Source organism: Castanea sativa, chromosome 5, assembly GCF_040712315.1.
Source record: "Castanea sativa cultivar Marrone di Chiusa Pesio chromosome 5, ASM4071231v1".
NCBI lineage: Eukaryota > Viridiplantae > Streptophyta > Magnoliopsida > Fagales > Fagaceae > Castanea > Castanea sativa.
Genome location: NC_134017.1, coordinates 9,069,684 through 9,213,862, shown reverse-complemented (window position 1 = coordinate 9,213,862; position 144,179 = coordinate 9,069,684). Strand labels below are relative to the sequence as shown.

At 34.5% G+C, this 144,179-nt stretch overlaps 4 protein-coding genes, 1 long non-coding RNA gene and 2 pseudogenes across 15 annotated transcripts; 4 read left to right on the top strand and 3 right to left on the bottom strand.

Annotated features, from left to right (window-relative positions):
• Window positions 1–1,717: 1,717 nt before the first annotated feature.
• On the bottom strand, window positions 1,718–4,902 carry LOC142636614 (glutathione S-transferase L3-like). Its single transcript, XM_075810887.1, has 10 exons — window positions 4,764–4,902; window positions 4,550–4,624; window positions 4,201–4,261; window positions 3,906–3,992; window positions 3,681–3,782; window positions 3,492–3,594; window positions 2,782–2,861; window positions 2,433–2,540; window positions 2,080–2,160; window positions 1,718–1,964 (listed from the first exon to the last, which is right to left on the bottom strand). The coding sequence occupies exons 1-10, from the start codon at window positions 4,772–4,774 to the stop codon at window positions 1,953–1,955; spliced, it is 720 nt and encodes a 239-aa protein (XP_075667002.1). The 5' UTR covers window positions 4,775–4,902; the 3' UTR covers window positions 1,718–1,952.
• Window positions 4,903–12,065: 7,163 nt separating this feature from the next.
• On the top strand, window positions 12,066–13,515 carry LOC142634518 (uncharacterized). The gene is made up of 3 exons (XR_012844196.1): window positions 12,066–12,308; window positions 13,301–13,370; window positions 13,453–13,515. It is a non-coding gene; the product is annotated as an uncharacterized LOC142634518 (long non-coding RNA).
• A 50,931-nt stretch (window positions 13,516–64,446) lies between these two features.
• LOC142634689 (uncharacterized) lies at window positions 64,447–65,964 on the top strand (annotated as a pseudogene).
• Window positions 65,965–78,542: 12,578 nt separating this feature from the next.
• Window positions 78,543–79,004, top strand: LOC142634688 (uncharacterized). Its single transcript, XM_075808970.1, has one exon. It carries the CDS (start codon window positions 78,543–78,545, stop codon window positions 79,002–79,004), a length of 462 nt encoding a protein of 153 aa, XP_075665085.1.
• A 280-nt stretch (window positions 79,005–79,284) lies between these two features.
• Window positions 79,285–91,331, top strand: LOC142637068 (oxysterol-binding protein-related protein 1C-like). 11 transcript variants are annotated; one of them, XR_012844519.1, is made up of 5 exons: window positions 79,285–79,819; window positions 80,996–81,118; window positions 82,124–82,192; window positions 83,084–83,169; window positions 84,387–84,526. XR_012844519.1 is itself a non-coding variant. In XM_075811357.1 (3 exons), the coding sequence occupies exons 1-3, from the start codon at window positions 79,568–79,570 to the stop codon at window positions 91,251–91,253; spliced, it is 378 nt and encodes a 125-aa protein (XP_075667472.1). In that variant the 5' UTR covers window positions 79,285–79,567; the 3' UTR covers window positions 91,254–91,331. The 11 variants fall into 11 exon arrangements, 2 of the variants coding, with proteins under 2 accessions (XP_075667472.1, XP_075667474.1); XR_012844520.1 differs by lacking the exons at window positions 82,124–82,192; window positions 84,387–84,526 and adding an exon at window positions 91,191–91,331; XR_012844517.1 differs by lacking the exons at window positions 80,996–81,118; window positions 82,124–82,192 and adding an exon at window positions 84,952–85,139 and having other exon boundaries at window positions 83,107–83,169; window positions 84,387–84,452.
• A 10,642-nt stretch (window positions 91,332–101,973) lies between these two features.
• Window positions 101,974–103,496, bottom strand: LOC142634687 (uncharacterized; annotated as a pseudogene).
• Window positions 103,497–111,067: 7,571 nt separating this feature from the next.
• LOC142637202 (uncharacterized) lies at window positions 111,068–112,982 on the bottom strand. Its single transcript, XM_075811489.1, has 2 exons — window positions 112,370–112,982; window positions 111,068–112,298 (listed from the first exon to the last, which is right to left on the bottom strand). The coding sequence occupies exons 1-2, from the start codon at window positions 112,976–112,978 to the stop codon at window positions 111,441–111,443; spliced, it is 1,467 nt and encodes a 488-aa protein (XP_075667604.1). The 5' UTR covers window positions 112,979–112,982; the 3' UTR covers window positions 111,068–111,440.
• Window positions 112,983–144,179: the final 31,197 nt, after the last annotated feature.

The window sequence follows — 144,179 nt, the reverse complement described above, 5'->3', positions numbered from 1 at the left end:
ACACTTCAGGAATCTCCTACCAAATACGGTTCTCTCTTTTATTATTATTCTTTTTAAGAAGTTAATAACTTATTTAATTATGTACAAAATTTTAAATTTCTTTTTATTTATTATTGTATTTTTACTTGTTGGAATGAGATTCCATCTTAGCACACTTTTTGAGATTTTGAGAAGAATTGCTCTTTGGAGTGCATAATACGATGCAAGTTGTGAGATATCTTGACCTTCAAAATGAACATCTTACAAATGGAATTCTCATTCGTGAGTCAACATACACACACACAAAAGGTCCTAAAGCACCTTTATATAAAGAAAACTCGTCCTTTGAACACTCCAATAGTAGTTCACTTAATTGATGCAAGTGATCATTTTTGTCCTCAAGAAGATGATATAGAAACCCTTAGTTCTAATTTTGAAGTACCATATTTTAATAAAATCAGTAGTTTGATGTATATTGCGAATTGCGCGCAATCTGAGATTACATTCTTGATCAACTTACTAGCAATGTATTGTTAAGCATCAACGGTGGGATTTTCAAATATTAACTCAATAAAAATTATTAGGTGGTGTAATATACTTGAAGACTTGAAGTTACATTCATTGAGTGTGTGAGAATATTTGCAGTGTTGGAAAAATTCAATATCAAAAAGTTTCTATAGGAATTGCAAATTTCCATGTATTTTAATTTCATTTCAATTGTAATTTCATCAAATCATTGAGGTTCGAGTTCAAAAGAAAGACAAGTGCTATAGAAGGAATCTTAATTAAGTGAAATACAATGTGTCAGGAGAAATTTTGAGCATGATAGTCAGATTTGAAAATTAGTTACACAAAACAATTCACCTAAAATTCACCTGAAACTTGGTTGAGCGAGTTTGCCTAGGAATTTCAATTTTGATTTTCCCAATTATTTTTTTAGCCAACCAACCCTTATTTGTAACTTGTATAAGATAACCTCTAAAATGACTTGCAATTGAGAGGAGGTGCCATAGAGAGAAATTATTGTATTCTCCATATATACCTTCATCCTCTCCAAATTGACTTGCAATTGAGAGGAGATTCCCTCCAAACACCTTGATAATTCATGAGTGCATTTGATTGTTGCTAGAAACCTTATAGGGAAATCATCAAATCTTCAAGTAGCTGTGAAATATCATAGAGATTGGGATTTGATGTTGGCAATAGACTTGCATAACCTAGATGTCAATAACAGAGAGCTCAAATACAAATATCTTACTCATTCGGGAGATCTTGTAAGTAGTATTATATTACAACTATTTTCACAGTGAATTCGATTCTGGAACTTGGTCTATAAGGGTTTTTCCTATTGCAGGTTTTTTTTTTTTTTTTTTTTTCATCAATATATTGCTTGTTAGTGTGCATTTGTAGTGGGTGACTGCGGGTTTATAGTTGTGTTCATATTATCCATGAAATCAGTTAATTAACTACTTGAACTATATTTAAAGAATTTGATAAAATTAGTAATAAGTTGTGCTAGGGATCTTTGCATAGCCTTTTTCAAGGTGTAAGCACACACACAAATGCATATATTTAAACAAGAGGGTTTTGATTCTCACGTATTTACTATTTCACATATCTTTTTTCACATACACTTTTATATGCTAAAATGTAGGCATCCACGAATTAATTATGGAAATATATGTGTAAAATAGTAGATGTAAAGGAGTATGTTTCCTAAACATAAACAATATTTGTTTAAGGACTGTTCTGAACTGAATGACTTATATTTATTTAAGCAATCCATACATGCTGATCAGATGCTATCCACATCTTCAACTGGTACGGACACACGTAAGACATAATATACTAACATTATAATAAGGCAGAAAGCAACTTATTTCTTCAGCAAAAAAAAAAAAAAAAAAAAAAAAAAAAAAAAAGACAGCCACTTATTTCACTAATTAACGTCCAATGGAACTGTGCTGGTATGTTCAGTGCTTAGCCTGAGGAAGAAAATTAGATTAAAGAATTGTTAGCGAAAAACACACTTGCAGAAAGTAAGAGTAGAAAAGCTTCAACGAAATCAAATTCATAATTCCATGACTAAATGGTTAGTACCAAAAAGATGGCACTGTAATATTCAACGGTCAGTTTGGGATCCCTCTTTGTTGGCTTATAAGCATCAATCTTGTTCACCTCCTGCACAAGAAATTAACAAGAACAATTACCATTCAAGAACCAAGAACTCTGTCCGATACATTAGGGACTCATGCCTCCTTCAGAGCCATGTTTAAAGTTAAGAAAATATAAAAATATATAGCATTTGCATGTATGCTCCGCCGTAAAGATCAATGACTAAAATGAACTAGCTAGTAACTAAATGGGGGACAGAATTACTTTACAAGTTGTAAACCTTAGACTACTAGAAGCGCAATTGCCAATAAACATCACATATGTTTTAATTTAATTACCTCAATCCACTTAGTAAGTTTAGGCCTTCCTGCAGTGATGTCGTAATTCCACACTCCTGAAAGGAAGGCTTGGAATTTTTCAACAAACGGAATGTAAATTATCTCCACCTGAAGATCACATAGTTTCACTCATGAATTAAAGCAGGAATTGTAGAAAATATCGTTTAATAAACATATAACTGGTTTTCACTTCCCATATTTATATAAAATAATTTTCTAGAGCATAGGTAAAATAAAATTTGAATCTTTAATATGTTTAAAGAGAATGTACCAAGGTCAATATACACAAAAAAGGCACGAATCACAGCACCAACGAAAGATCAAAAACATAATAGAGAATTCAACTTACCAAACTGAGCTCATGGCCAAGGAAGTAAGGCCCATCCTTAAATTTATGAAGAGCATTCTCTAGGTGGTCAAAAGCAGGACCTGATGCAAGTTTAAGGTTTTAGTGAGCCTCGCTTTTATACAAAATGGTGTAGAAGGCCGGCTCAATAGATGATGTAATTGATGCAATTGCCTAAGGTCCCCAAATAAAAAAAGACCTTAACTTGTAAAAAAAAATTATATATAATATATTTATCTATATATTTTAATTAAAAAAATTTTAAACACTTTTATTGATCAATAAAATATATTAAAAAGACTCCATTATATCTTAAAATGCAAAGAATTTAGCCATAGGATGGTAGGACTGCAGGCTGGACTGCACAGGCGCACAGCAGCACAGGTTGCACAGTGCGTGACTGTGCAGTGCCGCCCACTTAATTAAATGGTAACCCGGTTTCTCACTTTTTTTATTTTAATTTTTTTTATAATCTGAATACGGTTTCCCACTTTATCTATTATTATAAATTATTATACCAATTTTGCATCTCAAAAAGTAATAAAAGTAGATTTTAAATAAAAAAATTTAATATATATATATATATATATATTATTTGATTAAAATTTAAATATAAAAAGCCCTCACATAAAATTTTCGCCTAATATCTCTAAAGTTGTTGAGCCGGCTTTATTGGTGTAAAGACTCAAGAGGCAGCAAGTTTTAAGTCTTACCGGCTTCTTTGACTGTGTCTCCTTTGAATGATGCGAACACTATCTTGTTGAAGGTATCACTGTAGGTTATCAGTTCTTCAGCAAACTCTTTTTTAGCAGGATCCTACAGTCATGTCATAACTTTAGAGTCAAATTCCAAGGGAGCTATAGAGCTTTTATGAAGGGCATAATGAATTATGCAAATCTTACATTGGGGTAGGGAAGAGAAGGCCCTTCAAAGTTGCTGTCTACATATTTAATCAAATCAAGGCTCTCCCCAATGACTTTGCCATTGTGTTCCAAGGAGGGTACCTGATAATATATATATATATATATATATATATATATATATAAAAAAAAAAAAAATTGATAATAAATCAAGAAATTCAAGCAGCTCAATGAAGCGTGCATTAGATATGCATTTAAATGTATCACCTTGTTTTCATGGTAGACTTTCTCTTTGTACCAAGCAGGCCTGTTCTGAAGGTCAATTGGAACTAATTTTATCTTGTCATGTAATCCCTGCAATCCAAATATTCACCAACTTAAATATTAAGTAAAAAATAATAATCTCAAGAAAGGAGGACAGATGATCCCAGAAAGGCTAAAGGGTCAGTCTCTTAATTGAAATTAGAAGCTAGAAAAGCAGTATTTAATAACTTAAGTTGAAGTCTAGAAACAAATTAATTAAGAAATGAGAACAAAGAGGACAAAAAGTGATGAAAATAACCTTATAGTTCCTGAAGATCCACACACGCTGTGCAAATGGGCATGTATAAGCGATGTACAACCTTCAAAAAAAGGTCCTAGTTCATTTTGGCATACAAAGTAAAGGTCTAAAAATAAAATCCTAAACAAAGGACATAAATAAAACAAAAGAAAGTTTATATCGGACAAAAACAAACACACTAAAGATACTGAATATCCGACCAAAAAAAAAAAGCACTGGTGTGTACTGTGTGTCACGTAAGTTGAATTCATGATTTCAATTGTTAAATTGTAAAATCATAATTTTACTTTTTCATAATTATGACATAAAAAAAAAAAAAAAAAAAAAAAAGAGGAAGAGATGAGTGAACCTTGTGGTTCCATCAAAGAGAGGAGGCTGTTCAGAAGTGGCAGTCAAAGGTGTGGGAAGATGCTCGTTCACGATCCTGCACAACCCACAGAACAACATTAGTAAAAACAATCTTACTCTTTACCACAAAATTCAGAGAACCCCAAATGAACAACAACAAAAAACAGTTGAGAAAATGGAGAATTCGTGGTGATTTGAAAGTCCAAGACACTTACGCAGCTGCCATTAATGAAATTTTTTTTTTTTTTCTTTTTTGGGTTGTTGTTCGGAGAGCTCTGAGATTTCAGTTTATAGTCTTCCTAATCTGATGCTGAATGACATCTATGTTTACCGAGCTACCCTTTATATAGGACTTTTCTGCCTTTCTACCTGCTTACTGATAAGGTTGTGGACTCTTCTCTTTGGTCTTTATCCATTAGATTTGATTATTTTTCTTGGGTCAATCATATCGTGAATATTTTATGTATTCAAGTATTCCATATTTTAATAGGAATAAACAGAAATGGGTGTTGAGGTGGTTGGAGGTCAAGGTTAGGTTGCCCAGTGGAGCCGTGGTGGTGAGGGGCAGGTGGGAGTGTGGGGTTAAACTTAAATGGGTTGGTATTGTGGAGAGGGTAACGTTGACGGGGAGGGGGAACTTGTGGCTGAAATGGCTAACACCATTTAGGGTAAAGAGACCTTAATTTCCAATAAAAATTCTTCTATTTTCAGTTTTGGTCCTTCCCTTTATTTTATTTTTGTTCACTCTACCCCTTTTTATTTTTATCCTAAATGGGTGTCGTGAATTGTGATCTTTTTATTTATTGTTTTTTTATTTTTATTAGAGAGTTTTAATTTATAATTCCGTTTGTGGTGATATTTATTGTCAGATAAATATATTAGTCAGTTTTTGGTGTAGGTAGGAATTGAATATCAAATTTCTTATTTAACCATTAAAATTTTTATTAGTTAAAGGTAATTGAAATTCACCTTAAATAATGATAACTAATTTGCATCTATTTAGATGCATGTAGTGGGCCTACCAATATTATAACCCACTGATTGTCACCTGAGCATTTCATGCACTATTACGTACGGTCAGTACATAATAGTTGAGAGTTATAAACCGCGTGATGTTTACAACTACTCAACCTGTACTCCCAATCCATGCACTATTATTTAGAGCATTTATATTCATTTTTTCTAATTCTATCATATTTTATCATTTAAAAAACTACTTTATCAATTATATCATATCATTTTACAATATCTCAACATCAAAACTTTTATTTTTTCTATTCTACTAATTAAAATAATATATCTTCACAATAAAATATTTTTTCCTTTTTTCCCCAATTTTATCCTCACCGAATCTCCATTACTTTACTTTCCACATCTTCTCTTCCAGACTCCTCCTCAACACAACTCCAGATTGGCAAAACTGAAAAAAAAAAAAAAAAAAAATCATGCCAATCAACGGCACAGCTACCACAACGCCGATCCTCCAGACTCCTCTTCCATCATCCATATCAACCCAACTCCTCCATCATCCATATCAACCCAGATCGGTGAAACTGGGAAAAAAAAAAAAAAAAAAAACCCACCACCTCCAAAGAAACCCACACTGATCGCACACGCCGATCGCACACCCAGACTCCTCCTCCATCATCAATATCAACCCACACGCTGATCGCAGCCCACACCTCCAAAGAAACCCATGCCGATCGCAGACCACAACAAAAAAACCATACCAGAAACTCACAACAAAAAATTCATACCACGCCGATCAGAGCTCCGATTCAAACCATCGGAGCCGTCACGCCGACCCATCAGAGCCATCCGATTCCACCGTGAAGCAAACCCACGGGGTCTTGAGTCTGAACAGTGAGAGAGCAGATGAGAAAGAGAGAAGGAAGAGAGAAAAGAAGAGAAATATTTTATGTATAAGAAAATAAATAAATCAAACACAAAAATACCATAAGGTTGTGGACTCTTCCCTTTGGTCTTTATCCATAAGATTTGATTATTTGTCTTGGGTCAATCATATAGTGAATATTTTATGCATTCAAGTATTCCAAATTTTAATAGGAATAAACAGAAATGGGTGTTGAGGTGGTTGGAGGTCAAGGTTAGGTTGCCTAGTGGAGCCGTGGTGGTGAGGGGCAAGTGGGAGTATGGGGTTAAATTTAAATGGTTTGGTATTTGTGGAGAGGGTAACGTTGACGGGGAGGGGAAACTTGTGGCTGAAAATGGCTAGCACCATTTAGGGTAAAGAGACCTTAATTTCCTATAAAAATTCTTCTATTTTCAGTTTTGGTCCTTCGCTTTATTTTATTTTTGTTCACTCTACCCCTTTTTATTTTTATCCTAAATAGGTGTCCTGAATTGTGATCTTTTTATTTATTGTTTTTTATTTTTTTAGAGAATTTTAATTTATAATTCCGTTTCTAGTGATATTTATTTATTGTCAGATAAAAATATTAGTCAGTTTTTAGTGTATGTGAGAATTATATTTCAAATTTCTTATTTAATTATTATAAATTTTATTAGTTAAGTTAACTGAAATTCACTTTACATAATAATAACTAATTTAACGGGATGTTACAATGTACGTGAAAAGAAGCATATAAATAGATGCATGTAGTGGGCCTACCAATATTATAACCCACTGCTTGTCACCTGAGCATTTCATGCACTATTACGTACAGTCAGTAAATAAGAGTGAGTTGTGAGTTATAAACCGCGTGATGTTTACAACTACTCAACTAGTACTCCCAATCCATGCTCTATTATTTAGTCATATTTCATTAATGAATTATATATAGTTTGTGAGTATTTATAGCTAAACTCAAGATTTTGAGATTAAGGTTTTCCTGTTGTTGGAAATCAACCATGTCGAGCTGCACACTAGCCTTACATGAATTAAGAAAATTCCCAAGTAATTTATATATGTATTTTTTTTTTAAATCCCTACTTAAATTAAATAATCAATATCTCAAACCAATAAGAAAATAAATAAATCAAACACAAAAATACCAAGTGACGGACCACATGTAGCAGCGTGAAGAGGGTATAAACTCAATTGTCAGGTAGGGTTTTAGAACATGAAGAGCTCTATTAAAATCAATGTGGGCAAGCAAAGCTGGTATAATTAATAGGGTTTCATTCACAGAGGTCAATAAAATTTTCTAAGGATGTATGGGTCTTTATGGATCGATCTCATGTTATAACTGATCACTGATGCATTTTAAAGTTCTATATATCATATTTGTTATTTATATTTTTGATGATGCACAAAATCGTTAGTGAGCTGATCATCTTTACACGTGCCAATGGATGTACTTGAAGAACACAAATAGAGAAAACTTACAGAGAGCACCAATGGGGTGCCAGCCAAAAACCCTCTAAAGGTTAAGTAAGTAATAAAAAAATATCCTCAAACTCAAGAATGCAAGAGCTAGTGAGAATTCGCGTATCTGACTATGTTATAGCCGGGTGCTTATATAGTAGTGGAAAGTTGACTTGAATCCCATGATTCGGGAGAATTTCCTTACAGGGATGATACAGAGTTAAAGGCCCTTGGATCACAGGGCTTCTCTTCTCATATATGAAAGATTTATTGTGTAGTAGGGTTTTTGGGCATGGTGTGCATGTTATTTCCATGTAGAGGCATATGAGTGGAAAGCACGCAAGTGCCATGTGGAGATTTGGGACTGGGACCTGTCGGGATAGGCTAGGACTTGTCTGGACCAATGTTGGCTTGTCGGTTTAGTATGTACCCGATGAGCTCAAGACCTGGGATGAATCCATGGCGATTGGCGGCAAGCCCAATGGGCCTCGTTGGATCTGTGGGCCTGTGGGCCGACTAACGGTCAAAGTGAGCCTCATCAGTCTTTCGGGTTAACAAGTCGAAAACGTCCCCATCAATTTCCATATTTTCCAATATTTTGTGACACTAGCACGTAGTATAAAGAATAAGTGGAATTTTGTTTCTTTTGATTTTTTTTTTATTGTAAAAAAAGAAAACTTCAAACGACTATATATTTATCCAAATTTTTTTTAACATAAACCAAATATAGTGAATGTTACATTTGTTGTAAGTTTTTTAATATTAATGTTATATCACTCATATATACACATAAATGGTTTTTTTATTTTTTATTTTTTATTTTTATCTCAGGTACAATATGTATAAATGTTCGAGTGTACGTGCATATGTGTATGTAAATTTTTCCCCGTTCCAAATCCTAACTTCTCTTTTGCACAAAAAGAGAAGTATTATTTGTGATATAAATCAATGTTTGTTTAAAAAGAAGTCAAATTGTCTGCTCTAGGGGAATTTTTTTTTTTGAATTATGAATATAATAAAAAAATCTTACAAAGAAAATCACCCACCCAAAGAAAAAATGACGGAAAATTTGAATCATTTAAAATTACATGAACTTACATATATAAATGGAAGAAAAATACAGTTATGGTTCAGTAACATTCTATTATAATGTAGTTTATTTCTAGTTTCTAACACTAACAGAGGCACAGACTAGATCCCAAAGTGCATCCAATGTCTTCTAAATGACACACTAGCCATGAATCTGTAATTGTAAATACAAATATATACTCACCATTTGTATATACAAATATATAATCACACTAGTCCATCAACGTTACAAACGCTTGGCTAATTGGATGCTAGAGCCTTCACATCGCGCGGTTCCTAGTGCTTTAACATTTTCTTCATGACAAACAACAACATTGGCACCATTCTTGTAACATTAACATTACTGATTTTGTGTTAAGGGATTGGATATTTTAGAGGAATCCTTCATTGACTCTTAACTTCAGATCCTCATCGAATGATGGATCATCGTCGTCTAATTATATTCATCTGTCAGCCGTTCAGCTGAAAGGTAAAATAATAATAATAATAATAATTAGTATTATTATAGATCTATTTTAAAAGTTTTTTAGTTTCAATTAACTACATGGAATATTTAAAATAGGTGGCGTGATTTAATTAGACCAAGTAATGCACATGACAATATAGTATATACAATGACTTAACAACTACATAAGCAATTCAGCTAATGCCTGTAGTCTACTGAAGTATATGTTATATAATTTCAACGTGTAAACTCTAAATTATAAAATTTTAAGGTGTAAAATTTGAAAACTGTACTTGTGTACATTTGCCTAGTTTACTCGTGTCTTTACGTAACACATCATGCTCTCATAGGGCAAAAGTATTAGGTATTTTCAAAGCACTGCAGTATAGACTTATTCTTCCTTATTCGTGCATGGACTTTTTATTATTTAACTCTTCTCCAAGTAACACGTACAGTTTTAACTTCTATGTTTCTATGGACTGACTTCTTAATTCTTCTCCAACAGCTAACAACAAGACCAGACTTTCTAGCCGCTTCTGTTTACCTTTTCCTACGCAGTTACGTTCTCTAATAGGCCGACTTATCAAATTCTTCTAATATAACCAAAGATTTGGTCCATAAGGGAGTGAACTTGACACGCTGTTGGATGCAATTTTCTGCATATAATTTGGTTGCAGATACCCCAACTTTTGTGACCTTTCCTTCTGAGGTTTGTGATAATTATGCCTAGTTCAGTTATCCCCGTAAGTGATACCAAAATAACTAAAATTTGAATGTATATATAGCAATGCGAGGTTAAAAAAAATTAACTTACCAAAGCAATTTATAAAGTCAATTTGTACTCCTGTGGTCTCTTCTTTTTTGAGAAAAAAGAAGAAGAAGAAGCAATTTGGTTATTCTAATTCTAATGCAATATAAAATAAATAAATAAAAGGTGAAAAATACTATATTTTGGTTTCTACATTTTAAGATTATAGTTAACTTGGTCTTTACATTTTGGTAGCAGTCAATTTATTTCTTGGTATTTTCAAGTTGTAGTCAATTTAGTTTCAGCTATTAACTTGCTAACATAAAATGTCTACGTGACAAATGATCTCAGGTACTTTGAAACAAAAAAAGGTATAAATTAAGGGCATAGTTTGGAGAACAGAGAAGATTAGAGTTGTTCTTCCAGCTTGAGAAAGTACTTTTGCTTTCCATCCCGGAAGCTTAGAGTTGAGTTTGTCTACCAGAAATTGGAAATCAGCCACTCTTCTACCCCGCATCTTAAAATCAATCCCCAGGTACTTACTAGGATATTCGACCAAGTTCACCAGCAAAGACCTGGCAAGGTTTTCTTGTTCTTCATGACCGACTTCTTCTTAATTCTTCTCCAACAACTAACAACAAGACCTGACTTGGTAGCCGCCTGTGTTTTCCTTTTCCTACGCAGTTACGTTCTCTAATAGGCTGACTTATCAAATTCTTCTAATATAACCAAAGATTTGGTCCATAAGGGAGTGAATTTGACACGCCATTGGATGCAATTTACTGCATATAACTTGGTTGAAGATATTCCAACTTTTGTGACCATGCCTTCTGAGGTTTGTGATGATTATGTCTAGTTCAATTATCCCCCTAACTGATACCAGAATAACTAAAATTTGAATGAATATATAACAATGCTAGGTTTAAAAAAATTAACTTAACAAAGCAATTTATAAAGTCAATTTGTACTCCTGTGTTCTCTTATTTTTTGATAAAAAAAAAAGTTAGAATAAGCAATTTGGTTATCCTAATTCTAATGCAATATATATATATATATATATATATATATATATATATATATAAAAAATAGGTGAAAGTATTATTTTGTTCCTACATATTAAGGTCATAGTCAATTTGGTTCCAACATTTTGGTAACAATTAATTTGGTCTTTGTTATTTTTAAGTTGCACTCAATTTAGTTCATACTGTTAACTCACTAATAGAAAATGCCTATATGACAAATAGTGTGCACAGTTACACTACAACAAAATGTATTTTTAGTGACGAATTTTAGTGAGGAAAAATTTTTCTTCACTGAAAACTTACATTTAGCGACGAAATTTGAATTTCGTCACAAAAAATAATAACCTTTAGTGACGAAATTTGAATTTTGTCGCTAAAAATGAAAAAATAATGACTTTTAGCGACAAAATTGAAATTTCATCGCTATTTGTTGATTTGAAAGAAGGGTGCCAAAAGGAAAAAATATGGCATCAATTTAACAAGTTTACAGAGACAATTTTTCATCAGTGAAACTCTAAGTTTTTTGCGACGAAATAATTAGGTCACTGTAAATTTTGCGGGGAGATTATCAACGACGATACAAATGTCGTTACTAAAAGAACCCAATAGAGATGAAACAATTTCGCCGCTAAAAAATCAGTTTGGTTATCCTGAAGCCAGTTTAGCAACGGAACTCTAATTCGTCACTAAAAGTGGTCTATAGTGACGAAATTCTAATTGGTCGCTAAAAGTGGTCTATAGCGATGAAAATAGTTTCGTCGCTAAAAGCGTTAATATAAAAGAAACCAAACCCTCATTTTAGTAATTTTTCAGCTTCTCATTAACGTGTTCTCTCTTAACTCCATGCCGTCGCACTCCACCGTCGCCGATCCTTGCCACGCCACCAATCCTTGCTCTGTTGTCATTCTCCACCTCCCCACGCCGCCGTTAAGACTCGCCGTTAACCTCGCCATGCTGTCATAATCCACCTCACATATCCTCACCTCGCCTCACCTGGCCGATAACCTCACCACTACCGCCGTTGCTTCCATTGACAGCCACCAGCAACACCTCCATTGATAGCCACCAATGACACCTTCGTCTCCTCCGAAGATCTGCTTCCATTGACAGCCACCATGAAGTCCAACGGTATGTTTCTTCCTTTTTTATTTTTATTTTTTATAAACCTCTTTTTGTTTTTACTTTATATTTCTTAAATATGTTGTTGTTGTTATTATTATTATTATTATTATTATTATTATTATTATTATTTTGTAGTTTTGATTTTAATTTGACAATTTTTTTTAATAGTGTTGAATATGTCTTATTGTCCTAAATTTTTAGCTTTGTTTGGGGGTATGTACGGTTGTATTGGGTATTTATAGCTTGGTTGGTGGGTCATGGGTGTGGCTTTGACGGTTGAATGTTTGTTGTAAAGGGACATGAGAAATGGAAAAAATAAAATGGAAGCTAGATTTATAGAAATGTGATAAAGGGTGTTTTTGTTTATATATATAAAACCACAAATGTGATAAAGGTTTGTATCATTGTCAGTTTTAGTCCCTTACCTTGGAGCCACCACTTATAAATAAATAAATGAAAGTTTAAATGTGCTAAGGTAAAACCTTTGTAATAAGACTTAGACATTTTGACATTGGTTCAGTGGTTGGGTTAATTGGTTGAAAAAACTGTGAAGATAAATTATCTTTGTGAATGTGACTTTGGTGATTAAATTAATGAATATTGGGCACAACAAGTTTTGATTTAAACAAATATTTTACAGGTTTTTTTGCAGATACATAGTAGGAAAGCAAGTCCTACATATGTTGCTTTATTTGATTGACTGCTTCATAATTTGTTTTAGTAGCAATGAGCAGAAGTTGCAAGATCCCAAACAAGTGGAAAAATTGGAGGCATTCCATTGTTTCCTTTGTCCCCTTCTCTTTTTTTCCTCTCCCTTTCATATTGTTAATGTGTTTTTGCTTTCTGCCTAACTTGATATTCTTTAGTCTTTATTATGACAATATTATTGTCAAAGGGTTTAGTGCAGAATTGTTGTTAAGATCTTTTAAGTTGGAGTACTATATTATTACCTTTTTCAACATTATATAGAGACTTAACCGACATTCTTTTTATTTCAGAAAGTTCTCAAGAAAGAATAGGAGGAAAGGAGAGCCAAAGAAGGGAATACAGGAAAAACCATAAGAACTGGTCAGCTACTTACAAAAAATATTTTTTTGGTAATTATATTAAAATATTTATTAGTAATTGATAATATACTACATATATCTAGGTAAAGTTGGAGGTCCAGACTTGAGTAGTTGCACTTGGCAATTTCCAGCTATGTCAGAAGGTACTGTAATCTTTAACAAAAATATCGCATCAAGTGAAAATTTTCAATTAAGGGCATCAACAATTTGATGCATGTCATTGTGTCAAAGTGACCAAAACTTTAATGTTATTTCATCTCATCTAGTCAGCTTTGGTATTATAAAATTTTATATATTGGTGATCTAGTCAAATATGGTTTGATATGTGAACTTTTTATGAGCTATACAGTGATCTGTCTGCTACATGGGTTTAGCTTATTACTTCTGGTTGCATGTGAGAGCATAGGAGTAATGTTACATGATTATTTTAACAAATATGGTTCTAATTTCAATTCAATCTAACATATCTTTTTGTTTGCTAATCTATATTCTTTCATGTGGTAATAGATTATGGATTTACAAATTCCTTTTATTTTTATTATGTAAATTCTTTCCTTGCTCTACCAATAATTATATTGTCGCTATTTGGTTAAGTAGGTTTCTTTGCATCATATTCGATTTAGGCTTTTAGGTTTGAATTTGTCTAACTTTTGTGTAATTGTTAAGAAATTTAATGTAGGATCCTACGATTAGATTCAAAAGGATTAAAGTATTAGACTTTGTTATTTACTTAATTGATTTTGAAGGTTAAACATTATTTGTTTGTGGTTACTTTGGATTTCTTTGGTAGAGGTGTGTGTTGGCTTGAGTATAGTAAGTAACTTTTTATTAAATTCTTGTAAGCATTATATATTGTTTTGTTGAGAATTGGTATTGTGGTGGGTTATTGTGTTGGAGCAGGCAGATGGCTTGCATGGTGTTATAAGGTGGTTTAAATTCATTTTGGGAGTGTTTCTTATTTTTTGGAATTATGAATGGATATTGTTGATTTATATGTGATGAATATTATTTAATTGTTTTCAATACTTGTAAGCATTACATATTGTGATGTTAATGATTGGTATTATGGTGGATTGTTGAAATGGAGCAAGCGGGTGACTTGCATGGTATTATAAAGTGGTATAAATTGACATTGGGAGTGTTTGATTGTGCAATGTATATTTGTTTAAGTATTAATATAGACTCGTGCATTCATGAATGAGAAAAAGACTTTACCTAAGTAGCTTATAGACTTAGATGTTAAAATACATTATGCATGAGTTGTTCTTTTTTTGAGATGTTTTCTGCTTAAATACTTATATTGAGCATTATGCTGTAACACTGAGCATTATATGCTATTGCTAGTAGTGATTATATAGCTAGTAAGTGTATTGAAAAACTCTGCTTAAATTAGATTTTTCTTTTGTAGGTTCAATACTCATTGTTTGTGATAACTTTGGATCATTTTTTAAAGGGGTACGCTCTTGAGCATAATAAGTAAAATTTGTTTAAATACTTAAAAAACTCTATACTTTTAATGTTGATAATTGGTTTTGGTGGTGGGTTGTTGTATTGGAGCAAGTAGGTGGCTTGTTATAGTGTTATGAGGTGGTTTAAATTTATATTGGAAGTGTCTTTTATTTTTTGGAATTATGAATGAATTTTGTTGATTTATATGTGATGGATATTATTTAATAGTTTTTTTTTATATACTTGTAATCATTATATATCGTGATGTTGATAATTGGTTTTGTGGAGGGTTGTTATATTGGAGCAAGCGGGTGGCTTGCATGGAGTTATAAGGTGGTTTAAATTCATATTAAGAGTGTTTTTTTTTTTTTTTGAATTGTGGTTTAAATTCATATTGTGGTGAGACCTTCATCTTTTCTAATAACCACCGCCTCATCTAGTTCCTTGGTAGAATATATCCATCGTCTAGAAAGTGAGATAATTGAGCTCAAAGAGGCAAGAGATAGAGACCAAGAGGCGCAAGCGAAGTAAGAAGAGGTGCAAAAGAATATCCTTAACTTTTTGAGGAGTAAGGGTTATGTTGACACTCTTACCTATGGGGGTAGTTCGTCTAAAAGTTAAAAGACTTATTGGTTAGTACTTTATTTTAGCAATTGAGCCGCACTACATAGTGTGACTACTTTTTTTAATGCATTATTTGAAACTAATTGTACTACATTACACTTGAAAATCTAAGTTTGCTTTCTACAACTTGACCTTTAGGAGTTGTGCTTTTAATTCATTGGTGTGGCTACTCTTAATGAATTGTTAGAAATGTTTTTTATAACATAGCTAATGTTTTTACTTTACGATTTTAATGTAGTATTGTTTTTATATTTGTGCAGATTTTTTATTGGTGGCTTTTAGGGCATTTTCTTTTGGCACTATTTGAAGACATTTGAAGACATCTTATTTTGGTCCTAATTATATTATGCTAAACTTTTTGTATTGTTATAAAATATTTGGTATTATCGTATGTGTTGCAAACAATTTGTATGGATGGATTGAATTGGATACTTGTTTTATTTTTTACTTATGGAATGTAGGGATCGTTTTCTTATAAATGTGTTGTTGAAATAAATGTGTTATTCAAATGTGAGGTTGTAAAAATGTAATGATAGGTTACAGGTTTATATCAAAGACAAAAAAAAAAAAAACAAAAACAAAAAATTAGTTTTAGTGGCGAATTTTTCCATCGCCAAATACAACAACAAATTTTTTTTTTATTTTTTTATTTTATTTTAGTGACGAAATATTTTGTTGCTAAATGTAGCCGAATATTCTAAGAAATAGTTTTAGTGACGAAAACTTTCATCGCTATATGTGCTTGAATTTTCTTAAAAATAGTTTTAGTGATGAACTTTTTCGTCACTATATGTACCCGAATTTTCTTACAAAATAGTTTTAGCGACGAAATTTTTCATCATTAAATATGATCAAATAAAATAAAGTTTTTTTGGTGACAAAATATTTTCATCGCTACATAGTGTTTTTAGCGAGGAAAACATTTCATGACGAATTGTTTTCGTCGCTAATTTTTTTATTAAAAAAAAAAAACTAATCGAACCTTTAGTGATGAAATATTTCATCGCTAAGACCTTTAGAGACAAGGTATTAGCGACGAAATGAATTTTGTTGCTACATAGTAGATTTCGTTGCAAAAGGTTCTTGGCGACGAAAAACTAGACTTTTAGTGACGAATATTTTCATTGAAAATACATTTTGTTGTAGTGTTGGCATACTTGAAACTGATGTGGATACTAAAATAACGATAAAAATGCCACATCAACATTTGAATAAAAAAATTGATTTATCAATTCCAATGAAAAAAAAAATTAAAAACATGAACAGTGAGGATCTTGAACATGAATACATATCTAGGGCCACAAATCTCCATAAATCCAAACTAAAATTCAGCAGCAACAACTACACTGCCACGCACAACATGTACCCAATTCAATTTTTGAGTGATTTTCTTTTCAATAGAAAACTATAAACTTTATTTTTTTTAAATCTATTTTTTTTTTTTGTTTCTAAACTATTGTATTTTGATATTGTGAGCACCGTAATATGACACAGAACCTCCCCCTACCTAGGTGATGTGGCAAATGAAACTTAGTCAAAATTTGGTTCTCCCTTACCTTACACCACTTGAGAGATCTTTTGGCCTTTTGGATACACACTAATAGTATTGTAATATGTATTTGGTTGTATGAAGACTTACCATAATGAAGAAAGCCCTTCTCTGTTTTTGACCTTATAAAACTAATTATCTTACATCTCTCTCTAAAATTTACTCATCGGATCATTTTGTTTCTTCCTATTCTTGAGATTTAAGTTGTTCGCTAGCTTTCTCACTCTAGCAGAGAAGATAGAAGATATGAAAGTACTTCTTTCCAAAATTGCAAAAAAGTGCTACGAATTCGAATGAATCACACCAAAATTGAATATTTCAATTACTGATTGTTGGGAAATTTAGACCTCGGTTGATAGAATTAACAAGTTTTAAACCCAAGTTATTAATTAGATTTATTATAAATAAAACTTATTAAAACAAACAAACATCAATATCATGTTACAAATAATATGCAGCGGAAAAATAAATAAGACAATATATGATGACCCAGGAAAACCAATGAAACCAACCAGTTTCATAGTAAAAAACCTGGGAGGAAACCTTCCCAAAAAGCAATTCACTATAGTAAAGAGAAGTTTTAGATCTAGTACAAAACCTGTCCCTAGACTCTACAATCCCCGTAGATCAACTCACAATAGAAACCTTATACCATTTCAGAACCTCTAAATTCTTCAATATATGAATGCCACCCTTTGATGCACGGATCCCACTACATGACTAACTCCCTTTGCACGAATTCTAGTACATGACTCACTCACCAACTTGAGAAGAAAATATTGGCTGCAAAGTTCTTCACTTCATCAACAATGAAGATCAAAAGCACTTGGTTACAAAATCATAAGGCGCAAAGACGAAGTAGCTTCTTTTAGAGAGAATAAGGTTTCGGTCACCTTTTGCATATATTCTCCTTGTATTCTCATATGTGACACCCTCTAAAATAAGCCTTATATATGTCTAGGGTTGTGAGAAAAGAAACCCTACACATACATGTCAGCATGGGCCGAAAATCAGATCTGGAAATCTGAATTTCCGTAACCTCGATAGATAGTATCTGTCGAGCCTCATTAAACCTTGATAGATAACTATCTGTCGAGCAGCTGTTGAGCTTTAAGGAATCAACGCTTCTTCACTTGTTTCTTGGACAGATTTGCATGGCTTTAGTACTAGACTTGAACTCTTATTCTTTGAAGTATTAAACACATTCTAGATCTACCCAGATACAAGTAAAGTGCGTTTTGTCAAAGGATTAGCCAACTACATAAAATATGTCCTTAACACTGATGTTTTAAATTTTGAAGTTGGGTTTCCCAAATGAAAGTGGTCTTTAAATGAGTGATAAATTTTATTACCAGATTAACTAGCACTACAAGAAGAAGGGCTATTGTGGTGGGCCAAAAGCACTGCTAAAGCCCAAAAAGTGCCGCTAAAGGTACATTTAACCTTTAGCAGCGGATGCTATTGCGGCGGTCCTTCCCATCATTGTTGTGGCGTCGCTATATATCTATTGCGATGGTAACAAAAAGCATCATTATAGATGCACCTTTTAGTGGCGGCTTTGGTTTATTGTAGTGGGCAGAAAATAGCTACCATATGAGATTAGAATTTGGGCCAATTGATCTTTAGTGGAGGATTATGTGCGCTGCTATAGGTGACAACCTTTAGCGGCAGGCAATAAGCACCGTTATAGGGCTTCATGTAAAATAGAACACATACACCTTTTAGTGGCTATATGTGTGAAGCTTTAGTGACAGGCTATAAACACCATTGTAGGGCTTCATTTAAAACATAATTTTAGACCTTTAGTGGCGCTTGTTGCCCACCGCATGAAAACCAACCATTTAAATAGATTTCTTCACAAATCTCCACCAATAAGTCAAACTTTCTCATATTGGCCAAACAATAGTTTCAAATGTATATGTGGTTGAATTCAATTTTTTTTTCTTCTAAATTTTTTTTAGTGAAAACTCAAAGCAGATATATTGGATTATTTTTTTCTTTTATACAGATATATATCAACTTTAAGGACCTTAAAACACTTTAGCCAACTAAAAGAGGTTTTATCTCCATGCACAACCACTGACCTAAATACTCCACCAATAACCCCATAGATTGCCAACTACACAAAAACAAGCCCAAAGGCATAAAGGGTCTTTCCCTTCAACAACTCATATCTCTTTTTCATAGCAGAAAACTCATAAATGGGTTCCAATACAAAAACCACGCTAGCCAAGTGCCATAGTGCAGTGATATAGACATGAACAAAAAGAAAGAGTACGAACAAACCATAACAAAATGACGCCTAAACACAAAAATTAAAATATGCATCACAAAAATTAAATTACTTCACCAAATCCAAACCCAAATTTCACAAAAATCAAAACTGGAAATTAAATAAATAACCTAAAAGTTAAGTATCCAAATCCAAACTCGAAATTTCACAATAATCAAAACAAAAAATCAAATAAATAACTTACCAAGCAAAATCAGAATGGATATGGGTATGGGTATGGTGAGGAAAAATGAATGGGTATAGGGATGGTAAGGGGAGAGAGGGAGAAAGGATCTTGTGGTGAGGGTGAGAGAGCCGATGGCTATGGGTCGATAGTAGAGAGATCAATTAGGAGAGGAGTCGATGGTTGGGCTTGGCTTCATCCATGTCGTCGTTGGGCTGGTCCTCGTTGGCGCTGGGCTCAACTCGGCTCGGGTACACTGGCGCTAGGCTAGGCTCTGCTCGCTAGTGGGGTTGTGTGTGTGTGTGAGGCCGTGTGAGAGATATAGAGAAAATGAGAGAGATTTATGAGTAAAAAATTTGTGTGAGAAATGAAACTTTTGTATGGGAAATGAAAGATGTAAGTGGGAAAAAAATTTTGGAGAAATTTTGTGCAGGAGAGGAAAAAAACTTTGGGGGGAAAGAGTGAAAAAAATAGTTAGGCGTGGGAAATTTTGCCTGGGAAGGATAAAAAAAATGCATAACTGCACTTTGTCCCTACATTATGGGGTCATATCTATTTTGGTCTCTACTTTTCTATTTTATCACTTTTGGTCACTAAAATGAAAAATGCATTCCATTTTGGTTTTTACTGTTATCTCACTGAAGGAAATTGTTTACATGACAAACGAAGTGCATTGTTTGCATACTAAATGCTGACATGATCATTAAAAAAATTTTAAAAAATTATTTAACATATTAAAAATTTTACATTAGTATTTAAATAAATAATAAATCACATAAAATTTTTTTTTTCTGAATTTCTATATTTTTTTAAAAATAAAATAAGATAATTAAATCAATTTTTTCCCTTTCATTATTATTAATTTTTTGGAAGAACATGTTTATGTTCTTTGTGTTCTTCACAAAATATAACTCATATTCTTAGATCAATAATAATTAATCAAAATAACATTCTATTAAGCATGTTCTCCAACTCTTTTAAGACATTCTCTCTCTCTCTCTTCTAAAACTATCAGATCTCTCTCTAACTCCATGACCAAGCACTGCCATCTTTGCTCTTCGTTCATTGCTCATCGATCCATTCTCTCCATCTCTTAATCTTGCTCAAAATTAGACCCAAATGTCTCAAACTCCTCCTCTCTCAGATCAGTTTCTCTCTCTCTCTCTCTCTCTCTCTCTCTCTCTCTCTCCAATCGATGTCTATCTCTCAAATATTGGTGCTCCATTCTCTCTTTCACTCAAATCAATGTCTCTATTTTAGTAGGTCTCTCTCGATGGGTCTCTCTCTTTCCGCCTTGTCCCTCCATGGTGGTGTTGGTTGGTGGTTGCAAAAGTAGTGCTTAGTTAGGTTTGGTGGTGAGTTGTGGGGTGGGTTTGTTAATTGCTTGGTTTTGGTCTCAATGGGTTTTGGTGTTTTGGATTTGAGATTTGTGTACACAATTCATACTTCATTAAACTCCACAGAGTCTTATATCCAACTACTTCAAGAAGATTGTGACCATAAATTGGTTATATCCATAATCATAAAACAACCATTTTATGTTGACTAATCTGAGACAACAAATGCACTTAATTGTTGTTGAAAGTCACTCCTATGTATTCCAGTCAACCATCTCAACATCTCCAAAAAAATGATTTTTCACCCAAAAAAACATTGATTTTAGCCCTTTTTTTTCTTTCTATTTTGCTAATATCATACATTTCAAATTGACTAATCCAATTTTATACCTTAAAAGAAATTCTCATTTTAGATTATTTTTTGCTATTGCTAATTTTTATTTTTTATTTTTAATCTTTTGAAAAATTAAAACAGAGAACACCCACATAGCTCTGTAAATTTTGCATAGTACAAACAAATTTACAATTTATTAGCAAAATTCCCTAAGACCCAATTCGAGTATTAGCAATACAATTCAAAAAAAAAAAACTAATTACCCAAAAAAGAAAATTTGATATCATTGAGATTAAAAAAGAAAAACAAAAAAACTAATTTTTACCTCACTTCGTCAGCACCGTCAATGGCAAAAGCCAAGCATTTGGCTTTGTCCAAGCCTCGATGGCTTCTTGGGGCTTCAATCGGCGAGCGGCAGCGGTGAGTGCTAATAGAGAGAGACCCAAGCTGGGTTTTGAGAGTGAGGATGCATAGCAGTGGTGGGAAGATTGATCGCTAGATTTTGAGAGTGACGAGAGCTTTTGAGAGTGAGAGAGAAAGTGTTTTTTTTTTCTTTTTTAGAGAGGGAGACAAACGGATGAGAAATGAAAAGGTTGGGCACTAAAGTGATTGGTTTAGGTGAGGGAATGGAAAAAAAACAGAGGGAAAAATGGGACTGAAAATGCAAGTAAGAAAATGTTTGGCTAGTGAGAAAATATGGGAAAATTTTAATGTTTGTGTTCTCTATTTCCCTGTTTGAGTGGGAAAATTTTAGACTTGGCAAGATATTAGAAAATAGAAATAAAAATGTTAAATGAAATACTGCAACTTACCCTCATAACTTGTCTTGTAAAGTATCTTTGAACAACCATAATCGCACCTTTTTGGTTCAAAAGGATATATTTATTGCAGCGGGTTTATGGAGCGCTGCTGTAGTACGTTGCAAAAGGCTACATCTATTGCGGTGGTCCAATGAAACGCCGCAATATATCTCATCTACATCGGCGGGCCAAAAAAGCACCACAATACATGACATATAACAGCACTTTTCACAATTGCCACAACAAAAATCCGCTGTAATAGCTTGATTTTCTTGTAGTGTAGTGTCAAATAGGCTAATATTTAATTTCTAAAAGTATTTTTTTTCCCTCTGCCAACTTTATGCTTCTTATTGGAATCGCTATGAAAAATCATGATTGAAGAGGAAATAAATGAAAAATAAAGGTATGTTAATAACTATTCAATTGTACCTCAAGCATTACTAATGAAGCAAATACATGGCACCAAGAGATACCACTTGTCTACATTACACTTCCATCGTGTAATTGAATCTTACCTCATATTGTTTTACACTCCTTTTGTAGTTAATTTTGCACAAAAGTATTTTCTGATAAATTTATATTTGACATTTGAATTAGGAGAACTGAAATGGATTAATTTCAGAGAAAAAAAAATCTATTCTTTTTCTATTCATAAAGGATGATGTTGTTTACACAAATAGTAATCATTATACATACTCCAGAGTGTACTTGTGTAGGGTTAGGTTGGATTGGATTAGGGAATTTATTAGATTGAAAATGCCCCAAACCTGACCTAATGCATGACAACTCTAAAAACAAACCCAACCTAACTTGCAAGGATTAGCTTGAGATCATTTCATCATGTGTAATAAAACAATTGGGCTTTCATTAAACTATATAAACATATTATTCAATACATTATTGCAATTTTACAATTAGTTTTAATACTCTAATTTCATCAAAACTAAGTCTTAAGATATTTAAATAAATCAAACCACTAAATTTAATGTAAGTCTCTAAATAAATAAAATTCATATATAAATAAAAATAAATAGAACTATTATAATAGGGTAGGTCGAGTCAGATTAATTACTCAAGTTGAAAATTTACAAATCTAAGCAGGAGTCCATGACTCAAACCAAGCTTCAAACAAAATTATGATGAGAAGACAATAAAAAATCTAACCCAACTCACAAAAGACCAATCTAAGGTGTCACTTGTCAGATTGAGTTAGACTCGTTGAGGTGGTGGGTTAATTAAATGCACATCATTCTATATACCAGTTTAGAAACACAGATGGACTTTATTAGCTTACTTGGTTATTCTTGTGTACATAGCATAATCGGTTCAAAAAGTATGACATCAACAAGGGGACAACAACTTTTGAAAAAAAAAAAAAATTATGGGGACAATATGACATGGTCGGTACAACCCCGCAAGGCCTGGACACAAACATTAGACTTGAGATGAACAGTAATTTTTACCTATTATCCACTTACTTTTTTAAATACACTTTCTAATACTTTCTATCTTTTTTTTTTTTTTTCCCTATCCTATTAAAATATTATTTCTTCATTATTTTCTAATCTTCCTTTGTTCATTCATAATGGTTAATTATATTTTTCAAATTCTCGACATCTGTATTTTTTAATCTTCCAATAGTAATATTTCTAAATTTTCCAATAATTTTTTTTAAACAAATACCATTGAGCACTTGTTATAACGAAATGAATTATAAGATCATCTAATTTTAATGAGAAGTATTATGTTTATAACATTTTTACAATAATTTTACAAAAAAAAAAAAAAATCATATGTGATAAGTTCTTACAAGTTTTAATTTGAACCTACTACTGAAATTATTATTTTTACTCACAAATAATAGCTAATAACAATCTATCACTTAAAATTTATTGCGAAAATATTTTGAAAATATTGTGGTAACATTCCTTAATTTTGATTTCTTAATCTTTGTTTTATTTTCCCTTTTTCTCTTTCTTTTTTCATCCATTGGTTTCTTCTTCTTTTTTTCTCTTGTTTTTTCTCCTCCACACACGTATACCCACTCTCCTCTTTATCTTCAACTTTTTCACTTCTCACCACATACCTTTTGCATAATTTTACAACACCACTGACCATCATAGACCAAAGTTCATAATATGAAAAATCTCATGAGAGAGAGAGAGAGAGAGAGAGAGAGAGAGAGAGAGAGAGAGAGAGAGAGAGAGAGAGAGAGAGAGAGAGAGAGAGAGAGAGAGAGAGAGAGAGTCGGTGGAGAACAAAAACCGGATGGGTCTCCCTCTTTTCTCTTTTATCTTTTTTTTCTTTTATTGTCCTTATTTCATTTGGTTTATGAGAAATTTTTTTGTGTGTTTGGATTGTATTCTGCATTTTGTAGCTGTTGAGATAAAGAAGAGAGAAAGAGAAATGGAGGAAAGAGGAAAAAAATCATTTTTTATTCAACCGGGTGATTATTTTAAGGGATAATAATGTTTAGAGTTGCGACAGTATTTGCTACAATGCTCTCTTCTTCAAGAGAGCTACTATGGCAACTTTATAAAAAAAGAAAAAAAGAAAAGAGTTAAAGAGGCTGTTGGAGGCTGTTTTGTGTGTTTACTTTCCAAAACTGGCTTTAGAGAGCCTATTGAAGATGCTCTTAGGCCTTTACAACCGATTTTTTTGTAGGAAACTGAATCTAAGCACTTATAAAAGTCATACAAGGGAATAATGGTACAATTTACAAAAATAAAAATGAAAGGAAAATACATTGAGTTGACAGAATTGACAGAAGATGGGGGGGGGGGGGGGGGGGGGAAGAAATAGACATAATTTTTCTCCAAAGCAAGGTAGGATTCAAGTGACTATCTACGTAGTCTTTTAATCATCTTTGTTTGTTGATTTGCAGCCTGACACTACTTTCTTTATATCCTGCTCTGCAGGTTTCTTTTGATTTGGGGGAAAAAGAAAACTAGTAACAATAATAATGACATGCTCACCTAACATGCTATTTCCTTGTGAATCATGCAGAAACTAGAATGATGTCAGAGCATAAGCCTCTTGAAACAAATTATACCGAGTAGGTATTTTTATTTTTATGTAATGAAAATGAGAATAGAAAAATATTAAATATGCACACATGACACATCCTACCAATCTAAAATATAAAAATTTGTCCAAAAACCTTATAGTTCAATTCGTTGTTATGGAAACGTTTTGGGTTTAGATCTTTCCTCTCCACTACAAACATTCGGTTGCATTCCATAAACACACAAGTATTCAGGATATGCTAAACTCAGTTCAGCAAATCAAATTTTTCTTCAAGAAATCTGTGTGAGATTCAACCATTAATTATGGCTAAAATAAGGATCAACCAAACCCCAAACGTCTTCGCATATAAAAAATAACAAATAAAAAAACCCAAAAGTCCAGTTCATTTAAATTGGGCTTTTGGTCTCCACACAAACACCACCTGTCTAGGCCAATCCGGCTCCTATAGATGGCTCCACCAACAGTAAATTCGAAACCTATACACATAAGCCCATCACTAGCTTATGCTTTAGCAGCTGGATCTCCCTTTTATAGTCACTCTAATCTAGGCCGTCCTTATCTCCAGCCTCCCCAGCCCATATATTTGGGGTTGAGGGGATATATGGCTCAGGCCCTAGGTCTACTTCTTCCTCTTCTTAAAAAGAAAAAAAAAATTTTCTTATTCATAAAAATAAGTATAATAAATAAATAAAAACGTTAGCAGATTTCCTAAAGGCATTAATTTAGGAAATATTTTCTAAAAAATCATATGACTAAATTTTTCATTATGTTTTATATTTCTCATAAAAGTTGTATCAAAATTTTCTTAAATGATTCATTAACAAATACTCTACAAGCGTCCATTAACCGGACTCATAATATCTCTTTTGTGGGTTTTACAAAGGAGCCTGCTTGTATAGGCCAACTCACTCTTTATTATTTTTGAAATCAGGAAGGTTTGTTATTTTTGAAATCAAGGTCACGAGTTCAGTGCATTTTGGAAGTGTGTGGCTCCACGTGCGCAATAAACATTGTCCTTTGCAATTACTCTATAACCATGTTGTCTTTTTACGATTTTTTCCATAATTGCATGACTTTCTGCAATAAATCTATAATTTTACCATTTCTTCTATAAATGCTGAGTTGACCGTTTGTAAATATTAGAAAATAAATTGATATCAATGGTAGACCAAGATAGAGATCAATGATGGTTTGACAAGTTAAACTATTATGAAAAATATTGTGTATGTAATATTAATATGCATTTTATCTTTTGCAAACATGGCAAAAGGCCATAGCTTCTTAGTATCCTATCTCCCCCGCACTCCCCACGCTAGATCTAATCTCATCCCAACTTATGTATAAGGGTTCTCACGTCACTCACTAGTGACACCATCAGACATACATTAACAAATACAAAAACAAAAAATCCATAAATTCCAAACTACCCCTAATCCAAAACCTCCACATGTTAGTTCCTCCCTCCATTCCCTCCTCTTCTCTCTCCTCTCTCTCCCTCTAAAATTTTCACCTTATAAAACCTCTCATTTTCGATAACCCACCTCTCTCTCTCACTCTCACACTCTCTGTACGGACAGATCTCTCTCTCTCTCTCTCTCCCTAAAAGGTATATATATATATATATATATATATATATATATATATATATATATATATATATATATATATATATATATATATACTGTGTTTCTATGTATGAATTTGTGAGAATTTGATCCACAATCAAAAACCCTAGAATTTTATTGTTTCTTCTTCGACAAGATTCGAACTTTCCGGGGAGATTCTTTGGTGACTGATGCTCACCTAACATGCTATTTATTTGTGAATCGTGCAGGAACCAGCTTGATGTAAGAGCCATCTCCATTAAGGAAATAATCTTGGACCCGGGGGCTTGCCCATCAAGCTACTTTGCCAAGAAAGCCTCTTAAAACAAATTAAATTGGGTAGGTATTTTATGTAATGAAAATGAGAAAAAAAAAATATTAATCTAAATATGTCACACGAATCCTACCTATTTAAAATATAAAAATTCATCCAAAAGTCTTCTAATTTAATTAATTGTCATGCAAATGTTTAGAGTTAAAATTCTTCCTCCCACTACTAAATTATTAAAACAAAATACAAAGATTCGGTTGCATTCCATAAACACACAAGTATCATGCTAAACTCAGCTCGGCAAATCAAGTTGTACTTCAAGAAATCTTTGTGCAGGATTCAACCTTTAATTATGGAAATTTACCATACACCAAAAAAAAAAAACTTTTAATTATGGCCAATATAAGTATCAATTACCAAACCCCAATGTCCAGTCCATTTCTCTATCTCCAACCTCATAGCCTTTGTTTTTTAGGCGTATATGGCTTGGACCCTAATTCAGCTTCTTCCTCTTCTTAGTTAATTTTCTTATTCATAAATAATAATAATAATAATAATAATAATAATAATAATAATAATAATAAAGGGAAAAGTTGACTATGCCATAAAAGTATTGGTTTAGGTAATATTTTTAGAAAATTTTATGGAAAAAGAAAAAAAGTAATTAATTATTATGGTCCATAAAAAAAAAACCCTAAGTACATTTGTTAACCTACTGTAGAGAGGGAAAATTCCCGATCTATCACAAGCTGACACATCATACTACCAAGTCCACAAAATATAACCAATTACAAAGTGTCACGTACTGCTGCTAGGTTTTGCCATCACTATTCAGAAACCAATAGAAGTTTGCCAAGTGTCATTGAAATAAAGGCATGAAACTGCATTAGCATGCGTAAGCGATGACACAAGCAGCCCTGCACGTGTAAGCGATGACACAAGCAATCCAGCATGTGTAAGCGATGACATAAGCGGACCAATCAAGCTATGACAAGTGTCATCAATCAGACTCCGCCACGTGTCGCTCACCCACCCCTAAACTCCTATAAATAGAAGCCTTCCTAAGACATTTAGGAGGACAGAAGAAAGAAGATATCTTGAGTTCAGAAATCCAGAAACTCTGCCGAAATCAAACCCCAAAGCCTCCAAGAATTTCAAGAACTTCAACCTCGAATACAGACAACATTCGAAGCAAAATCATTCAAACTACTCGTCCAGGTCTCAAAGGTCACTAGAATCAAACTCAAAAGCCTCCAGAAACCTCAACAAACCACAAATCAGTGAAGCTCTAAGGATTCTAGCCTCTAAAGCCTTGAAGAACTTCCACCACAAACCTTCAGAAAAGAAGAACGCACGAAGAACACGAAGAACATAAAGAGCAAAGAATTTCTAACAAGCTCATAGCCAGAGATTCATTGTAATTTTGTTTCAAAGATCTTCGATCCGTTTCTCAGCCAAATTGAAGGATATCTTGTGTTCAAATTAAAATCACATCACCACAATTCCAATCAACAAAACTTTCAAGCAGATCGAATCAGAGGATCACTCTTTTGTAATTACAGAGAATTGTACCACATATTCATCAATGCAAATTCGCATTTGTAAAACTATTTTACTTGTTTGATTTATTTCGAACTAAGAATTTAGTCGTCTACAAATTCTGGCACGCCTAGTGGGACCTCTCTGTCTCTCATCTCTTTCTCCTTCAAAAGAAAAAAAATTCGATTTGCTACTAGCTTCGATGGCCTCTAACAAGAATGCTCAAAAATCGGTGAAGGATGCTGCCATTGCGGATGATTATGTCGGCCCAATCACTCGTAGTCGATCCAAAGCTCTTGGTCAACCGCAACCCCAATCAACCAAAGAAAGCAAGCTTCATAATACCATCTCTCTGGACTTTCTTGCAAAAAGGAAAGCTAGCACTAAGGATTCATCTGTCTCGAAAGAATTTGAGATCAATGGTGAATCATCCCCAACAAAGACCTTTTCTATCAACTCTTCACCCGTGATGAGAAACTTAAGGAACAAAATGCCTTTGACTCATCCTGTCTCATCGTTTTCTCCATCATATCTAGAGGTCATGCCAGTAATGATGACCAACACCTCTACTATGGAGGAAAAGATGGCTGAAATGGAACAAAGGGTCACCCTTCTCACAAAAGCACTTGAAGATAAGGATGTCCAAATTGCAACCCTGATGAACAAACTGGAAGTCCAAGATTCGGGTGAATCAAATCTTGACCTTAAGCACCCTCTTGGCTTTACCTTGAAGGGAGAAGACGCTAGGGGTGATAAGGGAAAAGGAGGTGACGGCACTTCTCAACAAGGACATTCCACCTCAATGGCCTCGATATCTGTCCAACAACTGCAGGACATGATAACAAACACCATACGAGCACAATATGGAGGTTCTTCTACACATTCTCTCATATATTCAAAACCTTACACGAAGCGCATTGACAATATGAGAATGCCAAATGGGTATCAACCCCCCAAGTTCTTGCAATTCGATGGCAAGGGAAACCCTAAGCAACACGTTGCTCACTTTGTAGAAACCTGTGAGAACGCAGGGACTCAAGGAGGCCTCTTTGTAAAGCAGTTTGTTCGTTCACTGAAAGGGAATGCCTTTGATTGGTATACGGATTTAGAACCTGAGTCAATTAATAGTTGGGAACAGTTGGAAAGGGAATTCCTTAACCGGTTTTACAGCACGCGCCGCACGGTAAGCATGATGGAGCTTACCAATACTAAGCAGTGGAAAGACGAGCCCGTTGTTGACTACATCAATCGGTGGCGTTCTTTAAGTCTAGATTGTATGGATAGACTGCTGTAGAAATGTGCATCCAAGGCATGCATTGGGGACTTCTGTACATCTTGCAAGGGATAAAGCCCCGGACATTCGAAGAATTGGCAACTCGTGCACATGACATGGAATTAAGTATCTCTTGCCATGAAAATATGAAACCTCCCGTACCTGAAGGAAAGAAAGAAAGGCGGGAAATAAAGAAAAATTACAGGAATACGAAAAGTAATGTCAAAGACTCCATGAATATCAACCTTGCCCCAGTCAAAATTTCAACAGGAAATGTGAAGGCTAATGAGAAGAGGCCTGAGGGAGGCCAATAACGCGAGACGCGTCGCTCATCACTCAAGGAATGGGAACAAAAGGTGTATCCTTTCCTTGACGCTGATATGCCCGAAATGCTAGAACAACTGCTCAACTTGAAATTAATTGAATTGCCAGAATGCAAACGACCGAAAGAGGTAGGAAAGGTTAATGACCCGAACTATTGTAAGTATCATCGCATCATAAGTCATCCAATCCAAAAATGCTTTGTTCTTAAAGAACTCATCATGAAGCTAGCCAAGGAAAGGAAAATCGACTTAGATGTTAGTGATGTTGCTCAGTCAAACCTTGTAACATTCGCTTACGGGTCGCCTAGTTGCATGTCTCCAACTACTGAGCAGGGGCAAATACCACGCTTATTCGATTTGGTTCTTTGGAACCCGTTCAAGTTTAGCTCTCACAAAAAGCATCTGATTATAACTCAAATGATGATAAAAAGTCAACAGTGGATGAGGAAGAGGGTTGGACGCTGGTTACTCATAAGAGATGGAAGAAGAGACGAGTATTCCCTCTTCATTTGATCACCCAAGAGTCTAGAAGAGCACAAAACCAAATTCAACCGCAGTCAAGAAGAAAGAATGATAAAAGGAAAGAAAGACTAAGAATGGAAATGTATGATGATCTGGCACAAACCCAAAAATTTCAAAGTCTCGTCACATTGGAAGAATTCTTCCCCATAAAATTCTTTCAAAACAAGTCAGCGGAGGCTGTTCACACGGTCTCTCGTTGCGAAGTTGATGAAAAACAAAAAGGTGTTGACCATCGTAGTGCAAATGAGACTTTGTCATCTTTAGAACAACTCAAATCTCAGGTTGATAAAGTTGAACCCTTGCAATCCTCCACCTCACCAAAAGAAGGGATCACATAAGCTCTTGAAGAGCCAAAGATTTACACTCCTTGTACCAATACACTTCAACAAACATAGGAATGTTGCGCGTGCTCTCCAGACTTAACTTTCACTGACGAGGATCTATTGTTAGGCTCTAAGCCTCACAATCGTCCACTTTATGTCTCTGGTTATACTCGTGAACAAAAGATTGATCGCATTCTCATTGATGGAGGTTCAGCTATTAATATACTACCAAAAATGACAATGAGATGACTTGGTCTTGCTATGGAGGAATTATCACACAGTTGCTTGGTCATACAAGGTTTTAACCAAGGAGGACAACGCACCATCGGCATGATACACTTGGAGTTAATTATTGGAGAATTGACAAGCAATGTTTTGTTCCATGTCATTGATGCCAAGACAACCTACAACATGTTGTTAGGACGTCCATGGATCCATGGGAACGGAATAGTGCCGTCAACTTTGCACCAATGTTTCAAGTATCTTCAAAGTGGAATAAAGAAAGTCGATGCCAACTTGAAGCCTTTTTCTGACACTGAAGCTCACTTTGCTGACGCGAAGTTTTATGTAGAAGATGATATCCCTAATGAAGTTCTCCCAGTTGAAGTCCTATCCATGAAAAGCAAGCAGGGTGAAAAGAAGCATGTTAAATTTATCACTAGAAAAGGATATTCCTTCCCCAAAGGAAGATCTAGGATATGGGAATAACCAATCTAGTGAATCTACTAGCAATTCAGAGAGAGCGGAAAGTCTACGCCTTCCAATAACCCTTCATTCCTCCGTTATGTACCATTATCATGCCGCAAGAATGGACAATCACCATTCGCGGAATGCCTTCAATCTACAATGGACATGCAAAGACCTCCTACAAAGCTCACGATGAAGGATGTAGCCATATTGAAAGAAAATCATGTTATGACTTTAACTTCATCCACAAATCCTTTGCCCTAGAAGCCACTAAATGGATTGTGAGGTCTTCACAAAGTTTGACAGTGCATGGTATTCTACCGAGTAAACGGACGAAAGAATGGTTTGACCCAAAGGCATATAGGCTGTTAGCCAAAGCAGGCTACCATTTCTCAAAGCAAAGTGGCCTAGGGAAACTAATTCCAGAAACCACTGGAGAAAAGATGCATGGCCTTAGTAAAACACAAGGGAAAATGCAGCTTAAAGGGCATGAAATTCCTATCCCAAAGACCGGAATAGGTTATACTCTAAAACCACCGGCTCAAATATGGATCAATAAAAGAAGCAATGCTTCAAGTTCCCAATATGTAACAGTAGAGGTCGACAAAAGTTTGAATCAAAGAAAAGATCACTCTTCATCACGCATCTCAGTATTCGATCGCATTAAGGCTTCATCATCACGAATTACAGTGTTCAACAGGTTAAATATGGCTTGTTCAACAGGTTAAATATGGCTTGTTTAACGCAAATTCGGGACACTTTTACGTGTGGATCAATCTTTAATCGATTGGGGGCAACGAAAAGGCCCATTGATAGTTGCTCTCAAAACTCAAAAAACTTTGAGGTTCAAAAGGAGGAGAAAGCTAATGATGAGATCTGCAATAGTATTCCTTCACGCATGAAGCATAACTTTATCTTAGATATCAGCACTGAAGGAGCTCTCAAAGTCAAAAGGCGAATGATTGTACACCCAAGTCAGTCACTCGTCCACAATGAGCAAATTGAAGAGGTATCATCCTCGTTTCATATTACAGTGGAAGAAGATACACTGTCAGATGTTGAAGCCACCAAGGATGAGGTCGATGAAGCTCCCCTAGCCTTGGAAGATGGAGTACAGGCTACAGTTGATGAACTTAAAGAGATCAATTTAGGAACTACTGAAGAACCTCGACCAACTTTCATCAGTGCCCTTCTCACTCTTGAAGAAGAAGAAGGATACCTCCAGCTCCTGGTAGAATATAAAGATGTGTTTGCTTGGACTTATAAAGAAATGCCTGGGCTCAATCCAAGTATTGCTTTACACCATTTGGCAGTAAAGAAGGGCGTGCGCCCAGTAAAATAAGCTCAAAGATGCTTTCGGCTGGAGCTTATCCCTCAAATAGAAACTGAGGTCAATAAGCTAATTGAGGCAGGCTTCATTTGTGAAGTACAGTATCTGGAGTGGATCGCTAATATCGTCCCTGTCAAAAAGAAGAATGGACAAATCCGGGTGTGCGTTGACTTCCGTGATCTGAACAATGCATGTCCCAAGGATATTTTTCGTTGCCTATCACTGAGATCATGGTTGACGCCACTACTGGTCATGAAGCCTTATTTTTCATGGATGGCTCTTCTGGTTATAACCAAATTCGAATGAATCCTAAGGATGAAGAGTTCACTGCTTTTCGCACCCCTAAAGGCATTTACTGTTACAAAGTAATGCCTTTTGGATTAAAGAACGCTGGTGCTATTTATCAACGAGCCATGCAAAAGATATTTGACAGTGTACTTCATAAGTACCTGGAGTGTTATGTCGATGATCTGGTGGTTAAAACAAAAAGGAGGGAAGACCATTTGGTAGATTTATGATCTGTGTTCAACCGCTTAAGAAAGTATCAGCTTAAAATGAACCCTCGCAATTGCGCTTTTGGCGTAACATCTGGGAAATTTCTTGGTTTCAATGTGAGGCCCTGCGGTATTGAAATTGACCGGTCCAAAATTGAAGCTATCCAGAAAATGCTAGAGCCCAAGAACCTACGAGAACTTAGAGGCTTGCAAGGAAAACTAGCTTACATACGGCGATTTATTTCAAACTTGGCAGGTCAATGTCAACCCTTCAATAGATTGATGAAGAAGGATGCGCACTTTGAATGGGATAAGGCTTGTAGCAATGCTTTTGCGTACATCAAAAGATACTTGCTTAATCCTCCAGTTTTAGGTGTTCCTATCCCTAGAAAGCCTTTGGTACTGTACATCGCAGCACAAGAAAGGTCTCTAGGCGCTCTTATGGCACAAGAAAATAAAGAGGGGAAAGAAAGAGCCATTTATTATCTAAGTCGAACTCTCAATGGAGCTAAATTAAATTATTCTCCTATTGAAAAGATGTGCCTCGCTCTTTTCTTTGCCATAAACAAACTGGAGCACTACATGCAAGCACATACAGTCTGTTTGGTAGCAAAGGCGGATCCAATTACATATGTCCTCGCCAGGCCAGTGGTTTCGGGTCGCATAGGTCGATGGGCAGTCTTGCTGCAACAATATGACCTTGCATATGTTCCGCAAAAAGCTATCAGAGGATAAGTATTGGCAGATTTCTTAGCTGATCACCCAGTTCCATCTGATTAGGAGTTCTCTGATGACTTCCCGAATGAAGATGTGTTTTATATTGAAGTAATGCCACCATGGATGATGTTTTTCGATGGGGCTGCACGTCAAGAAGGAGCGGGGGCAGGTGTAGTGTTTGTTTCTCCACAACGACAAATATTTCTATACTCATTCTTATTAAGCGAACTTTGCTCTAACAATGTAGCCGAATATCAAGCATTGATCATTGGTCTACAGATGGCCATTGAGATTGGCATATCGCAACTTGAGATCTTTAGGGATTCCAAATTAATTATCAACCAAATCTTGGAGCAGTATGATGTCAAGAAAGAAGACCTTGTCCCTTATTGCAAATATGCGAAGAAGTTGCTCGCAAATTTTGAGGCAATTACATTGGAACATATACCAAGGAAGGAGAATAGACAGGCTGATGCTTTAGCTAATTTGGCTACCGCCTTAGCATTATCCCACGAAGAGACAGCCAAAGTTGCTATTTCCCAAAGGTGGGTGGTGCCTTTCGTGGTTGAAGAAAAAAAAGAAGAAGAAGAGCAAGCCAACGTCATTTCTGTATGCCTTGTCGAAAAGGAAGATTGGCGACACACGATCATTGAGTACCTTCAACATGGAAGACTCCCGGATGATGTACGCCACAAGACCGAAGTTCGGCGAAGGGCTGCTCGATTCATTTACTATAAAAAAACTCTCTTCCGCCGTTCATTTGATGGTTTGTTTCTTCGTTGCTTAGGAGAGGAAAAGGCTAAACAAGCCTTAGAGGAGTCTCATTCTGGAATATGTGGTGCACACCAATCAGGTCCTAAGTTACACTATAGGATCAAGCGAATGGGTTACTATTGGCCTACGATGGTGCAAGATTCCATGGAGTATGCTAAGAAGTGTGAAGCTTGTTAATATCATGTAAACTTCATCCATCAGCCACCAGAACCTCTACACCCAATTGTAGCTTCTTGGCCTTTTGATGCATGGGGGCTTGATGCAATAGGACCATTACCAAAATCATCTGGTGGCCATTTGTACATCTTGGCTGCAACTGATTACTTCTCAAAATGGGTAGAAGTTGTGCCTCTTAGGGAAGTGAAGAAAGAAACGGTGGTCAATTTTATCCGAACTCACTTGATCTATCAGTATGGTGTCCCTCGGTATATCATAACCGATAATGGCAAACCATTTCAGAATAAGTTGAAGACGAAGTTGTGCGAGAAATTTGCATTCAAACAGTACAATTCTTCTATGTACAATGCCCCAGTGAATGGATTAGCCGAAGCCTTTAACAAAACTCTTGGCAGTTTGTTAAAGAAAGTGGTATCCAAAACTAAGCGAGACTGGCATGAAAAAATTGGAGAAGCATTATGGGCATATCGAACAACATTTCGAACGCCTACTCAAGCGACCCCGTATTCTCTCGTTTATGGAGTAGAAGCTATCCTTCCCTTGGAACGTCAGGTCCCATCACTACGGATCGCCATTCAAGAAGGGTTAACTAAAGAGGAAAATGCCAAGCTTAGGTTACAAGAGCTAGAGGCACTAGATGAGAAAATGCTCGAGGCCCAACAACGCCTTCAGTGCTATCAAGCTCGTTTGTCAAGCGTATTCAATAAAAGAGTTAAACCACGATCATTCCAAGTTGGTGACTTAGTCCTTGCCGTTTGAAGACCTATCATCATGACTCATCGTACAGGCAGTAAGTTCACCTCAAAATGGGATGGACCTTATGTTGTACAAGAAGTCTACACTAATGGAGCTTACAAGTTGATTGATCAAGAGGGTGTAAGGATTGGCCCCATCAATTGGAAGTTCCTCAAACACTTCTATGCTTGAAAATTGAGAATTGCTCCTCAGTAAGAGTTTAAACTACCTACTGTAGCACTATAAGGGTACATGATGTCTTCCCATTACCTTTGAAAGTGTGCAAATAAGAAAATATTAATCCCACTCTATGTCACCATTTGCGAGTGTGACATAATGGCTGGATGCCCATGTCACTCTTAAGGCCAAGGTCTCAGGTTCGATTAGAGGTGATACCCACTATTGCACAATTGGTACCCATGAAATGTCGTGGGGTGTAGGGCGAGGATTACGCATGTGAGCCCTCCTTTTTTTGTAAAAAGAAACAACAAAAAAAAAAATCATAAAAAAAGATTTAATTAACAAAATATATATATATATATATATATATATATATATATATATATATATATATATATATATATATTGAACTACGTAATGACTTGATCCCTCTCAGAGGTACGTAAGCAACTTAGTATTTTTTTGCTAAGTTCAGTCACTAAAAAAAAAAAAAAAGAGTTTCATTGTTAAAACATGAAAAGAAAGGAGCAGGGAATAAGTCTTCTTTATTGATTGACAAAAGGAAAGTGGTACAGGGGAAAGAATGATGACACGTATAAAAGGAATTAAAATACAAAAGATTACGATATCCATTTTAAGTCTTTCAAACTAGAACGACTATCTTCCAGCAAGGTTCGTATCTTCTCTAAAGTCTCCATATCCTGGTCTTCAAGAACAGGAGCAGATTTGACTTCTTCAAGTTGTTCCTCCAAAGCTTGCACAACGTCGTCTTGTTCAACTTGATGAGATTCGATTTGAGACAATGATTGTTCTAATTGGCCAAGCTCGGTTTGCAAGTTAGCCATCCTCAAAGTAACAGTATAAAGCTCGGTTTTCAAAGATGCCTTCTCATGCAATGCTTCAGCAAGGAGGAATTCAACTTCAGCCTCACGTTAAATTAAGATAGCAAGACTTGGTCGTGTATTCAGAGATTCTTTCATCTTCAAGTAGTCTACAACACCCTTGCAATATTTGTCAACATTTTCGCATAAGTATTGAGGGTCCACTCCAAGAATTGCAATTTCAGCTTATGGGAGGATATTGTCTATAGAAAGATTCGAAAGCCTGTTTAAAAGAACATCTCCCAGCATAGAAGCTCCTGTCCTATGCACGGAAGAAATATGCACCTTGGCATGAAATATAGAAGCTTCTGGAGGGTCGATTGGTTGCAAGGATGAGAGAGGTGTCATTTCTATCTCAATCGGAAATTTGGATGACGTGCCAGCATCAGCAAACTTACGCCTCTTGAGATCCGAACTCTTCGTAGATGGCTTTGAGGTAGAAGACTGACTATGTGTAAGAAGATGTGCATGATCAGTAGAAGTCTTTGCATCAACACCTTTCATTGGACTCTTCAAATGTTTCCAACTGAGGTCAAAGTCGTCACACACCTCCTTTTCAAAAATTTCAATGGCATCCCTAACTGGTACAGCAAGCGAACCTTTAATGCTTTGACTTTGTGCAAGTTTTGACAAGGATTGTGGAATGTCTGAGTCTTGTAGATCACTCTTTCCCTTCTGAGGTTTGTTGGACGTTAGTGATTTAACAGAGGAGGCAATTTCAACTAGTAAATTTGTTCCTTTGCTAAAATCAGTTTTACATACTCCTTCCCACCATTGTTTGTAACTATGTCTGACCTGGCTTCCAAAGTATGACGCAAAAGCCAGAATGAGTACCTTGGAATCTGTGTTGCGGCAAGTGAAAGATTGGTAGAATTGGTACAGATCTTTTAAAGAACTTGTATGAATTTCTTCCTTTAAGTCACTTGGAATGTCTTGATGAAATCCAAAGCGCCGACTAAATCTGTGAGGGCTATATGCTTCTACAATGTGTTGGTCTTCACATCGAAATGTCAAGTACCCTGAGCGAAGGCTCATAAAGTAGTCGAACCTCTGAATGGATAAACGATCATTGTCAATGAATGTTTGGTCATAGCTTTTATTAAAAGTAGTCTCGTGCCAAAAGAAGTCGGTGGCAGTTCGTATCTGCTTTTGTGCAGACAATTCACTGAATACAGAGGCAGAACCCACACTGGAGTATTTAGTCATCAAAGGATGGGATACTTTGGCATGAATGATGCGGTTGCTTCTGAAAAAATGACCCACCCAAGCGTAAACATAATGAATAGCAAAACTAGCTCCAGACTTGCTCGGAGTAGGAGAGGAAGAAATGGTGTTAAGTCCATGATAAATGCTAGCCAGTACTGGGGAAGCAAGGCCAAATGAACGACCATCGGCCATGGAACTCGCAATCTTGAAAGTGCCGGGACGGATGTTATTCGGATCCTTGCTAGGAAAGACAAATATGCACAGCCAACAGGAAAGAAATGTCGATAGGTAAGTCTCCTCCTTTAAGTCAACCTCAATTTGAAGATCTACGAAGACCCCGTGTTCTTTATCAGACCATGGTCCAGGCTCGTTTATCTCGCCAAAGGGATTTTGACTCCACTTGGGAATGGTTGCCCGTCTCGCTGGTTTTTTGGGAGCTGGGTACTTGCTATTTCCTCTATACCAAAAAGTAATCCAGTCACGAACACTCACTTTCCCTTGCCTTTTCATCCAATTTTGAAGGTGATGATACGCCATGAAAAGGTAGCGGCAGCTGTGCGGTAGATAGGGTCGTCCTTGGTCATTGGTTCCATCTAGCTCTTGCGCATTAGGTACCACTTCATCATAAAATGCACCTGTGCAAGGAAGTCCACCAAGAATGGAAAGATCCCATGGTGTGATAGAAATTTCCCCAACTAAGGTGTGGAGGGTATTGGTAGACGGACTCCAACACTCACACAACGCCTTCATGAGATTCTCATCATAATCATATGTGAATAAAGAGGCAAAGACAGCATTGTAAAGGTGGATCGCATCAAGGAGGTGCTTACACCGACCAAGCACATCTTCTAGCCAATCCCAATAAAGGCAAAAATAGGAAAACCCTCCATTCGTGCTAAAGGAAGAATCCCAATTGGCATGTTTTGCAATTATCTCTCGTCCCAAAGTGTTGTACGGCTTTGATTTGGCAACATTTTTGTGATGCGAAGCAAGAAGAGTAACTATCTCCAAATTAGAGCCACCATCAGAGTGAACAACTTGTGACCATTTCGGCAAATTGAGAGGATAAGAGTTACGGCCCCATCTCTCTGAAAATCTTCCAATTATGGGCGGACAAACAATCAAAGTTGTAGCCTTTGCATCCTTGTCATCTTTCTCCTTACAAATAAACAAGGCTGGTTCTTGCCCAATCTTCGAATCCTTGAAAAAAAGCATCATGATACCTAAAAAAAAAAATTTAAATAAATAAATAAATCAATCAAAAAAAGTGAAAAAAATAACAACAATTAAATAATTAAAAAAAAATCTCTACACTTGTATTACGTTACTCAGGAGATTATGTTTTGTATAACTTCATGCATGCCCCGCATGCCTTTATATAGAAAACTTCTGAGATAACAGACAAAAAAAGGAGATTTGGCAAGCCATTAAAATGCTGCCACCAAACAGATATTATTTGAAGACAGATTTTGCAACTCAAAAATGTCAAACACTGTCAGAACAGAGAAGACTAAAATGGCAACCAATCCAACAATGCCCGCCGCCTCCTCTTTTGAATTTCTAAATCCTCTGACAAGATGCCACAAAAATCAACCCATAAAAATCTTCTGAGGACTTCGAACAAACAAGAAGATAGTAACAAAGTCCAACAATGCTTGCTGGCTTCTCTTCCAAATTTCTAAATCCTCTGACAAGATAACCCAAAAAGCAACCCTTGAGAACACTAGAGGCACTCAGTGGTTACCCTGAACCTACGTCCTGCCTGAGTTTCTACATGCTGTCAGAACGACCACCGCCAAAATAGACCAAGAGGACTACAGGTCCAAAGGTCATCGTTGCTGGTACCATAAAACACACTTTCTGGAATTACTCCAACTTAAGATCAGCTTGAAGAATTTCAGAAAATATACTTCTGAAATTACTTCAACTTAATGTCCGTTAGTATAGTCCAGTTACACATGCGCATTCAACGACTTGCCGTCGGACCTTATTCAGCATGCAGCCAGTCCCACATCCCAAGGTGTACTTCCCAGAGACATCTATGCCAAAAAGTCCCCAACATATAGGGTCAGTACCATGGTGTTATATGTTTCACCCATTCACTTTGCTTCATCACCATTATCTTCACCACCACCACCAGTAAACCCAGAATCCCTTCTGAAATTACCTCAACTTAACCTGAGTGATGCGATAACACAAGCGCATTCAACCACACTCCCATATGTTCTCTCTGTGATCCGAAGTATATCCTTTAGATAAAACTTCACCAGAAGTTCTTAAAAATAAGAGGCTAGCTCCAGAGCTCTGCATGCTATACCCAGCCAACATTCTCACCTCTTCTCCATCTTCAACACCCTGTGATCGCCATCAACGATCCAAAATACTCTTCTGAAATTACCTCAGCTTAACCTCTATCGAAATGTTTCAATCTTGTAAGTACATCCAACTTCTTGCAAATAACTTTCAGCCCCACCAACCCACTCCAAGTACCATTAAACACTCTTTTGAAATTACTTCGACTTAACCTCTACTAAGAAAGCTCGGTCACGCGAGTACATTCAAATACTTGCAGACCCCTTCTCGGTCTTATCAAAGCCTTTCATATGGGTGGGTCTACTCTTCTAAAATTACTTCATCCTGTTAAAAGCTCCACCACCTTAAACTATTTCACTAGAAGAGTCAAGTATAAAAATCCATTTTTTTCAAGACTCATTCACTCACCACACTCCAAAATTGTGTGCATGAACGAGTCTCGAGGGGGCATTTATAGAGAGGGAAAATTCTCGACCTATCACAAGCTGACACATCATACTACCAAGTCCACAAAATACAACCAATTACAAAGCGTCACGTACTGCTGCTAGGTTTTGCCATCACTATTCAGAAACCAATAGAAGTTTGCCAAGTGTCATTGAAATAAAGGCATGAAACTGCATCAGCATGCGTAAGCGATGACACAAGCAGCCCTGCACGTGTAAGCGATGACATAAGGAATCCAGCACGTGTAAGCGATGACATAAGCGGACCAATCAGGCTGTGACAAGTGTCACCAATCAGACTCCGCCACGTGTCGCTCACCAATCCCTAAACTCCTATAAATAGAAGCCTTCCTAAAACATTTAGGAGGACAGAAGGAAGAAGATATCTTGAGTTCAGAAATCCAGAAGCTCTGCCGGAATTAAACCCTGAAGCCTCCAAGAATTTCAAGAACTTCAACCTCGAATACAAACAACATTCGAAGCAAAATCATTCAAACTACTCGTCTAGGTCTCAAAGGTCACTAGAATCAAACTCAAAAGCCTCCAGAAACCTCAACAAACCACAAATTAGTAAAGCTCTAAGGATTCTAGTCTCTAAAGCCCTGAAGAACTTCCACCACAAACCTTCAGAAAAGAAGAACGCACGAAGAACGCACGAAGAACACAAAGAACAAAGAATTTCTAACAAGCTCATAGCTAGAGATTCATTGTAATTTTGTTTCAAAGATTTTCGATCCATTTCTCAGCCAAATTGAAGGATATCTTGTGTTCGAATTAAAATCACATCACCACAATTCCAATCAACAAAACTTTCAAGGAGATCGAATCAGAGGATCACTCTTTTGTAATTACAGAGAATTGTACCACATATTCATCAATACAAATTCGCATTTGTGAAACTATTTTACTTGTTTGATATATTTCGAACTAAGAATTTAGTCGTTTACACCTACCAACAAATAAAATTTACTATGCTTTGTGAACAGAAAACCTAATGCAATACCTCCTTAATATGTGGGTTTTGCAAAAGAACTCACACTTGTATAGGCCAATCCACTCTTTTCTTCTTCTTCTTCTTCTTCTTTATTTATTTTTAATTTTATCAAAAAAGTTACAAGTTCAATGTATTTTAGGCGTTGTTTGGATCAACATGTGTAATAAACATGGTCCTTTACAATAGCACTATAACCAAAATCGTTTTTACAATTTTTTTCACAATTGCTGAGCTTTTTACAATAAATCTTTAATCACAATCATTTTTACCATTTTTTCTACAACCACGGTGATGACGGTTTGTGAATAATAGATAATAAAGTAATGTTAATAGTAGACCAAAATGAAGATCAATAATAGTTTAACAACTCAAACAATTGTTAAAAATATTGTGTATGTAACATTAGAGTACTTAGATAAGAGGGAGTATAATAGGAAAAATATGTCAAATTTGCACATTTTTATCCAAAAAATATCCATATTGGACAAGCCAAACTTGTGTCAATATGCATTGTTGCTATAGTAACTATGTAAATTTTTATAATTAGCATTATTCATATTGTATTTAGATTTTTGTTCTTTTTTTTACGTATCTCAAAGATAAAGGAAGAGAGTGAATAATTGTTGTTAAGTGTGAAGAAAGATAAACAATTTTAAAAAATCAAGAAAAATTAATTTAAGCTTTGTCTTTTGGTTTCACAAAAACTTATTTTGTCTTTTGATCCTATAAGTTCTTATACGCTATCACCATTAGTCTTTCCTCGATACTGTTAAAAAAGTTGCCAATAAGAAAGATTAACGGTTGCAAAAAATATTGTAAATTTACAAGATTAAAATGACAAATAATTAAACTTATTGGACCAAAATGAATATTGACCAAACATAAAGGGTGTAACTTGTATTTTTTCCATTTTTTAAAATAAATTTTGAATCTTAAAATTTTAATTTTTTTTTAACAGTTAACCGAAGTTATGGATGGAATAATTAATTGTAACGGCAAATACGAACTTACAATACCAAAATAACAAAAATAAAACATAAAAAACCAAAATAATAATCTGCCAAGACTAAGGGGTGTAAATTTTTGCCTAAATTTATGTTGGGATTTGAGTTTATAGTATTGACAAACTATGACAAAAAGTAAGTCTCATTGAGTTTGAATGGTGTATTTTCAAGTCCAATACAAAAAACTCAAGTTCAGGATAAAAAAAGTGAGTTGCAATCTAGTTCTCTCGATTGTTGTTTGATTGCTCTCGATTGTTGTTTGATCGGTCGAAAGTCACATATTAGCAAAAATCAGCAAACGTGAAAAGCTCATAATTTGTTTGTTTAAAGCCCAAATCGCGATCCATTTTTTGCAGTATTTAAACAACGGTATAAGCTAATCCTAAGGGGGTTTTTGGAGAGAGAGAGGAGTGCATCTTGTGCCTCTAATTGTAAATCTAGGGTTTTTGTACCCAAAGCTTTCTCATATCTTCTACTGACAATATTCCTTGAAGAAAATCAAGATCTGGTGTTGTAGAAGTTGTTGCTACAAGATCAACATCTATTGATGATCTAAAACTTTTGAGTGAGATCTCAAAGTTACAAACGTGGGTATTTGTGTTCAACAGATTCAAGATAGAAGAGACCGTGAATTCGGAGCTGCATGTGGTCATGTGAATAAGTTTTACAAGAGATAACTTTAGATTTTAGGAAGAAAATCTATTGTAAACTTCCATTCTATTATAGTGAATTTGTTTACCTTGAGGATATGTGCAGGTGAAGAAGACTAAGGAAATTTATTTCATCATTCAAAGATTTTGAATTATGAATATTATAAAAGGACTTACATAGAAAATCACCCACGCCAGAGAACAAGGTTTAGAAAAAATGAGGGAAAAATTGACTCTGCTAAGATCCTATGAAACTTACATAAATGGAAGTAAAATACAGTCATGGTTCAGTACCATTCTAATAGAGGCACAAACTAGATCGAAAAATACATCCAATTTCTTCAAAATGCCACTAGCCATGATCCTGTAATTTCTAAATTTCTAATAGACCCTAAACTAAAAAATTCACCATTTGGTTTACAATCTAGTCACCAGTTAAAACATATATTCTTGGGCTAGAAATTAAGTCCCATACATGCAGGCCTATGGCACATTTACGGTATTTAACCATTCAAATACACATAAATTTAGTAAAACTCAATGAATTTGTGTAAATCATGTCACACCATATGTGGGAGAGGTCCGAGAGGATGGAAGAAATTACGTTAGCATTGGTCAGGTTCACATGTTGCTCTTCGAGAAACTAAATTACGCGCAATTGTATCGAGGTTGCATGTGTACGTGGGTCATTATCACTCATCATGAATCAGTCTACTAATTTCTACCAAAAACGAAAAAAAAAAAGAAAAAGTCTATACATTATGACGGACTGTACACCCTATTGCTGACGCCGACGCGTTGTACGTAGAGACTGTAGACTATACTGTAGAGTTCTATTGTATCGTTTTATTTGAGCCTTCTTCCCATTTCTCTCTCTCTCCAATATTCTAGTCCACATGCACACGTATAATATAATCCTTTGCTTGAGCAATGCACAATTACGTGATATTTTGTAAGCAGCATTTGGCAACGCAAATTGTGGGAAACCTCTAGACTCCAGTTGTTTGATAATGAACCATAGTTGGATCATACTTTGAAATTTCATTACCAATAATTCAAGCTTTCTAGAACATTTCACTTATATATTCTTTGTCCAAAAGCTTGGAGACTGGAGACAAGTTTTGCTAAATGGCACCAAATGAACATCAGATGCAAACAGAGTTAACTGTAATGAAATATGGATGTTTCCTGGTAAGAGTCGTATCTCTTAGGTTGAGGTTGACGTATGCACAAATTTATTAGATTGCATTGAGGAGGCATTAGAATAAAATATTATTAGATAACTTCATGTGAGAGACTTCACAAGAATTATTATATGATACAAACCTCACATGAAGTGGTTGTTATCTAAAAAATTGTTGTACAAAAATTTCTTTTGTAACAAAACTGTATTTATCATTTTTTTTATTATATATGAAATTCAATTCACATTTACTACTGTGCCAAATCTTAGAATTTCTTGATTTTGGTAATTTGCGGTGATTTTATAATGCAATCCATTTATACATCCCGTATACTTGGGGTACATTCTTTCATTCTCAATTAATTTCTCTGTTATTTTTTGGGGGAAAAAAATTACGTGCCTAATCCCCATTGTACATGAGGATAAGTGATGTTGTTCAATAGTTATTAATGATTGTCATCACTCATCATGACAAGTTTTTTTTCCCATAAAGCAGATAATTAGACTTCTTTTAACCAGATTTTTATTTAAATCACAAATAACACTTCTCTTTCGTCTTCTGGAATTTTTATTTTTAGTGATTTTGTAACAAGGTCCTTACACGCCATTACTTATTTACATGTAATTTCAACCAAAGACTTATATCCAACCACCCCTAGGTTTTTACACAGTAATAAGATAACCATGATTTAATTTGAGGGAAGCAAAATTAATGTATAATTCAAACAATTTATCAACAGAAATTATATATATATATATATACTAATTTCGAAAATAAAAGGCCATCACATATATGAATAACGCTCTGTTTGTTTCAATGGAAAACCTTGTGTAAAGATAGTTTTCCTTATTTTCCAATGTTTGGTAGTATAAAAAAAGATGAGTTAAAGGAAAACTATCTTTGGTCAACATAAAAAATATGGCTTATTTTTGGAGATTGTTTTCCATTAAATTTTTTTGGAAAACAACTCTATCTCATAGCAAGATAAATAAGGGAAGTTAGGAGGTTATTTTTCAACTCATTAAAAGTTGCTACAAAATATCGGAAAATGAGATAGTTTTATAGAAAATGCTATTTAAAAAATAACTCATTTTCTAGAAAACATCATTGTTAAAACATCATTGTTCATATATATATGAATAACGCTCTGTTTGTTTCAACAATGATGTTTTAACATAAGAAACCATAAAAGATAGCCTACCTTCATTATATTCTATTTATGTATTAGGGTTTTTTTTTCTATGATTAATCAATTTTTTTTACTCTTTTAAAGATGAAATTACGATTATGAATGGAAAATGTTTTAGAAGTTAGATAAATCTTATGCAAATTTATGTAATATTGGTTAATATAAACTCATAAAATTTTTAATTGTACAAAATTTTGAACTACACTATGAACATTTATATATTTCAATTTTTTTTCGTTTAACTTGAAAATAATGTTATATTTTATAGCTTTTTATGTAATTATCTCCATTTATGAAGGATAATGAATCTTAACGAAAATAATTTAATTAAGATCCTCTCAGCATTTTTTTAATATCTTTTGAAAGCTAACAATAACATTCTTTTATTCTTCATCTTCGATTAAAATTAGCTCTACTTCTTTGTTTTATGTTTTTCTGCTAATATTGTCTTTCTATAATATATTATTAACCACAATGAACACTGAGAAAAATGTTTTGTGATTTATTTTTTAAAATAAAATTTGAGATATAATGGTATATTAATTATATCACAGTTTTACCAAAGCAAAAGGGATTTTTTTTTTTAATAAATTATATGATATGTTAAGGGGGGGGGTTGTTTTGTAATAAACATTAGAGTTTTACTATAATAATATGGGCTGCTTGGTAGAAACTATTAGCAGTATGTAATTAAATGATTAAATTTAAATTGGAATAGATAATTTAACATAATATCAGAGTGAGAGATTTTGAGTTCGATCCTGGTCTTCTCCACTCTATCTCCCATTTAAATTCTCATGTGTTGGGTTTCCCCTATTTTAAAATGTAATTTCAAATCACAAGTGAGGGTAAGTGTTAAAAATATGTGGTTAAATGATCAAATTTATCATATTCTAATAGGTTAAACTTTTGTAACAATCGGTAATTTAACAATGTTAGGGACATATTTATGTAATTGACTAATCCTTTGACAAAACGCATTTTACTTATAATTAGGTAGATCTATGATGAGTTTAGTATTTCAAGAAACAAGTGTTCAAGTCAAGTATTGAAGTCATGCAAGTCTGACCAAGAAACAAGTAGTGAAGGAAGTATTGTTCATTAAAGCTTGACAGAATCATTTCTATCGAGATTTAATGTTGAACTTCGATAGAACCTCAACACAAGCTGTATCTGTCAAGAATTAGGAAATCAAGTTTTTCATATCTAATTACATGCATATTCCTATATATTTGTGTAGGGTTTTTTTTTCTCGCAACCCTAGACATATATAAGAATTATTTTAAGGGCCATCACAGGGGGATACAAGAACAATACATGCATTGTGTGACCGAATGCAAAAAGTGATCTAGTTCATCTTTCTCTCTAAATAAGCTACTGCATCTGTACGCCAAGGGTTTTATGACCAAGGAGCTTCCTAATCTTCATTATTGATGAACTGATGAACTGAAGAACTTTGCAGCCAACATTTTCCTCAAGTTGGTGAGTTAGTCACATACTAGGATTTATGAATAATTGGTTAGTCACGTATTATGATTCGTGCATTGAACGGAGAAATTGCCGCTACAATATAAGTCCAATTAAGTATTGGGGTAAGGGTTCAACTGTAGGTTGGTATTTCGGGATAGGTCAAAGGGTTTAGTAAGATTTCTTATACTTGTAACTGCTTGTGATTGATAATAGTGGATTCTCGGGAGTGATGACCTTAAATTCATCCGATTGGGTTTTGTCTCAGTGATTTTCCCCATTCGTAAAAAATCACCTATGTCAAATTTAATTTTTGCTGCATTTAGTTATTTGGTTATTTGTTTGTGCTACTATGCTATTTCATGTAATTTGACTAATTAATTAACTTGGGTAATTAATTAATTTACAAAGGGATTAATTCATTTTAATTCAACAAACAAAAAGATGTATCCTTGTAGTTTTTTGTATTTTATGATTAATTACTAAAAAAACGCAGGCATGTGAATGTGAAATTCTAAGTAGGCTTGGCTTAATTACCTCTAGTACTTTTTTTATCTGAAATCTTCATTTGTTTGAAGAGAAACTGAGACATTACCCACTAACTAAATAAAAACACGCTATTGTATATTTAAAATAATAGAAAATGTCTAGTTAAAAAAATACTAGAGGTAAGCCAAACCCAACTCAAATAGGACGAAGTAGGAGTAATAAATCATTGCTTAAAATTTTTACTCTTTTTTTTTAAGAAGATATACTTTTACTATATGGAAATAAAAAGTGGGAGATTTTTGGGATGAAATCTGACATGTAGTTAACAATTCCAAGAAGCTACTGGATCTGTTTGGTGCTGGTGAGCGTATCTGGAAATTCACTAAGAGAGACTGCTATGTGAGACTGCAAAGTGTACTTTCCATCTGAAATATTTACGCCCAAGAAGTCAATAGAAGATACTCCTATGACCATTTTCTTTTCTGAAAGCATTATCCCTTGAGCTTTTACTAAACTGTAGAATTCAGTAAGCAATTGTTCATGGGATTCTGCATCTTTTGAAAATAGGAGGATATCATCTATATAAATCAATGCATTTGACAATAAATAGGCCTCTTGTTTCCTTAGTGGAGGGGACTTGAAAAATTATCAGAGTTGGAGAATTAGAGAATAGAGAGTTAGCCACTTGTGTAATATTTCCCAGTTTATGTCTTCCAGTCCTGTAAAAAACTTGTTCAATCTAATAATATCCTTCAGTTTGTTGTATCTTGTTCTATGTTCTATTCCATATTTTGCTGTTATTTTCTATAGTATTTTAGTAATATATGCTATTAATAAGTTTCCATGATCTTCTTACACTCCCATTGTCCAGACAGTTTGTTCGTCTTTTAGTTATTACTTATAGTTTGCGTGTCTTCGTCCTTATTCTCTTTTCTTTACCCATAGCTTCCTTCTTAGTCTTTTAGTTTGTTCTTAGTCTTTTAGTTTGTTCTTCGTCTTTTAGTGTGTTCTTCGTCTTTTAGTTTGGTCTTAGTCCTTTACTCACATAATTGGTATCAGAGCCATGCAACACATAACTGCTAGTGCCTTGTCACTAGTTTCACTCTCCTTTGATTAGTATACTTTGATTATTGTTCTGATTAGTATGCTCCGTGATTTAAAGTTGCCACAATAAGTGGATCCTCTGTGTTTATCACATCAAAACACTGGATTTGATTATCAAGTAGAACACTAAGGGGTTATTCTCAAAGTGTCAAAGAATTGTTTTTCCTGAGTCATCTTGTAGACATGAGCCTAGAAGTAGTGTTTTAGTCCTGTCAGACCTTAGGAAAACAGTTCTTCTTTTTAGAAACTATCATGGCTAGTTCATCATCCTCAACAGTTACAGATACCATTACAACTATGTGTGATCTTTCCCTTTGTAAATCCACTGCAAATAGACTAGACTACTTGTATGAAATCTCCCACGTACCTAAAGATAGTAAAATTCCTATTACTGATTTCCTTATTGTAAATCCTTATACTGTCTTTGATAAACCTCAAAATACCTTCAAAAAATCTATAAAAAAGTTTTTAGGTCCTTCTCACCCTTCTAGTGTAAAAGAATATGTCCAAGCTTCTAAGTTTGACCAGTTCAACATTCCAGCTAGTGAAAAAGAAAATTTTATCACCCTTGCCCTTCCCAGAGAGTTTGTAATTCCATGGCAAAAACAAGGTTACACTCACCTCCATTTTGGTGCAGTAAGACTCGCATTCACTTTTCATGGCAGAAAAGGACTCCCTATAGCTTCTAGAATTTCTCTTCTTGATTCTAGATTTTTGGAATACCATAATGCAGTTATTGGAACTGTCCAAACTACCCTCAATGCGGGAACAGTCTTTGTCACCCTTTTCTCCAATTTCAACATGTCTCTCAAAGACCCTCATCTTTGTGATGCTCTTAAAGTCCAAATCCAGATCACAGGAGCTTCACAAGTGCATGATACTTTTGCAGCCACACTCCACTATCAGCTTGACTACAGACTCCAAAACCATGCTTTTGACATAGCTATACCAGAAATAGCCCAGTTTAATGATGCTCTTTTAATCCAAGTTGACCCAGGCATGACGCCTATGTGCACATTTGTTCCACGACAGTTGAATAAAGAGTATATGACAAAACTCTTTCCAGAATCATGGATCACAAATTATGAGACTCTTCATCAGGCAGCCCAGCCAATCCAGTCCAACACTCCTTTCTTCATCAGAAACCAAAATGGTGACGTTGAAGTTAGATTTATGGCAACCACACCAGAAAAAGAAGAAGTGACATTCTTTCCTACCCAAACGGCTATGATCCAACCAGTCTCATATGAAGGTTTTGAAGGTCTTCAAATCAAAGCATTTCGAGAAGATGGAAAACCTTGCTATGAAGGAAAATCATCCTCCGGCCACATATGGTGGGATGTTTGTGACTGTACTGATTGTCAAGAAGAAGAATTTGTTGAAGAAAAGCAGAAAAGACGAAAGAAAAAGTCGTCCCAGCAGCTTCTTAAAGAAAGATATGAAGCAGGAGATCCAGAAGTTGATCTCCTTGGAGAACCCACTAGAAAGTTTGACTACTATGTCCTCTATCCCAGATCCAGAAAGCAAAAAACTCCCTCCCTTTCCCCAGGCAAAGAAAGTCATGATCAAAACCAATAAAACCAGAAACCACCACTAATTCCATATTACCAGAAAAGTCCTTCCCCAAAAACAAAAATGTCAACCCAAGCCTCTTAGTCAAACCCATACATAAAAGCTTTTACCTTGTTATATGTTTGACCATGTTTCACCCTCCTATTCACAAAATTTTCCTCTTGAAAGTTTTGACCATCCCCAAGCCAATGTTAAACATGTTTGGAAAATCAAAAACCTATTGGAACCAATCCAGATGGAACCAAAAAACAAGTCTCCTCAGCTAAAGCAGCTCTCAATTGGCAGGAAGAAAATGTTGTTGCACAAAACCAGGTCCTTTCAAAGATTCTTGATAATCAACAAAAGATGACTGAAGCAGTAACTCATACCTTCTCATCTTCCAGTTCTCTTATTGAAGATTTGAAGAAAAAATACAGTCAGTTGAACAAGAATTGGAAACGATTGCCTCTACAGTAAAAGATTTGTTTGTCTCCTTTCCCCTTATTGGGCAAAAAGAAAAAGAGAAAAAACAGTTATTGATGCAACTCCAGTCTATGGAGAATTCACAAAAGGCAGCTACCCAAGCTCTTCCAATGCAAGTCTACATGCCTTATCAACCTCGTCAATCATTGTATAAAGATCTGTCCATACCTGTACCCTCACCATTCTCCCCAATTTCCCCCTACCAGAACCTCCAACCACTAAACATGACACATCCTGCTCAAAATCCTTTTAAACCAAGTGGAATTTTTCCCAGCATAACAAACCCAACACCACCACTCCAACTAGAATCTCAACCCAGACCAAATCCTAAACCTAAACCACAAAATGACCCTCCTTTCATCAAAAAAGACAAAGAGCCATTATACCAACCACCAGAACTAACTATTGGTGCTTCTTCCAAACCCCCAGATATGAACATGTTGGCCATAAATTCTGATCCCCCAAATCCGATTTCATCATTTCTGAGAACTTTAACTCTTCAAGAACCAACAGAACCTTTTGTTCTCCCAGTCATTGATGACACAGATCTAGACTTGTCTGGCCTTGAATTAGATGAAGTATTCATGACAGAACCAAAGGTAGAAGAGGAAGAAGATGTTCTTCATCCTAAACAACCTTCACCACCACCACCAATATTTCCTCCACCACCTTTCATCCCTGATCACCACACAAGACTAACCTATTCATCAACCATAGATTCAAAGCACTTGTTTACCATTGATAACAATCCTCCTTCAAAATGGCATGATGAGATTTTTAACATGTATTCATGGTGTATAGCTGAACTTCAAGCCCCAAACAATACTGTTGCACAGATCATTGCCAAGTTTGTCGCAAGACTTACAGGAAGATTGAGACAATGGTAGATTAATCTTGGAGAATACAGGCAAAGACATGCAGCCCAGTGTAACGCTCTAGAAATTTTTTTCACAATCCTTCATAATGAATTTCTTGGTTCATTAGCCCATTACTCTGAAGTAGCAAGAGATGAATTCTTACTGATGAAATGTTGCTCTTTTGAAAGAAAAGATTTGGAAAAACATTTTGACAGAATGTCAAGCAGGTACTACTCTTTTAATGGAATGGATGATGTCAATTCCAAGCACACTTTCCTTAATTCATTCCCAAAACCATTAGGTGATGAAACTCTCCGCATGATGAATCTCCAAAAAATCACCCTACAACAAGCCTCCTTAGGAGAAATTTATCAGCATGTGCTCATTGTTCTGGAAAAACTCTGCAATCAAAGAAAGTTTCTTTCAGAAATTGACAAGATCCACAGCAAGCTTAAAGACAATTGTAAAAGGAAATATTTTCAGATCAAGTGTTATGACAAAAATTGTGCTTGTCCAACCAAGAGAAGAGATCATTACAAATAGTACTCTTGGAAGAAGAAACATTCTCATCCAAAGAAGAAGTTTTTTAGAAAAAAAAAAAAATGGAAGTTCCTCAGAAGAAAGCAGTTCAAAGGCAAAACTCAAAAGTTTGTTTTGTATGTAGAAGACCAGGTCATTTTGCAAAAAATTGTCCAAAAAGAGAAAAAGAAGCAAAGCTTTTGGAGCAAGCCCAAATTCATGCAGATGACACCCCATTTTTAGATGTTGAATCGCTCTTTTCCCTGGATGACGATTACACTCCTCATGCCTTGGCAGTCATGGCTTATTCAACCTCAGAAGATAAGTCAGATTCAGACACTATTGATGATTTAGACCCAGAAATCCAAACCATATATACATCTCAGTCTCTTATAGCCCCAATAACTGGCCCCACACCAATAGCTCAAGTTCACATCCTCCTTGATACTTATTCCAGACCCATCCCAGTAATAGCCTTGTTTGATACAGGAGCGGCAGCAACAATTCTCCATCCTAAGATTTTACCAGAAGATTTTTGGTTACCCCATCATCAGATGTTCAGAGCAGCCAATGAAGAAACATTTCTAATTACCCAGAAAAGTAAGCCCATTCACCTTCGAATTTTTCCAACCCTTACCATTAGACACCAAGTCCTTGGATCCCCCCTCACAGGCAGAGATCTTCTCATAGGATTTGACCTCCTTCACCAGATACCCAGCCTCAGATGGTCCTCAAAAGGCCTTTTGCATAAACAACACCTTCTCACCTGGACCCAGGTACCTTATTTGTTCTCAATATATCCTTTTGACTCCTTGAAATTCCAGATTATCAAAGAATGTTGTGCAACCACTCACTCTGAATTCCTCCTTAAAAATCCAAATCCTTTGTGGAAAAACCCAGCTTTTTTCATAACCCTTCCTTTAAAAAAGAATGAAGATGTTAACCCCACAAAAGCTAGTCATAGAGGAATGAATCCAGAACACTCGTCCTTAGCTAAGTAGGAGTTATCCACTCTTCTTTTAGAAAACCTCATAGAACCCACAACTTCTCCATGGGCGTGTGAAGCCTTCTATGTTAACAAGCATGCAGAACAAGTTCGAGGAAAGCTTAGATTGATAATTAATTACCAAGATCTTAATCATTTCCTTGCTGATGACAAGTTCCCTTTGCCAAACAAAAGTGTCCTTTTCCAACATCTTTCCCATGCCAAAGTGTTTTCAAATTTTGATCTCAAAGCAAGATTCTGGTAATTAGGAATCCATCCAGAAGAAAGATACAAGACATCATTTTGCATTCCAGACCACCATTATCAATGGACTGTAATGTCTTTTGGCCTAAAAAATGCTCCATCTCAATTCCAAAAAGCAATGGTAACGCTGTTCCAACCGCTTTTGTCAAATGCATTGATTTATGTAGATGATATCCTCCTATTTTCAAAAGATGCAGAATCCCATGAACAATTGCTAACTGAATTCTACAATTTAGTAAAAACTCAAGGGATAATGCTTTCAGAAAAGAAAATGGTCATAGGAGTATCTTCTATTGACTTCTTGGGTGAAAATATTTCAGATGGAAAGTACACTTTGCAGCCTCACATAGCAGTCTCTCTTAGTGAATTTTCAGATACGCTCACCAGCACCAAACAGATAGAGCAGTTTCTTAGAATTGTTAACTACATGTCAGATTTCATCCCAAAAATCTCCAAGCACAGGGATTGTTTGTCTAAATTGTTGAAAAAATCTCCCCTAAAATGGAACCCAGTTCATACAGAAGCAGTCCAACAATTGAAAAAATTAGCAGAAAAACTTCCCCCTTTGCAGATTCCAGGAACAGGCAAAAGAATTCTACAGACAGATGCAAGTGATGAGTATTGGGCAGCAGCTCTCTTTGAAGAAATTGATGGCAAAAGAAACATTTGTGGATATAAAAGTGGTGCATTCAAGCCTTCAGAGCTCCATTACCATTCTACTTTTAAAGAAATCCTGGCAGTCAAACATGGATTGAAAAGTTTCAATTTCACCTTCTTGGTCACAATGTTCTTGTAGAAATGGGCATGTCCTCTTTTCCAAAAATGCTCCAATTCAAAAAAAAAATGCTCCCACATCCTCAGTTACTCAGATGGTCAAATTGGTTTTCATAATGGTCCTTCCAAGTCAAACAAATCAAAGGTACAGATAACCTTATCACTGATTACCTTTCTAGAAAGCCTTCAGTCCTTCATACCACAATAATTCCTCCACCCTTATGTGTATATCCCATAACAAACCCATCCTTATCCTCAGGCCCTTCTACTTTAGCCCCTAATGATATCATGACCATGATAGAAACACTTCCCCAGAAATAAAAGACCAAATAAAAACCCTAACCCTTCAAGCCAGATCCAAAAGAATCATTCGAGTCCTCCATGATTACCTCAAACAACATCAACGCCATTTCCTTGCCCTTTTCCCAGAAATTGAGCAACCATGGAAAACTCCATTTGCATTTTGGCTAACAAACTGGACTGTTGTACACTACCTTTACATGTGGTACTTACTCAATGAGTACTACTTGTGCCTCCATTTCGAATCAGAATTCTACTCACACATTTTTCCTCGAGAGAATAAGTAGTTTTACAAATTCTGGCGTGAAATTTTGAAAAATGATGCTCATGATGGCCAATGGTTCAAGTATCCCAGAATAGATCACCCCCGTTTTAGTCACAAAATTACTTCTGCATGTATAGTAGCTAAGCTAAACTCCAAAAATAATGTTCACGCAGAAGAATTTTTTCACCCTCCAGATATACATTGGGTAACTAATGCTGATGGTACTCTTCACACACACATGGACGTGTCTTGGATATCTTGTCACTATTCACTCACAATGGCAGTATCTCTCAACCAGGGAATATTCTCAGACATAGTACCAGCCGACCCAGACGTTTGCAGACAGCAATGGCCACATGAAGACTATTGGGAAATGTCTAATCTTTTATTTGGCTTTGATGATCCTTACTATCATAACCATGACCTAGATGCAGATGTTGATGAAGAATGGTTTCAAGGAAGAGACGGGTGGGATGATTAAAGATAGATATATAAAAAAGATATATTAAAAAAAAATTGTCAGGAGCCACTTTTGTTGACTTTTTAACAAAGCTCCTATTTTGGTTTTTTCCTTTCTCTATTGCCATCACAATTTCTTTAAGCTAGCAACTATTGCATGATGTTCTATTGCATGATGACCTTCGTCCTTTTCCCCAGTTTCATTATATCTATTGTCAGCAATGAATCCGGAAGCAAATATTTTCTGCATTGACATCCTTCCATCCAGAAGACAACTGTCACTCCGGTTCCAGGACTGTCACACATTTTGGACAAATGTCAAGAACAAGTCAGCACTTACATCTCAAACCTTATCATCTGAATGTAAAATATTTTTGTCTTTTTGTAAATTATTGCCTATAAATAGGCCTTTTGTTTCCTTAGTGGGGGGGACTTGAAAAATTATCAAAGTTGGAGAATTAGAGAATAGAGAGTTAGTCACTTGTGTAATATTTCCCAGTTTATGTCTTCCAGTCCTGTAAAAAACTTGTTCAATCTAATAATATCTTTCAGTTTGTTGTATCTTGTTCTATGTTCTATTCCATATTTTGCTATTATTTTCTATAATATTTTAGTAATATATGCCATTAATAAGTTTTCATGATCTTCTTACACTTCCATTGTTCAGACAGTTTGTTCGTCTTTTAGTTATTATTTATAATTTGTGTGTCTTCATCCTTATTCTCTTTTCTTTACCCGTAGCTTCCTTCTTAGTCTCTTAGTTTGTTCTTCTTATAAATCATGGATATTATAAATCCATTGAACTATGACTATTGTTTATCATAATAATTTTTTATTTAAAAAAAAAAAACCGAAATCTGACAAGCAAGGCATGTGAAATTTTGATCTAACCTTCCTGACAAGACAACTAGACAAGTAGTGTGTTGTAAAAAGCGTATGTGGTTTTGACGATCTTTGGGGATTGGAGGACTTTTTGGAATTTTGTGCTAATAGATAGTAACGTAGTTAAAACTCTTTTGTATTGTAATTTGTAAGTCAAAAAGTTGCAAATTCGGCCGTACGAGTTTCATATGAATTCTTCGTCCAAAACCGGGGGAGAAACGGGAATGATGTGATGAGTAGAGAAAAGAAACCCACAAGAAGTCGGTATGTGAAAAGATAGAAGGTCCCAGCGTTGATGAAATCTAGGACCGTGTTGAGTGGCGTGGATGGCGGGATATCAAAGAGTCAACTCACCGAAAGAATTACAATTGGATTTCATGTGGCTAATTAACTAAAAATTACACTTTTATTTAATAAGAAAAAAACTCATATGGTAAAATTTTAAAATGAGAACCTAAGATACTGTACTTAAATCTTGTCCTTTGTTAGAAGTGATTACTTGGCAAATAGTCAGATTTGGGTCTGTCAATTGGGTTGCGGGTCAAAATGAATCAGGTTAAATAATGGCTATTTAACATAGGCTAAAAATGAGTCGGGTCAATCTGGCTGCAAGCTGATTGTGTCAACTCACATTTTTCACATTTAAAAAAAAAACAAAAAAAAAAATGAATGGCAATTTTTTAGAGAAGGAATCAAATCAATCATTGCACCTAATAGTCTAACATCCTTTTTTTTTCTTTTTTCTTTTTTCTCGTTAAATGGGCACCTACTATTGTTATACTATTTGTTTCTAACTTACTATTATACATGTGAAGAGGAAAATACAAAGAAACCAGAAAACATAAAAATTTTCCATATATTTGCAATTCTAATTTTTGAGAGTTTTGAGCATTACTAAAATTCTTCGTAGCCATGATAACAAAATCTTCCATGTACTGTTGTTAATAACTCATAGATAAAGTACCTACAATTACAAATTTACAATTTGAGTGAGAGATAGATCCTAAGGAGCACAAAAAGTATATATTTTAAATCTATATACTTCAGATTCAAAATTCACTAATGATATCTTTCCCAAAAAAAGAATTACAAAAAAAAAAAAAAACTAAATATCATGGACCATGTCAAGTTAGCCATCTTATTTGCATAAATTCATGTTGCTTTTACTTTTGTTGTGTTTTGTACTCGTTAGACACTTAGACTTATACTTAGCGTTAGTAACAGTTAGTAACTTAGAATTAGATTTCTGGCTGGCTGGTACTTAGTATTTAACTTAGTCAGTGTTAGTTTATCAGACCATTAGTAATTAGTAGTGTAGACAATACAATAGATGTGTAGAAGTTGTAGACTTATAGATGCTTGAGTTTGCATTTTGTATTTTTTTTTTCCTTTCATTTAACTCGTTATTTTAGTAAACGGAGCACACACCAGTGCATTGTGCCTTTATGTTAATGTTATGCACCTCGCACCTTGCCTTGTAGTTTAAATATTTTTTAGGAAAAAAAAAGTTTAAAAATGGGTCAGGTCATGGGTTAGCCGGGTCAGACTGAGTTGTCCCACAAAAACAAAAAGAAGGCATGCTGTGAGTTGGCCCGTTTTTTATTCGGGCCGGGTAAAAACCGGCAAGTTCGGGTCGAGTCAGGGAATTTTAGCTCGTTTTGCCATGTCTAATTTTTTTTTGTACAACATATCCCCCCCCCCCCCTTCTCGGCAGGTTCTCATCATTTGCAAGCAAATAAGGTATCTTTTGCATTTTTACTCTATTCAGTTACACACAGAAGAGAAGGAAAGAATAATAGCTCACCAATAAGGCTGACTTTGGGTCGAGTTCCCAACCACCCACAACTCGACCAGAGTTTTTTAGGAGGAACCTATGTCACGCCCCAAATCCCAAAAGGTCCAAAGCGTGAGAAAGACATCTCAAATACTTGTAAATTTTACCCTTTTTGGAAAACCAAACTATAGGAGATCTTTATTTTCGTTTCACTTCCACAGGATAAGAGTATAAAACCATCAATCTCCACATTACAAGTCAGAGCTCTATAACACATTTATGAACAATAACTAAAAAATCATGTGCCTCCACATAATACATGAATATATATTACAAAACTCTTGGATTACATAAAGTCGCAATCTTATCAAGAATAAGGAATCTTAATATCGTGTCTAGGCCTACCACGCCTAAGGCTAACAAACCTCAAGTGACCAACCTCCAAATAGAATTAATTTAATGTCTCGGTGAACATAGCAAAATCAAGTCACCAACCATGTACAGCAAAAGTCTCCAAATTTAACATAGCACTCCAACCATTACCAACGAAGTAAGCTTCATATCCAAGATATAGTTAATTACTCTGAAAAACTATTAGAGGATGGGATGAGCTAAAGCCCAGTAAGTAGCATAATTAATAGGGGTGGGGGAGATGCAAGTTTCATCTTCAATAATAATAATATGACAAGAATGATTAAATGATGAAACACAAAGTTTCTCAAAGTAAATACTTTGAAACTATATACCATAATCTATAATCTGTGAGCACTAACAATATAATTTTCAAAGCCATAGAATCTAACATACGGTAAATTATCACAAATATACCACACTACCACATAGACCGGTCAGAGGATCCACCCATTCACAATTGGCATGATATTGTCCTCTCTAGTATGCAGACTCTTGGTCCCATGGACCGTAACCTCACCCATACCCTCAAGGTTTTTCTCTCTCCTCATGGGCAGTTGAGAGAGCGCGACAAATAGGACCTTTCTTGCATGTGGTCTCTTGGCCCCATAGACAACAGCCTCACCCACACACAATCAAGGAACCTCTTCCCCCCATGGGCAACAGGGAAGAACGTGTCATCCAAAGTGAAAGGGCACTGACCTGAATTTGAGTTCTGTTGTCACAAAGATTACGAAAACCAAATCGGGTGATCACCGGGAAATCACATATGACATGGTGTTAAAACCACATAAAGCTCACAGGTTACGTTACTTCCAAATACATAGTTTATATCTAGGTAATTTCAGGAAAACTTTAAATAATCTAACTTCTACAAGGTTTGTAAGGTTTTCAACTTCATTCTTGTCAAAAGATTTTATATCAATTTCCCAATAACAAGACAAGATAAGTATCTTTGGATTGTCTAATAAACCATAAAGTTCATAATTTCCTTATCAAAAATTAAATAAAAGATGCTCATATTTTCCATATCAACAGTTCATGCATTTCCCCAAATGCAATACCAAATATGATGCATTTTCATATATATAATCATATATATATATATATATATATATATATATATATATATATATATATTAAGGTTACGACACAATAGTTTTAGGAAAATATAGTTTCCAAAAGTGTGTCTAACCCAAAAACAACATTTATGCAATATGATTATTTTCCAAAATCCCATTAAAAAGCTACTTACCTCACAACCGTAAAATCCTAATTCTCCAAGCTATAAGGAGATTAGCTAGAACCTAAACAATATCAAGTAAACCTATCACAATAAACATAGAGCTTGAAATTGTATCTAACCACAATTTAGGAATTGCCAAATAAACACTTAATTAGGCAAGCCTAGTATTTAACCTCATCAATAATAACATATTCCACTTCCAAAGTTTCTCAACAAATTGATTCACTAGCCATAAACTCCAATTCATAAAGTAAACCCATTTAATATCATCTCCAACATTATGACTAGCTTCCATAAAATTTGCACTACATTAATAAGAGACCCATAAAAAATCTGAATTTTCTACTCTTTTTTTTTTTTTTTTTTTGGTTGTGATTGGGACGTCACAACCTAACCCAGATATTTTTTGGCATTTAACCTGATTTTACTAACACTCGTTAGTTGACAAGAAAGCCAAACATATTTGGCAAGTAATATTTCAAGTCTTTGGGACTCAAGTTCAATGAGGGAACTTGAGTCTTAAAGACTCAAGTTCCACCACAACCACATGGCTAGCACAGAAGAAGAAGAAGAAGAAGAAGAAAGAGAAGTACAACAGAAGAAAGAGAGAAAAGCATCAAAGGGTCAAATCTTTTGGAGAGAAGCAGCTTCGGCCTCCAAGGCCCGATTTGGGCTTGATTTAAAGAGAAGAAGAATGATTGGTGGTAAACTACTTAGCAAATATATTTACAAAACCTATCAACTAAAAAAATTGTTTGCAAAATTAGGCTAAATGCCAAAAATCACCAACCCAACCCAACCCAACCTGAAGATGTTGGTCTATGGTCGGGTTGGGTTTCAGGTTGGTCTCAGGGCAATTTTTTATTTTTTATTTTTAATTCCTCCTTCCTTGTTATTCAAAAAAAAAAATTCAAGAAAGAATAAAACAAAATATTAATCTTATACATCTACATTACCCAAAAGGAAATTTAACTTTTCAAATGACAAATTTGCATTAGGAACTTTTCAATTTTGGTAAAAAAAAAAATGAATTACCATATACAATTACATATACAGCTACAACCCTATTGATAAATATAAATTCTTAGAATATATTTAAATTGCTTGGTTTTTTGATTAACAAATGAATTTATGTTTGACTTGCATGTTGCAAAATTCCTAATTTGTCATGGATGACCAAATTCAAAATAGGATTCAAACTTAGAATCAAGATTTAATGGAGGAAAACATAACTCAAAAGGAAACGTTAATTTTCAAAAGGTTTGCATTAGGAAAACTCCAATAGATGGTTATGACTGGCGAAGATTTAACTAAATACTGTAAGTTAAGAAAGAAATCTATATTAGGAATAATTATTTTTTGAATACTATTGTAAGTGCACAATTGCACCTGGACCCAAAGACAATCACGGGCTCAGGCCCAACGAGCCTTAAACAATAAAATTTGTAGAGTGTGGGCTTGAAACCTAGGTTAGAAGTACTGGGAGCTTGATAACAGGTTTTTAGAAACAAATATAGGTAAATAACAAACGATAATTGTAAAAGGATTTTCTCGGACTCGAGCCGAGGACTGCTTCTTTATTATTCCTCTTTCTTCCTTAAAGATTTACAATTTCTTAATTTTCTTTCTTAGTTTTCGATCCCCCTTCTCCTTGGCCTTTACCCCCCTTTTATACTTCCTTCCCTGATACTTTTTGAACAGTGACTAGAAGTTTCCACCTCACTGTTCAGGGGTCACCTCCCCATTAATGCGGCCAGGGAGGTAGGTGCAGAGCCTTTAATGCGGAGGTGGCAGCCTTTACTCTTGATATTTTCTTTAATACTGGTGCATCTAGAAGATTCAGGATGTCCCCTTTTAACCACTAGTCTTTCCAGAGTTTGTGTCTTGACCTTTATAATGCAATCTTGAGTTCTTTTGGATCTGTCCGAGGTGAAACTCTCCCTCGGCTGTATCCTCGGACCCTCGGCGTATGGGCCAACTCATAGAGTTTAACCCTGGAGCAGGTCGGCCTTCCATATTACAGCCCAAAGGCCCATATGCCCACTTGGGTCCTTTTACTCCCCACAACTATATTAGGAATATTAGTATATATATCATACTTTTATGCATGATCAGAATAAGTGAAAGCCATTAAAAGTACAAAACTAGAAGAAGGTCAGGAACAATTCCACAACCTTCCTTTACCACTTCCCAAGCTTTGAAAACCCACCTCTTTATTTTTCTTAATTAAAAAAAAACCTAAGATTTTCTCCTCTTCTTCCTTTACATTAGTTTGAACAGGAAAAAAAATGAAGATGGCAAGCAAAAGAGCTTCAAGGTTGAGAAAATGTTATAACTCTCTCTCTCTCTCTCTCTCTCTCTCTCTCTCTCCTAGATCGGGCGAGTTGGGTTGGACCTTAGACCCGAGTATTTGACCCAGAACTAACCCAAGCAACCATTCAACCTGCCCAAAACCCTTTGGGTTAGGCGGTTTGGTCAAGCCGACTAGGTCCATTCTCAGCCCTAGCTACACAACGTGTGTCTAATAGAAAAAAGTGTTAAATTTACATATTTTTACCCCAAAACTACCCACACCAATGGATTTATAAATGTGTATATTTAAAATTTTGATACAACGATTATTGTAGTTGTGTATCATATTATTATTATTTTTTTAATACAAGATAGAATTCTACTCTAGCCTAATCTAAGTGTATATGTGTGTGAGTCTCCCTCCTGGAGACTTGAACTCCGACCATTACCTCCCACACTCCACAAGCACTTATACTTGTAGAGTGACTATCGCACCAAAGGTGTGCGGTGATAGTTGTGTATCATATTATTAATTACTTTTTCTCTTTTCTCTCTCATCATATAGACTCCTCTTCTCCATTTGTCTTTTTTTTTTTTTTTTCAATCTTCGTTTTCCCTTCCTCATTTCTTCCCTTTCCCTTCATTCCAAATCACCACCCCAACCTAGCCACAAAACCACCACCTAACCCAGCATTAACCACTTCCTAACACAGCCAAAAAAAACCTAAACAAATGGGTTACGTAATCGATCAGCCATATCTCTTCATTTTCTTTAGTATAGTAACTCATGCCTATTCATCTCCTCAAAAAACTAAAAAATGAAAACCTTAAATTTTATTAATAGATGATAATTGCACTATATATTAACATATAACACTATGAACTCCAATTGCAACAAAAAAATCCTGAAAAAAAAAAAAAAAAAAAAAAAAAAAAAAAAAAAAAAAAAAAAAAAAAGGTATGGCTTTGTTAACTTTTCATTTCTTTTTTCAAGTTATTTTTTGTTTTCCTTTCCTTATTCTAACAATTTTCTTTTTTCTTTTTGAACTTATTTTCTATTTTATTTGATAAATAAAATAGATAGAAAATAGTTTATTTTAACATTGCTATTGATGATCTTCATAGATAGAAAGTCATTGAGAAATTCAACAAAATTTTGAAACCAAGAGAGAGAGAGACATGGAATCTGTGAGTTTCCCTTCTCTTGATGTTGATAGAGTTCTATTTTGAAACTTCCTTTTTAATTAGTGCTAAAAGAAGATGTACAAAGCTTTCCACACCATTTATCTTAATGCTAATGAAGTTCTATAATTGTTGATGTTCTCCATAGATTAGATTCTCCGTGTGCTTGTGGACTAAAGTAATTACCCCTTTTGATTTACTTTCATTATGCAATCACAAAATATTGGAGGCAAATAATTTTATTAGGGCCTCAAAATGCTCTACATAGTAATATATATATTTGGTTTTCCTTAATAATTTTTAGTTTAAAAGTCATAATAAAGCCGTGTCTATTTTGAGTCGACTCTTAAGGTCAATAGTTTATAATTTTGTATTTAACTCAATTTTACCATTAATTTTTAGTAAATTTTGGAATTTTATCGCCTAATCATTTAATTAGTGCGAATCAGAGTTTTAGACATTTCTTAGTTGTTGCAGGGTTTTACTTTTCAGTATTTCTATGTTTTGTAGTCATCAGAGGCAAATCAGACTATTTTCAATAAAATACAAACTTTTATAATTTTTTTTTTCTGGTGGATTCCAATTTATCTCTTTGTGGATTCTGGAAAACTTCTTGTGGATTCGAAGTTTATTACCAGAATCTAATCATTTAGTTTCTATTCCATTATTAAGAGAGTATCGTGTATGTTTTCTTCAGACTTTCATAATATCAAATTCTATAAACAAAGAGAAATGGTAATTATTGGGAGATTTGAAATATTGATATAATGCTCCTATGAAATAGATATCATCAGTGCATAGTGCTTCTATTTGATCATTTGATGTAGTTTATTTGATTGTTTTATTATATTTAAATAATAAAATAAATAAAAGACATTTATATCTAAAGAAAATTAAAAGGTAAAAGTTTAAAACAGTAAAACTTTACATTAACAATAAAATAAAATAAATGAATAGGACAAATTAACCAAACAATATCAAAATCTTCTAAGTATACTTTCCTTTTGTAGGCGAGATTTTCAACCTAATGCCTTTTCCGAATTTCACTTCAGATATTATATTACATTGAATTTTTCAAGCAAAAGTTCAAGCAAACTTTTAATACTCATCATATTTCGAACTCACCTACCAATTTTTACTTCAAGGAATACGTGTTTGGTTTGGCCTTTAATTCCTCGTGTCAGTGTCTCTCTAATATGCAATTGACCATGAAACTTCAAGGTCATCCAACCACTCCAGTACTGATCATCAACACCACGATGATATAGTCTCAAGCAGTGGACCATAATAGAATATTGGTGTGTCGAGTTCATCCATCTATTTATATGCTTCTTTCCTGTTATAACAATTCACAAACACCACACTGGGAGAGAAAATGGAAATGGCTCAACTTAGACAAGATGATAGTGATATGAGAGAACTCTACAAGGCAGCAGGAAATGGGTGTAAAACCACGTTGGATAGGTTGATCCTTAAAGACCCACACTTGCTTAGTAAAATTTCATTGACTTCTTTGAGCGAAACTCCATTACACATATCAGCTGTAGTTGGCCACCTTGAATTTAATAAAGCTCTTCTACTTCTAAAACCCCGACTAACTCTAGAGTTGGACTCCCACAGACGTTGCCCACTTCACCTGGCTACTGCCGAAGGCCACACAGAGATCGTCCAAGCATTGTTAGATGAAAACAAAGATGCATGCTTGGTAAGTGATCAAGATGGTAGAATTCCTCTCCACTATGCAGCCATGAGAGGACGAGTTGAGGTTGTAAGGCAGTTAATCATTGCCCAACCTAACTCAATTACTCAAGTTGTGTTAGATGGGGGAGAAACTGTTTTGCACTTATGTGTCAAATACAACCAACTAGATTCTTTGAAACTGTTGGTGGAATTTGTGAGTGACGAAGCAGACTTTCTCAATTCCAAAGACCACGAAGGTGGCAACACTGTCTTGCATTTAGCTGTGATGCTACAGAGAATAGAGGTTGGTTTTTTTTTTTTTCTTCATATATTCATTTTTTTATAAACAAAATTTTCATTTTTGCAGATAGTAAAATATTTGCTGTGTGTGTCTAAAGTGAAAGAAGGAGCAGATGCCTTAAATAAGATGGGTCTTACAGCCTTAGAAGTTTTAAATCACTATCCAAAAGATTTGAAAAGCTTCACCATTCAAAACATCTTTATGGATGCCTGTGCCGTAAGAACAAAGAAGAAAAATAACCTCTCATCATCATTAGAAATTGTTGTTGGTCACCATGATTCAGCAAAACGAAAGAGATCGAGCAAGAAAAGGTGGCAAAAATGGTTAAAGTACTTGAGGTACCAAGGCGATTGGTTAGAAGAGACACGAGGTGCACTAATGGTGGTGGCTACTGTCATCACAACTATCACTTTCCAACCAGCTATCAACCCCATAGGCGGTGTTTTGCAACCAAATGTAAACGATACGTATGGTTGGAAATATGACCTAAATTCAACATGTATGGCTGGAAATTCGGTTTTAGCATGTGACTCTAATCATAACTCTGGATTCTTAATATTCATGATTTAGAATACCGTCTCTTTCACTGCATCTTTGTGTGTCGTCTTTTTGCTTATTAGTGGATTTCCTCTTAAGAATAAGGTTTGCATGTGCCTCTTAACATTTGCCATGTGTACCTCTCTCACATTCTTAGCCTTTGCCTATTTGTCTGCACTCAAAGTGCTGGTCCCATATACCTTTTTTGATGGGTTTGCGTATGACGCGGCGTTGGTCATAGCAGGTTGTGTTCAGCTTAGTTTGATAGTCGTGGTTGGTATTGTTCTTCTGATTCACACAATTCGCTTACTCGCCTGGTTGGTAGTGAAGATACGAAGGTTCACCTTATACATACAAAGGCGCCAATAAGTTAAATAGTTCGGATTGGACAGACTCGAATCTAAGACTGGAGACTGCAATTTGTATTACTAGCTGAAACTTTAATCGTAATCTGAATTGGAAAGTGACATGGCATGTTATATAGTGCTCTACTGGCAATCAATATATACGAGATTGGTATCATTGTGCGTAGGCTACTTTCCAAGTCCAGGTCTTTTCTTCTTCTTTTTTCCTCTTATTTACTTTTTCATTCTTTTGTGCTTTTTGTTGAAATGAAAATTCGAACTATGATCCTATTTATTTTATTATTATGTATTTCATTGTACTTAACAAAGATTATATGTTACAGAGTAGAATTATTAGTTTTTAAATTTTCTCACTTTAACCAAGATTGGTGATGGAGTGTGCAAGAGATTCATTCCGGTTTAGATTGGAACAGTTAAAGCATTAACATCTGGTTTTTACAAAATATCATATTTTACAATTTCAAAAACTAATTTATCTATTATACCATACCACTTTACAATACATCCAACATCTCAAATTCTATTTCTTTTGTCACTTTATTTAAATATTCTTTTTTACTATTTCTCTCTCTCTTCCTCTTCCTCTCTAGCTTTCTCCCTCTTCCTCTAGGCACTTGTCACAATAGAAAAAAAAATCACAAAAACCCAGAACCGTGTTGATTATTTAGGTTTGCAAACAGCTTTAACAGCTATCTATATCTCTCTTTTTTGCCCTGTTAAAACACATTCAATTTGATTAGGATGTTTTGTTTGTGTGTGTGTGTATGCGCACGCATGTGTGGTAAATACTCAAATAAATTGTAATGAATATTTAAAATAAATAAGTAAATTGGTTATAAAAAAAAGTAAATTATTTCAACAAAACAATGTAAAAAAAAGTCTAAACCCCACAAGCACAAGGCAACTTGTGCGAAACCTCCAGTTGTTTAACAATGAGCCATGGTATTGACAATAATAGTAGAGGTTGGGCCTAATTCAGGTTTCTTGGAACTTTTCACTTAGGCACTTTGTCCAAAAAAAAACGTGATGTTATGACGGGTTGTGCACTATGTTCAAATTCAATCACATATATCAGAGACTAGACTCTAGAGAGAGGGAACATCCCGAAATTATTTGGGCCCTAGAATTTTTTTTTTTTTTGAGGTGCTATATATATCTATGTTGGACACTTGACATGCTTGGAATATTTTTGCATTCATGTTCCATCCGTGTCATTTAAAAAAAATGTAAGATATTGTTGGGACATGAGAAAAGAGAAATCAAATACCATTTCACAAAACAAAGAGAGCATTCATGCCCTAAAGAGTAATAACATACTTCATCCATCCCAATTTGTTTTTCCTGTTTGAAAAGTCAAACTTTTTAAAGAAACATCATTTATTATCTTATTTATCTTATAAAAATGTATAAGTTTATAAAATTACCCTTAAATAAATGTATTAGTTTTTTTTTTTTTTTTAAAGAGTTATTCTTAATGAGGCAACTAAAAAGGTGCCCCAATTAGATTGATTTTTTAAATATTTGTTAGTTTTCTTTTCATATAATTTTGAAAATAAAATAGGGGTATAATAAGAACATTAGTAAATTAATGACTTTTATTTTTAGAAACAGGACAATATTTTGGGGGTGTAAATGCATTTTTAGTCCCTACATTTTGGCTTTTTTCCATTTTGGTCCCTACATTTTTATTTCGCCACTTTTAGTCCCTAAACCAATTAATGCGTGTTAGTTTAGTCTTTTCCGTCAGTCAACAGCCGGAAATAACAGAAGTGACTAACGGAAGGATTAAAATATTATTAAAATTTTACTGTAGCACTCATCAGATTTTTAACAGATTTAAAATTGAAAAAAACAAAATTAAAAGCCAAAAATATATCAAGATCTATGTTCAACGAGAACACCAAATAATACAAACCCAGATTTTAGACATAAGAACACATGCCCAGATTTTCTTGCATTTTCTTGCCCTTTCTTGTCAACCAAACACAAACACAAATCGATCTCCAGCAAGAACACAAACACAAACTTAGCAGCAAATCTTCTCAGATTGTCTCAAACCACAAAACCCAAATATACGAAATAACAACTCAAGCCCAGATTTTCTCATCTTTCAATCAACAACAAAACCTCCAGCAAATAAAATTCATAAACCCAAAACCAAATTCATAAACCCAGAAAATTTAGCATAAAAACACCATTAAAAAAAATCATAACTTCAACGTTCCCTTTGCCCCTTTCTCCCACTCCGATTGGACTGCTAAACACAAGCTCAAACAGAAACCTCACATACCTAACGAAAAACAAATCCAGCCACTATATATACAACAATAAAACCAAACCAACTCAAATTTACAAGCTCTTTAGTAAGAACATAACAAAGAATATTCCATACACAACTAGAACTAGAACCGCTCCAAGAACCCTTCCGATTTCGTCTTCGACTTCTCTAACGACGACTCCTTCCCTTCCTCCAGCGCCGCCGATGACGACTACTCCTTCCATCTCGTTGACAGCAAGCCTCCACCTAAGCCCAAGTTCAGCCTCAAGTGGAGGTTCCAACAACAGCGCCAGCTCCCTCAATCCCAACCCAAACCCAGCCCTCTTCTTCATGCTCAGATGGTTGCTCCACCTCGATGACCCACATGTTTTTAGACAGGTTCTCGACTCAAAACCTTATAGGTTTCAAGCAACTGGGTTCAATTGGGCTAAACCAACTAACCCCATCTCAGATCCACCGGATCCAAACCTAGATCCACCTCCAAAACCAACACTTTTGCCCACAAAATCAACAGCCACAACTTCCCAAACCTTCATCACCATGGCTCTTGCGTTGGCAGCAATTTCGGTGAGTACCAACCTCTCTATTCCTCGGTGGACGCTAAGCTCCAAGCCATTTGTGAAAGCTTGGTTAACATGCCGCCGAAGACAGAGAAGTAGAGTTAGAATTTGAAGACAGTTGAAGCCGAAGCTGAGCTAAAGAAGAAGAAGAAACAAGAGGAGGAAGTGGTGGTGGAGTCACCATGTTTTCTTTTTCATCTTCCTCATTCTCCACCTTCTGTTCTTGTTCTTATGTTGTGGTGTGTTCTTTTTTTTTTTTTTTATTAACACATATTTTTTCTTTTGTTAAATTTGAAAAATAAATATTTTAAATTATAATATGACGTGGCATGCCACAATAAAATTTTAATAATATTTTAATCCTTCCGTTAGTCACTTCTATTATTTTCGACTGTTGACTGACGGAAAGGACTAAAATAACACGCGTTAATTGGTTTAGGGACTAAAAGTGGTGAAATAAAAATATAGGGACACAAATGGAAAAAAGTTAAAATGTAGGGACTAAAAGTGCATTTACGCCTATTTTGGGACATCTCAAAATGAAATAGAGGACAAACAAACTGGGATGGAGAGAATATTTGAATATAATAAATATCTTTATTCTTGGTTCGTATTCTAATTTTTAAACATCATTTAATAGTCATAGATTTACTTTATTATGCACTATTACTTACCACCATTCTCATGGCTTCCTAACAGTTTAGTAAGAAGCCAAAAGAATCAATGCACGAACCTCATCATCAAATTCAATTTCTACCAAAGATAATTGATTTGTGATCATATTGAACTCATTCATATGCTGCACTACAGGAGTGCCTTCTGCCTTATTTAAATTGAACAACTTCTTCATCATATGCGCTTTCTTGTTAACTGACGACTTTTCATACATGCTAGACAAAGCCTTCATCGGATTTCCTATTGGATTTCCTATTGTCTTTTCTTTCACAATATTTTGCGAAACTGATTTTGATAAAGTTAATCAAATAACTCTCAATACCTATCTATTAAGAAGGTTCGAGTCTTCATCCTACATAGTTTCAAGCAGTGGCGGAGCCAAGATTTTAATTTAGAGGGGGCACGATGAAAATAAAGAATTGAAGAGAAAATCAATTTCTATTTTTTTAATTAGTATAATAAAAAAATACTTAACTAATTAAACAAAAAATTTGATTAACATATAAATATAAGGTAAGCGTTAAGTTTTTTTTTTTTTTTTTTTTTTTTTTTTTTTTTTTTTTCCCTTGTGCGTAACGCTAGATTTAGTATAAATGTTGTTATATTTAAGATACTTTATAGGTGACTATAAGTATATTTTTCAAACAAGTAAAAGTTAAAAAAAACAATCAATATATAGTCATTATTATACGAAGTTAAAAGAGCTTCTTACTAATCACCGGCCGAAAAGAGTATATTACAATTGGAGCCAAGAGTGACAGTCCCGTAGCACAATTACATGCAATTGCAAAGTTGAAGACCATAAGCTTAAAGCAAACAAAAACTTATACAAAACAAATACTAAATCTAAAAGATATATATATATATATATATATATATATATATATATATATATAAAAGGGGGGTAGGGTTTGGGTGAGGTCAGGGGGGGGCAATTGCCCCCTCTCGACCCCCACTACCTCCGCCCTGGTTTCAAGAAACATGCAACGTGCAGTTTTAACCTTTCTGTTTCTATGGACTGACTTCTTTTTTTTGCTGAATTTTTTTTTTTTTGTTGGCTGAATCTATGGACTGACTTCTTAATTCTTCTCGAAGAACTAACAACAAGACCAGACTTGCTAGCCGCCACTATTTCACTTTTCCTGCGCAAATTACGTTCTCTAATAGGACACCCAGCTGACTTATCAAATTATTCTAATTTAACCATAGATTTAGTCTACAAGGGAGTGTACCTAGGATGGACATACATGACACAAAACACGGACACAAATACAGGATCATATATAATACATTGACACAACTATTTTTTTTTTTTTTTTTTAAATCATAACACGATACGGCTTATATAGGACCAGTGGAGTAGCCAAGACTTTAATTGAGAGGGGGTAAGATTAAAATAGTATTAAAAGGATATTAAGTATTTTTTTCTTAATAATTATGTGTTACTAATGAGGACCATTAATTGAATTGCCATGAAAAAAAAATGTGATAAGTCTACCAACTCACACTTGGTTTGCATTTGACATTGGATTAAAAAATCAGTTTTTTTTTTTTTTTTACTTTTTCGCTTATTTTTTGTACTATTCATTGGTCTTATTGTACTTTTTAGTATTATTCATGGGTCACATTGTATTAATTCAGTTACCTTTTAACTTTATCTACAGTACTTTCAGCAAAAAAATTTCAGTTTCAGCTAAATAAGCTGTTCCAAATAGACTCTTAGGCCGGTCACAAATCTACCATCTTTTTTAAAATGACCCATGTCTAACTAAGGTGGTAGGTAAAATTGGGTGTTGTTATGAAATTGTTGTGACTTTAGCTTTATTGAAATTATTAAACTCTATGACCCAGAATATTAATTGATAGTTCAAACAACAAGTAGAATCTTCAGCAGCAAACTAAAATTCCTAAGAGCTAAAAGATATGTCCTCTACTAACAGAACATGAAAAATGAAAAAGCAAAATACAAAACAAACCCCACTCAAATACTATTGGAAAAAATTTCCTTAGAATTTTTAAATCGATGAAACAACAATCTGAAGTGAACCTTTTTTAGATTAGTTCATGCATGAACTTTGAACAAATAAAGTACAAGAAAAGTGACAAAAAAAAAATAAAAGAAGTAAAAATTATGACAGAAAAGCTATTACTTTTACGGTTCATTATAATAATATTAAATTGAAATATTCGGCATGGTTCAATATACACTTAGAAAGATAAATAAATAATGGATGCATGTATAATGAGAGAGAGAGAGAGAGAGAGAGAGAGAGAGACAGAGAGAGAGAGAGAGAGAGAGAACCAAACAACTTGTAAGAAGGCAGGAAAGCAAGTCAAAATCGAATAGAGGGCTGGAACAGTTTTCTTAGATTTCTCATTCAACACAGCAATGGGCAAGGCCGGCCCCAGGATTTCAAGCTGGGGCCGGAGATAAGTGAAAAAAAAATTTCAAAAAAATTTAAATATGCATCCATATAATATTAACAAACTATCAACTAAGACAAATTCACAAAATCATTGTTTCTTAATATATTAGGATACAATCACCTACCAAGAAAAACAAAAGACACAAAATACTATTGTTTCTTAATACATTATCTATAAAAAAAAAAAAGGAACTCGACGCTCTTTTATAAATTTATCTAATTTCAAATTACTAGTTATAGTATTATGAGTTTACAATAGGCACAAGTGAATCACTGTTATCTTCTTGAATTTGAGTGACAATTTAGTATATTATATAATCTGTCTTTGCCTTTTGTCTTTGTCTTTATCTCTTTTTTCTGTCACTCACCCAGTCCCACTACCGACGCTATGAATTTATTATGCACTACCAACAAACACTTTTCCTAACTTTACCATTTTTATTCCTTAAAGATGAATAGCTGTTCAGTCTATTCCTATTTCTGTCACTTGTACCAATTTTATTGCCCAACTACTAGACAACAAACAGTGAAACACTAATATATTTTCTAATTTCTACATACTCTACTCTCTCTCTCTTAGATCTTTTCTATATAATATAAGAGAGTGAATCACAACTCACAAAAACAGTCACAAAGCCAAAAAAAAAAAACCACAAGCACATATTCATATATTCAATCCACAATCACCATCATCACTCATCAGTAAAAACTAAAAACACAAACACCACAAGCACAGATTCTGAGATTCACAAGCACTATATTAGGTTTTGAAAGATAGATTAAATACTTGAGTGTGAAGTGTGAATTGTGAAGGCTAGAGCAATGAAGCTGGGCCAGGAAAATTAAGCAACCAGCGGCAATTGCAGATGGGTCTTACTGTGTTGTGGCCAGTGGCCGATTGGGTCTACGTCTGCGAGATGGGTCTCGTGGTGGCGGGTGTGGGCAGTGAGATGGTCTTGTGTGGTGGCAGTGAGCAGCGGTAAGATGGGTCTCTCTTGCCTCTCAATTTTTCATTCCTTTGTTTATTTTCTTTGTTTATTTTATTCCTTCTTTGAATTCGGATTCTTCTTTTTCTTTTTCTTTTTTTAAGAATATAACAATCAATTGGTTATACATATTATCTCTTAAAAAATGTGGCTATTAATTTTCCACGGATTTCTTTTTAAAAGTAATTATTCAATAGATTTAAGATGGATCTTTCTTACTGTTTTTTAGACGATAGATGAATCTTTCTTACTTTGATGCATTATGATGATGTAACTTTTTCTTTTCCGTACATGTATGTGTCTTTTTTTTTTTTTAATTTGTTTTTGGTAAAAATCTTTTCTATTTGCCAATATCAACTAAAACTTTTTTTTGTTTTAAAAAAAAAAATTAAAACATTTTAGGACAAAATTTAGTTACAAAATTAGGTGTAACCTAAAATTATAACCTTACTGAATATTTTTTTTATTGGAGGTGAATTTTAATAAATCCACCATTAGATTACATCTACTTGTAAAATTTCTAGAAAATTAAAAATTAATAGCTATGTTATCAATACATTGTTTAAATTGCAAATTTTTATAGTTTAAAATTATGCATAAAAAAAATAATCTTATAGATCATATAGTAAATAATATATGATTGTCACAAAATTTAACACATGTATTATTAGCGTAAAGAACATGCAATCCAACGGTTAGATTTTTAAAATATGTAGTAATATTAATGATATTGAGTAAGATTGTAACTTTAGACTATAACCAATTTTGTAACTAAATTTTGTCCAACATTTTATCTCTAGAAATCACAAGTTTTATTTAGACTTACATGCCACTATCAACTGAAACATTTTATCTCTAGAGATCACAAGTTTTTTATTTTTATAGAGAGAGTTTTATTTAGCTTTTTTTTTTTTTTTTGAGAAGAAGTTTTATTTAGACTTACATACATCATCGTATACTATATAATAAAATAATACAAATAGTATAGCTTATCATAAAACCTTATTATATGGCAATTGTATTAGATGTATTATTCAGATGCAAGCAACTACAAATATAATTATGTTTTGCGTTAGATGAGAGTTCTAAAAGTATGTTATAATTATGTTTAGTAGTTGTTTTTTCAACAAAATAATATTTACCATGAGTTCATAACTAAAACTGTGCAATACATAGGAATTCAATTAGTAAATATATAAAGTTCTAAATATTTAGATGTATGTTTGTGACTCAAAAAAAAAAGTATGTATACTTATTGATTGCTAGAAACAACGTGAATGAGACTTTGAGTATCAATATTAAATTTTAATTTTCATCAATCTTCATTGAATGAAGAGCAATCATTAGTCAAAGAAAAATAGAAAAAGTTGTGAATTTTACACATTTTTGCTCAAAAATTACTCACATATATGGGTCTATAACACAGTACATATATAAATTGCTACAATATCCGTGTATATTTACATGATTACTAAAACTTTTGCAGTCTTTTGGATAGTAATCTGTAATCTAGGGCTTATAGTGAGTGCTTGAGAATTATCATTACACAAGAAGCACATAAATAGAGATGGATGTAGCCCCACACACCACTGTTATATTATTGCTTGGGCAATAGGGGCGCTGCTAGCTCAATACACGAGGCTAGAAGGCAACCATCTAAGGGTATGTTTGGTTGGGGTAAAAACAGGGAGAATGGAAAATAGGGAGAGGAAAATAGGGTGGAAAATGCTATTTTTCACTATTTGGTTAAGGAAGGAAAATAGGAGAGACGGAAAATAGGGGAGAAAGTTTTCCCTCCTGGACCTACTTTTTTAATCCTCCCAAATTGGGAGGAAAACGAGGAGGGAAAAGTGATGAGAAATCCATTTTACACAGATACCCTCTCACCTACCCCTCCATCCTTCCATTTTTCTCTCCAACCAAACAAAAGAGTTTTTCACCCTCCCACTTTTCCACCCCTCTAACCAAACACACAAGATGGAAAACCAAATATTTTCTATCCTCTCATTTTTCCATCCTCCCACTTTTCTACTCCTCCAACCAAACGAACCCTAAAGGTCCCAATTTTTTTTTTTTTGATACAAGATAAAATTCTACTCTAGCCTAATCTAAGTGTATATGTGTATGAAGCTCCCTCCTGGAGACTTGAACCCCGGTCCTTACCCCCCACACCCTACAAACACTTATACTTGTAGAATGATCATCGCACCAAGGGTGTGCGGTGGTTAAAGGTCCCAAATTTTACCAATGGAGATATTTTTATACCAATGAGAGCATTAATTAAGTTCTAAATATTCACTAATAAATAAAAAGTAATTTTTTTTATTAAAAAAATAGAAAAAGAATTATGATTTTTCATTAAATGTGACAATGATTGTTCATTTTTCCCAGTTTTATAATGTAGAACTTCTTAATCTCCCACATACAAATGCTAAAAGTCCACTGATAAATTTATTCTTAAATTTTATTTAGAGATATTAAATATATAATTTTATAAAAATTTTAAGTCATAATTTTTTAATATTGGTTGCTTCGGTCCACAGTTGAGTCCTTGACTCTTTTCTTTCTCTACTCTGTCTCTCTCTTTTTTTCTTTCTTTTCTTCTCTCTCTCTCTCTCTCTCTCTCTCTCTCTCTCTCTCTCATTTCTTGATTTGGTTTGCTGTTTTATTGTTTATTTCAATTTTTTTTATCCTTCTTTACTTCTTTATCCCACGGTCCTAGGTCCTAGTCTGCTAGACGTTTTAAAGATTTAAAGTCTAGACAATAAATTTTTAAAAAATTTGAGATAACACATGTATATATGGCTTATTTTCAAAAGTAAAAGCAATACTATTTTGAACTCAATACTTTCATGAATGACTTTTCTTCAACTTGTTATTTGTTATTAGATTAATATAATATTAATAATATAAAAATATAATAAACTATTATTGAAATTGATAAACATATATAGTATATTATGTATAAAATAATTTAATGTCTAAGTGAGTGTTTTTCTTTTTTGGGGTGAATCTTTGAAATGGTTATTTGATTATATGCTTTTTTTACTTATTGAATATTTGTTTGTTATTTTTGACAAATTCGATAGTAAAAATGAGAAATGAGGAATTTGAAGATAAAATATCTCTGTTAGAAATACCACGTGACTCGAGTGGAGTTTTCAAGGCACTTAACAATTTTTTTTTTAATAATCTCATTCAACTATTGTATACAGTATAATATATACTTATAGTATATACAGGCTAGAACAAAGATTATTAATCTTATTTTATGTTCGGTCCCCTCCAAATACAAATTCTTAACTTTGCCATTGCCAGAACTAAAGAAAAGAAAAGATAAAAAACAAACTCTCTCTCTCTCTCTCTCTCTCTCTCTCTCTCTCTCTCTACTTGTTATGTGAACTTGACACGCAGCTATGAGCGATTCACTATATAGATTGTCCAACATATGAAGGATCACATGCCTCTGTGAGCGATATTCATTTCTATATGTCTTCATAAATTTTGACACTAAAATAGCTAAATTTTGAATGAATAAATAATGTTAAATAAATTGAAGTAATGGATGTAAGTGCACAATTGCACCCGGGCCCAAAAACAAGTGTTGGGCTCAGGCCCAATGAACCTTATACAATAAAACTTATAGAGAATGGGTTTGAAATCTAGGTTCTGGATGTTGGAAGTTCGATTAACGAACTAAAGTGCCACAATCTAAACAAATGGTAGACAAATATGACAAAGAGACCTCCTCGGACGTAAGCCGAGGACAATATGTGTATATATGTTCTCTTTCTATGTCTAAGTTTACAATTCCTAATCCCTGTTTTCTCTTAGCGGAAAGTGCAGAGATCCCCCCCTTCTTTCCTCTTTCGTTTTCTTATATATTTCTTCTTCACTGGTTCATACACGTGTCATACAAATCTCCCCCCCTGGATACTTGTCACATCCACCACCTTCTTGAAGTCTTCAAATAATAGCAGGAAGGCTGAATCCTACTGTTCAGAGGTCATTTTCCCATTAATGCGGCTAGGGAGGTAGATGCAGGGTCTTTAATGTGGTGGTAGTAGCCTTTCCCTTAGATATTTCTCTCACATCCTCGCTTTTAGAGGATGCTTGGATCACTCTCTTACCCATCAGTTTTTCTAGAATTCTGCCTTTAACCCATTTAGCAAGTCCCGGGGTCGTTGCCGGGCCTGTCCGAGGAGACATTCTTCCTCGGACAACTCCTCGGACCTTTACAATACAGATTGATTTGTGAGCCTGGAGGCCCTGATCAAAAACAAACTGGCACCAGCCAATTCAAGCCCAAAACCCAAATGTTTATTCAGGAGTTTTCACCCCCCACAATGGATATGGAAGGAGAAGAAGAAAGAAAACAAAAAAATTACATGGTTCAGCCTTTACGACTACATTCAATGGCGGAGCCAAGAAGAAAGAACACAAAAAAATAAAATGAGTTTTAGAGTTCATATACATTTGTAGTAGAGTTTCATTTATAAAAATCAAGTAGTAGATTTTGTGAGTAAATAGGAACTTGTCATTTTTAGCTCAATTTTGTAATGATGATATATGTAATTTGTTTGAAAAGTTCTATTCTCAAGTTCTTATTAGACAAGGGGGTAAAAAAAAGCTCATTTGAGAATTTAATTGTAACATTATGAGTTTGACTTGTCAAAGCATCAACATGGGAAAAATAATTGATGAAGTTTTGCAAATAATTTGATAATATATATGGAAAAGGAAATTCTTAAGAATTCAAAAAATAATAATGGATGTAGTTTATTTATTTGAAATTGTCATTGGGCATAACTTTGATATAATATGCTAAGTTTGTTATTTTTTTTTATTTTTTATTTTTGTATAGCAAACTATATAGTAACTTGTGAGTTCCAATTAGCTCAACTGGTAAAGTCTCTAATGATTAAATAAGAAATCTGGGATTCAATCCCTGCCTATACCAAAAACCGATTGGTGTCTTGGTTTGATGATAAAGAGTCATTATTAAAAGCGGATGTTATAGGTTGAAATTATATAATAATAAAAAATAGTTTGTATATATATAGAGTAACTTTGTATACTTAATTAAGTTTAAAAAGATTATAAAGTGCTTTTAAAAAATGATCTTATGTAGAGGTGTATGCATATAATATCAAAGTTGATAATTTTATATACAATAGTAATATATATTTATGGGTTATTACTATCTTTATTATTAGAAAACTAAAATTTCTATTTTTTCTGTCTCTCTCCCACACACGCAGGGGCAAAGCCAGGGGATTGTTTGCCTCCTTTTATATAAAGGAAAAAAAAAAAAATGCAATCCCTAAAATAGCTCTGTTACCAAATAAAAAATGGAAAAAGATTACACAACATTGACTCATTGAAGGATTTACGCCACTATTAAACCATGCTACATCACTTTTATACTCTATATTTATATCTATATATCTTCTATATAAAGAAAAGGACTTTTCAAAAAAGTTTCTCTGTCGCTAGCGAAAGGTAGGTGAAACAACTTACGCCTGGGCAAGCCAGCTCTACCTCTCAACAAAGTGATTGAGTTTGCCCGTGAACACTTGTCTGAAACTGGCACAAATACACCACTGCCTTCGCATCCTGCTCAACGCACATCAATTTCGTGGACTGCGGCTAAGACACACAGCTACAAGATGAACTTCGATGGAGCCACTTTTGCCGAGGATGGTACTGCTGGAATAGGGGTGGTGCTTCGCAATGAAGAGGGACTGATCATAGCCTCACTCACCCAACGAATCCCTTTACCTACATCAGTCATCGAAGTGGAGGCCGTCGCTGCAAGACGGACTTTGGAGCTGGCATTAGAACTCAGTTTTGATAATATAATACTTGAAGGAGACTCTGAAATTCTTATAAAGATCCTGAAGGCTGGAGGAAGCTCACTAGCGCATTTCGGCAACCTGATAGCAGATATTCTTTTCCTTACTTCCCATTTCTCCAAAGTTAAATTTTCTTTTGTAAGGAGACAATGTAATGGGCTAGCTCACTCTTTAGCTAGATGTGCATTCATTACCCAACAAATGTCTGTTTGGATGGATGAAGTACTACCAGACTTGATGCCTGTATTTTTGGCTGACTTACACAGCATTCTTTAATGAAAGTTTTCAATATTGGATTCTCAAAAAAAAAAAAAAAAAAAAAAAATTCTATATAATAGCAAAAGCGGAGAGAAAGTGAATTTCTACAATTAAAGAGGGGCTAACAAATAGGATAACAGCATATCTAAAATTCAGACCCGTTTAAATAAAAAAACAATAAATTAGGTTGTTTGATAACACTACAACACCGTTGAAAAAGCAATAAATTATAATTTTTCATTATCTTAAAACACTGTTTGGAGTCTCTTGCTATAAAAGGAAACTAACCGCTTAATAAATAAATAAATAAATAAAAAGGTACTGCACGGAGAAACGAGATAGAGAGATCGAGAGAAAAGAGAGACAGAGAAATAGAGAGGCGATGAAATCGAGAGAGAGGCTATGAAACCCTCACTGTGTCCACCGTGTCGGACCACTCGACGACGAAACCCTCACCGCTGCCGCCTTATTTGGAAGTCCACCACATGGCGCATCATCCGATCACAACAACAGCGAGTGTGGGGGGCGGGTGAGTCAGGCGCGTGAGCCGGTGGAAATGAAGATAAACAACATAGTAGGGAATGGGATCTCCGGAATACTGTACAAGTGGGTGTAAAGGATGGAGGCCGCGGTGGTTTGTTTTACAGGACGACGGCGTTTTGACTTACTACAAGATTCACGGACCCGATAAGATCGTCGTTAACCAAGGAACAGAGAAAGGATCCAAAGTCATCGGCGAAGAGTCCTTGCGAAGAATTTCTAAGCACAGAAATGGAGCCTCGCTGCCTCAACAAAATCTTCCTCGCAAGCCTTTCGGTGAAATTCATCTCAAGGTCCTTTTTTCTCAACCGCACTGTTGCTATTTTTTTGGTTGCTATTTTGTTTTCATTTCTTTTTTTTTTTTTAATTTGCTGGCTAAAATATATGTATATTTAAGGAATTTTTCGGTTTCAATAATTCTTATTCAGTTTCTGTTTGAATTTCTTTCATGTTTTCTTTTTAACTTGCTAATTTAAGTTTGTTTGATTTGATTCTCTTACAATTCTTCCTTTGTGATAGCTTCAATGTGATTGTGTAGATTTTAGGAATTCTTTGGTTTCAATATTCTGATTCAGTTTCTGTTTCCATATATAATTTTTATATGAATTTTATCCATTTAGTGGTCAACACTGATTGTGAGAAAAATGGCCAAAGACCCTAACACACAGAGAGACCGAGAGCAAGAGCGGGAGATCTCAAAAACATAAAAACCCAAAATACGGTTTAGAGAGAAATACAATGCAGGGAGATAGGGAGAAAGAGAACGTAGAGAGAGAGAGATTCGGTCTGTCATAGAGGGTGGAGAGAGAAGCAGAGAAAGACGATGAAATAGAGAGTGGATGAGGCTGCGACATGGAGAAAGAGGCAGAATGGTGAACACCGCATTGATTGGGCATAAGAAATAGGGCGATAAATTGTGTTTTGAAACTCTCTGATTCCTTACAGAGACGTTTTTCATTCTATTTTTTCCCCGAAATAAGGAGGAAGGAAGATGAAGCGGCCTTCAGCATAAGCACGAAAAACCCCTTTCCCAGGAACTCTCAATATCAGACCATTCTTTCTCGGTAATTTTCAACTAACCTCTTATCCTATTGTCTTCAATTATGTTTGCTGTCAATTTAGGGATTTCGTTGAAATCAGGAAAACAACGTAGAAGATCAAATTCTAACTGAATTGTTATTAGGAATTTTCTATTTCTGGGTTTTGTATCAAATTCTAACTGAATTGTTATTAGGAATTTTCTTTTTCGGGGTTTTGTATCAAATTCTAACTGAATTGTTATTTGGAACTTTCAGTTTCTAGGTTTTGTTCCTTTGCTTTCATGAATTTCAGTTTCGTACTTTGTTTGCTTTGATTTTTTTTTTTGGCTTGCTATCTGAGGCATCAGAGAAGAAGGGTTTTATTAGATAAATTATAGTGTATTTCCGTGGCATTGGAGTGTTCTTTTTAATCTAAACGTGGGAGTGTAGAATTGTGGCAGAAACTGGAGAGCGAACGTCAGAGAGAAATCCAGTCAGAAATAGAAAGTGGAGAGTGGAAAAACTAAGAAGATAGTCACGCCTCTACCTCCATCAGACCCGTACTCTCCACTGGTATGGTTTCTGTTTATTGGTTCTTTAAATTTGGGGTCAAATATGCTTTTAGGTCTGGGTATTTTTGTTAGATTGGATTGAATTCAGGTTTTGACTTAGATTCGGTTTTGAGTAAGGAATTTGGTTTATAATGGTTTTTAATATCAGTTATCTATCTTAGATTTGGTTTTTTTTTTTTTTGGGTTCAATTTATTTTGGGTGTATGTCTTTGCTCTTCAGATCTTCATGGATCAATTTGGTGCTGTACCTCAACAAAAAAGTTATCATCCTCTGTTTTCATTCGTTCAACAAAAATGGGCAAAAGAAAAGGAAACTCTTCCCCTTTTCATGCTTTGTTTGTTTTGTTTCTGCAACTCTGTACACACTAGTTCTGCATAACGTTGTTAATTTTCCTGTTTCGGATACTCTTTCTGTGTAGTTTACCAAATTCAGCCTACTTTCTTTCCATTTGCATGTTCCTTTCCAGAAAATCCAAAATCGCAAACCAATTTTGCCTCTTCAAAAATCGAAAAGAACCCTCCTTTTTTTTTTTTTATCAAGAAACAATATTTGCCGACTTATTTTTATTCATTAAAAAAATAAAAGCAATCATTTAATATTAAAATACCACAACAATGTGCACTCTATAGGGCAAAAAAACTCTTATATTGTAAACAAATTAAAAATTAAGGTTCCCACAACTTCAATGCATTTTTGTGTCCAACTTCCATGGCAATATGTTCTACTGTGTTTTCTGCTAGAAAATGCAGTCAGTTTATTTTCCCCTTTCCATTCCTACGTATGAAGCAATATCCTTGGAAAAGGAAAAACTGGATGAATTGCTATTTAATGTTAGACAATCCAATATAAAATATATGCATCATGGGTTCTTAATTATGCCATAGTGAAAGATTTTTCCTTCTTTTTTTTTTTTTACTCTCTCATCATATTTTAACCTACTTTGCAAGTATTGAGAACCAATTTTTTGAGCGTGACAGTGGAGGGATGCTCTTTTGTATGCTTTAGGTGCTCTCTCTGCATCATGCCATGCAGCAATCTCCACTGGAGATCCTGCCAGTCCCAATGCCATTTTGAGTATGGTATCCTCTGCATGCACAAAAAAAGTAAAGAAATACATGAAGCGGATTTCTCCTGTCTTGAACAGATCAGTATTGTATAATTGCTGCTGTAATATATTCATGAAATGCTTCGTATATTTTCTGGAAATATTGGACAGTAGAACTAGAACGTATGTGCGATTTTCACTGCACATAACTTTCATATAAGGATTCTTCAATTTCACTATTTCATACTGAAGTTGCAAGGAGTATTGGTTCCTCACCTACATTCCTTGGCTTACCATAGAAAAAGAAGGTTATTATGCCTTCTAGAATAATTGCTAGAGAGAGAGGGTCAGCGAGCTTTTTGGCTTAGTAGAGAGAGAAAAATCTGAAGACCACTGTCACTGTTAGGCCATTCTCCCACCACTGTACGACTTAAAAAAATTCAATGATGGGGTTATTCGACAATGAATTGGGCCACAATAGATTTTATTGGTAAGATCATATACATATTCAAATCCTGCAATATGTGTTTAGTTGTTTGCTGTTGTACCTATGATGTTACTAAATTGGACCCGATTTGAATTTTGGGTTTCTTTGACTGCAGATAAAAATTTGCACTGTTCTACATATTTGTTTTTATTGCATTCCACATGTTTGATGAAATCCCTCTTAGACGTAATATGTGATGTTTGGGTTCGATTTTCCCCACCCCATATCATGATAAATATAAATGATTTATTCATTTATCAACAATGAATATGAACAAAAGTTTAGAAGGATAAAGTCTAGAAGAAATCAGCATGGTGGATAAAATGAATTATGAACCAAATGTGATGCAATTGGTAATATTACATAACACGTTCACAGTTTTTTTTTTTTTTTTTTCCCCATGGCTATACGATGATGTGCTTACTTATTGTAGATATTGTTGCACCACAATTTCAGATGAATAAGCAACAGTTCTCCAAGAACTTCTCAGGCATTTCCAACCCAAACATCAACCCAACTGTATGTAATTGATGGTCTTTACATTAAAAATATTGTTCTAATGGTAATGGTAACTACATTTTAGTTACATGCTTACAAACTGTTCGATGAAATTATAATGTTTCTTTTATTCTAAAATTTCATTTTATATTGTTCATTATACTTTAGGCCAAATTAGTTGATTGCAAAATGATCAAATGTATGGGAAAGAGTCTTCCCTAGAAGATTGTAGAGAGCCCTTTCAACTCTATGTGCCACATGGCAAAACCTGGAAATTTCTAAAGCCAAAAAACTAAGGCATTGAATTGCTTTAAGCAGAGCAAAAATTGACTAAAAGCCAAAAACACTTTTGCTTTGTTCACAAACTAATCTATGATCCTCTTGCAACAAACCTTGCATATGACCTAAGATGGTTTTAGATTTTAGTCTACCCCAAAGATTAAGTTTTCTTGACTCTTAAGGCATTTTAGTTGTGATTGGTGATGTCTCTGTAAATGAGAGTTTCAATTTCAAATGGTGTTTTTATATATGGTTTGTCGTCTCTTACATTTTCCCACCAGTGTTTGTAACATTTGAGTTGCTATCGTAGTAAATTACCTATAACCATTATGGTTTATTTTGTTGAATTATTATAGACAAAATAGAGCATAAAATATTTCTTTATGTTGTTGAATTTAAGTTTGGTATTTATACACATTCAAAATTTGTAATGGTTCATATTTATAAACCTTTGATGTTTTTGAATTTTAGATAATCTATACTACTATTTAAGCGATTGCACCTGTTTGAATTCTATATTTTGAATGCTTAAAGTACTCTCATCATATCCACTTACAAGTTTTCAACTAACGAGGGTAAATATGTAAATTAAAACTCTTATAATTTAAAACCCACAAACTCACGTAAGCTTTACAGTTTCTATCTCATTTTCTATCTCTCATTCTTCTTCAGATTGAAGACATTTAGTTTAGCTCTACATCATCCTTTCTTTTTCTTCATAATAAAGACATTTATTGTCAGAGGCTCCAACAAATTTTTAGGTTTTATCTTTTACAAGTTTCTCTTTGTTTTCTTTTCTTTGATTTATGATTAACTTTCTTTGAGCTCTACTTTTTTTTTTTTTTTTAATATGTATCACGTTAACTTTTTTTTTTTTTTTTAATATAATTTTGAAATGAATGGTTCTTTTATATACTCTATCACTGTACTTCTTAATAAATTGTCATTTCATGTTATAGGTATTGTGATCCAAAGACAGGGCTGCCTTATGTTACAAAAGAAGCATTAAACCAACAAATTTTCAGGTTTTATCTTTTGCAAGTTCCTTTTTGTTTTGTTTTCTTTGGTTTATGAATGACTTTCTTTGAGTTCTGCTTTATATGTATCACGTTAACACGATAACTCTCTTTTTTTTCTTTTCTTTTTTAAATGTAATTTTGAAAATTTGAATTGAAATAAAAATAGTTACTACAATACTCCCTGATTAATGATCAATTACTATTTCCTTTTATATACTCACTTTTTTTTTTCCTTCTTCATATATTTTTTTCTTTTTAATAATTTTTTTTACCATCATTGTACATGTTTTAGGCCTTAAAGTTTTTTAGTTTTTTTTTTATCATCATTGTATATGTTTTTGGCATTAAATTTTATTTTTTTTATTTAGTTATTTATTTAATTAGTTGATGATGTAGTGATTAGATTTTAAAGAGTCCATAATAGAGTTAAATTCTAACTTTAGTTTGTTGATTAATTTTTTTTTTTAAATACTTGGTTTAACCCTAATTCTTTTATCTCTCTCAGGTTCACGTACGCACAAATTTTTTGGTTTGCATTGAGGAGTCATTAGAATGGAATATTAGATAAGTTTGGGTGAGAGACTTTATAAAAATTATTATATGTATTAAACCTCATATAAAGTAGTTGTTATCAAAGAAATTGTTGTAAAAAAATTTCTTTTGTAATAGAAACTATATTTATCATTTGTATAATTCTATGTCAAATTCTATTTTAAAATTTTTTTTCCATAAGTATTAATTTACTACTTCATAAAAAATGTTACGTACCTTTTTCTCAGTTTTAAACGTCATTGATGTTGTTGATATATTTGAAATTTAAACTATTTTTAACTTTTGTTATGAATGTTTAGTAAGTGGCTAACTTGTAGGACTAAAAAATTAAAATTTTGGATTAAAAAAAATTGATAAATGCTATAAAATTTGAAATTTAAGCTTTTATTTACTTATGTTATGGATGTTTAGTAAATGGCTAAATTTTAGGATTAAAAAACTACATTTTAGGATTAGACAAAAAATTAGAACTGCCATACATAAAAGTTGAAAAAAAAAAAAAAAACATCAACTACACCAAAAAGGGGGGGGGGGGGGGGGGAAACAAATGTGGATGTGTAGTAACTAAAATTTAGGATCTTTCTAGGAGCATTTCCTAAAAATTAGTAGAAGCGTTCAAATCTCAATCCAAAAATGCAAGTCATGTACCAGGTGGTTGGGTAGTTTTAAAACATGGAATAGAAAGTGAGATTTTTTAAAATAGTACATAGATAGAATATGAGATCTTTTAAAATGTGTAATTTTTTTTCCAAAATATGGAAGTTTTTTTTTTTTTTTTTTTTTTTTTTTTTTTTTTTTTTTTTTTTTTTTTTTTTTTAAAGAAGAGGAAAACGTGAATTTGGGTTAAAAAAGAAAGGTGGTTGGGTAGTTTTTAAATGTGGCATAGCAAGTGAAATTTTTTTAAATAGTACATAGAACATGAGATTTTTTTTAAACGTGTAATTTTTTTTTTTTTTTTAGATAAACTTTTAAATAAGAATAGGGTCACACCAATTTTCTACCTTAATCTTTTAAATTTTCCTAAAATTTAGCATTTTATTTTCTTTCAAAAGTAGATATGTTAGTGCCTAAATATAAGGATATGGATGGAGAAGTTATAATAGTGGTTTTATAATAGGAGTCTTTTTTTTTTTTTTTTTTTAATATGGAAGAGATTTAAAAGTAAAAAGAAAAGAGGAAAATTTGAGATATTTTTCCTTACAAAAGAAAACGTGATTAAGGAAAATGAAGTTAAAAATAAAAAGATAAATCTTGATAAAAGAAAAAAGGAAAAAATGAAAAGAGAGAGAGAGAGAGAGAGAGAGAACATGAGGTGAGCATATCTTTTTGGATAATATCGTAAGGACGTATAGTTTTTTTTTTTTTTTTTTTTCTCAACAAACCGCATGAGACCTAATTAAAGAAGTTAGTTGAGTTCAGATAGAACATTAGCATTATTTGGATTTTGAACAAACCGAAAGGAAACCCGAGGTTGTTTAAAAATTAATAAATAAATAAAATAAAATAAAACGTGGCATTGTGGGTTAGATTTTTAACTTTTGTTGAGGATGTGTAGTAAGTGGCTAACTTTTAGGACTAAAAAACTAAATTTTTGGATTAAACAAAAATTGATAAATGTTAATAAATTTTACTTATGTTATGGATGTGTAGTAAATGACTAAATTTTAGGATTAAAAAAACTACATTTTAGGATTAGACAAAAAATGATAACTGTCATACATAAAATTTGGAAATGTTACGTACCTTATAAAATACAATATAAGTATTAATAACTTATTAATATACTATTCTATAGAAAATGTTACGTACCTTATAAAATACTAGCCTCAAAGCATGTGCGCTCTTCTATTTTTTGGATAAGGGTTAATTTAGAGCATTTATTATAATTTGGAATTACTACATTTTTCAATCACAAAAAAAATCTAGGGGTGTGATGAGTATTATGTGTGATAAAAAAACCTAGGGGTGTGATAAAAAATTATTTTACTACACATAATACTCATCACACCCGTTGGTTTTCTTTTTGTGATTGAAAAATGTAGTCATCCTAAATTATAATAAATGCTCTAAATTAACTTTAACCCAAAAAATAGAAGAACCTTTGAGCACGCGCGTGAGCGTGTGCTCTGAGGCTAGTTATACTTAATTACCTGGCACACAATTACATGTTTTATAGGATCTTAGTTTCTAGCACCTCATTTCTGTTGACTCTTCTCAGGAATTTTGTATTTACAATGACGTATGTTCCCCCACATGTTAATGCAAATCAGTCATCCTTGACTTATAAGAATGTTATGTATACGAAAGGCTATTCTATGCACGAAAAACATAGAGCAAACCCAGAAAATACAAGAAGAAAAAGACTGAAAAAACAAAAAAGAAAATCAAACAACAGAATAATTACAAAAGAGAAAGAGAGCTAAGAAAAGAGGGCAGAGAATCACTAGTCGTGAGTCCCCAAGCCCGAGACCAATCAAAAAGACTCCCACTAAAAAAGGCAATCATCTGAACACCGGAACTATCCAAATCCTCAAAAGTCCTCTGATTTCGTTCCTTCCAAATATACCATAGGATGCACAATGGAACTAAGTTCCAAATTTGAGACGAATGCTTCCCCAACCAATTCCACTAGCCAAAAAGCAAATCGGGATCGATCTAGGCATAACCTAAGAGAAACCAAAAGTTTTTAAGACAAAGCTCCATAACTGATAAAACATCTCACAATGAAGAAGTAAGTGATCTACTGTCTCTCCACAATGCCAGCACATAATGCACCAGTCTACAAAATCCAATCCCCTTAATCTTCTCAAGTTATCACCCATAAGAATCTTATTCCAAGCCACACACCAAACAAAAAAAGCAACTCGCCTAGGGGCCTTAACTTTCCATATTCCTTTCCAAGGAAAGACAATTGAGGAAGAATCCCGCATTTTGTTATAATACAACCAGTTGTCAAACTCCCCATTAGGCTTCAACTTCCATCTCATCCGGTCTTTAACATCCCTTGGAGGAGCTCCCAATATACGAAGAAAATGCAGCCCTTCATCCATCTCCCAATCATTAAATTCTTGAATAAAACGAACATCCCAAATTCTTCTATCCTCCGTTCCCTGCCTTGACAAAGAAACTTCTACAGATGCCTCCTTATCAATGGCAATACCATACAACCTTGGGATAGCCACTTGAAAAGGTTGATCCCCATACCACTCATCCTGCCAAAATCTCACTCTATTCCTCAACCCAACGACAAACTGACAATTCTTGCTAAAAACCTCCTATCCCATGCGAATACCTCTCCATAAACCACACCCATGAGCTCCGCTACCAAGCTTTGAGGCCCATCCCCCCCATTCTTCCCCATATTTTGACACTACCACCCTCCTCCATAACCGACCCTCTTCCTTCCCAAACCGCCACAACCATTTCCCCAATAAGGCCTTATTGAAAGTAGTAATTTTCCTTATCCCCAAACCATTGTTAGCTATAGGCGCACAAACTTTATCCCATCCTACTAGATGAATCTTGCTATCACCCTATAGAAAGTCCCTTTGCAACTTTTCAATCTTATTAGCCACATAAGAAGGAATGGTGAAAAGAGATAGAAAATAGGTAGGAAGACTAGATAACGTACTCTTGAGTAACATCAATCGACCCCCTTTGACAAATACAACCTCTTCCACTCGGCTAATTTCCGCTCAATTTTTTTCAAAATAGGATTCTAAATTGAAAGGAAATAATGTGAAGCCCCCAATGGCATGCCAAGATAAGACAGGCAAAGTTGCAACCCTACAACCCAAAATTTCCGCCTGGGCATGCACATCATCAACCTTTTCACTCTTATGCACATTGACCTTCAAACCTGTTATTGCCTGAAAACTAAGTAACAAGAACCGAATATGAAGAATTTGCTCCACCTCTGCATCACAAAAGAGGATAGTATCGTCTGCAAACAATAGATGTGAAACACATTCCCCACCACCCCTCCTACCCTCAACTTTAAAACTGCAGATCAAGCTAGCTTCCTCCACTCTTCTCAACATCCTACTAAACACCTCCATCGAAATTAGAAACAGCATAGGAGATAATGGATTTCCTTGTCTTAAACCCCTAGAACTACCAAAAAAATCAGTTGGAGACCTGTTAATTAAAATAGAGAACTAAACTGTGGAAATACAAGTACAGATCCACTTACACCACCTCACACCAAATCCCATTCTATTCAACAAATACAACTAAGCCTCCCAATTCATATATATATATATATATATTTCTAAAATCTGAGTTTTGAGTAGTTGATAGGCTAAATCTAAAAATTTAGAGTACGTTTTATGCTCAACCTCTACCATTCCGATGTAAAGAATTATTGTAGTTCTTTGTTTGTATGGATCATATTGGTTGAATTTTGTATTTTGGTTTATTATCATTTACTACTTTCGTAATTTTCTATTAAGGTTTGTGCCTATGAAAAACTTTTTGAACAATTTGGTGGGTTATTCCTATGAAAAGTGTGATAACTATGAGTTTTGAACTACTTATTGCTTATCCAAAAAACACAATTAGATATATATAGATAAGGAAGCGTTTCTTAGAAAAGAAAATTAGAATTTAAATGAGAACCCATATCCAAAAAAATTGCCACTAACAGGAAAAGTTTTTTATTTTTATTTTTTATTTTATTTTATAATTTATTTATTTATTTATTTTTATGGGTTGCAGGGCTAAGAAAGCTGAGAGTTATGAAACAAACATGAGTTATGAAAACAAGTTTGAGTGATTGCTTACATGTGAAGAGTATTAAAATAAAACAAGGCTTGAGTGGGTTACCTAAGACTAGATCTCAGAATTTAGTAAGAAAAGGAGTGCTAATTTTGAAAAAAATTGAGCATATGAGAAAAAATGATGAGGTGTTTTGCTTAGTTATTGTGGCTGTGATTTACTTATTTGTTCAGTCAAGATTGTCCAATATATTTTAGAAGAAAGAAGGTATAGAAAAGACAAAGACAGGCTGAATGTCAAAGGGTTCAAGTGAGGTTTGACATGCATTGTAAAACAGGTGGTGAAGATTAGCTCTTTTTTAGTAGGATTTTTAGACGTTTCTTGCATGTTTATAAAGCTTGCCAACGTGGTGAAGGAAAATTTTTAATTATTCAAGTAGGAAGTAATTTTTGTTATAAATGGGTGTTAATTTTGAATGGAGTTTCAATGTAGAGAAGACATGTCTGTAGTTGGGTATGACGATAATGATGATGGTGGTGGCAACAATGTTCTCTCATCAAGTAGTTTTTTCATCTTATTATTGCAATTTTTTACCGAAAACATTGTTTTTCACCCTAAAAAAAATCTGATTGTTTTTTTTTTTCCCAGGCTAGCTGGATTCCTTATGTTAATACTTACATATCATTCATGTTAGGCTGGCTGTGTTTGGTTTCTGAAATATTGGAGTAATGTAATGTACTATTGGATTGGTTTTGATTAAGGTATTTGGGTTAGAATTCAGTTTGTTTTGGGTTATTAACCAAATCCAAGTTAGTTTAGGTTGTAATGAAACTGTAAGTGGTATGTCAGTATAGACTTTTTTAATATTAAATAGTCACATAAGAACTTTTGCCGTGGAATATAGGCTCAACAAGTCTATGTGCTCAGTGCTCTGCACATTAAGTGACCAAATAGTGACCAACTAGTGATCACCTTAATTTTTACCGAATAATTAAGCATAATCCTCACATGAAGCTTTTTTGTGTGTGTGTATGTTTCTTTTGGGCAGTAAAATATATTTTACTCTGAAGGATACTTTGATGAACGTTTATTTCATTCATTTTTTTTCTTTTTTTTAATCTTTTTTATATAGGTTAGGGAAGAGTTTTAGACATGCATTTTTTTTTCCAACTAAAAGTACTTGCCTCTTTGTAGTAAAAAAAATTTCTGCTGAGGTTTTGGACTTTCTTTCTTCAAGCCATTGAGTTAGACTGCTTAGATTTGGTGCAAATGTGAGTTGGGTGTTTTGTCATTTGATGAATTGCCTTGAATGTGTTTTGCACTTGACCATAAATTAGGATTTAATATTGGATTACTTCAAAGAATTATGTAGACTATTTAATCTATCCTTTGGAATTGTTTTCCCAGATTCAGGCTTCTTTTTTTTCTTCTTCCTTGGGTAAACAATATTGAACTTCTTCTTTTCTTTGTTTGCAGCTTCATCTTGATGCCAAACTCAGGATTTACTGTCAAAATCAAAGTTTGAGAGGGAATTTGTAGCTTGAAAGTGGATGGATTTATTTCATCTCTGATTGCTATGTTTTAAGTTATTTTAATTTTTTGACTAAGTCAATATAGTGTATTTAATTGTATTGTGGCTATTTGGATCAGTTATATATTTGCTTGAATGCATCAAAATTTTCCTTATAATGTCTATTGAATTTTCCATAAGAATTTGTATCATGACTATAATAGTGATGTCAAATATGGTTCACCAGTTTTTTCATATTTTCAAGGTAAATTTATAAAGCAGTAAAGCACAATCTTGATATAGAAATTTGATAATCTTATACAAGTTGTTTTGGTATTGCATGTCATATTATATAGGCTATTGTTTTCTTCTCATCATCTATTGAGTATTTTTTTTTTTGAGAAAATCTTTTGAGCAGTTGAATGCATGGTCAGTTGCTTAATGGAACACTATGGTGTTTTACCCAAGAAATATGATAAGTTAAGACACTTTGTTTTCTGAAACAACATGACATGGTTCATATATATAGATATAACAATCTAAATTTTTCTTTCCATTACTTCTCCTGTCTTCACTTTTTTTTTTTTTTTAAAGAAACATAATGATATCAAATTCTTATAACTTTATTACTTCTACTGAAACCATTTTTACAATTATATAGAGGTTATCGTTTTCACCTCTTTTATTTTTTGAATGAAGCTAAGCATTGTTGGCCACAGAAATTTAATAGTAGAACAAATTATAAATGCAACATATATACTTGAATGCATGCAATGGAAGCATGCGAACTAAGTTTATATTGAATGTATTATTAAATGCTAGTATATTATAAAAGTTGGATCTTATAACTGGTGAATGCGTGCAATGATGACAAGTGGCACAATATTATATATATATTTAGAATGACGTGGAAAAATAGTGTCATATGACAAGTGTAATTTGCCCATAACACATCATATCTAACATGTGGCAATACATTTAATCTTAAATTGATGATATGTTATAAATATTTTGCATTTCATACTCTTAAAAGTCAATGGTACATGTATATATAATTTACTTATATATATATATATATATATATATATATATATATTACAATTCACTATTCACATTTGACAATGAACAATGATATTATAAAATATAATAATAATTTTTTTAAAGAACTACAATTTAATGGGTTTTATTTTCAATAATAATAAACAAAAATCACTGAGTTGTTATATCATCTTTTGTAACTCATAATTCCTCATTTTCTTCAGCATTGTAACTCATGCCTACTCATATTCTCAAAAAACTAAAAAATGAAAACCTTAAAATTTATTAATAGACGATAATTGCACTATATATAACATACAACATTATGAACTTCAATTGTAACAAAAGAATCCTGACAAAAAGTTAAAACTTTGTTACTTTTCATTCTTTTTAAAGTAATTTTATCTTTTCCTTTCCATATTCTTTCAAATTTATTTTCCTTTTTGAAGTTATTTTCTATTTTCTTTGATAAATAAAATAGATAGAAAATAGTTTATTTTAACATTGTTGTTGATGTTATTCATACCTAGAAAGTTGCCGAGAAATTCAATAAATTTTTTAAGCCATGAGAGAGAGACATGGAATTGGTGAGTTCCCATCTCTTGATGTTAATGGAGCTCTATTTTGAAACTTCATTTTTTAATTAGTGATAAAAGAAGATGTACAAAGCTTTCCACACCATTTATCTTAATGCTGATGAAGTTCTATAAATGTTGATGTTCTTCGTAGATAAGGTTACAATTGATTTTCTCTTTTATTTATTTATTTATTTTTTGGTTGTTATATAGCAAATCTAATGCCATCTCTATTATTAATTATTGGTGTGTAGACTTTTTTTTTTACATTGTTTTCTTGAAATGATTTACTTATTTATTTTAACATATTCATTACAATTTATTTGAGCATTTACTATATATATATAAACAAAACATTCTACAGAAATTCAAACACAAAATAATAAAAGAACACGTAAAATAACAATAAAAAGCCTTAGTATATAATAATAATAATAATATCTCTTCTCAAATAAATACTCCTTTTTTATTGTATAATAAGATGTTTACTTATAATATTTATAAATTACAATAAATTGAAAAAAAAATTGTGCGAAACTAACTAGTTTGTTTAAAAAAAAACTTTTATCAAGTCCTAGATTTAAGCATGTCACAACTATTCATGGAATGTTTATCCCGACTTTCTTTTCTTTTTATTTCATAATTTTCAATAATGGTGGGTCTTATATATTAATATTTTATACGAAATAATTAAAAAGAAAACTAACTATATCCTTGTTTTCTTGCTTTGTTTATCATAAGGGATTTACCTTTTCTATTGATTCTTGCATATTGGAACAAGAACAATTCTTGAATGAGGTATTCAACTCCAGCGGATGAATCGAAAATAAATATTTATTGGTTCTACTTCCTATTTTTTATGAAGAGAATGAATTCTTTTATCGCAGGATCAGAGAAAAATGGGTCTGGATCTCACCAACAATTTCAAGGTAAAAAACTTGGGAGAATTTTACCTAACTATTTTCAAGGTAAAAAAATTCACTATGATAGAATGGAAGTTTTACAATAGATTTTTTCCTTAAAATCTAAAGCTGCCTTTTGTAGTACTTACTTACACGGCCATGTGCAGCTTCAAATCTACGGACTCTTCTATTTAAATTTACTGAACACAAACACCCAAGTTTGTGACTTTAAGATCCCACTCAAAGGTTTTAGATCACCGTCAATAGTTGATCTTTATGCAGCAACTTGTCTCCACTAGTTCTTGATTGTATATCTAGCTTCCAGTAGATGCTTGTTGAGTTAGAAGGCTACAAAAACCTCACAAATCTCACAAGAGTAACTCATAAGACTTTCAATAACTTCTGAAACTTATTTAGGATTTTCCTTTTATACTAGTGTCGGGGACGTTTTGCGAAGAAGGCCGAATTTGCAACAATGAGCCCAAAACTCCCCTTGGGTTCGTTAAATTCGTTAGTTTATTTGGAGAGCCAAGCCCAAAATTCACAATGTGAGGTACACAAAGGCTAATGGTGCTTTATGGAAAAAGAAACCAATAGAAAATGAAAACACAAGAAAAGTGCAGAAATTATATATTTAGGAGCCAAAATTTCATCCCGCAGTCACCGAGAGGACGAAATTGAAAGAAGCCCCGTGCAAGAGAGGGAGAATTCCCCTTTATCAGTATTTTCACCACTAGGCCTTCAAGTCATCCATACACTGAGTAGCTGGCTGGGTTGTTGTATCAAAGTTCTGGGTTTCGTAGGGAAAATGTTCTGCCCCTTTCTTGAGAGTTGGTGGTGCATATTTATATCAAGCTTTAGGGGATGCTTGTGACTAGCTTTTTGGTTGGGAGCAAGGCTTTGGACCTTTTAGATGCTATTTCTATGACATGGTGTATTATGCTTTATGCTTAGGAAAGTGTTTGGTTACTTTTTGTATGATTTTAGAAACCAAGTTGTCTTGTCTTCATAGCTGCTATCTCTGACCTTTGTAGCCATTGGAAAACTACATTTGGGTGACTGAGTGGGCTAGGCTGTTCAGCCTTTTCCTTAGGGTTAGCTATGCCTTGGTGTGGAGAAATGGAGTTGAGCTGAAAATCAGGGCACAGCCACCTAGAGCATGAAATCAAATCTGAGGTGGAAATTTCTGCTACTAGACCTCCTTCGTGGGCCCTAAATGACTCCAGCATCCCTAGCCCATTTTGTGGCACAAACGGGCCGGGCCTATGTAAAGAGCACCATGGGAACTAACCCACACCCACTGAAACTATTACTACTCAATTCTCCAACTATTCACTTGGGCTTGGGCTGTGCAATAAAGCAGAATTCATTCATAAATTTCATTAGTCTGACCTACTAATTAATTGGGCTTAGTTGTTTCTGTCGAATCATAAAATTTGTCGCGAAAATGACCATTAACAACTAGGTAGTGTGGATTGAAACCCTAAACTTTTTCATGGGCTTTGGGTCTGATTTAAATTCTACAGAAAATGACTTTGATCCGTTAAGCTTCACAGATTCTAAAGTCTTCTTTTTGCAGTTTGACTGTTCTTGAATCTTAACTTGAACAAACTTGAGCAATGTTCAACACCTAATTTAGATATGTTTTTGTTCACGATTTGCCAATATACATAATTTTGGAATCTAAACATTTAACCAAAATATTTAGAATCTAACAATCTTCTTGTCTAATTTGAGCCATGTCCACTCTCTCTCTCTCTCTCTCTCTCTCTCTCTCTCTCTCTCTCTCTCTCTCTCTCTCTCTCTCTCTCTCTCTCTCTCTCTCTCTCTCTCTCTCTCTGGTGTTTGTGAATTGTTATTACAGAAAAGAAGCATATAAATAGATGAATGTAGTCCATACACCAGTATTTTATTTTTAATAGTGTGGTGTTGATGATTAGTACTGGAGATGGACGACTTTGAAATTTCATGGTCAATTGCATACTAGAGAGAGAGACCCTGACATGTGGAAAGGCCGAACCTCACACGTTTTCCTTGAAGCAAAATTTGGTTTGCTGTAGGTGAGTTTGAAACATTTTGAGTATTAAAGGTTATGTGATATAATATCTGAAGTGAAATTGGAAAAAGGCATTAGTCTCAAAATCTCGCCTACAAATGAAAACTATATTTCGAAGATTTTGAGATTGTATAGTTAAATTGTCTTATTATTATTATTTTTATTGTTAATGTATAGTTTTACCTTTTACTTTTCTTTAGATATAAATTTATTTTATTATTTAAATAAAATAAAACACACAAAATAAACTATATCAAATGATCAAATACAAGCACCGTGCACTGATAATATCTATTTCATAAGAGCATTAAACTAATATTTATTTTACGTTTCTCACTGTTTATAGTTTCCACACAAAAAAAACTATATTGAGAAGACTTTGTTCTTTCTTTAGTTTGGCTTATTTATTTATTTTGCTGATTTATTTATTTATTTTATTTGTTAATGTATAATTTTTCCTTTAAAATTTTTTAAGATAGTACTGAATGTTATTATTTTTATTATTATTTAAATAAAAAATACAAAATAAACTATATCCAATGATCTATCAGAAGCACCATGCACTAATAATATATAACATCTACTTCATAGAAGCATCAAATTGATAATTGAATTCTCACAATTACGTTTCTCACTGTTTATGGCATTTTACATGGCAGAAATTGCATAATTGCATTATTTATCCTCATAAATATGAAAATATATAGATGATGTCACATTGTCACTATCGTGTATCTCTTATTCTTGGTTTAGTGGCAAAGCCAAGATTTTTTGGCCTAAGAGAGGCCAAGCTAAATATAATAAAAATTTCTAATATAAGGACAATTTTTACGATAAAAAAGTTGAATCGAACATTCTTTTATGGTACTAAAATCATTAATAATTGATTCTAAATGAAACCTTTTTAGAAATTTTTTTTATATATTCATAATTAAAAAATCACTCAAAATCTCATGTTTCATAATTAAGAAAGAATATCTATTTGCTTAAGTTCACATCTTGGAGCCTTTCTAAGGTATTCAATATCTAAAGTTTTAGCATTAGGGGTAGAGGATTGATTCACTTAAAATTAATGTGTATAAATTGTGGGTGTTTATTTCACAAATTATTCACACTTTAGCAGAAGCCAAGTGAAGTGGACAATGTTTATGGAGGTCATCCACAGCCAACTGAGGTTTTAGAGTTAGAAGAGCTCCAGTAAAATCCACGTGGCCAAGCAAAGGTGATATGTGTAATGGGGTTTCATTGAAAGGGGTCAATGAAATTTTATCAAGGATGTGTGGATCTTTCTGGATCAATCTGTGCAACGTGACCATACACCCTTTCTCTGATGCGTCATGGAGTTCTGTTATATTATTGTGTTCCATCCTTATTTCCATTTTTCTCTCCAAATATTTTGTGAGTATAGTCTGCCTATAGTAGAAGTATTCTATAGATAAATGTAACCAGTCCTATCAGGGATATTCTTATTCATTGCAACCCTAACACGGAAAAAACTTGGGTATTCAATATTGTCCCCCACCTCAAATTTTTGTCAATATATGGGAGGAGGCATCAGTGAAATTTGTACTAAGCTTCCTAGCAAGACAAGATGCGGGTTGTAAATATCCTATGAATCTTAAACTTTGCTACCCTACCACAATTTAATCTCAATATATGAGGAGGAATTAGTGTTAAGATTACTAGCAAGAAAAGATGTGGGTTGTAAATTTCCAGGTGTTAGATAATAATCAGCAGTGTGGTTGTCCCTAATAATTCTTTCCTAGCAAGACAAGATGTGGGTTGTACATCATCTGGTTTATTTTTTCCAAAAAAAAAAAAATCTTTAGATTGCTGATATAGGAGTATTTCACTTGGATACGTTCTACCCCGAAAGCGGTTAGTGCATGAATGATACTGATCGATCTTAATCGTTCAAGTCAGTAAACATTGGAATTTTGCTAAATGGTCTGCGGAGGCATGACATTTTGCGTTTCAAAATTGACTATTTCTTGCGTATTAGAGTTTCTCATTCCCCCAGCATTCAAAACATTGTGTTATCTAGAACTCGAATAGCGTACTTTGTGGGTTACAGTCGAAAGTACTACAGAAGAGCCAGCCATATGATAAGCCTTAAAACACCATAATTATGAAATCAATTTTTGTAATTTTCATAAATTTTGTGATATGAACATCTTGAGAACTAAATTAAGCATTTAAAAAAAAACCAAACTGTTAAAAATAACTACAAAGGAGAGAAATTCAAGATTTTAAGGTTAGACTGAGGTGTAATAATTATTTATTAATATCTAATAGTGGATTTGTCAATATTCGCATTCAATTAAAAAATATTGAGTGATATAATATTGCTTAGAGTTACACCAAGTGTAACTTGAACCCAATCCTATATATATATAAAAGGAGAATGAAGGTACAAAGTTTATAATCTTAACTAAACTAGCCACCCAGCTTAATACAACATCAAGAGCGGATTATATTTCAAAACTAAAATAGTTTGTCGCAATATTTCCAAAGTTGATTAGTGAACCAGCCTCCCAGCCTAATGCAGCCATGATTTTTTAGTGGAGTTTGTAATATGCCTATGTCAAATATCATTTGTGCTAGTGCGTTTATTTGTTTATTTAAAAGAGCAGACCATATCACAATTTTAAACGTGAAGGGGAAAATCAAATTAACTCCAAACTTGTACTTAGCGAAACATATATATAATCTAATTTTCTTATTCATGGAGTTTATTTTTTTTGGGGGGGGGGGGGGGGGGGACACCAGGTTTTTATTTTTTTTCTTGTGATTTGTGTGTAACGTGCATGTAAGTGTAACACTATGGTGTTTAGATAGCTTCGTGGATCAAGCCCTTTTAGGCTTTTACTATTTGGTAAAGAGTTTTTTTAATGCTACCTATAAAGTTAACCTCTGCATATCCTCATGACGTACATGAGGAATATCATAAGGAAAACAAAAATCAATCCAAGCAAAGATGGAAGTAATAGATGACTCCTCACACATTGCAAAGATGGAAGTAACTAGTCTAATACCCATATATTTACATGCATGCAATAACATATCTCACTAGTCTAATACCCATATATTTACATGCATGCAATAACATATCTCATAGCTTATTCAATAGATTCAATCACTTCACGCATATATCTATGAGCAAAGAGACTGATCATGTATATAAATCAACATGAAAGAATCTATGTACAACCAATTAAACAGTCATTGAAATATTATATTATATTAAACATGTTGTAAGAGTCATATTTTCTATGTAATTAGCTAATCTTTTGACAAAACGCACTTTACTTGTAATTGAGTATGTAGTGACCCAAAAGGGGGTCTTTCATTTCATGGAATCTCACATCACCTAAGGAAGCACATGGAGATGTACTTATAAGGAATGACCTCCCTTTAATTTGTAGAGGTCTTTTCTCCCACTGTTGTGTGCTTTGGCAGAGAACAAAAACTGTGAGGGGTACGAGCGCCAAAGCAGACAATATCTACATAATTGGGGGGTTGTTACAGAGTAGATCTAAGATAAGTTTAATATATCAAGAAGTATGTTGATTAAATATATCAAGTGGTATCTTTAAAATCATGAAGATTGATTCAAGAAACAAGTGAAGAAAAACTGTTTCATTGAGTCTCGATAGAAGCTCGACAGATACTGCTATCGAGGTTAAATGAAGAAGCTCGACATAAGCTCAATCTATCAAGAATTACAATTTCAGAATCCAAATTTGAAATTCGGCCAGGTTGATGTATTTGTTAAAGGTTTCTGTTTGTTCGTTTAGACCCCTTAAACCAGATTGTTTAACCTAAGTTGATTATTAGGTTTATTATTCAGATCTAGGTTAAACAATAATAAATCATATCATTCAAAGCAGAAAAAACTAAATAACATTACGATATGATGACCTAGGAAAACCGATGAAACAAACCATTTCAAGGTAAGAATTTAGGGAGGATTTGACCTAACTATCCTCAAGGTAAAGTAAATCCACTAAAAGAAAATTAAATTTTTTACAATAAGATTTAACCCTAAATTTATTGCTAATTTACAGACACGACCACGTACAAACTCCGAATTTACTGACTCCTTCTCTTCTTGGATTTATAGCACACAAGCACCCATGCTCGTGACTTTGAGATTCCACTCAAAGGTTTTAGATATTTAACTTTTCAAATGACAAAATTGCATTAGGAAATTTTCAAAGGTTTTGACCTGGAACCAACCGGAGCAACCATTCAACCTGCCCAAAACCCTTTGGGTTGGGCAGTTTGGCCAGGCTGACTAGGTCCATTCTTAGCCCTACTCAACGTGTGTATAATATAAAAAAGTGTTAAATTTACATATTTTTACCCCAAAACTACCCACACCAATGGATTTATAAATGTGTATATTTAAAATTTTGATACAACAATTACTGTAGTTGTGTATCATATTATTAATTACTTTTTCTCTTTTCTCTCTCATCGTACTAGACTCCTCTTTTCCCTTTGTCTGTCCTTTTTTTTTTTTTTTTTTTTTTCAATCTTCGTTTTCCCTTCCTCATTTCTTCCCTTCCTCTCCATTCCAAATCACCACCCCAGCCCAGCCACAAAACCACCACCTAACCCAGCGTTAACCACTTCCTAATTCAGCCAAAAAAAACCTAAACAAATGGGTTACGTAATCGATCAGCCATAACTCTTCATTTTCTTTAGTATAGTAACTCATGCCTATTCATCTCCTCAAAAAACTAAAAAATGAAAACCTTAAATTTTATTAATAGATGATAATTGCACTATATATTAACATATAACACTATGAACTCCAATTGCAAAAAAGAATCCTGAAAAAAAAAAAAAAAAGGGTATGGCTTTGTTAACTTTTCATTTCTTTTTTCAAGTTATTTTTTCTTTTCCTTTCCGTATTCTAACAAATTTCTTTTTTCTTTTTGAACTTATTTTCTATTTTATTTGATAAATAAAATAGATAGAAAATAGTTTATTTTAACATTGCTGTTGATGTTCTTCATAGATAGAAAGTCACTGAGAAATTCAACAAAATTTTGAAACCAAGAGAGAGAGACATGGAATCTGTGAGTTTCCCTTCTCTTGACGTTGATAGAGTTCTATTTTGAAGCTTCCTTTTTAATTAGTGCTAAAAGAAGATGTACAAAGCTTTCCGCACCATTTATCTTAATGCTAATGAAGTTCTATTATTGTTGATGTTCTCCGTAGAAAAGGATACAATTGGTTTTCTCTTTTTTTTTTTTTTTTTTTTGGTTATATAGCAAATCTAATACCATTTCTATTATTAATTATTGGTGTTTACACTTTTTTTTACACTGTTTTGTTGAAATAATTTACTTATTTATTTTAAATATTCATTACAATTTATTTGAGTATTTACCACACACGCGTGCGCATACACACGCACATACAAACAAAACATCCTAATCAAATTGAATGTGTTTTAACAGGGCAAAAAAAGAGAGATATAGATAGCTGTTAAAGCTGTTTGCAAACCTAAATAATCAACACGGTTCTGGGTTTTTGTGATTTTTTTTTTCTATTGTGACAAGTGCCTAGAGGAAGAGGGAGAAAGAGAGGAAGAGGAAGAGAGAGAGAAATAGTAAAAAAGAATATTTAAATAAAGTGACAAAAGAAATAGAATTTGAGATGTTGGATGTATTGTAAAGTGGTATGATATAATAGATAAATTAGTTTTTGAAATGGTAAAATATGATATTTTGTAAAAACCAAATGTTAATGCTTTAACCGTTTCAATCTAGACTGGAATGAATCTCTTGCACACTCCATCACCAATCTTGGTTTTTGTGAGAAAATTTAAAAACTAATAACTCTACTCTGTAACATATAATCTTTGTTAAGTACAATGAAATACATAATAATAAAATACATAGGATCATAGTTCGAATTTTCATTTCAACAAAAAGCACAAAAGAATGAAAAAGTTAATAAGAGAAAAAAAGAAGAAGAAAAGACCTGGACTTGGAGAGTAGCCTACGCACTATGATACCAATCTCGTATATATTGATTGCCAGTAGAGCACTATATATCCTGCCATGTCACTTTCCAATTCAGAAAACGATTAAAATTTCAGCTAGTAATACAAATTGCAGTCTCCGGTCTTAGATTCGAGTCTGTCCAATCCGAACTGTTTGACTTATTGGCGCCTTTGTATGTATAAGGTGAACTTTCATATCTTCACTACCAAGCAGGCGAGTAAGCGAATTGTGTGAATCAGAAGAACAATACCAACCACAACCATCAAACTGAGCTGAACACAACCTGCTATGACCATCGCCGCGTTAAACGCAAACCCATCAAAAAAGGTATATGGGATCAGCACTCTGAGTGCAGACAAATAGGCAAGGGCTAAGAATGTGAGAGAGGTACACATGGCAAATGTTAAGAGGCACATGCAAACCTTATTCTTAAGAGGAAATCCACTAATAAGCAAAAAGACGACACACAAAGATGCAGTGAAAGAGACGGTATTGTAAATCATGAATATTAAGAAACCAGAGTTATGATTAAAGTCACATGCAAACACCGAATTTCCAGCCATACATGTTGAATTTAGGTCATATTTCCAACCATAAGTATCATTTACATTTGGTTGCAAAACACCGCCTATGGGATTGATTGCTGGTTGGAAAGTGATAGTTGTGATGACAGTAGCCACCACCATTAGTGCACCTCGTGTCTCTTCTAACCAATCACCTTGGTACCTCAAGTACTTTAACCATTTTTGCCACCTTTTCTTGCTTGATCTCTTTCGTTTTGCTGAATCATGGTGATCAACAACAATTTCTAATGATGGTGAGAGATTATTTTTCTTCGTTGTTCTTACGGCACAGGCATCCATAAAGATGTTTTGAATGGTGAAGCTTTTCAAGTCTTTTGGATAGTGATTTGAGACTTCTAAGGCTGTAAGACCCATCTTATTTAAGGCATCTGCTCCTTCTTTCACTTTAGACACAGAGAGCAAATATTTTACTATCTGCAAAAATGAAAATTTTGTTTATAAAAAAATGAATATATGAAAAAAAAAAAAAAAAAACCAAAGACCAACCTCTATTCTCTGTAGCATCACAGCTAAATGCAAGACAGTGTTGCCACCTTCGTGGTCTTTGGAATTGAGGAAGTCTGCTTCGTCACTCACAGATTCCACCAACAGTTTCAAAGAATCTAATTGGTTGTATTTGACACATGAGTGCAAAACAGTTTCTCCCCCATCCAACACAACTCGAGTTATTGAGTTAGGTTGGGCAATGATCAACTTCCTTACAACTTTAATTCGTCCTCTTATGGCTGCATAGTGGAGAGGAATTCTACCATCTTGCTCACTAACCAAGCATGCATCTTTATTTTCATCTAACAATGCTTGGACGATCTCTGTGTGGCCCTCAGCAGAAGCCAAGTGAAGTGGGCAACGTCTGTGGGAGTCCAACTCTCGAGTTAGTTGGGGTTTTAGAAGCAGAAGAGCTTTACTAAATTCAAGGTGGCCAACTAAAGCTGATATGTGTATGGAGTTTCGCTCAAAGAAGTCAATGAAATTTTATTAAGCAAGTGTGGGTCTTTAAGGATCAACCTATCCAACGTGGTTTTACACCTATTTCCTGCTGCCTTGTAGAGTTCTATCATATCATTATCTTCTTGTCTAATTTGAGCCATTTCCATTTTCTCTCCTAGTGGTGTTTGTGAATTGTTATAACAGGAAAGAAGCATATAAATAGATGGATGTAGTCGACACACCAATAGTCTATATCATCGTGGCGTTGATGATCAGTACTGAAGTTGTTGGATGACTTTGAAATTTATGGTCAATTGCAAATTAGAGACACTGACACGAGGAATTAAAGGCCAAACCACACACGTTTTCCTTGAAGTAAAATAAGGTAGGTGAGTTCGAAATATGATGAGTATTAAAAGTTTGCTTGAACTTTTGTTTGAAAAAATCACTGTAATAATATCTGAAGTGAAATTCGGAAAAAGGCATTAGGTTCAAAATCTCGCCTACAAAAGAAAATTATATTTAGAAGATTTTGAGATTGATTAATTAATTTATCCCATTTATTTATTTTATTTTATTGTTAATGTATAGTTTTACTGTTTTACACTTTTACCTTTTAATTTTCTTTAGATATAAATATCTTTATTTTATTATTTAAATATAATAAAACACATAAAATAAACTATATCAAATGATCAAATAGAAGCACCATGCACTGATGATATCTATTTCATAGGAGTATTATATTAATATTTCAATTCTCCCGATTACCACTTCTCTTGGTTTATAGAATTTGATGTTGTGAAAGTCTGAAGAAAGCATACATAATACTCTCTTAATGGAACAAAAACTAAACTATTAGCTTTTAGTAGTGAACCTCGAATCCACGAGGGGTTTTTCAAAATCCACAAGGAGATAAATTAGAATCCACCAGAAAAAAAAAAAAAAAAATTGACAAAAGTTTATATTTTATTGATAATAGTCTAATTTGCCTCTGACGGCTACAAAACATACAAATACTGAAAAGTAAGACCCTGCGATGACTAGGAAACATCCAAAACTCTAATTCGTACTAATTACGCAATTAGGTGACAAAATTTCAAAATTTACTAAAAATGGAAAAATCGAGTTAAATGCAAAATTTTCATCACTAAAACAATTTCTTACAAAATTCTGCTACATTTAGCGACGAAATATTTCGTCACTAAAAATTTTTTTTGTTGCTATATTTGTGACGGAAAAATTCATCGCTAAAACTTATTATCTGTTTTTATTTTTTTCATGGCTTTGATATTAACCTGTATGGCTTTGATATTAATCTGTAACCTGTCATTACATTATTAAAACCTCTCATTTGAATAACACATTTATTTCAACAACACATTTATAAAAAAAAGATCCATACATTCTACAAGTAAAAAAATAAAACAAGTATCCAATTCAAACTCCTTCCATACAATAATTGTTTGCAACACATACAATAACTCAAGATGTCTTATAACAATACAAAAAGTGTAGCATAATATAATTAGAACTAACGTAAGATGTCCTCATATGTCTTCAAGTAATACTAAAAGTAAATCCTCTAAAAGATACCAATAAGAAATTTACACAAATATAAAAATAATACTATGTTATTAGAAACATTTCTAACAATGCATTAAGAGTAGCCACGCCAATGAATTAAAATCACAAATCCTAATGTGCAAGTTGTAGAAAACAAATATAGATTTTCAAGAGTAATATAATACTCGGACACGGAATATTACCACTCAAGTCCATAATTGCCCTTGCAAAATTAATAAATGCATTGCTCCAACACAACAACCCACCACAAAACCAATCACCAACATCACAAGTATAGAGTTTTACAAGTATTGAAATCAAATAAAATACTATTTATCACATCTAATTAACAATACTCATTAACATTTGCAAAAAATAAAAAATACTTCTAATATTAGTTTAAACCACCTTATAACAACATGCAAACCACCCGCTTGCTCCAACACACCAACCCACCACAAATCCAATTTCTAACATCACAAGTATAGAGTTTTATAAGTTTTTAACTAGAATTTACTTACTTTGCTCAAGCTAAGCTTACAACATTCAGAAAAAATCCAAAGTTATTACAAACAATGTGTATTTAGCCTGCAAAAGAAAAGTTAAATTTATAAGTACTTCAGCCTTGAAAATGATCCTCTCATAAATTACTACACAAACTCATAGCTTACACATGTAATACAAGTAGTGCTTACTACAATCAGAAAAGTAACGAGGGGAAAGTTATCTTTAACAAGATGTAAAGAAACTTAAGGATTCTAACATAAATTTCTTCTGCCTTGCCTCTCCACAATCCAGCAATCATCCAAATTCCTCATCCTACAAGAATATGACACCAACATGCTCAGTTGAACTAAACTTAGATAAACCAAATTGATTACCATTCAACTTCTTCAACTAAAATTTCAACATCAAACCCCTGTAGCCACGTCCAACCCAGATTTCAAACCAAACTCACCTCCCCAAAATCACAAACTACATAGCAAAGCTCCAAACTAGTAGCCCCAATGGAAATAAGACTCAAAAGAACCAAACCAAAAGTAAGTACAATTCAGCACCTGCCATGACAAGTGCATAGTTTTTCTGTAACTACACAACACATTAGAATCACATGCGTACTAGCAGAACAATGGAGAAAATATATATATATATATATATATATAAATTACAAATTTAATTCACTTTTCAAATTCCTTTTATCACAGAACAATAGAGAAAAAAATATAAACAAACCAAAAGAAAAATGAGAAAAATAAGCAACAGAGCCAAAGGGTAAATATTTTTTACCCCGGTCTGGGTGTATGCTTTTTTGAATACCCTACTATCAACATGGCAGCGTCACTGTAAATAGAATCTTGTATTCAATCAATTAGTTCAATATACATAGACATTTTTCTAACAAATTTGATTTATATTCCTATTTGTGTATCATATAGTTTAACAAAATTTATTCAGTCATTAAAAAAAAAAAAAATCGTTTTAAACCACAAGATGGGGCCAAACTAAAGTTTCAATCTGAGTTATCCCTATATCGATCCGATCAATGATGTCCAAAGTTGAATTGATAATAGCTTTTGGCTAACTCTTGGCCACATTACCTGCCCCAGGCGCAGCCTTAGCTATTGTCAAACAAAACAAAAAAATATGAGTGGGTTCCAAGCGTACACTATCGCAACAACTTGTAATCATAAGAAAAATCTATAATTCCTCAAATACAAGTTATGTGGCGTGCAATCATAGGCCCAAGCCCATTATAAAAAGTCAACAAATTTCTCAAGTTTGTATAACCATAATTCATAGTCTTTTAAGAGCCCAAATGGCTACCAAACACTTGCTATTGATGTTTCTTGCAGTGGTGCTTCTCACCACTCACTCTCTTGCTAACCACCATAAATCACCACACAAGCCTCCTTCAACGGAGGAGACCACCCTGGAATCAAACTTGGACGGCAAACCTCCCAAGGGATACAAGCCACCACCGAAACACAAGCCACCAACCTTATTGGATGGGTTTAATGAGGAAAAACCACCCCGCAAAGAACAACCAGTAGGCCCTATAAAACCACCACACAAGCCTCCAGCATAGGAGTCCTCATTGGATTTTTCTTATTACACAAACTATTTCTTATAAAAAAAAAAAACTCTACATACAAATTTAATAAATTTTTCACCTTACCTATTAAATAGAAAAGATTATATATATAAAAAGAAATGAAACAGACAAAACCCATCAGAGGAAACAAACAAAAACAAAATCCATTCAAATCAACCTTTCGTCTACCCAGTAACTAGAGCACAGAGAGGACATCAGAGGAATAAGAAACAAGATTTTGTGGGTGGCAAAGGTGACCTGTGAGATTTTGTGGGAGGCGAAGTCAAACAATGCCACTCCCTCTGATCCGAAATCGAAATCAGTTTAGCCGCCGAAATGGTTTTCGCTTCAAATCGTGACCTCCTTCTTGCACTTCTGCTTGAGCCACACGAATCGACTATAAAAAACTAGAATTGAAAACTCTACTTTCTTCGTTTTCCAGCAACCAAACAAGGAAAAGACAAAAATTTGAAGCTCAGGAAAACCACCCTTAAAAATCCCCATTACTAGATTAAATAACACTAGCAATAATAAAGTCATAAACCTATCCATCTTAAAGTACAAGAAAGCAGCATAAATCCAGTAACTAGAGAACCATATGAAGGCCACAAAAACTAAAAATATTTGCAAAATCCAACAAAGAAGAACGAAGGCTTAAAGAAAAATCCAAGTACTTTTTTTTTTTTTGATAACAGGAAAAACTCAAAAACTTTATTACCTGAAACAAAGGAGACCAGGCGACGGCGCTGTCGGTTAGAGGAAGCCTTTTGGGAGAGAGATCAGGCGACGGCGGTTGTCTCGTTGAGCTCAGGCGACGTCGATTTCCTAGGTCGGCGAGCTCAGGCGATGGCAGTTTGTGATTTCCTGGGTCGGTGAGCTCAGGCGATGGCGAGCTGGGTTTGGTGGAAAGAGTGAGGGAAAGAGAGAGAATCGGGTGAGTGAGGGAAAGAGTGGGAAGTGAAAAAAAAAAAAAAAAGCGGCTGAATCTGATTTAGTATAAAACTGATTGTGACGACATATATTTCGTCGCTGTTGGCTATGGTAGACGAAAATTAGATTCGTCACTGATAATGATACTGATTTTTATGATTTTGGTTTTAGTGGCAACTTATTTTAGCCACTATTTATCACATTCAGCGATAAAATGAATTTCATCACTAATAGTGTTTTTAGTACCACCTTTAGCGACGAAGATTTTCATCCCAAAAAACTTGAATTTTTAGCAACGAAATAATTCATTACTGTAGATAAATTTAGTTTGGTATCTACATTTTCGTTTGGCGCCCTTAGTTCAACGCAACATATAGCAACGAAATCTAATTTTCGTCGCTAAATGTTACTAATTTTTTTATAGATAGCAATGAAATATAAATTTCGTCACTATATGGTACTTTTTTGTGACCAAAAAATTTCCTCACTAAAATTCATCACTGAAAATACATTTTGTTGTAATGAATATTTTTTGATTGCATAATGGAATTAAATCAAAAGGGGTATTTACTCTAGTCCACAAGCACACGGAGAATCTAATCCTTTGCTTGAGCAATGCACAATTGCGTGAAATTTTGAAAGAAGAATCTGGCAAGGCAACTTGTGCGAAACGCCGAAACCTCCAGTTGTTTGATAATGAGCCATGGTATTAACAATAATAGTAGAGGTTAGGCCTAATTCAGGTTTCTTGGAACTTTTCACTTAGGCACTTTGTCTAAAAAAGTGTGAAGTTATGACGGGTTGTGCACTATGTTCAAATTCAATCACATATATCAGAGACTAGACTCTAGAGAGAGAGAACATCCAGAAATTATTTGGGCCCTAGAATTTTTTTTTTTTTTTTTTTTTTTTTTTCAGGTGCTATATATATCTTTGGGACATTTTTGCGTGCATGATCCACCCGTGTCATTTAAAAAAATTGTAAAATATTGTTGGGACATGAGAAAAGAGGAATCAAATATCTTTTCACAAAACAAAGAGAGCATTCTTGCCCTGAATAGTAATAATATATTTGAATATAATAAATATTTTTATTCTTAGTTTGTATTTTAATTTATAAACATCATTTAATAGTCATAGATTTACTATTACTCACCACCATTCTCATGGTTTCCCAACTGCTTAGAAAAGAAGTCAAAAGTATCAATGTACGAACCTCATTATCAAATTCAATTTCCACCAAAAATAATTGATTTGTGATCATATTGAACTCATTCATATGCTGCACTACAAGAGTGCCTTCTACCTTACTTAAATTGAGCAACTTCTTCATCAGATGCACTTTCTTGTTAACCGACGACTATTCATACATGCCAAACAAAACCGTCATCAGATTTACTATTGTCTTTTCTTTTACAACATTGTGCGAAACTGATCTCGCTAGAGTTAATGGAATAAATCTTAATATCTATCTATTAAGAAAGTTCCGGTCCTCATCCTTCGTAATTTCAGGAACATGCAACGTGCAATTTTAACTTTTCTGTTTCTATGGACTGACTTCTTAATTCTTCTCAAACAACTAACAACAAGACCAGACTTGCTAGCCGCCACTGTTTTTCTTTTCCTGCGAAAATTACGTTCTCTAATAGGACACCCAGCTGACTTATCAAATTCTTCTAATTTAACCATAGATTTAGTCTAGAAGGGAGTGCACCTAGGATGGACATACATGACACAAACACAGATACAAATACAGGTACATATATAATAAATTGACATGACTATATTTTTTTTTTTTAAATCATAACATGATACGGCATATATAGAACTAGTGGAGGAGTCAAGATTTTAGTTGAGAGGGGTAAGATTAAAATATCATTAAAAGGACATTAAGTGGGTTCCAGTTAGCTCAACTGGTAAAGTCTCTGATGGTTGAATAAGAGATCTATGATTCAATCTCTGCCTACACCAAAACTGATTGGTGTCTTGATCTGATAACAAAAAGCGCTCATTAAGAGCGGACGCCATAGGTTAAAACTCTCTCTAAAAAAAAAAAGGACATTAAATATTTTTTCCTTAATAATTATGAGTTACTAATGAGGACCATTATTTGAATTGCCATGAAAAAAAAATGTGATAAGGTAGATTTTCACAACAAATCATAAATGGTAAGTTGTTACTGGTTCAAATTTTAACCTACCACTGAAATTAATTTTTCACTCACCAATAACAACTAGTAACAACTTGTTACTTAAAATTTGTTGTAAAGTGTTGTTAAAATGTTGTGGACATATACAAAATACAAAAGAGAAATTATCCATATAGAAAAATAAAGATTCAAGAGCCTCCCAAAAATATTCTAAACAAAATAGCGTACTAAAAAATGAAAAAAAAAATCTCAAATTTGATTAGAAATTTTCATTCAATAAAATAGAATTTAATATAAATAAATCTAGTTCAAACTTGATTTCGCAATATGCTAAAATGATTAGTTGCGAATAGTGGACATTTTTCACCTACTAGTTTTTCTATAGACTCATCACCTTTTGTCCATCACACATGCCATAGTAGAAAGAAAAGCATTTGAAGAGATGAGATTAAATATTATTTGTATGACTTTCCTTATAAAATACACAAAGTTTAAATTAAATAAAAAAAATTAATTTTATGGCAAGTTATGGTTGATAGAGCATAGAGTGATATATAAAAGTAGTACTGTAGTATACATATTTAAAATTAAATATTAAAAGAAAAAAGAATCTAGAATTAGAGATTAGTGTAATTTTTTTTGAGAAAAAAATTTAGATAATAGTATTTTAAATATGTGTTGGTACAAATTTTTTGAAAAAAATGCAAGTGAGGCAAGTATAATTTAATTTATAGACTGACCAAACCTCAAAATAGGAGAGGCTCGCTTCAATCTCAACTATTATGGGTCCGAAAGATCAGTCTACACCAGCTGGTGGTCTTCCAATTGCTTCTATCGCCATTTGGGCGTCTTCTTCAAAGATAGGCTTCGGAATAGTCATATGGATCCTTTTTTTTATTTTATTTTCTAAAGTTTCATGATGAAATTGAGCGTCGAAGAATATGCGTCAAAGATAGAGTAACAATATAACAGGTCCAATCTAGACTGGATGAATCCCTTGCACACTACATTACCAATCTTGGTTAAAGTGAGAAAATTTAAAAACAAATAACTCTACTCTGATACATATAATCTTTGTTGAGCACAATGAAATACATAATAATAAAATACATAGGATCATAGTTTGAATTTTCATTCCTACAAAAACGCCAAAAGATTGGGAAAGTAAATAAGAGGAAAAAAAAGAAGAAAAGACCTGGACTTGGCAAGTAGCCTACACACTATGATACCAATCTCGTATATATTGATTGCTAGTAGAGCACTATATAACCTGCCATATCACTTTCCAATTCAGCAAAACGATTAAAATTTCAGCTAGTAACACAAATTGCAGTCTCCGATCTTAGATTCGAGTCTGTCCAATCCTAACTGTTTAACTTATAAGCGCCTTTTTATGTATAATGTGAAATTTCGTATCTTCACTACCAACCAGGCAAGAACATGAATTGTGTGAATCAGAAGAACCATACCAACCACACCCATCAAACTAAATAGAACACAGCGTGACACGACAAACGTCGCGTCATTCGCAAACTTATCAAGAAATGCATATGGGATCAGCAGATTGAACGCAGAATTATAGGCAAAGGCTAGGAATGCGAGAGTGGTACACATGGCCAATGTTAAGAGGCACATGCAAACCTTATTCTTAAGAGGAAATCCACTAATAAGTAAAAAGACGACACACAAAGATGCAGTGAAAGAGATGGTGTTGTAAATCATGAAGAATAAGTATCCGTAGTTGTCGTCACTGCATGCTAACACTGAGTTTCCAGCCTCACAAGTGCCATACGGGTCATATTCTGAATTATGAAAATTACCACTTACGTTTGTTTTCGAAACATCGTCTGGGGAGATGACACCACCTGGGGAGTTGATTACTGGTTGAAAAGTAATAGTTGTGATGACAGTAGCAACCACCATTAGTGCACCACGCGTCTCTTCTAACCAATTACCTTTGTACCTCAAGTAGTTTAACCATTTTTTCCATCTTTTCTTGCTTGAATTCTTTGGTTTTGCTGAGTCGTCGTGACCAACAACAATTTCCAATGATGGTGAGAGATTATTTTTCTTCTTTGTTGTTACGGCATTGGCATCCATAAAAAATTTTTCAATGGTGAAGCGTTTCAAGTCTTTTGGATAGTGATTTAAAACTTCTAAGGCTGTAAGACCCATCTTATTTGAGGCATTTGCTCCTTCTTTCACTTTAGACACAGAAAGCAAATATTTTACTATCTGCAAAAATGAAAATTTTGTTTATAAAAGATTAAATATATGAAAAAAAAAAAAAAAAAAAAAAAACCAACCTCTATTCTCTGTAGCATCACAGCTAAATGCAAGACAGTGTTGCCACCTTCGTGGTCTTTGGAATTGAGGAAGTCTGCTTTGTCACTCACAAATTCCACCAACAGTTTCAAAGAATCTAATTGGTTGTATTTGACACATAAGTGCAAAACAGTTTCTCCCCCATCTAACACAACTTGAGTTATTGAGTTAGGCTGGGTAATGACCAACTTCCTTACAACCTCTACTCGTCCTCTCATGGCTGCATAGTGGAGAGGAATTCTACCATCTTGATCACTTACCAAGCATGCATCTTTGTTTTCATCTAACAATGCTTGGACGATCTCTGTGTGGCCTTCGGCAGAAGCCAAGTGAAGTGGGCAACGTCTGTGGGAGTCCAACTCTAGAGTTAGTTGGGGTTTTAGAAGTAGAAGAGCTTTACTAAATTCAAGGTGCCCAACTAAAGCTGATATGTGTAATGGAGTTTCGCTCAAAGAAGTCAATGAAATTTTATTAAGCAAGTGTGGGTCTTTAAGGATCAACCTATCCAACGTGGTCTTACACCCAGTTCCTGCTGCCTTGTAGAGTTCTATCATATCACTATCATCTTGTCTAATTTGAGCCATTTCCATTTTCTCTCCCAGTGTGGTGTTTGTGAATTGTTATAACAGGAAAGAAGCATATAAATAGATGGATGAACTCCACACACCATATTCTATTATCATCGTGGTGTTGATGATGAGTACTGGAGTTGTTGGACGACTTTGAAATTTCATGGTCAATTGCATATTAGAGAGAGAGACCCTGACACGTGGAAAGGCCAAACCCCACCCGTTTTCCTTGAAGTAAAATTTGGTAGACGAGTTAGAAATATGATAGAGAAGTAAAAGTTTGCTTCAGCTCTTGTTTATAATATACTAGTTGTTAATCTATGTGATATATGAGAAATGTATTGGTTACATATATAATTTAATCATTGTTTATTTTAAAATCAATTGAAAATTCACTTGTAACACTAACAATTGAAGATAAGAGAAAGCATTAGATTACTATATCAACACTGCCCAAGATGTTAAACTGGTACAAATAATTAGCTTAAATCTTAGCTTAAAAACTTTAAGAATAATGTGATTTAGAAATTAGAAACCTATACAACAAAAAAATTGGGCATCAGAATAACTTTATTCCATCCTAAGCCCATGTTGTATATTTCGATCATTATAAAAAAGTTCATTAGAACAATTAAATCAAGATTTTTTACAGGAGTATAAACAATTAAATCATTTATCATAGAACTTTTGAATAATCTCAAAAACTTTAATACAAGAACTCACTTGAGTTCACAATTTTGAAAGTCACACTATTCACATATTTGAAAAATTGAAAGGTTTAATATTTTTGAAATAAAATCGTGGTTGAACCATGTTATAATAAATTTAATAAATAATTAAATTAAAAATATGTCTTTATCCTCTAGGGAAAAAAAAAATCATTCAGTAATCTTTTTCTTATCAATTTGATAGTGGGTAAGGCAAAAAGCAATTTACTAATGGTCCTTGACCGCGTGAGATTAAAAAAAAAATGTAGTGTTAGGTCCATGCACATGTGCGGCTGTGTGCTCCTAATAATAAAAGACAAAAAAGGCAAAATTCCTTTTTTAATTACCTTATATGTCAAAATAGTCTGTAATGTTTCAAATGGGTAAATTTACTACTTAACCTTATGATATATATATATATATATTTTTTTTTTTTTTTTGAACACTTAACCTTATGATAGTATCTTCAAATATATAGTTTGTGCCGTTTAATGGTTGATGGGGAAAGCTAATGTATAGTTTACAGTGAAAGTAAGACATTATATTTTATGCCACTGAGTCGCTATGTGCTCTCTCTTTCCTTTTTTTTTTTTAATAAATTCTCACTCAACTTAAATCCCAGCACCTGATGAGTCAGTTGATAGAGACGACCATTTAAAAACATAAGTAGACTGATTGAGAGAGGACGGAGAGGGTGATGAGATGGTGCGACTGATAAATTTGCGATGGTGAAGCCAGCCAATAAAGTCGATGGCGAGGATTCAGCAAAAAAGAAAAAGAAAAAAAAAAGGGTCGATGGCGAGGCCCAACCAGGCTGGGATCGATAGATTTCAAGAAGATTTGGGAAAATATCTCTCTCTCTCTCTCTCTCTCTCTCTCTCTCTCTCAAATCTGTAAAGTGTAGAATATCTTTTAAATTAAATTAATCATAATTGGACATTCTTCAATCATTTTACAAACTATCAAATTCTCTTAAAAACCCTATGCAACCAATATAATCTGAATATTAAGAAGAAAAAACAAAACATATAGCCTCTCACTCGCTTATGCTGCCTTTCCATGTTTCAGTAACCCCGCAAGAGAGTGAACTTGACATGCCGACATGCCATTGTGAACTAGGAAGCAAACCTTACCCTATGTTTGGAAGTTTGGAGTGTGAAGAGAGTAGAGGGGAGGAGAATAGTTCAAACCCATCAAAATCCTCACAAATCTCTCCTGCTTCTTTCTAAAAAAACATCCAAATAAGATAATTTAATTACTTTCATTCCCTCTACTAACATCCAAACATAGCATTAATCTTTAACATGCAGACATCCCAATTGAGTAGGAAGTGAACTATGTACTAATTTATATTGTTTTTAACCCCTAGCCCTTAATCTTTTCCTTGTAGGAGCAAACCTTATCCGGAGAAACGAAAAGAGTTACGGATCATAAATTTGTTGGGCTATAATCTAGTTTCATTTGAATTGATAAAATTCAATAAATAATTTTAACTAGTCTGCAAAAAAGAAATTATAATAAAAAATTATCAACTCAAAATATGATATAGGTTAATTGTATATAAGGATAAAGATTTATGTTGAAAATTCCTTTCTTCTAAAATCCACACAGCCAACTCCAAAAACATTTTACTATAATAAAATTGATTACAAAACCTTCACAATTTTATTTACACATAATAACCCAAAGATAAGGTATAGATTAATTGCATGTACTCACCCCCATGCTTTTTGAAACGCATTATGGTCTCTTTCGTGGTGCTGCCATCTTAAGATTATAATTACTAAAATTTGTCACCTACAATGAAATGATTTGGAATTGCCAACACAATGGTACAACGTGTGAGAGGATAAGGTGTGTTATTGATTGATGATAGCACCACGAAAGATGGCAGGTGCACTTTCTTAGGTGTGAGAGGATAAGGTGTGTGATTGATTGATTGAGAGGATAAGGTGCACTTTCGCTGATATTTAAGTGCATAATGCTTCCTACCTTTAGCAGCACCATAACCAATGAACGAAAATGACAAATATATAATACCGTCTTCGTTCAAAAAAGATCATCTCTCACTTCCAAATAAGGACAACATCCAAATATAAATTATTTAATGTTGTTAGGCTACGATAAATCTATTTTTTTTGTGCAGTTGGGAGTGTCATATTATCGACTTTAGAAAGCATAGGTCCTACCAATTCCTCCAAATGTAAAGAGATGATTTCCCCTAAATAGAATCATATTAATTTCAAGAGGTTTGCACAATAATTGTTCACCAGTTCTAATTGAACTATCATATACGAGCTTCCTTATATGTAGATTTAGCGAAAACAAAGGAGAGGAGAGGAGAGTTGAGAAAAGGGATTAAAATGGATCTTCTTGAGTAATGCATGGATCACACCACTACTACTTCAATAATATATTATCATGAATACCCCAAATTAAAAATTTATATTAAAAGAATTATATTTTAAAAATATTATTGGACCTTTAGTGAGCTAAGTAAATCTGTTTCATAGAAGTCTTATTTATTGTCTAAAAACAAAATCTATTCATTTTTATTGGGATATATATAGATATAGAAAAAATGAAAATAATATTAATTATGATCAATATCATTTGAAAGATATATAGTTCGAAAATTTTCAAACTGACTAGATGAAAAAAAAAAAAAAACAATTGAGTAATATGAATACTAACATGCATAGTCTAAATATCTTTGTTATAGTTGAGGTAGAATTTTAAATTTCTTGAAACTTAGTTAATAGACATTTATAGGTGAACTATCATAATTAATGAAAATTTAACCATTTTTTCGTCGGGAGAAATAGCCGCTTAGCATAATCATGGTTTTTAGACCAAACTTTTATTATATGATATAATATGTATGATATGTTCAGCCGCAAAATCATTCTCTTTATAGTTTTTAATCACTTTTATTTACTACAAATATGGTGCATCATTAGTTTAGGCATAACTCTATTATCTAAGTTTCAAGAAATTAAATTCTAGTCCAACTTAGATTTTAGTGTCAAAAATTTTAAAATTTTAAAATAAAATTTAAAATTTAGTTTATTTATATTAATCATTTATCATAATTTTATACTTTACAATAAAAAAACATGCACATTGCATATTGTCCCTAGAATGATAGTATGGTGGTTAAACATAAAATCGATGAGTTTACATTTTTCTCCAAACCAATTAACCTACCACCAGAGTACCCGATGAGGGATATGTTGATGGATATATAGTTCTAATGCTATTTTCTTATTCATTTTACATTACATAATTATTATAATTATTCTCTCATGTTCACAAAAAATTGTGTTCCTTTCAAGACCCCTCCCTTTTTATTTTAAAAAATTCAAGACATGCTTATGTCTTGGCTAGACGGAGACTTTTAACTTAGATGAGATAAGGAAGTATTACAAATTTGAAGGGTCCATTTACCAAGGAAAAGACATGGAAAAAGAATCTCCTAAGATGTTCCATGTCTTTACAAATAGAAAAGGATGAATGATTGAGGTCTTATGTATACCAATTCAAATACAATTCATGTTGTGAAGATAGGGGCATGAGGGGTGTGCGACAGGGGGCAGTGGACCCTAGCTTTTTAAAATTCTTCATCTCTTCTATATTTTTATATAAAAATTTAAAATTTATGTATACAATTTAACTAAGGGACTCCTATTTTTTTAAAAATTGTACTACATTTATATAAAATGACTAATGCATCATTTTTATGCCTCATAATATTTTTATGGCATGTGTAGTTCATTAAATTAAAAATTAAAGTTTATTCAAGGTATATTTTGATTATTTTCTAACCAACACTAATCAATGAAAAAGGCAAAAACACTGTATAATCTTTGTTCAAAATGGATCATCTCGCTTTCAAATGAAATGGAGATGATCCAATTTTATGGTTGTTAGGCTACGAGAAACGATAAGGGCAAAGGACAATACAATCCTTGTTGAAAAGGGATCATCACATTTTCAAATGAAATAGAGAAGATCCAATTCTATGGTTGTTAGGCTACGTGAAATCCATTCTTTCTTCTTCTTTATTATTATTATTATTATTATTTTTTTTTTTTTGGTAGTACTTTGGATTCTCACATTATCAACTTTATTTTTACCCTTTCCTACCCATTTTTTCAAATGTAATGAAATAATTTCCCCTAAATATAATCATATTAATTAAAAAGATAATGAGTATCACTAACTTACAATTGTACACTCACCGCAGAGGCACGTAGGTTGAAATCATGTGTTTTGAAAATAAAAGAGGGTGTGAACGGAGTGTCCAGAGCGAGTGTGTAACAAAATGCCAACTATTTAGCTTCAAGCTTCAATCAATATTTTAACAAGTGAGCTACAGGTACGCTGACAACTGCTTCAACATTGTTTATGATTTGCAATATCTAGTTAGCTCATCCCATGTAAATGAAGTTGTTATCCAATAATATTATGTTGTTTAAATACACCAAAAAAGAACTGCTTAAAAATAAATAAAAAAACCAAACAATTGAGATATAAGCAACTGTACTTGCCATCTAATATTATAGGAAGTTGCGAACTATATAGATGACATTAATTTATATATAATATATCTTTAAAGAGTAATATTTAGTATTGATGCACATCAATGAACATATCATCATTTTCTTTTCATTATTTTTCTTTAAAAAATATGTATGATGATGCAAGGAAAATCAGTAGGCTAGATGCTCCGGATATAAAAGGACCACTCACTTTCTAATGGTCTGAAAAACAGAGAAAAACGATCAAAGGTGACCGGAATCGCCGGCCAAGAACCCTCCAATGGTAAAGTCAGTTTTCTCTCTATATTTTTGGAGTTTCAATCTTTTGGGAAAATGTTCAACGTACCTTTCATTGGTCCGAACAAGTGCTTATATAGTGCCTTAGGAGCAGTTATTTGGGATTATAACCTCTCCTGAATTTGAGGAAGCCGGGGGTTTGTGGATGACTCCTACAACCGTTTAGGAGTTATATTCTCTCATATAACGGTCGCCTAAGGTTAGGCGTGACTTACGGAGTGGTAAAATGTGCTTGATAATTCCAAGTGTAAAAGCCTTGTCCATGAGTCTTTACGTGGATGAGTCCTCTCGGGACAGGCTGTGCGCATCCTTCGGACGAGGGATGTAGCTTCGCTATCACCCCAGGACGGCCTTGTGCGTTATCCTCGTCCTGACAATAACTTCTGGACGGTTGCCGAGGCGATGACCGTCCAGGGACGGTCTGAGCGTCTTCATCCCACATCAGTTGTCCCCTCGTCCAGGGGTTATGCAGCGTATTGACAGATTTTAGGACGAGTCTCTCTTTTTTTTCTCTCTCTCTCTTTTTTTTTTTTTTTTTTTAAATTTTTAAAACGTACTACGTGTCACACATCCATAGGGGGTTAGTCAAGTAGGTTTACTCCTTCGAGGCATACGCCACGTGTCGCCTTCTGATCAGTTCCGTCGTTGCGATTACCGAGACTTTTCTACCTATAAATAGTGGTTTCCCTCTCATGCCCCTTTCACTTTTTCAAATTTTCTGCTTTGACACTCTCGTCCGTCGCTTCGTCTAAGAGTATCCTCAGCGTCCTTAGTGTCCCTCGTCTAGAGCCAGGTAATCTCTCTACCCTTACTCCAGCTTTCCTTTTTAAGTGTTAGGACGTTTTCAATGGCCTCCTGTTCGTCTAGCGACAGTGTGGTCAAGGCCATAGACGAGTATCACGACGACTCTAGTTATAGCACCTCTAGGGATGACAGTAGTAGTAGTCGCCACACAACTGAGGAATACATATCTGGTATTCCTGGAGTTCCTGTAGAAACCTTTCAAGAGAGTATTAGGACGAGGACAGTCTCGGGGGCTGATACCTCGATAAGCATCCCATCGTCCTCTCCTTTAGACGAAGAAGAAACAGTGTATAGTTGTGCCATAGAAATTCCTTCAAAGACGGACGAGAAGAGGTTAGACGCCCTTAGGAGTTAGTTCTAGATTCCAGATGATTTGAACCCTAGGTTAGCCGTCCGAGGGAAGTGGTGTTGTCAACCCCGTTTTGGGATAGGTGTGTACGAAGCCTACCTGTTAGGGGGACTTAGATTTCCTTTGAATGCCTTTACGAGGGAGTTGCTTACCAGACTGGGCTTGGGGGTTTGTCAGTTTAACCCCAATGCATGAAGACTTATTGTCTCTATGCAAGTCTTGTGGAGGGAGGTGTTTGATGGGAACTGTCCAATCACCGTGGACGAGTTCTTGTATTGTTATAAACCCTCCGAGATAAGCCAATCTCAAGGTCTTTATCAATTTACAGCCAGGGGCAATGACTGTAGGCTGATTAAGTCCTTATCCTCGTCTGACAGAAACTGGAAGACAGAATTCTTCTTTGTCTCCGGTTTCTGGGCGGGGCCTCCTATCGAGGTTGGTAGATATACATTCCCTCCTTATACCGGAGAATTAGGGAACCTTCATCAAGAAGGTATGTTGTGTTTTTCCTTCACTCCTTTTTTTTTTTTTTTTATATTGATTTTGTTGTGTTTTATTTTTAAACAGTGGTCTAACCTTAATTTTCCTCTTCTTTTTGCAGCTGTTAGGCATCCTTCTTTGAGTAAGTTCCACCGTGATCGCGTCCACAGGACTCGTCTATACCCCGAGAGAGATTTTCACTCGTTGGTGACCCTTCAACGTCTACATAGGTGGGGACTTGGTCCTGACGCATCCGTCGAAGCCCTCGCACACAAGCTAACCGTCCGTAGACGTGAGTGTTTTTATTCTTTAAGATGTGTGTATTATTTTTTCTATTTTGTTACTATAATTCATTTATTTGTTTTTATTTTTAGGAATGGCGACCATAAAGGAAAACAAGGGGAAAGAGGTGGTCGAGGAGGTGGCCAGACCTAAAGCTCGTCCTGCTGCTGGAGAAAAGAGAAAAAGCTTGTCCAAGCATGTGGACTTGGCTAGCTTGCCCAGTCGTCGGGGGAAGAAGGCCAAGTCTGGGTCGTCCAGGCCCGAAACTGCTAAAACTAATCCTCTTTCCCAGTCGCGCGTCCTGGTCGTTGATATAGACTCGTCCACGCCTGTCAGCGTCACTCCATCCAAGTCCCCAGCTCCTGATTCGTCCCAGCCTCCTCGAAGGATTTCTACTAATCTGTTGGAGAATAAGGATCTTGCTTGGGAACGATTCTAAGAGGCTGTGAAAGGCGAAGACGTGGCTGCGTGCTATGACATGTCTTTGAAGGAGTTCGAGCACTCTGGCGTCCACGATCTCTTTAAGGTGACCATCTTTGCCTCGTCTTGGTTTAACCATGTTACCCAATGTTATTTCTATCTTTTAAACTTTCCGTTCTTCCATGTAGGCAATGTCAAAGTTCATAGCTGCGTCCAGGCAAGCCACAGAGATGGACAGGACGAGGATCCTTCTAGAGAAAAGAATAGAAGAGATCAAGAACGACTGTAGGACGTGGGCCGAGGTGGCGAACAAGGCCAAGGATGAGGCTGAGGAGTTGAAGGCTTTGGTGGGGGAGCTGAAGTCCGACGCTGCCAGGAAGGATGACCGTCTCGACCTTCTCCAAAAGGAGAATGACGAGCTTAGTCTCCTTCTCAAGAAAGCTAAGGACGAGGCAGTGGAGGAGTTCAAGGCGTCGAAAGAGTTTACTGACCTGCTGGACACTAACTACGCAGCAGGGTTCGAGGATTTTAGGATGGACGTATGGACAATTTTCCTAGAGTTGACTTTAGCTCCATCAAACTTAATCTTGGCGATGCTACGAGTTCCCTTCTCCAGATAGGTTCAGACGACATTAACATTGAGGACGACGCCTCTACCAAACCAGCTCAAGACGACCCCAGGATCGATGCCCCCCCCCCTCTTGAAAAAGTTTTTAACTAGTGTTACTATTGCTTGGCTTTCGTTTCTTTCTTCATCTTTTTTATTTAAAATGTATTCAAAAATTTAAAATATATTCAAGTACAATTACCTCATCTAAAGTGTTCTAGACGAGTTTATGAACAATTGCCTTTTAATGCTTATTTTATAAGGGTTTTTGGACGGTGGTCGTCTACCCTCTTTAGGCTAAAGAATATCTTCTTCATCTGTTACCTATTGTATGGACGAGCTTATACATTGTTATCATTTATGCAATTGTTTTTTAAACAATGTTCCAAGTGTTGAATGATCGTCTACATGATTTCTCTATGGACGACCCACATAGGACGATAATGATGACTGCATTACTTTTGCTTGTCCTGTAGGCAATTATTACTCGTCTTCTCACAAGGAGTTCATAACGTTTATGTTTTACTCGTCTTGATGAGCTGCTCATCTTTGGAATGCTATGCCTTAATGCCTACTTTCTTTCTTAGACTAGTGGGCCTTGGCCTTTTTTTTTTGCTTTATACTTATTTAAAGGAAATCTTGGACGAGCATGCCTTAACTTTTTCCTTTTTGCTTTATCCTTATTTAAAGGAAAACCTTGGACGAGTATGCCTTCGCTTATTTCTCTTTGCTTTATTCTTATTTAAAGGAAAGCCTTGGACGAGTATGCCTTAGCTTATTTCTCTTTATTTTATCCTTATTTAAAGGAAAGCCTTGGACGAGTATGCCTTAGCTTATTTCCTCTTTGCTTTATCCTTATTTAAAGGAAAGCCTTGGACGAGTGTTTCTGTGTCCAAAGATTTCTATTCGTCTTAGGCTTTTGCCCCTTTTGTGGGTATTATTATGGAAACTAAATCTATGCATCAAATACATAAGAAATCCAAACCATATTATTACATGAACATTGTTCACAAAAGTGGCACATGCTTATAAGCTAGTGCCTTATTAAAATACTTAAGAAAAATACATAACCTCGTCTTTCATAAGCTAGTCTGGAAGCAGTGCAAAGGTTTAAGAACTAGTATCCTTTTTATTCATAACACACCATAATAGTAGTAAGAACACAACAGTAAATATAAGCAAAAACGCAAATCATAGCTGTGACTTTGCCACTGACTTCCCTCGTCCCTACTTATCACTGATAATACCTCCTCAGATGTTCCACGTTCCAAGGGTGCTCTAGCTTCCGCCCGTCTAGAGCTTCCAGGTAGTAAGACCCCTGTCTCTTGCAGTTGATTACCCTATAGGGTCCTTCCCAATTGGGTCCCAATTTTCCATGAGCTGGGTTTCTAGTCGCCAAGGAGACTCTTTTGAGGACAAGGTCCCCCACACCGAACCGTTTGGGTTTCATCATGGCATCATGCTGTCTGGCCATAAGGTTTTTGTACCTTGCTGTCCTTTGCTCCGCATCCATTCTTACCTCGTCAATAAGATTGAGGTCAAGACGAAGTTGTTCCCCATTCTCTTTCTCCTGGTACTCCATCACTCGGTGACTTGCCATATGAACTTCTGCTAGTATGACAGCTTCACTTCCATAGGCTAGTTTAAAGGGGGTCTCTCCTGTCGGAGTTTGTACGGTCGTCCTGTAGGCCCAAAGAACACCTGGTAGCTCGTCTGGCCATATCCCTTTTGCCCCCTCGAGCCGAGTCTTGATGATTTTCAGCAGGGATCGGTTTGCTACTTCTGCTTGTCCATTTGCCTGTGGATAGGAGGGTGAGGAATAGTGATTCTTGATCCCAAAATGATTGCAAAAGTCCCTGAAGGGTACGTTGTCGAATTGACGTCCGTTGTCCAATACTAATACCCTGGGTACTCCGAACCTGCATAGGATATTCTTCCATGCAAAATTTTGCAAGAGGCTCGGCTTCTACCCACTTGGTAAAGTAATCGATTCTTACCACCAAAAACTTCATTTGCCGGGTTCCCATGGGGAAAGGGCCTAGGATATCCAGTCCCCACTGTGCGAAGGGCCATGGGGCCGTCATTAGGGTCTGGTACTCTGACAGCTGTCTAGGCACATTGCTATAGGGCTGGCACTGGTCACATACCTTGACATAGGCTTTAGCATTTGCCTGCATTGTAGGCCAATAGTAGCTGGCACAAACGATCTTATGGACTAGCGACCTTGCTCTTGAGTGATTTCCACATGCTCCTTCATGAACTTCCCTTAGAACATAGTTTGACTCGTCAGGAGCCAAACACCTTAAGTAAGGTTGGGAAAAACCTCGCTTGTACAATACTTCATTTATGAGGATGTACTTGGCTGCCCTGACCCTTAACTTTCTCGCTTCATCCTTGTCTTCTAGAAGCCTTCCATCTTTGAGATAAATCATTATCGGACTCATCCAATTTTCTCCTCCTCCTATTTGCTGTATGTCAGGGATGTCTATGCTCGGCATATATTGGATGTTGTTGCACTCGTCTGTGATCCCTGCCGAAGCGGCTTTTGCCAAGGCATCTGCTTCCGTATTTTCCTCCCTGGGTAGTTGAACAAAACTTACAGCTGAAAATTTTCATGCAAGTCGTTTCACTTTGTTGAGGTATTTCTTCATTCGATCTTCCTTAGTATCACACATCCCATTTACTTGGTCAATGACCAGTTGAGAATCTTCTCTGATTGTTAACGACTTTGCCCCTAAGGACTTGGCTAATTCCAATCCCTTGAGTAGAGCCTCGTACTCAGCCTTGTTGTTGGTAGTTTGATACTGCAGACGGGCTGCATACTCTAGCCTGTCACCCTTAGGAGACTTTAGTATAACTCCAATCCCTCCTGCATACAGTGTGGATGATCCGTCCACATTAATCACCCACCTTTCACTTCCTTCGTCCTTGTCCAGGTCGTCCTGGCTGGGGGTGAATTCTGCGATGAAATCTACTAATGCTTGCGCCTTTATCGTACTCCTTGGGAGGTATCTGACATCAAATTCGCTGAGCTCAACGGCCCACTGTACTAGCCGTCTAGCAGCTTCCAACTTGCTCATTGCCTTTTTTATGGGATGGTCTGTTAGGACATTGATGACGTGTGCCTGAAAATAATGTCTCAGCTTCCTAGAAGCCGTGATTAATGCAAAGGCTAGTTTCTCTATCATCGGGTATCGTCCTTCAGCTCCTCTCATTGCGTGGCTTGTGTAATAGACAGGTTTTTGGATTCTCCCATCTTCTCTGACCAACGCTGAGCTTACTGCGTGTGGGGACACTGCCAAATACAAATACAACTCTTCTCCAGGTATAGATGGACACAACAGCGGTGTTGTCATGAGATATGTCTTCAAATCTTGGAAGGCCCTTTGACACTCGTCCGTCCATTCAAATTCCTTCCTAAGGACTTTAAAGAAAGGCAAACACTTATCAGTAGCTTTAGAGACAAACCTATTAAGGGCGGCAACCCGTCCGGTAAGAGACTGGATTTCCTTGATATTCTTTGGTGGTTCCATATTTAGTATCGCCTAGATCTTGTCTGGATTCACCTCAATTCCCCTGTGCGACACCATAAACCCCAAGAATTTCCCCGATGAAACTCTGAAAGCACACTTGCTTGGATTTAATTTCATGTTGTACCGCCGCAATGTATCAAAAGTCTCTTGAAGGTCGTCCAAATGTCTATCCTCATCCTGGCTCTTTACCAGCATGTCGTCTACATAAACCTCCACATTTCGCCCGATTTGAGGAAGGAACATATGGTTGACCAGCCTTTGGTAGGTTGCCCCCACGTTCTTCAAACTGAAGGGCAATACCTTGTAGCAATACAACCCTAGGCTCGTAATGAATGAGGTCTTCTCCTGATCTGCTTCATCCATCAGTATCTGGTTATAACCTGAGAAAGCATCCATGAAGCTAAGTATTCTGTGACCTGCCGTCGAATCCACCAACTGGTCAATGCGTGGCAATGGGTAGCTATCCTTGGGGTAAGCTTTGTTTAAATTAGTGAAGTCCACGCACATTCACCACTTGCCATTAGCTTTCTTGACCATGACCACATTCGCCAACCAATCTGGATAATGAACTTCTTGGATGAACTTCGCGGCGACCAACTTCTGTACCTCTTCCTTAATGGCATTGTCTTGCTCGGGAGCGAAAATCCTTTTCTTCTGATGCACTGGTTTTGAATAGGGATACACGTTCAGGCTATGGGTAATGACACTCGGATCAATGCCAGGCATGTCCTCATGACTCCATGCAAAGACATCGAGGCTTTTCTTCAGAAACTGGACCAAAGCGCGCTTTGCCCCCTCTTCCATACTCGCCCCAACTCTAGTATACTTCTCAGGCTGGTTATCGTCCAAAGGGACGTCCTCTAATACTTCAGTGGGCTCCGCCGTGATCCTTCTCCCGTCTATACTCATTGCCTGCATGTGCTCGTCCATTGCCAGCATAGCTAAATAGCATTCTCTGGCAGCCAACTGATCTCCTTGTACTTGGCCTACCCCGTGCTCAGTTGGAAATTTGATGGACAAGTGGTAAGTAGAGGTTACCGCCTTCCAGCTATTCAAAGTTGGTCTTCCAATAATTGCATTATATGACGACGCACAATCAACAACAAGAAAATTTACCTCCTCGGTTATCTGCTGTGGATATGTTCTAACGACCACTGGTAATGTGATGGTGCCCACCGGTTGCACCTTCATTCCTCCGAATCCTACCAATGGCGAGTTTACTGGTCGAAACTGATCTCGTCCTAGCCTCATTTATTGGAATGCGGGGTAGTAGAGAATGTCCGCAGAGTTGCCATTGTCTATCAACACCCTCCTGGTCATGTAGTCAGAGATGAGTAGGGTGATGACTATCGCGTCATCGTGTGGGTGATGAAGTCGTCCTGCTTCCTCGTCCGTGAACGTAATGGCCTGCTGATCTACTTCCCTCATCCTAGGAGGTCGTACGAACAGCTGGATGTTCTGCACCACCTTCAGGTATGTCTTCCTTGACTTGGATGACTGCACCGTCGAGTTTTCTCCTATAATTACCCTTATTTCTCCTAGTGGGGGACGTGATGATTCTTCCACTTTGGCTTTCATTTTCTCATCTCTTTGGTCTCATCCAAGGAAGTTCCTCAGTTTTCCTTGTCTAATGAGATTTTCTATCTGCTGCTTTAAGTCAATGCACTCGTCCGTGTCATGCCCGTGGTCTCTGTGAAAGCGGCAGTACTTGCTCCTATTACGCTTGTTGGGGTCTCCCTTCATTTTATCCAGCCACTTCAAGGACGGATCGTCCTTGATCTGCATAAGAACCTGCTCTAGCGGCATAGTTAGGGGCGTGTATTGCTGATTCCTCAAGGAGGAACTCGCCTTCTTACCATCCTTATCTTTCCTCTCGTCTAACCGAGCTTTCTTTGGACGAGGTCCCTGATCTGAATAACGATGGTGACCCGCTTCCAAGCGTTTTGCCCTTTTTCATTTCTTGGCTATAATAGCGTCCTCAGCGTTCATAAAATTCTGGGCTGAATGGACAAGCTCGGCCATAGTCTGTAGTTCCTGCTCGTAGAGCTTATGAATGAACAAGTCAGAATTGACCCTATTGTGGAAAGCGGCCAGCAATAACTTGTCGTCCATCTCGTCCACCGTCAAGGCCTCCTTATTAAAGCGGGTGATAAATGATCGCAAACTCTCATTTTCTCCTTGCTCTATAGTCAGTAGACTAGAGGAGGAACGCTTGTGACGTTGTCCTCCAATGAAATTGTTGACAAACAACTTGCTCAACTCTTCAAATGATCCTACCGAGTTTGGGGGTATTTTGCTAAACCACACTCGCACTGGTCCCTTAAGTGTGGTGGGAAAAGTTCTGCACATAATCTCGTCCGGGACTCCTTGAAGGTGCATGGTCGTCTTGAAAGTTGGAATATGATTGCAAGGGTCGCGACTCCCATCATACCAGTCCAGAGAAGGCATTTTGAATTTCGGGGGTAGAGGATGACTGTTGATAGAAGCTGTGAAAGGGGAGTCTGTTCGGTGAACCATATCGTCCACTGGGTTTGCTCGTCTCATATTCTCCCTCATTTCATCCATGGCTTTCCTCATCTGGTCCATCTCTCTCTCCAAGTGCGGCATTCTTCTTGAAGTGGTACCCCTTGTCCGATTCTCGGACTCGACATTTTCTTCTCCTCCTTCCTGACTCGGTGCCCGTCCCTCCGTGTGCCCATCTTGGCGTTGCCTCCTGAGGTTGATTTCCCTATTCAACTCTCGATTCTGACGCGTCAATTTTGCCATAGCGGCAGCCATGGATTGTATGTGTTGAATAGAAGGCGGTTGCATGACAAGCGCTGACCTGCGATCGTGAAGGGGATCACTAGATGCATCCCTACTCTCTTGGTGGCCTGGGCTGGTAGCCCTTGATCTTGTTTGAACCATTCAGCCTATTGTCTGGGACAGAGTAACCTTTGATAACAAAAACACAATCGAATAAAAAGAACAGTGAATAGTGTTTGTTTGGTGTTCCCACAGACGGCGCCAACTGATGATGCAAGGAAAATCAGTAGGCTGGATGCTCCAGATTTGAAAGGACCACTCGTTCTCTAATGGCCTGAAAAACAGAGGAAAACGATCAAAGGTGACCGGGATCGTCGGCCAAGAACCTTCCGATGGTAAAGTCAATTTTCTTTCTATATTTTTGGAGTTCCAATCTTTTGAGAAAATGTTCAACGTACCTTTCATTGGTCCGAACGGGTGCTTATATAGTGCCTTAGGAGCAGTTATTTGGGATTATAACCTCTCCTGAATTTGAGGAAGCCGGGGGTTCGTGAATGACTCCTACAACTATTTAGGAGTTATATTCTCTCATATAACGGTCGCCTGAGGTTAGGCGTGACTTACGGAGTGGTAAAATGTGCTTGATAATTCCAAGTGTAAAAGCCTCGTCCATGAGTCTTTACGTGGACGAGTCCTCTCAAGACAGGCTATGCGCATCCTTTGGACGAGGGATGTGGCTTCGCTATCACCCCAGGACGGCCTTGTGCGTTATCCTCGTCCTAACAATAACTTCTGGACGGCTGCTAAGGCGATGACCGTCTAGGGACGGTCTGAGCGTCTTCATCCCACATCAATGTATATAAATATTATTGCATGCAATAATGTGTTATGCATTTACTTATTCTTAAAACTAATTATAGCATATCAATTATGATATGATCATCACCTTTCACTATTGTGACTTTACACATTCTCAAGAATCAATGTCATTTTCATTAATTTCAGGAGATAGATAATAAAGCCTTTAACAAAGGTTTTTTTTCCCCCATTTCTTTTTCTTTTGGTATAAAATATTACGTGCAAGTGGTTTTCTTGATATGCTTTTTTGTGGTGTACCAACTTTCTCTACATTGTCTTGAGTTTAACTTGAATAAAACATTCAACAAACATATAGAATCACCAACACATACATAATAATTTAGTTAAAAAAATAAATGTTATAACAAATCTGATTGATGTTACTCTTCAACAGCAAACCACTTCCACTACATTGGAATACATTACCTTATCATAGATTATGATTTTACATCACTTTATCATTAGAATTATTATTAAATTTTTGAGTTATGTTTCCTAATTATTGTTTGACATTTTGTCCATTTTGGGTCCACTTCGGTTCTTTTGGTCCAAGTCGGTCTACTTTGGTTTATTTCAATTCAATTCGGTCGAATTTGATCCATTATGGTCGACTTTGGTCAATTCAGTCCAATTCATCCAAGTTAGTCCACTCAGTCAACTTCGGTCCTTTTTATCCACTTCGGTCTAACTTGATCCGTTCAATCCAGTTTGGTCCAATTCGGTTTATTTAAGTCAATTCGGTCCACTTTGGTTCATTTAGTCCATTTAAAAATGAGAAAAGACAAATTTGGGTTGAAAGTACTATCAATTATTGAGTACTATTAATTGTGATTGTGGGGAGTAAAAGGACCGAGTAGGTATTTGGGCCTTTGGGCTCTGATAAGAAGGGTTAGTTTATTCTTGATTAAAGGCCTTTAGGACTGCGAGTTGGCTCACAAGCCGAGAATCCGAGGAAGAATTTCTCCTCGGACAGACTCGTGATGACTTGGAGGTTCACTAGAAAGATCAAGGCAGAGTTCCGGAAAGACTGTAGGTTAAAGAGGGGATCCAAGTACCCTCTAGACGCACCGGTGTGAGAGAAATATCTTAGAGAAAAGCTGCTACCTCCACATTAAAGACCCTGCACCTACCTCCCTGGCCGCATTAATGGGGAGGTGACCCCTGAACAGTTAAATTGAACCTTCTGGCTATTATTTAAAGATTTCAAAGGGAAGAGAAGGAAGGGGGGTGCGACACGTGGACAAAGAAAAAAGAAGAAGTATGTAAGAAGAGTAGAGGGCAAAGGAAGGGGGATGGGTCAGTTAGTAAAATAGGGGATTAAGAATTGTAACCTTCAAAGGAAAAAGAGAAATAATATAGAAATTGTCCTCGGCTTACGTCCGAGGAAGTCCCTTTGTTATAATCATTTATTATTCGCAAATACTTTAGCACCTTAGCCTGGATATCAAGTTTCCCACATCCCTATACTAGATTTCCGGTCCACACTCTACAAATTCCATTGTTTAAGGCTCATTGGGCCTGAGCCCATGTTTGTCTTTAAGTCCAGGTGCAATTGTGCGCTTACAGTGATTATATGATAAGTTTTTATTATCACGATAATCTTAAGAAAATGAAAATTTTGAAATTTAAAAATTTTAATTGTACCAAAGTAAATTAGAAAAATATAATGAATATAAACAATATTTAGAAGAATATGGACAAGTTCAAAAAATAATAGTATGAATCGAAAACACCTAAACTGATAAAATTATATATTTGAAAAAATAGAAAGATAGAGATTAACTGTATATGGGTTTGATTAATAATTTATAATACTAGCTTAATAAACTAATTAACTACAGATATTGTTCATCACAATATATATGTATGTGTGTGTGTTTCTCAGGAAAAAAAAAAAAAAAAACCTACAGATATTGTTCACACTTCTTTATGGGAGGAACAAGTGAAAGTCAAATACACATGTTTGTCGCTTTTATTTTGCTTATTGCATTGATGGTTCATTGAAATAATGTTGCTTTTGCTAATTGGATTGAAGAAGAAAGGGTTTTGTTTTTTAACTAGACCTTCCTCCTTGTCTTGTTCGTCTAGTTCTTTCAACAAGCAGTGGCTGTTGTACAACAGTACCAAAAACTCCGGTGATGCCGTTGTTTCACTGACAAAGAAAATCGTTGATTAATTCTCTCTCTCCTTGGTTTCTCTCTCTCAAAACTGGACATAGAGTTTTTCTCTGTCTAAGACAGTAAAACGGTTGCAATTGGAATTTGAAAATTTTCTTCTACATGTGACACTCATGTGAGTAGGAGGAGTGCAGGATGTTAGTCCATTTAACTGTAGATTAAACAGAAGCAGGAATTTGGCACCTGTGAAGTTTAGGCACTAAACTGGCCAAAATAAGTTGTAACTGTCACTATCCAAAGTTTAAGGAGTGTTTAGACATTGTTCCCTCAAAATTGTTGCAATAAAGTTCCTAGAAGAATTCTTAACAGAAATCACGGAGACATTTTAGCCTATCAATTCCGTTGTTTAGATTTAAGTAGATGTCACCTAAACTATGAAAAACACAGAAGTTTGATTGAGATGATTATGGTGTTTAAGCTTTAAGGGCTATCCTATGGCAGGCTCTCGTGTGGGTTCTTTCATAGACTAAAACCCAAAAAATTGGTATTGTGTTTCCTCTTCTCTTTTGTTTATCCTGGGTTTTCTGTTCTCGAACCATTGTGATTTGGGGCTTATTTATTTGTCATAAATTTTGGCCTTTTGACGTTGGTAGAACAATTTTGTAGAGTTGGATTGGAGTAAACATTTTGGGTTTGTGTAGAGGCCGAAAGCCGAATTGAAATGGTCTGATATTTAAGGGAACAAAAGGATGGATGTGGGCTTCTCATGCTTTGATTTAGTTTATTGGGCTGAACCGATAGGGTTTGGCTTACACGAATTAGAGCTTCTGGTCGACTCTTGGGTTACTCGAATTAGACCTTCACAAATGTTGTATATTAGGCATGTAATTATATCGACCAATTTTGATGTTTAAGCTTTAACGTAAGATTAAATTATGGGCAACCCTTGACCATTGAAGCATATTTTAAAAAGAAAAGGATTTGAAAATTTAGAGCTCAATGCCTTGGGTATGAGTTTGTCCCGGGGTTAAATACTTAAATCTCTTAAACGGACTCTTTAAGATTTGAAATTGTTCTCAACTGACTACCATCAAATACGTATAATGATAGCTTGCATTTTCACTCCAAAATGATGCACAAAGGAAAGAAACAGTAAAAGACAAGAAAATGCGTTATTATTATTATAAACATTATCTGGGATTGTTGCTCATTGAAAAGTCCACACAACCTGCCATGCATGTCTATTTTCATTGAGAGAAAATTAAAAGTTCCAACTGCTAACAAATTGCACCCCCAATCTTAGATAAGCGATGGTCCAGAGCTTTTTTTCGGATTTTTTATCACTCTTACCAGCCAAGCGAGAAAGCGAATTGAGTGAACCAGAAGAACCATAGAGACCACAATAATCACACTACCCAGAATACAAACGTCCATGAAAGATGCATGCTTGGGCAAATCATACATCAGAAAAATCTGGGGTCACCATGTAGAATGCGATTGAATAGGTAGCGGCCAGGAATGTGAGAGTCGAACATAGAGAAATCGTCAAGAGGCACATACAAACTCTGTGCTTGATTGGGAATCCACTGATGAGCAAGAAGGTGACACCGAGTGATGCAATGAAAGAGAGTGTGTTGCAAATCATGAAATTCAAGTGGGCCAAATGCTATGAAATTCAACGAAAATTGTATGTGAGAAATAGGCCAAATGTTATGACAAGAAATCCTAAAGAACATATAATTGAGCTCAATAAGCTCATGAGTGGTAAACCTATGATTAGTAACCCAACTAATGGTAGTATTTATAAGAAAAGACATAATGTAATCAAGAGGAAGAAACTCTATGTAAGGATACATAAGTTGTTGTACCAAAGGTACACGAAGAGCAGAAGCCACTACCTCGCAGGTAATGACAAACTCTTCATCCCTTATCCAAGTCTTCACATAGTGAATGTTAGAATCATCGGAGTGGAAAGAGAGGTTTGAATAAAACTCTCTAATCAAAGTAGTTGGAGGGGGATGCTCAACATCCAAAAGAGGTAACCAAGCTCGACTCTCAAAGTTCCGACGTATCTCAAGATTAACCTCATCTAGGATAACTTTCCACTTAGCCCAAATAGACCTAAAGATATTCAACTTCTCATAGGTTTCTTGATTAGATTTAAACTGAAATCTAGTGTCCTTAAAGTTAGAAGAGGAAAAGGGGCAGAGTTTTTCTTAGCTCTAGTTTTCCTAACCATGACTCTAAGAATAGGAAGGAAAAACAAGACCAAAAAAAAAAAAAAAACCAAGGGCAGACTACATCAGAAAGGGTTAGAGCACAAAATATAACTACTAACAATCTATATGATACATGTAATGAATGCACATATGATGCATGCATGCATGCATGCAAAAAAAAAAAAAAAAAAAAACTTGTTCAATTTTTCAACATTTATCCACAATTGACTTGAACCAAGAGGTTTAATCAAAAACCACAAATTTTTGAAAAAAACCCATTTCTCAAAATCAAATCAAATTGATCAATTAATCATCACACTAGTTAGAAAACATCATATAATGAATTAATCTATCAATTACACAAGTCAATTTCATCAATTTTAGCCCAATTGAACAAAAACCCCTTTTTCTCAAAGTTTTAAGCCCTAGAATTTCAAATTTTTCTCAAAACACAAAATTAATCAAATTAATGCATGAAAATCACATGGATATGAACTAGGAACAAAAACCCATTGATCAAAATGAATAAAAACAACCCAAACATCAAAATCCCCAAAAAATTTTAGTTCGAAAATCTTAAAGAAAATGCATGAAAATGTAATTAAAATGAAAAGGAAAGGGTATTTAGGTCTTACCAATGCTTGAGGACAAAAACCTTTGAAAAATTTGAGGAAGAAAATGACAAGGGAGCTTGGATTGGATCGGTCGAGAAAGAGAAACGAGAAAAAGGTAGAAAAACTTTTTGAAAAGTGATGAACACGTGAGGGAAAAATCTTTTTGTTCTTTTCTTTTGAGACTCGGTAGCTCGAGCAGCGATCGGGTACCAATCGAGCCAGACAGAAGGTAAGCTTTAAAAAACTCAAATTTTTTGCTCGGTCGAAATTATTATTCGATCAATCGAAAAACAGTTTCTACTGATTAAGCACCAATTGGGGAACAATCAAACCAGGTAGAAACAAGTTTAAAAACTCAAGGGATTTTTTATTGGTCGAGAAAGACATTCGATAGATCAAAATTCTAGAAAAACTGGAATTTGTGAAAAACAATAGAAGTTTATGCAGAAAACACTCAATTCGAATAATTTCATGAATGAAATGCATGAGAATGAGTTTAAAAGTTTTTCAAAAGCATTTTTTTTCAACCCAGAACAAACAAGGTTTTCAATCCTTTTTACCCCAAAATTTCAACCATTGAACGTATTTTGTATCAAAAATATAGAATATATAATATTGGATGGCCAAACCAAATTCACACACAATTTCATGTACTAAGTTTAGTAAAGAATAACTTGTGAAGTGTGTGCAACTAGTAATAGCATGAGCTACATGTGAGGTGATAAGTAGATATTAATCAATCACAATTTCTACATTATTTATCACATAAATTTGAAAGTGACTATCACCTAAAGAATTACATCATATAACTCCCACATTTCCTAGAAAACAAGCTTGCAACCATGCATTTTTTTTTTTTGCCTTATCATATTTTGTTTTATTTTTTAAGCATATTTTCTTTTTCAACTTTTTCTTTTCTTTTAAAGGCAACACCTTATGATTTTTTATGTGCAAATGCTACACTTTCTCTCGCACAAAATCTTTTTAGATGCACTAAGGTGTTCATGATTGGCTACAATGGTGAGATGGTTATTTATGCCTTTCTCTTAGGATTTTTTAGTTCCTACAATCAAAGACATGTGACTTTAAAATCAAGATCATATGATCAAAAATTATAAAATAACTCACACACAACATGCACTACATAGCTAATACTAGCAAAGTGTAGAAAAATAAGTTCATCCAAGCTAACCAAGGTACATAGGCACGAAATGCAAAGATAAAATGGCCAACCTCAAGTACACATCCATGATATGTTATACAAACCACATTCTTCCACATTCCTCTTTTCCTTTTTTTTTTGTTTTTTGTTTTTTGTTTTTTTTTTAATGAAAAACAAACAGAGACAACCTAATATGAAATGCATAAATGTAATGAAATGCAAATCCTAGAAACAAAAGAAAACAAGAATCAAGAAAGTGGTCACAAAGGATTTTGAAAAGAAGTACAAGAACCATGTCCAAAAAACTCAATTAAATTGAGTCTTTTGCATCCAAAACTTTTTAGATACAGCTTTGGCTTTGGAGTTATGATTCATATTAGAATAATGAGCAACTCTAGCATTGGAATAAAGGTTTAAAGCCTTTACCAATTCACAAAAAAGTACCATAGGATCTTGTGCTTGAGGCACAAGTACTTTTTGGTTATTTGCTTGCTTAACAGCTTGCGACTTGAAACAGTTTGGGTGAGTATGCCCAGCTTTTCCACAAAAATGACAAACCCATAAAGGTCTATCATGCTTCTCAGACTCTTTAAGATCTATCCTAATCTTCCTAGGAGCAGAAACTTTTTCTTTTGGCTCAATAATTTCAACTTTAGATGGTTTAGTAGAAGGAACAAAGTTTGTGGAATGAGTTTCAGACATAGAGATGCTATCAACAAAACCTAAACTTGATTTATCTAAGGGAGAATTCTGAATACTCAGCATGTAATCTAGTTTAGAACTAGTAGACCTATTTGTTTTTTCTCTAGCAACAGATAATTCTAGTTCGAGATTCTTAATCTTATCAAGCAACATACAATTTTCAGTCTTCACCCTATTAATCAATTCATTAGCATCAAGCAAATTTAGCAACAAGATTTTATTTTCTTTTTCCAGAGTGGCTATCTTCTTAAGCCCTAAATCAACACTCATTGTATTCTTGGTAGCAACCTTGCACAACTTGTTATAAGCTTATTGCAAGTCAACATTGTCAGAGAGTTTCCCATCAGAAGGGTTTTCTTCAATCAGATTGCTTTCATTAACTACAGCAGTAGCTGTGAAAGCAAAGAAGTTTCCATCTTCATCACTTCTAGTCTCGTGATTAGAAACTTCATCATCACTAAGGGTTACAACCATAACTTTACCCTTTGATCTTAAGAATATTGGACATTCAGATTTCATATAACCATACCCTTGACAACCAAAACATTGTTGAATTAGTGAATTACCAAAAGATAGACCAATATTTTCTTTTAATTTTTCAGAATTATTGAATTTAATTGGTTTATTTTTCTTAAAGTTCTTCGGTTCAGCATTGTTTTTACTTCTTTTCATTTTGTTGTTATTCCTAAAAAAGTTTCTAAAGTTCTTGGCAATATATGCAATCTTTGTAGAAGAGAGTTTATCATCAAATCCATTATCATTAACATCATCAACTGACTTAAGAGCCATTAATTTGGAATTGTTGATTTTGGGTAGGTCTAACTCATAGGACTGAAGAGATTCTACAAGTTCAACAACAGGGATGGAGTCCACATCCTTGCTTTTAGTAATGACAATTACCTTGGGTCTAAAGTCCTCAGTTAAGGATCTAAGAATCTTCCTAACAATCTTAGGTTGGTCATAAATTTCACCCAAATTAAATGCAGAATTAACAATTTCATTAAGTTTAGCATAGAATTCATCAAAACTTTCATCTTCAGACATCCTAATTGTCACGTCCCTGTCAGCTTTTGAAAAAAAAAATGTTAGGGTCAGATTTTGGGGTGGTGTGCAAAAGGCCTTGGGTACTAGATTGGATTTTAGCACGGCTTTCCACCCTCAGATAGATGGACAATCTGAACGGACTATTCAAACTCTAGAAGATATGTTGAGAGCATGTGTTTTGGATTTTAAGAGGAATTGGGCTAGTCACTTACCTTTGGTGGAGTTTGCTTACAATAATAGTTATCATTCAAGTATTAAAGCAGCACCTTATGAGGCTTTGTATGGGAGAAAGTGTAGATCCCCGATTTGTTGGGATGAGGTGGGAGAACAAAAATTATTGGGGCCAGAGATTATTCAGAGGACTTGTGAAAAGGTAAATATGATTCGTGATCGACTACAAGCAGCCCAAAGTAGACAAAAGAGCTATTATGACATTAAAAGGAAGGCTTTGGAACTTGAAATTGGAGATAAAGTTTTCATACGGGTTGCACCTATGAAAGGAGTAATGAGATTTAGTAAAAAGGGTAAGTTAAGCCCTAGGTATGTAGGGCCTTTTGAGGTCTTGGAGAGAGTGGGTGAAGTTGCATATAGAATTGCTCTACCACCGGCCTTGTCAGGAATTCATAATGTTTTCCATGAGTCTATGTTGAGGAAATACATTCCTGACTCTTCACATGTTTTGAGCTATGAGCCCCTTAAGATTAGAGATGATTTATCATATGAAGAAGTTCCGATAGAGATTTTGGACCGTAAAGAGCAAGTGCTACGCAAAAGGACAATAGCTTGGGTAAAGGTGCTTTGGAAGAATAACTCAGAGAAAGAGGCATCTTGGGAGCGTGAAGATGATATGTTGTCAAGATACCCAAGCCTTTTTCAAAATCAAGGTACGTAGAATTTCAAGGACGAAATTTTTATAAGAGGGGAAGAATGTCACGTCCCTGTCAGCTTTTGAAAAAAAAAAAAATGTTAGGGTCAGATTTTAAGCCCTCCCACGTGCCCCCCACTTAACCCCACTACCCATCACTCCCCACCACTCAATTTTTCTCTTATCTCTTACTCTCTTGGCCGGCTCACTCTATTCTTTCCTTTCATTTTTTTTTTCTCTCATACACTCCTCTCTACTCTTTTACTCTCTCACCGGTACTACTACACCACCATCACCACCATTTTCACCATCACTTTCCGCAAGATCACCGGAAAAATTCTTAGGAACCCATAAGCACCTTCATCATTTTATTTGAGGTAAAAATTTCTAATCTTTTGGTGGATTTTACACTTTTGCTTGAGGATATTTTTATCTAAGCTTTGATATGATACCCATGTGATTTATGTGCATTGGAAGTGATATTTATGTGTTTTTATGTATGGGTTTTGTATTGGTGGAATTTTTGATGAGTGGGTATATATATATTTTGTGCTAAAATGACTATTCAAGGTTTATGTATGGTGGAAAAATTTAGGGGTTTTAAGATATAATGTATGATGGTGGGTAAATTTAATTTTGTCATTGTCATTGGGTTTATTTGGAGTTAGTGAAATTCTAAATTTCTTGTCTTGGAGGATATGTTGATTTTTGCTTTCATGGGTCTTTTAATGATGTAGTGTAAATCTTATGAAAATTAGTCATAATGTTGGAGATATTATGAAATGGGTTAACTTTATAAATTGGAGTTGATACCTTGTGAATAAATTTTTAGAAACTTTGGGAATGGTATATATTATTATTGATGAGGTTAAATAGTAGGCTTGCCTAATTAAGTGTTTATTTGGCAAATCCTAAATTTTGGTTAGATACAATTTCAAGTTTTAGACTTATTGTGATAGGTTTACTTGATATTATTTAGGTTCTAGCTAATCTCCTTGGAGCTTGGAGAGTTAGGCTTTTGTGGTTGCGAGGTAAGTAGCTTCTTAATGGGATATTTTTGGAAAATTACCATATTTCACAAACGATGTTTTTGGGTCAAACACATTTTGGAAATTATATATGGATATATGTTTTCTTAAAATTGTCGTGTTGTGACCTTATTACATATTATTATATATAAAAATGCATCATATTTGGTATTGCATTTGGGGAAATGCATGAATTGTTGATATGGAAAAATGAGCATCTTTTATTTAATCTTTGATAAGGAAATTATGGATTCTATGGTATAATAGAAAATTTAAAGATGCTTATCTTGTCTTAGTACTTGAGAACTTGATAAAAAATCTTTGTAGCAAGAATGAAGTTGAAAACCTTACAAACTTTGTGAAAGTAAATTATTTAAGGTTTTTCTGAAACTACTTGGATATAAACTATGTATTTCAAAGTAATGTAACTTGTGAGCATTATGTAGTTTTAACACCATGTCATGTGTAATTTTACGGTGATCATTCGATTTGGTTTTTGTAGTCTTTGTGACAACGAAATCAAATCTAGGTTAGTGCCCTTTCATTTTGGATGACGCGTTCTTCCCTGCTGTCCATGGGGGGAAGAGGTTCCTTAATTGTGTGTAGGTGAGGCTGCTATCCATGGGGCCGAAAGACCACATGCAAGAGAGGTCCTATTTGACACGCTCTCTTTGCTGCCCATGGGAAGAGAGAAAAACCTTGAGGGTATGGGTGAGGCTGTTGTCCATAGGGCCAAGAGTCTGCATACCAGAGAGGACAATATCATGCCAGTTGTGAATGGGTGGATCCCCTGACCGATCTATGTGGTAGTGTGGTATATTATTATGATAATTTGTCTTATGTTAGATATTATGGCTTTGGAATTTATATTGTTAGTGCTCACAGATTATAGTATATTGTTTCAAGGTAGTTACTTAGAGAAATTTGGTATTTCATTATTTAACCATTCTTGTCATATTATTATTATTGAAGTTGGAACTTGCATTTCCCCCACCCCCATTAATTGTGCTACTTACTGGGCCCTGTCTCATCCCATTATTTTTATAAACTTTTCAGAGTAGGCAACAATATTTTGAGACAGCTTTTGGTAGCTAATGGTAGTTAGACTAACTACTAATGGAGGCTGAACTTTTGTAATGGAGTTATTTGATGATGTACATTTTAGAATAGGCTTGACTCGTTCTTTTGTATATTATAGTGGTTGTGACTATATTTTCCATTGATGAGACAAGCTGTTGATATGTAATTATTATTCAGACCTCTATTCGTTTGTGGCCAATGGTCTTTGTAATTAATGCTTAGAGCTCTGACCTACTTTGAGAGTATATTCAATGGAAGTATTAAGATAATTCTTGATGTTGATACTTGATAGGATTTATGTGGATTGAATTGTCAAAAAGTAAAAATTTACAAGTACTTGAGATGTCTTTCTCACGCTTTGAACCCTTTGGGGTTTGGGGCGTGATACTAATGCTTTCAAATCTAGTTGTTAACTGCTACAACTTGTTAATTTTAACCGTATTTGTGCCTTCATGCACAGTTTGGAGAGTTTTCCAAGCAGTATGAGCAATCTCAACTTTTGAGATTCTCCTAAACTCCATAGAAACAGCTTTAAAAATAGCATTCCTAATTTGCTATTGAAAGCGGTTGCTTTTTTTTGGAAAGTAGACCACTAACTAACAGGAGTACCATATTCAATAGAGTTCCACTCTCTCATCTATAGATTTCAAGAAGGCTTTCATCCTAACCTTCCAATAGGCATAATTATTCCCATCAAAGTGTGGATGGATCACAAGAGAGTGACCGTATTCCATGACAATAGGGGTCAAGGATCAACTCGTAGATCAAGAGATCTAGCGCAAAAGCTAACCTGCTCTGATACCACTTGTTAATTTTTAGACCCTTAACACAATATGTTTAACCTAATATTAAGCCAAGTTGATTAACAAGTTTGTTAATTAAGTCTAGGTTAAACAAATATGTGTAGAACAAATATAATGCGGAAAGTAAAGAACAAAAAGATCTGATGACACAAGAAAACCTAACAGGTAAAAAATCTGGAGAGGATTTAACCTAGCTATCCTTAAGGTAAAAACAGATCCACTATGAAAGAATTGAAGTTTGAACAGTAATATTTAGACCACTGACATTCTATTATTACCTCGTGTATAAAACTTACTACCACGACCAAGTGACAGCTCCGAGTCCACGGAGTACTTTTTTTCTTGATCTACAGCAACCACAAGTTCACCTACTTGTGACTTTGAGACTCCACTTAAAGATTTAAAATCTTCTTTAAAGTTCCTTATGCAGCAACTAAAACAACCATCAAGTTTTTTACGTGGATCTTGATCTTAATAGCTCAATGTGTATGTATGAAGGTAAAATCCTTTAAATCTCACAAAAAGAATCAACACACAACTCAACAAAGACTTCTAAAATGTAGCTAGGGTTTTTCCTTTTATACTTGGAGTGAAACACTTAATCCTATAGGTCATATGGGCTTGGCTGGTTTGATAATATTGCAAAAAATCTAGTTCTGTGATATTCGATCAATCGAGTCTAGTTTTTTATCATTAAATTCTTGCAATTACTCGATTCAAACCTTACATAAAACCAATCTTTGAGCAAGTCTAAACCTAGACTAAATGTTTTGATCATGGTTTCCCAACATATACAAAGTAAAATTCTAATACATAATTAGTTCCTAAAGTCTTAGGACCTAACAAATATAATCCTCATTCAAAAAGGATCATCACACTTTCAAATTGATGTCGTAGAAGCCTGAAAAAAGCACGTACGATACTCTCTAGATGGAATAAAAACTAAATTATTAACTTCTGGTAATGAACCTCAAATCCACGAGAGGTTCGTTGAATCTACAAGGTAATAAACTGGAATCTACCAGAGAAAGAACTTGGCAAAAAAGTCTCTATTTTTATTAGTCTGAAAACTGAATTGCCTTTAGAGGGTATAATGTGTTTAAATAGTAAAAAGCAAACCTAGGATGGCTAGAAACCCTAAGATGACTACGAAAACACATAAAATCCTAATTTGACTAAATAACATTAAAAACACCTAAAACTGATTCAGACCTATGAGCCAACCACCCAAGTACCCAATGAGGGATATGTAGATAAATATATAGTTTTACATTTGTTGCTTTTTTTTTTTTGTTTATTTTATATTGCTTGCTTATTATAACGATTCGCTCATGTTCACTGAAAATTTTACCTTTCAAGACCCCTCCCTTTTTACTTTGAAAAATTGATGAGATGATTTATGTCTTAAAACGTTGTGGACTTTAAACTTAGATGAGATAAGGAAATATTACAAAATGTGAAGGGTCCATTTACCATAGAAACAACGTGGAAAAAGAATCTCCTGATCTATTCCAATTTTTTACCAAGAGATAAGGATTTTTCACCAAGAGATAAGGATGAATGATTGAGATCCTATGTTTACCAATTCAAATACATTTAATGTGGTAAAGACAGGTGTTTGAGGAATGTGCGATAGGAGGTCATAGACCTTAGCTTTTTAAAATTCTTCCACTAAATATATTCTCATATAAAAATTTATAAAATTATGTATAAAATTTAACTAAGGGAGTTCTATTATTATTATTATTATTTTTTAAATTTGTAATTTTTACACCCCATAATACTTGTATGTCATGCATAGCTATCTAAATCAAAGTGTATTCAAGGTATATTTTTCAACCAACACTAATCAACAAAAAAGGCAAAAGCACAATACAATTATTGTTAAAAATTGATCATCTCGCTATTGAATCAAATGGAGATGATCCAATTTCATGGTTGTTTGGCTATGAGCAACAAAAATGACAAAGAACAATATAATCCTCATTCAAAAAGGACCATCACACTTTCAAATTGATGTTGTGGAAGCCTGAAAAAAGTACACACGATACTCTCTAGATAGAATAGAAACTAAACTATTAACTTCTGGTAATGAGTCTCAAATCCACGAGGGGTTCCTTGAATCTACAAGATGATAAATTGGAATCTACCAGAGAAAGAATTTGGGAAAAAGTCTATATTTTTATTAATCTGAAAACTGAATTGCCTTTGGAGGCTATAATGCATTTAAATAGTAAAAAGAAAACCATGGTTGGCTAGAAACCCTAAGACGGCTATGAAAGCACTTAAAACCCTAATCTGACTAAACAACATTAAATGCACCTAAACAAAAAAATAAATCACCTAAACCTAAAATAACATAAAATTTCATAAAAATACTAAAATTAAATAATTACAAAAATTAAATATTAAACCGTGTCCTACGTCAGACCCCTTCACTTAAAACAAACCCGTTCTCGAGTTGATGGTGAAAATCTGAAATCTTTCGCTTTAAATAAACAAATACTTTAAATACTTTAATAACTTTATCTGGTTTTGAAACTTGAATTCTTCATGAAGTGCAGCATAAAATTTCTTCTCATCTATTTTCAATTTATTTGCAACATCAATCTAAAAAGGGTTGGTAATAAAATTTAAATTTTTTACTCCAAAGAAATTAACATATTGTGTAGTTATCTTCAACAAACCAACCAAAACCTGGGGAATGTAGATGATGGACTCATCCTCATATTTAACCTCAATTGAAATGGTAAATAATTAGTAATACCAACTTAACTATTGTATTAGCTATAGATCAAACGCGTACTACTTACCTTTTCATTAAAATGTTTTAATTCCCTCTCTGTTACTTCCCTCACCCTAAGCCATACATCTCTCACTCCTCGTGCTTTCTCCTCTTTACCCACTAGCTGAAAAACCATCACAGCCAAAATACTCTACCACCTGACTCATGATTTGGGTCGTTGAAGCTACCATTTTCAATGAACACCAGAATTTTTAAAGGAAAATCTCTCTAGTTATATAAATCACGCATAAAAATAAATAAATAAATAAGCACAAAAATGATACCAAATGGACTAAAAGTCTAAAACCCACTCCTAAAAAATTAAAAAAACAAAGAAATTTATATGCCAGTGTAGCATCTTAATATTTTTGAGTTTATCTTGCTTTCTTCTCGTTAATAAGACTAAATATATTCATAACATTTTAACAACAATTTTAAAACAAATTTCAAGTGTTAATTTGTTATTGGTGGTTACTAGTAGACAAAAATAATAATTTTAGTAGTACGCCTATATTAGAATCAGTAATAATTTGTCACCACAAGTAAAAATGTTATTGATCTAGCATTTCTCATCTTTTTATTTCTTCAAACCACATATCACATGGATCATTTGTCGATTGCGACTTTTCTTTGCGTCATTAGAGTTTGATTTCATTTTTGTTTTCATGGCTAATATTTTGGCAGATGTCAATTATTATGTGAAAGATGAAAAAACCCTTGTACAATGTTGCCAACTTTTTTTTCCTCATGACAAAAACAGAAAACAAAAAATGCAAGGACATATATGTCAGAATTATTTTATTCTATAATTCAATAGTTGTGGAGGGAGTTTGAACTTGGATATCTTCTTTGAAAATATCAAGATTACCAATATTTTCAAAGTATTCTAATCCAACTAGCAAATTCACAAAGAAAATATTAATTTCATAAAATTTTCATATAATAAATTGGAAAATTTTAATTAAATATGGAGAGGAACTTGTGGAAGTTGACCTTTTCAACTTTCAATCAGACGTGTAGGCTCAGTGTATCAGTGGGATTGGAACAAAAGGGCAGGGCCCAGAGTTCGGCCAGCATCCCTAGTGTGGGTATGGTCTATTGGGAATCCGACCTATGGGCTCATCAAATGTGGGTCTCGAGCCCAACTGAGTTGAAGATAAATGAATGGGTTGTGTATGGC

Coding starts and splice junctions, on each gene's coding strand:
- LOC142637068 (XM_075811357.1), top strand. CDS start 79,568: ATGGGATCTCCGGAATACTGTACAAGTGGGTGTAAAGGATGGAGGCCG. Junction 79,820..83,106: donor TCGGTGAAATTCATCTCAAG/GTCCTTTTTTCT, acceptor CCACAATTTCAG/ATGAATAAGCAACAGTTCTC. Junction 83,170..91,190: donor ACCCAAACATCAACCCAACT/GTATGTAATTGA, acceptor CTTTGTTTGCAG/CTTCATCTTGATGCCAAACT.
- LOC142634688 (XM_075808970.1), top strand. CDS start 78,543: ATGAACTTCGATGGAGCCACTTTTGCCGAGGATGGTACTGCTGGAATA.
- LOC142636614 (XM_075810887.1), bottom strand. Junction 3,993..4,200: donor GGATCTTCAGGAACTATAAG/GTTATTTTCATC, acceptor TTTGGATTGCAG/GGATTACATGACAAGATAAA. Junction 3,595..3,680: donor CTTCTCTTCCCTACCCCAAT/GTAAGATTTGCA, acceptor ACATGACTGTAG/GATCCTGCTAAAAAAGAGTT.
- LOC142637202 (XM_075811489.1), bottom strand. CDS start 112,978: ATGGAAATGGCTCAAATTAGACAAGATGATAGTGATATGATAGAACTC. Junction 112,299..112,369: donor TGATGCTACAGAGAATAGAG/GTTGGTTTTTTT, acceptor TCATTTTTGCAG/ATAGTAAAATATTTGCTTTC.